The sequence below is a fragment of the Sinohyriopsis cumingii genome, unplaced genomic scaffold, assembly GCF_028554795.1.
Source record: "Sinohyriopsis cumingii isolate HCF-2022 unplaced genomic scaffold, ASM2855479v2 utg000695l, whole genome shotgun sequence".
Taxonomy (NCBI): Eukaryota; Metazoa; Mollusca; class Bivalvia; order Unionida; family Unionidae; genus Sinohyriopsis; species Sinohyriopsis cumingii.
This window is the reverse complement of record NW_028315924.1, coordinates 3,692,689-3,836,867: the sequence shown is the minus strand read 5'-3', so window position 1 is coordinate 3,836,867 and position 144,179 is coordinate 3,692,689. Positions and strand designations below refer to the sequence as shown.

Below are 144,179 nucleotides of genomic sequence, written 5' to 3'. Positions count from 1 at the left end.
GAAGGACATTGAGGACTTGGGTCGGGTGAATCATTTCTACTAAAGCCACTTCCCAATGGGCTTCGTGATCTAAGGGGATGGCCTGAGGTAATTTGGCCGTGTAACAGCACAACGTGTTGTTGGGAAACACTTCCATGGAACTGTCACTGGGTAAAGTTAAGTAAAATTGGTTTTCGTGACTCATAATTCCAGAGTTCTGTGGCTCTCCGAGGGGTTAGTGGACGTCAGAGGCGTGTCTCCGCCCAAAATGGGGTTCTGGTTGTGATTGTTGTTGGAGTGGTGACTGACACTGGCACTGGACACAACGTTCCCGTTCGAGGAAAATTTCAGGGAGGGATTGGGAAGCAGGTAACCGATGCAACTGCTCAATAAAATGGTCCACAATTGTTTGTCTCCTTGTTGCAAACTCAAATTGGCGATGGCTGCCCCGATGACACAATACACCACGAAGATTTGGCAGAAAAAGACGATTTGCGTTTTAGGCACACGTTCTCCACACCACACCCACAAGGGTTGTTTTTGTAAATCTTGCACAGAAGAACTGGGTGAAGAAGAAGGAGTGGTCGACGTAGCTGCGTCTGCTGTGTGAAAGGGCATGATGGTCACTTCTTTTTATAGTCGATGACTTGCGAAGCGTCGATCCAAGAATCAAAACTGGGCGGATATCCTTTCCAACGTACTTTGACTTCTTTGACACGTCGTTTGCCCACTTTACGGGTTCTGCGTTCGAGAATGCTTTCGATGTCGTACACGTCGTCTTCTTTTTTGGTCACACGTTGTAACTCGGGCAAATAAAACGTTCCTTTGAGCACTTCTCCATTCATGTCTTCCAATTTATAGACGGCAGGATGACGGCCATGCACTCGTCCAGTGACGCGAAACAATTCGGTCGTCCAGTTAGGTAAGTAACCTTTGTCGAAAGTGCGTTTGGTTTTGCCAATGCGCACCCAATCTCCTACGGTCAACTCTCCACTTTTCTTGGGGACAGCCCTCGTCGGGGACGTACCGAACAGGCGCTCAAACACCAACACTTCGTTCTCGGGAGTCACGTCTTGCGGGGCACGTCCGATGCTTCGATGGTAAGATTGGTTGTACGCTTGCACCAGGTGCGGTAAGATGTCGATGTACTTCAGAGTGTGGTGATGCGTAAAATATTTCCACATGCGTTCTTTCAAAGTGCGTTGAAAACGTTCCACGATGCTGGCTTTGGTTTCGGGATTCTCGGTGGTAAAAAAATGAATGTCACGTTTCTTTAATTCTTTTTGGAAAGCTTGGTTCAGAAATTCGGTGTCCGTTTGCCATCGAAGAGGGTGACGACCGCTTTGTTTCAACACCCGTTGCAGGGCTCGCACTAACTCGCTGCTCGATTTGGAAGTCAAGGGCACGACCCAGGCAAATTTGGAAAAGACGTCGATGACACAAAACAAATATTTGTAGCCACGATTGTAGCTGGCCAAATGAGAGACATCGGCTAAATCGGCTTGCCATTGATGATCGATGCCTTCCACTCGGGTGCGACTTCTGGCAAACCTTCGTCGAATGGGTTTGTGCAAAGTATAGGTAGCTTGTTCTTGTAACCATCGTTGCACTTGAGGTAAACGGAGACTTTTCAGTCGAGTTTTGGCAGCACGATACAATTTTTGAACTCCTGCGTAACCTGCAGGATGCGAGGGATCGTAGTAAATGCTGGCTAAGACTTTTTCCATTTTTTTGTGTTTGTGTGTTAATAAGGCACCCACTCTTGGAGGATGCTACTCTTTTTCTCTTGGGGTATTTTCTTGGATTGCAAGGCTTTGAGTGTGCGACCGGCAATAGGTGTTGAAGAGGAGGAGGATGTCTGAGCGGGGGATATCGGTTCTTGTTTCACTTCTGTCTTCACTTCTGTCTTCACTTTCTTTTTCTCTTGTGATGAAGAAGGGGTGGCCATCATCGTTTTAATCCATCCAATTCTGGAGGTAGGTGGTGTTGTTAACTTGCGTACTTTTTCTGGTGGAGTTTGAAACCCTTCTTCTTCTTCTTCTTTTCCTTTTTCTGTCTTGACCACTGGTCCTGGTACTGGTACTGGTACTGGTGATGGTGCTGGACTTTTCATCAAGGTCTTAAAATCTTTCAAAGTGGGTAGAGCTGTTTCGTCTAAAGCTTTCTGGTGAAAGAGTTGCAGTCGTTGCAAGAGTTGACCGTACTTTTGCGATTTTTCTGTTTCGGACAAATCTTGGCGATCCATCAAGGACTGCAATTCGTGTTGTAACTGGGACATCTCGCTCAAATTGGGATTGGGAGGTAAATGAGGGGTGCGTTGTTCTTGCCACCGATGGTATTCCATCCATCGTTTGTAAGGCACTAAAGCTAATTTTCGTCCTTCCATGGGGTTGTCAGGGGTCGATTCTGAGATCTTGGGACTTCCGAAGGCCTTTTATCTTGCTCCCACCAGTCCTCCCAACATGGTTCCCAAGACTCCTTTCAGTATGGGGCCTAACAAGAGAGGCAAAATACCTCCACGTTGCACTAACATCTTCTTTTTTTGACGAATGGGAATTTTCTTTCGAACCATTTGGCGAAGAACGTGACGATGTTTGCTTAAGCATTGTTTCTGGTGTTTGGACAAAAGGATCGTGCCTTTCAAAACGTTCAAACAACATTCGCACACGGTATCGATGACCTCTTTGGAGGCCGTTTGAATGAGTTTTTTTCGTAGGGGTGGAGAAGCTTTGGACAGGACAGATAACAGGTCCCCATGTTTGGCTAAACGTGGTGGCAGTCTTTTCCTTTTCTTTCCTTGGGTTTTTCTAGAGGGTGACATCTTTGAGTCTTTAGGAGCACCGAAAAAACACTGATACCCGACTTGGTCACAGGTCTGTTTTATACTGGAACGCGTCGCCACTGATTGTCTTTACGTTTTATCAGTTTGAGGACAGGCATGACACGTCGTGCAGGGGTACGCAACGGACTAAATCGAGCCAGTTCTTGCTTGGACAAATCCAGTAAACTTTGTAACATGCCCGATCTTTCATGGACTTTGATTTTGGGAGAAGGTACTTTGTGAGCAGCAGCCACTGCCGCTAAATGGGAGGGTCCTGCCACTGGGGAAGTTCTTTTGGGGGTCATCAACGGAGAAGTTCTTGGTGTGATCAACGTCTCCAAGTACTCTTCAGTTCCTGGTGACATCAACGGAGAAGTGGACAAACGTGAGGCTGCCGGAGACGCAGTCACCGCTGTGGCAGGTCGTGGTTTGCGGGTGTAAGGTTGCGTCCTGGCCGAAGTGCGGACATCTGTCCAATGGGGATGTAAGTCACAAGCTACACACACATCGTCATACACGTCTTGGGTAGCTAAAAGTTGACGAATCTTTTTTTCCTGTTGAGGTCGAGAAGTATCCAGATGAAAATGCAAGGCTTTGAGCAAAAGGAGTTTTTCGTGACCATTTAAGGCCATTGAGGTGGTAAGTACTGATCGTAAAGAGTCCACAAAGAATCGGCTGGTAAACGAAATCCCAGAAAACAAGTCACTAAGACACACACCACTTGTCGTCCCAAATTGAATGGATACAGTTCTTGTAATAATTGATGGTAATGATCCACGGTTTGAATATGGTCATTGAGTTCCTTCCACGGAATCTGTTAAATGACATACGACATAAGTCGTGGCATAACAGCCTGTTTTTATAGTCCCTTTGTTTCGAAAAGAATACACGTACTTTCTAGCCAGTGATGTTCGTTTTCCAGTTGGGAATGTAAATCTTGCATACTGTAACCTGAACTTCAGATTTCGATTAGAAGTTTCCTCTTCTGCTAAGTAGATTCCACGGAAAATATGTTGGTAATCCTTTACCTCGTCTTGCTCAATGGGTTGCTCTAGGTGAATCTCGAAGTAACCAAAATGATTAACACGTGGATCATCGGGGGCCTGGAAGTATTGAACAAGGTCTGACCACTGAAACAATTTCTGACTAATCAGTTCTCTTATACCATTCAGGTACCAGTGCTTAAAGATCTGGTGACGTAACGGATGCAATTGTTCTTTACGTTTCACTTGTATTTTCACCAGCTCTCCTTAAATCCTTTCTCTCAACTCCTCAGGCAAGCCCAAAATGTTCTCTTGTAAAGTATCCATAAGTATATACACTGTTTTTGGAATCGTTGGGTGGTGGCCAATAGCCTCGTTTAACTTTGTGCCTAATGTAATATCCACTCATAATCAGTCTTCTTGTACTTTGGAACATAGCATAATTTAAAACCGGACGAATCACTTTGAGTTTGCGTTTCACTTGTATTTTGATCAGTTCTCGGTAAATGCGTTCTCTCAACTCCACAGGCAAAGCACGAATGTTCTCTAGCAAAGTATCCATGAATAGGTCATACTAAATCCTCTTTGGTCTGACACAAGAAATGTACTCTTTGCACAAACATGATTTCACTTCAGTGTCGAATTTAAATCGTTGAGTCACTAATCTACACATTACAATTCGTTCAGAAGTTTCCTCTTTCACTAAGTTGACATTGTGTTCAAGATGTTGGTAATTCGTTAACTCTTCCTCTGGAATTCGATGCAGTACGTTTACAATGATGTAACTACAATCGTCCATACCAAACCAATCCTTTTTAAAACTAGAGGATCGTTCATCAATGTCTGTCCGATAGAACACTTTCAATTGAATCAATCCTTGTATAGCCTTCAGGTACCAGTGGTTCAAACACCGGTGACGTAACGGATGCAATTGTTCTTTACGTTTCACTTGTATTTTGACCAGCTCTCGGTAAATGCGTTCTCTCAACTCCACAGGCAAAGCACGAATGTTCTCTTGTAAAGTATCCATGAACAGATTATGGTAAGAAGTTACTTCAATGTCTCGGTCCCACTAAGGGTAAGTAATGACAATTCGGTGACCATCGAGCATGTTCTACGTAGGCCGAATCTTGCGGTTCCCAGTGGTGAAGTGACACACCGCAACTGAAGCACTTGACTTTATCTCCTTCGCCCAAGTAGAAAAATCCGGCTCTGGCTAATTCTTCGGGGGTCGGTCCTCCCAGATACTTAGGCCATTTTCCTTTGAACGATTGAAGACGATTTTCAAAGTCGCAGTATTCCGACAAACGCACAGGAAACGAATATTCGTTTTTCACAGGTTCGTTTCGATGAGGGTTGGGTGACAGGAACAGGAGTTTGCTCAGGGCTGGATGACATCCGTAGGGGGCGTAGACGTGAAGGTGAACATTCCCCTTTAAACCCGGTAAAATGTCTAAGGGGACGAGCGGCATCGCTTTCGCATCCCTCAGGTTTGACACGCACAGCATCACTTTCCATGACAGGGGTAGTGAGAACAAAGTTCCCATGATGCTTTACGGCATCGCTCAGGTCACAACGTACAGCATCGTACCCATCGCAAGGCTCACAATCGCACTCGTCTGCAAACTCCGTTACGCAATTACAATGGTAACCACATGGACAATCGCAGTTTCCTTCCGGACATTTTCCGTCGCAATGCATGGGTCTTATCCATCCAATATTAGTCACACTAGAGGAAGATACAACTTTTTTACAATCCCCAAACTGGAACGATGTCTCTTTCAAAGTATTCATCTTGTTCGCTCGGTCTTGGTAGTCACAATGAACTATCGATCTTGACCATAGCCCCCTTTTTATACTAGTCGCAATGCAGTCTCCAGCTTGTACATCTTTCCTTTTTTACGTTTTTTATGAATTGTTTCGGAAGGTACCGTCTCTAAAGTACCGTCAACATTGTACCGTAGTGTGATGGGTGGAAAGGCCATAGAAAGGTAAGGGCAGTGCGGAGACCATCGAGTATGTTCCAGAATAGCTGAATCTTTATAGATACATAGATCCATTCGTAACTTCAGTCCGCAAGCGAAACACTGTACCTCGTATCCCAATCCTGACTCAGGTCCCAAGTAGACAAATCCTGTTCTAGCTAAAACATGCGAAGAAGGTAATCCTTCCCTATCCGTAGGCCATTTCTGAAACGTGTCCAATCGACGGGCACAATCACAATAGTCAGGTAAGAAGACTGGAAAATGGTAGGGTTTGAACTTGGAGTTCTCATCGGGTTTCTCACTCGATTCTTGCTGTGGCGAAGTCATCTTTCTGGTGGGTGGCTATCCTCTTACAACCAATGTTTTATACCAACGTGTCCATACGGTAAGGTGAAATGATTGGGAAGTCGAACTCGCTTCTGGTACACGATTTGATAAACTTTTTCCAAAGGTCGACTGACGATGTGGTGAGTGGGTAAACGTACAATCTTGTTCGGTTGGTAAGTGGTCACTTTAAAGTTTCCATCCTCTCCCGATTGCAAGGCTTCTTTCAATACCCCAAAGTTGACCACTCGACTGGTACGATAATTCAGAGTCAGTCCTTTCACTTTGCACGTCGTGTGCACTTCTCCTTGTTTGTCCCGGTATTCGTAGCCGTAATTTTTGGGACCGCCACTGACGAAACTTAGAATCTTGTCGTCGGGATGCTCGTCTGTCCAGGCTCCTAAACGGTCTCCTTCGATGTTAGGGTGATGTTGAATCGGGTGATGGATGTAAATGCAACTGTCCGTGTCAAAGTACAGGACGCGTTCTTCTAACAGTTCTAAAGCTTCGTACAATTTTAAGCGAGCATGGGCTGTCACGTAAGCCGCAATGATGACATTTCCAAAAGGGTCGTCTTGTACAAAGTCCAGATCTTCTTCGTAATTGACCAAGATTAAATTCTCTCGAACGACGTCCACGTGTTTCATGTATTTGGTTTTGTCGTGAATCATCTGGAAGTGGCGGGAAGGTTCTGTCAAATATTCCGTCTTGGGTAAACACGGTCGTTGTGCCATTTTACCCCACAAGCAATTTAACATCACTTTGGCAAACGATCTCCTGCCTTCGTTTTTCTCGATGTGGTCTAAAGTGATGCCTTCTTGTTCCCGTTATTTCTCTTTGAATTTTATTTGGTCTTCGGGAGTGTGACACCAGGAAGGATAGCCGCTGGCTTCTTGCTTCAGTTTCAAAAAGGCATCCACGTAGTCTGCGAAAATGCCTTTCTGACTGGGATCACCCTTGCGGTACTGTTGTGTCTTGGGAAAGTGGCAAATTTCGTACACTTCTAACAGTTGGTATCCCATGTCCAGAGCTTTGAACAATTCTACGCTGACCCAGGTTCCCGTCAAGGCCCGTTCTTCCTGGCTGTGCTGACAAGGTTGGTCGTGGTTGCACGTTTCGGCACAAGTACGGCACAAGGGAAACATCAGTTTGCCTTGACAATGGTGAGGTAAGACGGGATGGTATAGGTTCGTGGGAGGCAAAACTTTGCACTTGATCAAGCCTTCGTATTGTCGAATGTTGACCAGGTCGATGTGTTCCGTCAGCAATTGCGGGTGCCCTACAGGAAAGCGACAATATTTGCACACGTAGGGATACAGCGAACACACGTCCAAGTATTTGATTTCTTCTCCTTTCTCTTCGTCGGCTTGGTACAGCAAACAGGTGGCATTGGTCCTTCCTCCGTACAAACTATCCCTCGGGTTCAGCGGGTCCATGAACTGGTAACTTTCCACGAGGCGTTTAAACTCGGGATCGGTTTTCATACGGTGATCGTACTCGTGTTCCCACATTTCCACCACTTGGTATCCTTGCTGTTCTAACTTTAGGCGTCGCTGACAAGTGTCCTGGTACAAGTCTTCCATGGTTCGTTGCAAAAACTGATTTTTAGTACCACGGTCAGGGTAACAGACGGGACATCCGTGAAATAAGCAACCGTTAAACTCGTACACGATCTTGGGGTTTTCTAAGTCCCAGACATCGACCGAATACGTTCCGATGGTCTTTTCACCCCCTCCGTTGCAGGCATGCTGAATCCACTTGTCTTCCTTGTCGCACAAGTAATGTAACCAACGTAGGGCTTTGACCGAGTATTGACGTTTGACAAAGTGGGTCGTTTGAGGACTGATGACAGCCACGGTGTTTTCAGGCATGAATCGTTGTCGATACACTAAGGAACACGCTTTGGCAATGGTGCAAGCTTCTTTCAAAGGATCGACCCCTCCGTGTTCCATGAACAGTTCTCGAAATTTTCCACAGCAACGCCGTAAAATGTCCACGTCGGAACGACAATACTTTAGCATTTCTTCCTGAAAGTCGAAAGGGTCCGAGGCGTGAATCTGGTACCAAGCGTTCGGTACTCATGTTGTCGGGGTCGTAATAGTGAGCCTCAGGTAAATGGGGTAGAACGGCGTGTTGATTGGCTTCCGTATTGAAAAAGTGTGGAAAGTACCCTTCAGCCATTTCTGTCATTCCAAACGTTTTAGGCATTCGGCTCAAAGGCATGGCAAATAGCTCATCGAATCTTTAAACTGTACTTGTCCCACTTGCATGAAAATGATTTTGGCTCCGTTCAAAGTCACTTTAGGACGCTCGGTGCCTTGTTCCGTATAGTACCTCAAAAGAAACTGTCCATCGTATTCGGAGAAATTGTGAGCCATCACCGTGGCATGACGATGACAATCTCCGTAACGTTCGATGTCCTCTTGGCTCCACGTCTTGTCGACGGGGTCTAAGACCCATTGGGCAAAATCGGCTAACGTGTTTGGTCCCCGAAAGATTTTTTCACGCCCTCCGGGAATCTTGCTGCAGTGAGGGCAATGACTGAAGATAGGTTCTTGAATGCACTTCTCGCACGCTCGATGAGCCACGCAGAAATTAGGAATGTGAATGCCAGTCTCTTGCATGCATTCGAAATCGAAAAAGATGAAATTGCCTTTCTTCTTGTGACCGTCCTCTTTCTCTGGTGGGGGTTGGTATTTTTGCACGTAACATTGGTGTTCCAAGTCCACGATGTGGTGACAAATGTGACATTTTTTCTTTCCTGAACATAAGTGTGCCTTGGTATTATTGGTACGTATGACTTGTTCACACGTAGGGCACAATCTCAGCAGTTGACAAGCGCATTTCTTCTGTGAACCTTGCGTTTTCAGATGTTGTTGGTAACAGGTAGGGCTGACAAACGTGCGCAGACAAGTTGAACAAGGCACTGGTTCTTCGCTCAGACAGGGTGAAGAGGCCAAACATCCTGAGCATTTCAATCCACAATGCTTGTGTTGCTCTCGATTGTTATAACCATGGTCACATTTCTCACAATAATAAACATATCCCAGGAATCCAGTGATACTGGTAATGGTATCGAAATGTTCATCGTGATGATAAAGGTGAATGTATTTTCAGTCCTTAAAATCTTGCCCTCGAAACAACAAAGACCCACGCATTTCTTGAGGGTGCACTTTCAAGGTGTATCGTGGAGCTAGGACATCTTGCAATTTTTGCATTTCAGGAATGCCACAGGGTGTGTCTTTGGACAGGCCAGCTTGTTGCAACAGGAGTTCTGCTTCCTTTCGTTGTTTGGCTCGGTCCGATTGTCGAATAGTTTTCCAGGCTCTTTTCCATTCTGCCGTGTCGTTCTTGTTGACATAGGTTCGTCCCACCACGATTTCTCGGGCTAAGCACATCTGGTCTTGAGGGTTGTTAATTTGGACGAGACTCTTTTTGGTGCTGCGAAGGTCGTTCACCAATAACATCTTTTTGCGTCCTGTCCCTTGAGGAGGAGAGACGTGGGTCATGTCTAGTGTGGCTTTTCCATCGGTGATGTCAAACTGGTCATTAGATTGTTGTACGTGTTGAATCTTGTCCATGACTTTGGAAGCAGTCAATTCTGCAGGGGTGCTAAACTCGATCCAAACAGGGGATTTCAAACCGTCGTGTTGTATGGAAAGTCTCAAGCGATCGTCTTCTTTGGGTTGACATTGTCGCTTGAGTGCAGTGAGCAAAGAATCCCACACCCCAGTGATGAACACTTCTGCTTTCTCTAACGGCACTTCAGCCTTGAAATCTTTAAATTTCACTGTGTATTTGTAAGCCGTAGTTCTAAATTTTCTAGAGGAACGCTTTTCCGTCTCTCGAATGGAATAGTACTTTTCAGGGTTGACTAAGGGTGGTGAACTTGGTTTAGAGGGTTCTGATTCTGGTTCACTCATGTCCTCTTCAAAATCACTGGCATGAATTTGTGCCAAGATTTCAGCCCTGGTACGAGGCGATAGATCACGTTTCTGCCTCTTACTTTCTTCTTCTTCTTTCTTCTCGAATGAATGGGATCGTTTCATCTTGAGTGCAAAACGTCAAATGACTCAAGTTTAAACACCATAGACTAATTTATAGTCTTGGCAAACCAGCGTATATAAAAAGGGTGTGTGTCTTGTCCTTTCACTATTCATTTCACTCTCAAGCCGAGCACAACGATGGAAGAGACTAACCAGATGGAACGTTTCGTCAGAGCTTTGCGAGGGGTCATTAGAAAATTCTCTTCAGACCAGCCTACGGACTACTGTCCTTCCTTTAGAGATAAAAGTCAAGATACTTGCTATATCTGTCAGAAGAAAGGGCATTGGTCTTCAGAGTGTCCAGACCGTCAAAAAAGAACAAAAACAGGGACTAAAAAAGACAAAAGTCAAGATACCTGTTATTATTGTCAAGAAAAAGGACATTGGTCTCCAGATTGCCCAAAAAAGAAACAAGAGGAGTCAGAAGAAAAGAGGGATTCTTCAGAAGAAGAGAGGGATTCTTCAGAAGAAGAGAGGGATTCTTCAGAGCAAGAAGAGGAAGAAAAAAGACAATTCTATTTACAAGAGGCAAAGAAACAGGAGAAGAAGAAAAGAAGAAAGGAAGAAAATGAGGAAAAGACGGTGAAGAAATTCAAAAAACAGAGAGACTAAACAAGGAGAAAAGAAGAAATCAATGAACTTTTAATTAAAGTGTTATGTTGTGAATTGTGAATTGGATTGTAACAATGGATAAAAGAATAAATTAATGATAAAAGGTAAGTGTCTTTGAGTTTTGATTTTAAAATAAGAACGTACACTCACGCACTCATACACAGACACGTACTATAAGGGTAAAATGGGTGGTTTTTTTTATTGAGTTATTGGCAAATTGAAATTGCATTTCTTTTCGAGAAATGTGGGTGGCCCTGAAAAGGGCCTTTTTTTCTTTATGGTGTAGGGGTGAGTTTAAGCAATCAACTTTAACTGCCTTATGCCTTTGCCACGGCCAAGGCCTACTTCTGAACTGCGTAATGTTGATGATGATTGGGTTGAAATCACTAAGGGTGGTACGGTAGGCTTAGTCACAGGGTTGACGTGTTTAGCTCGGGAAGGTCGTATTCTCTTCGGTCGTAATAAAGAAGTCTGATACATTTGTTTCAGACTTCTTAACTCCGCTAAAATGTCCAACAGTACCGTGACCGTTTGATTTTCACCCTCTTGTTTCTTTGCTGCTACTTCTTCTTGCTGTTGTTGCTGTTGTTTTTTTCTTACCTCTTCTTCTTCTTGCTGTAGGAGAAAAGCTTGTTCCGCTTCCTTTTGTCGTTGTATAAATTTCTCCAATTCTTCTTTCTGTCTCTGTCTAAAATTCTCCACTTGCGGTAATGAAGAAGGTAACGAAGGTTCCGGAACAAATTCTTGCGAGGAGAGAAAATCCACAAAATCCCAATTCACCTCTTCTGAAAGTAAGTCCGGGTTCCCTTGGGCGGTCTCCCCTGTTGGTGCACCCCATTGGATCGTTTTCTGAGTTTCCGTCATGTTGAATCACTGTCGCATAGATTGACTGCACACAAGCGCTAGCGAATCTATATAGACTACGTGACGTCACAGACTGCTCTCTTCGGATTGGATGCGGGCTGACTGAATTTTGTAACGCGTGTTCGGATTGGTGAATGAACTCAATCCGTTTCAATCCTACCTCTGCCTATAAATAAGCGCAGTTCAGTACATTGATTCACCTGTTCTCGTCGCTTCAAGATGTGGACCACAGTTGAGTCATCCACCCTTGTGTCTTCCATGACGTTTAGGACAGACTTGCTCATGTATGTCCGATCGAAGTGGACCGTTGTCCACAGGACAAACACCAGCCTGTAGATACGTAGGATCTACGTTGAAAGACAAGGATGCCTGAAAAGAGTGCTAATTTACGGGCCAACAGTGAGACGCAGCCTAAGGACAAGAAGAAGACCAATGCGGTGCCCTTTATGTTAATGAATACATTAACATAAACCCAAAGGCCCTTTTCAGGGCCAGCCATATTTCTCGAAAAGAGATAGCCTTTCAAATGCCTACCCCTTTTTTTTTAAAAAAAATTAAAAAAAAAAAAAAAAATCCCATGTTCAATTCCCCTTGTACGTATATTAACCCACAATTTATTCCCATGTTAAATTTCCATTGAGGCTAATCTGACCCACGATTTTCCTCCATGTTAATTTCCATTGAGGCTAATCTGACCCACGATTTTTCTCCATGTTAAATTTCCATTGAGGCTAATCTGACCCAAGGGTGTTTTTAATGCTAATTCCCATTGAGGCTAAAGCGACCCCCTTCACTACTGATGTTTGTGCAAGATCATCTTATTTATTTATTTATCTAACACAACTAATCGCTGTAATCATCAACAAGTTCATCAATGATATTTCGATAAATGCTGATATCCATAATGCCTCCTTGAATTAATCTTCGGCAGATATCAGCTGCTTCATTAATTATCTCCGATGAATTATTTCCAGCCCGTTTCCCTCCAATAAGAACCGCTAGTCGTGATACGTCATTGATAACGCTATCGGCGCAGACAGAATTATTTCCAAATCCGCTACCGGTAGCACCTGGTTTATCTTCTGGTTCTTCTAAATCTTCCTCTTCCTCTTCAGCTATTCTAAGTACAGGTATTTTTTTTCTGCTAGGTGAAAAAGATTTTATCATTTCGAGATATTCATTTTCTGTTGCCCCTATAAATTCTTTAAAACTAGGATTATCTGCTCTAATCTGACTAATTCCATGATACACGCGAAAAATCCACTTGTTCCAGTCATGTATATTAACATAACTTTTCGCGTATCTACGCTTTAATATTTGATCTCGATGATCATAACTTTTTGCTGCATAATCAGCCAACTCGTCAATATTTTTAAGTTTTCTTATAGATAAGATACTATCTGGAGTAAATTTATCAATCGCATCAACTCTAACCCCTTGCTCCATTTCACTCCTCGGTTCAAGATACTCCTCCTCGGCCGTTTTCTCCGTAGGAATTTCTTCAGCAACAGCTTGAGGTACAGGTTGAGGTAAAGTTGAGCAGCAGCTATCTCAGCAGGAAGATCCCTTAGAATCTTTTTTGGTTTTTTTTGTCTTTCTTGCTATTTTTTCAGTCTGTAACACAGTTTGTTTTAATACCGGAAGAATACCTAGCCGCCTTTCTTCAGGTCCTACAATATCACCTAATAAAATTAGCTAAGTAGTCTAGCAGCCTTTTCAGTGGCTTTAGTTATTGGTTTGAATAATAACTCAGTTGACTCCGTAAAACCCTGTTTTGCATCTTCAACAGCTTGTATTTTTCGTTTAACTGATTCTCTCACCGGAAGATACTTTTTTAATGCTTCTAATCTCTCTCGAGTTAATCTAGTAGTAAGTGCTTCTCCGATATCCATAAATATTAAAATATCATTGATTTTAATTTATAATAAAAAAAATTATCGAATCGGCCTTGACAAAATATTTGGATGACCCTGATAAAAAAATCCAATTAAAATAAGGAGCAGCAGAGGGGCGTGACTCCCAAGGTTGTTTCAGATATTTAATTTTATAGAAGCTTTCTAGAGGCTAAATAATCTCTCCACGGAATAAATCATCGTAGAAAGCGTCCGAGTAATAACTTTGAGAAATTTCAATTAGAGTCTGTTCGCCCCCTCTGCTGTTCACTGGGGCATCATGTCGCAGATATGAAGCATGATGTCCCACCAAGTCACATTATCCTGACACCAGGCTGACCAGTCCTAACACTAACCTCCTAATGCTGAGCGTCAAGCGAGGCAGCTGTTGGTACCATTTTTTAAAAAGTCTTTGGTATAACTCGGCCGCGGTTCGAACCCGCGACCTCCCTTATCCGAGGTGGATGCTCTCACCACTTGGCCACTGGAGCATCAGCTTATCTATATGGCTTTTAAACAAGAACAAGTAATGAGCATTGATATTGATGTTGCGATGGGCTTAACTTTGCTGAAACAAATTTTGGGTGATGCACATGACATTGGCATGATGATTATGCCCTTTGCGCGTAAACCACAGCTTAATTTCTTCTTTGTCTTCTAACATGTCTTCAAAGATGACCAGATGAGTTTGACTGGGGTCAGACATAATCCCATCGTCTTCGCCAGGAAAGCCTTCCAAAAACATGACGGAATCACTTTGATGTTCTCGCAGGAGGCTCAACGGCGATTGCCACTCTTTGTAACACCACACGATCCATTCAGGTGAACGATCGATCAAATGATGTTTATGTTCGATCAAACGTTTGACAAATTCTGTTTGGCCTGAACCGCTTGGTCCAGCAATTAACATATTAAAGGGATGATAAAGATGCAAGGCCTGCCAACTAGCATGATCTAAGTTTTCGAAGACAGATAAGACAAGAGTTTTTATGCTTTTTCTTCAGAACACATTTATTTCAAAACTTTTTTAAAACTGAACATGAAACACAAAAATATACAAATGTGAAATGGTTAAGTACATTGATAGAATACACATCAAAACGATCAAAGTGGAATATACACAAGTCACTGTACAAATGTTTTTGGTGACGAAGGTGTGGTGTCCTAGGGATTGTTTGTAATGTTTCTAGACGCTCTACACCACTTGGCAGAGTTACACAGGTGTCCTCTGAAATGGCCTTTCCGGTATGTCCATGTCAACGACGATCCTATCCTGGGGTAGTTTTCCTTGGTGTCGGGTTCTTCTGGTACTCTGGCTAACACAGGTTTAAAGTTACCTTTTTCACTGGACACAAATCTTGGGCAATGTAAGCCACTTCTTTCATCCAAACCTCGAAACTAAGACTTTTCCAGTAACGTACATTTTTCCAGCTAGAGTGTAACCGACAAGCTATACACACATCTTCGCATGCATCCGGAATGGCTAAAATTTCACAAAGAAACTTTTCTTCAAACAGAGGTCAAGAAGCTTGGAGATGAAAGCGCAATGCTTTTAACAGAGTGAGTTTCTCGTATGCATTGAAAGGAAACATATTTATGTTGGTACCGTACCTCACAGTACATATCGTAAAGATCCCACAAGGAATCGGCTGGTAAACGAAATCCCAGAAAGGAAGTCACTAAGACACACACCACACATCGACCCAAAATCATTGGATACAGTTCTCATAAAATGTTTTGGTAATCCACCACAACCTGGATTTCTTTCCACTGCAATTGTTGTGTCATCAATGATAAAGGTAACAAGTTTTTATGCCTCTTTTTGTCGGAGATAATAAATATACTTTTTGCACAGAACTGACCTGCACAGAAGTTTCCTCTTGAACCAAGATTTGTTTGTGAAAAAAGAGTTTGGTAATCCTCTAACTCTTCCTCTGGAATTCGGTGTAGTATGGATAGCTTGTAAAAATCAGGATGAGTAGCAATCAAAGTCTTCTGGTCCTTGGTCAGTTGAACAATGTATGACCATTGGAATGCTTTCAAATGAATCAGTCCTCTTATAACATTCAGGCACCAGTGGTTAAAACATTGGTGATGTAACGGATGCAATTGTTCTTTGCGTTTGACTTGTATTTTGACTAACTCTCGGTAGATGCGTTCTCTCAACTCCACGTGGAGGATGACACTGACCATGAAAACCATTAAAGTGTCCATGATAACGAGTGGCATTGCTTTCGCATCCGTCAGGTTTGACTCGCACACCATCAGTTTCCATGGTAGGTATTGTAGTAGTCATAGCAAAGTTCCCATGATGTGGTACTGAATCACCGAGGTCACAGTCTACAACATCCCTGCAATCACAAGGCACAGCATCGCATTCCACTTGAGAATCAACGAGCTTGAATTATGTCGGTGTGTGAGGATTAACCTATCTCGCTTGGTGTTTGTAATTACAACGAACTATCGGTCTTGGACCTTGTCCCATTTTATACCTGCCGTAATGAAGTCTTGAGCTTGTAAATCTTTCCTTTTTGTACCTTGTTTTGGAAGTCTTCCTTTTATTCCTCCTGGACAACGGTACTACCTTCTCTAAGGTACCGTCATAAATGTACCGTACTGTGATGGATGGAAAGGACAAATAAAGGTAAGGATAGTGTGGAGACCATCGAGTATGTTCCAGAATAGTTCTTTATAGATACATCTATCCATTTGCAACCTCAGATCACAACTGAAACGCTGTACTTCGTATCCCAATCCAGTCTCAGGTTCCAAGTACACAAATCCTGTTTTAGCTAAAACGTTGGAAGCAGGTAATCCTTCCCTATCCGAATGCCGTTTTTTCAAACATTTCCAATCGACTGACACAGTCACAATAGTCAGACAAGAAGACAGGAAAATTGTTTTGTTTGAACTAGGAGTTCTCATTGGGTCCCTCGATCGATTCTTGCTGTTTTGAAGTCATCCTTCCTGTTGGTGGCTACCATCTTGGAACAATTTTTTCTATACCAGAGTGTCCGTACGGCAAAGTGAAGTGGTTGGGAAGTCGCACGCGCTTCTGGTACACGATTTGATACAGTTTTTCCAAAGGTTGCCTGACGATTTGGTGAGTGGCTAAACGTACAGTCTTGTGCAGTTTGTAGGTGGTCACCTGAAAACTTTGATCCGATCCAAATTGCAAAGCGTCTTTCAGCACGCGAAAGTTCACCACTCGACTGGTGCGATAATTTAGAGTCAATCATTTCAGTTCACACTAGGTGTGCACTTCTCCTTGGGGTCCCGGTATTTGTAGCCGTAATTTTTTGGGACCGCCACTAGCAAAACTTAGAATCTTGTCACCGGGGTGCTCATCCGTTTAGGCTCCTAAACGGTCTCCTTCGATTGTCAAGGCGATGGTGACCAAGGCAATCGATGTACATGCAACTGTCCGTGTCAAAATACAGCATACGATCTCCTAACAGTTCTAAAGCTTCGTACAATTTTAAGTGAGCATGGGCTGTCACGTAGGCCGTAATGATGACATTTCCAAATTTGTAGGCTTCTACAAAATCCAGTTCTTCTTCGTAATTGACCAGGTTCAAATCTTTACAAAAGGACCTCCACATGTTTCATGTATTTGGTTTTGTAGTGAATCATCTGGATGTAGCGGGAAGGATCGGACAAATACTCCATCGTGAATAAACACGTCACATTGTGCCACTTTGCCCCACAAGCAATTCGAGATCAATTTGGCAAAAGATCACCGACCTTCTTTTATCTCGATATGGTCTAAAGCGATGCCTTCCTGCTCCAAGTATTTCTCTTTGAATTTCTTTTGGTCTTCGGGAGTGTGACACCAGGAAGGATAACCGCTGGCTTTTTGTTTCAGTTTATAAAAGGCATCCACGTAGTCTGCAAAAATATTTTCTGAGTTTCGTAACCCTTGTGGTACTATTATGTCTTGGGAAGCGGAAAATTTTGTACACTTCTAACAATTGGTATCCCAGGTCCAGAGCATTATACAATTCCACACTGACCCACGTCCCTGTCAAGGTGTGTTCTTCCTGGATGTGCTGACAAGGATGGTCTTGGTTGCACGTGTCGACACAAGTACAGCACAAGGGAAACATTAGTTTTTCTTGGTACTGATGAGGCAAACTGGATGATATAAGTTCGTGGGAGGCAAGACTTTACATTTAATCAATCCTTCGTATTGTCCAATGTTGTCCAGGTCGATGTGTTTCGTCAGCAATTGCGGGTGTCCGGCGTAAAGTAACAATATTTGCACATGTAAGGACACAGTGAACACACGTCCAAGTACTGATTTCTTCTCCTTTCTTCTCGTCGGCATAGTATAGCAAAGAGGTGGCATATATCTGCCGTCCATACAAACTGTCCCGCGGGTTCAGTGGGTCCATCCAACTTGTAACTTTCCATGATACGTCTAAACTCGGGATCGGTTTTCAAACGGTGATCATACTCGTTTTCTCACATTTCCACCACTTGGTATCCTTGCTGTCCCAACTTTTAGCACCGCTGAATTATTGGGGTGGGCAAACATGTAATGGTCATCTATTAAATTTTACGGATATAGGCCAAAACATGTTTAGAGGTGAAATGGGGGGAAGGGGCATTTACCCAGCCCCCACCTCAAGTCCCTATTAGTGGCACATTTGTTCCATTTATCTATTGCTATAAATATACAGAGATAAAAACTGCTTTACTTTCAAATGTTTTCATTCTTTTGGTGACAGCAATAAATGGTCTTTTATTACAACTAAAAATTGATATGAAAGCCTCTCAAGGTCTTTACTGATATTTGTGTCTCAGACTAAACACTGAAGTATATGGTAATGATTAAACAACACTGGAAAATTAACGTTGTGGGACAATTGAGAGACAAGGGGAATTTAACATAGTGTGTTGATTGAGGGACAAGGGGAGTTTAACATGGGTGATGTCAAGGCACTCAACACTAGGGGAAAATGGCAATATTGTTGCAAGTGGCTGACTTCAGTCGGGCGGAAACTTAGTAACAGTGTTTGAGTTGACCTCAATGCATGTTACTGTAAGTAGGTATGTGAAATGTTTTTAGAGGGACAAACAAAACATAGACATTCATAAACAAATACCTATGCAAAAGAAAGAAAAAAAAAATTTGCTGACGAGTAGTGATCTTTTCGAGGTAATGGAGTGGCCCTGAAAAGGGCTGATTGGGTTTTATTAACCAAAGAGAGTTAACATATTGTTACATTTGGGTTCTTAATAGACGTAACAAGAAAAGAGTGAAGATAACATGCTTTGTAAAATTTAATAATTAATTTCCCTAGAAAAACAAGATAAAAATGAGGAAAAGAACTTATGGTTTTAAGAATCAAAACCAAAAATAATCCAAGAATAATGAATTACAAATCATAGTAATAAAATGTTCTAATAAATTTGAGTTAAAGTCCCAACAAAAATCCAAAATGGAGGGCGATGACGTATACTGTACCCATTATAGTATTGACATTTCAATAGTTCTTTGTTGAATAACAGAAAATAATATTCCGGTGTATTCCGATGGTTGAATTCCGAAAAAAATTTCAATAAATGTCTTTGTATAAGAATTCTGTATGAGCACTTAAATATTCCTAGGGAAAAGAATTAATAATTCCATAAAACAGAATTTCAAATCAACTGGTCACAACAAAACACCTTTCAGTGTAAAAGGTAAAAAGCCCAACTGACTAACTTCTCTGTAGAAAAAGGTTATACACTAATTTAAGATGCAAAACTGATTCCTGTATGAGGGTCATGTGATTACCTTCTAGAAGCTATTTACGTGTCTAAGGTCACTTACCCCAGTACAGCCTCGCTTTCACTCTATGTATCCCACAATAAAAAAAATAATTGAAAAAAGAAATTGTTTACTCCAACTCTTACTAATTTTAAATCAAGGTCAGGAACTAGGGCAGCATTAAAATACAAAGTTCTAAAATTATGTGTTTACGAAAAACAGATTAAACTAATTTCTGGACAATGTCAAATTCCAGTAAACAAAATTACATTACTATAACATGTAATCGAATAAACAAAAATTAAAACTAACAAACAAACAATTAAATTAAATCCAATATAAATTAAATCAAATATACATAACAAAATGAAGCATCTCATCGGTCTTCTATTCCTCAGACTCTGTCTGACAACCGTACCTTATATCACTCTCTTCAGAGAGCCTTGCCTCTCCACACAGATCCTTCTTTTCCAAATAACTGTCATATCTGTGATCTTCATGATAGCCTATGATGATTTCACATCATGGGTTAGTCTGGGTTAAACAGCATCCCCTAAATGAGGGTAGACAACTGTATGTTTGTCCACATCTTGTCATGAGAACAGGTGATATCAAAGAGGCAAGCTATGGGTATTTAAAGCCTAAGGGCAGATAGAAATGGATAAACATCTTTCATCAATCCAAGCATGCAATACAAAATTAAGTCACAGCCCGGAGTCTCTCTTCCAATCAAAAGAGAGCTACGTGTGATGTCAGATACCCTATATAGGTGCACTAGTGTCTGTGCACAGTGAAATGATGCAACATATTTGGAACATGGCAGAAACTAAGAAGACAATGAAATGGGGTGCACCTGTAGTGGAGATGAGAGTGATGGCATGGCAGCTACAAAATCAACCATGGTGATACTTCCAGCAGAGAATGATTTTAATTGGGATTTAGTCGATTTTCTCTCCTCTTTGTAAGAATTTGTACTAGTACCAGTACCTTCACCACTTTCTCCTTCCTTACCTCAGAGGATTTTAGGCAGAGGCAGAAAGAAGAATTGGAGAAGTTTTACAACAGCAGAAAGATGCAGAACAAGCCTGCATTATTCAACAGCAACAGTGAGAAGAAGAGAAAAGAAGAAAAAGAGAGGAAGAAGAGAAGAGAAAGTGCCAAGGAGAGAAGAATGATTGTGAAAGTCAAATGGTAACTGTGTTACTTGACATTTTGGCAGAGGAAAGATGTCTGAGACAAATGTACCAGACTTCTTTAACTTGACACAAGAGAAAAAGACCTTCCTGAGCCAAAGGTTCCATTCCAGTCAGCACTCTCTCTAGACTGACTACCCCTGAGATACCAGTAAGAGCAACAGCGGTCACTACAAAATTATTCACAGTAGCAGGTGAAGAAGTAGGACTTGGCCATGGCAAAGGAAGTTAAAGCTCACTGCCTCATATTCCAGAGTTTATTATGAAAAAACACCCAATGATCCTCTTCTGGGCCACCCAACTCTATAGAAAATAGTGACTATTTCAAGTTTGCCAAATCAAGTTAAAACTTAATTCCCTTTCTTCCCCACGATGAATAATGAATGAATAATGTACGTGTGTGAGTGCTATTATAAAAATCCAAACCAAGAGACACTTAAATTTTCTTTCTGGTATATTCTCTTGTAGAAGTTACAATTAAATTTTACAACACATCACCAAAAGTTTATTTGCTTCTTCTTTTTTTCACTCTCTCTCTTTCCATTTCTAGAATTTCTTCACTGTCACTGGTTTTTCCTCTTCTTCACATTCTTTTTCTTGTCTTCTTTTCTTTCTGGATGGGTATGGGTTCTTCTTCCTTTCTCCAGGGTTCTTCTTCATTTTCTTAAGCCCTCTCTTTCTCTTCTTTCTTTGATCATTCTCTTTTCTCTTAGGGCAGTATGAAGAGCAATTTTCTTTCTCCTGGCAATGATAAGAGGTATCATGAGCTTTGTCTCTCTTGACACCTGTCTTGCTTTGATCTTTGTCTCCTTTTACTCCTGTATCATTTTGACACTGTGAACATTCTGTAAACCAATGTCCTCTCTTCTGACAGATATAGCAAGTATCTTGACTTTTATCTTGAAAGGAGGAAGAGTAGGTCGTTGCCTTCTCTGACGTAAACCTTTGTATGATTCCTTGCAAAGCTTAGATCAGAAGCTCCATCTGTATTGGCTCTTCCATCCTCTTCAATGATTGAGAGTGAAATGAATACTCTAAGGGAAGACACTCACCCTGTATATAGGGGAACTATGGTGTGTTCTAGTAATTTGCCATTTTGCAATCAAGATGAAATGATCAAACAATTTCCATGAGAAAGGAGAAGAAAGTAAGATTTTAAAATGCGACCTAATCACCTCGCACACAAACTGAAGTCTTGGCTCAAATCCATGACAGCGATTTTGAAGATGACATGAGCAAGCTTAAACCAACACCTTCTATGTCTACACCCAGACCCATTGAGAGAGTCTTTTCCAAGCCAAAGTCAACCATTAACACCTGAAAAGTATTACCATATTCGAGAAATGGACAAACACTCCTCCAGAAAATTTAGAACTATGGTTTACACTTACATGGTGAAGTTTAAAGAATTCAAGTCAGACCTACCACTGGAGAAATCAGAAGGGTTCATCACCGATTTGTGGGAGTCTTTGTTAACCGTACTGAAATGACAATGCCAAGCCAAAGAAGACAGTCACTTCAGCCTATCTATGTATCACAAGACTTTGAACTCTCCTGTATATCTCAGGTTTAGTACACCTGCAGAAATAATTTCTTCCAAACTTTTGGGGGCTATGGAAGACACTCAGATAACGAGAGAAAAATATGACTGATGGAAAAGTGACCATTCATATGGCATACGATGTACCTCTATGGGAAGAAGACAATGACTGTACTTGATCTGCTTACCGATAAGTGTACCTAGCACGATGGATACAACAGCAGAGTTACAAATCAAAGGGAGTACCTGATAGGAAATAGTTGGGACACAAGTTGTCTAAAATACTTAGCCATAAGTACTTGAGTATTACAAGACTTGTCTAAAATACTTAGCCATAAGTACTTGAGCATTACAAGACTTGTCTAAAACACTTAGCCATAAGTAATTGAGTATTACAAGACTTGTCTAAAATACTTAGCCATAAGTACCTGAGCATTACAAGACTTGTCTAAAATATTTAGCCATAAGTACCTGAGCATTACAAGACTTGTCTAAAATACTTAGCCATAAGTACCTGAGCATTACAAGACTTGTCTAAAATACTTAGCCATAAGTACCTGAGCACTACAAGACTTGTCTAAAATACTTAGCCATAAGTAATTGAGTATTACAAGACTTGTCTAAAATACTTAGCCATAAGTACCTGAGCATTACAAGACTTGTCTAAAATACTTAGCCATAAGTAATTGAGTATTACAAGACTTGTCTAAAATACTTAGCCATAAGTACCTGAGCATTACAAGACTTGTCTAAAATACTTAGCCATAAGTACCTGAGCATTACAAGACTTGTCTAAAATACTTAGCCATAAGTACCTGAGCATTACAAGACTTGTCTAAAATACTTAGCCATAAGTACCTGAGCATTACAAGACTTGTCTAGAATACTTAGCCATAAGTACCTGAGCATTACAAGACTTTGTCTAAAATACTTAGCCATAAGTAATTGAGTATTACAAGACTTGTCTAAAATACTTAGCCATAAGTACCTGAGCATTACAAGACTTGTCTAAAATACTTAGCCATAAGTACTTGAGTATTACAAGACCTGCATACATGAAGACTACAAACACCTTATGAATGCAAAATTACGTGAACTTAAGCTGTATTATGATAATTTAAGTTTCCACTAATTTAATTGATCCATGTAGAATTGGGTTTTTCATTAGTGCAAAGTACCATTATTGTTGCATCTAAGCATGAATTGCATAAACCAATACAACTAGCTATTGTATTTTTAGCTAATTTTGGCTGGGGAGTCAAGAACTCTTTGTTGTTTCATATATCTCGTACACTGGTGATATTAGCTGGGAGGATGGTATTTTGCTTTCTCTCAGTGAGGGACCAAAAGCTCTGCATGGAGTAAGGGGGCCCTTGAAAGATCCTTCGACAGACTGAGAGAGGCAAGCTGTGCATGGTGGCTCCTTGACCACTGGACAAGAGCTGTACAACCAGAAATGCTTGGTGATTGTCCACAGGATGCCAGAGTTACATATGTTTTGTTGTTAAATCAATATCCAATATGAGTGAAATCAATAATTCTGTGATGCTATATAAGTATATATATATATATATATATATATATATATATATATTCGACTTGTGAATGAAATATTATTCACATTTTGGTACAAATTTTACTCTGATCATCCTTGGTGACAGAATCATACCATATTCATAGTTGCATAAATCCTATACTTTGATACCCATGGTGATAGATAAAACATTGTTCATTATTGTGTTTAAAGTAAAAAAAATCAATCATCCATGTTTATAGATCCATATATCAATCATATTTGTTTATAAGGTATAAATATATATATATATATATATATATATATACATGATTACTCATTTATGTTACATGCTCTGATTAGTCAGAAACAACAACATTTTCTTATACATGTATACAAAATTTATTTGCCAAGAATACAAAGTGAAATATTTTTAAAAATATACAATATTGTAAATTAAATCCCAAAAAGACTTAAAAGCTCTATTACAAGTCCAAATGTATGACGTTTCAATAGAATTCCAGTGGTATTCCAAATAAATTCTGATATTGACTGTGTTGATGTAACTGTAGTCTCAAATGTGCCAATGGCCTGAATTGTGGCAATATGTTAACAGTCTTTTAATTGTAACACAATAATATAATCCAAAATGTCCTTGTTTGAGTTTATTATAATTCCAAAATAATGCTTTAGTCCAAAATTATTGATCACTTTGTAATTCAAGTGAATAATAATCTGAATTAACAAATCCACCCAAATCAGAAACTGAACACAACAATAAGAGTGAATCTGCTTCAGATGTTATGGCAAGAATGAATAATCCTTAAGTAGACCTCCACTTCACATAGGTCGGAATTACCATTTTCTGGAAATACTCGGTCAACTTAATGGAATTTTTTTTTTCTGGAACTTTGTAAGGTCAGAATTAAGACTGTAACTTTAACTCAAACTGAAGTAAACATGTTTACATTAATAATGATCTGATTATTTATTCTATAATCATTGAGAAATATTAGCTATGTATTATGTTGTTTACAAAATAAATGTCACTGGTCAGGTAGGCATTTAACATGATTGTGGACTAAGGTCACTTTCAAAATACAAATATACATTATATATAAAATCATTGAGAAAAGTCAACCACCAATACCTATTAAATATACATAACACTAACTAAATGCTCCAGGCTTTACTATCCATTCTACTGTTTAATTATATGCATTATCTGCTTGCATATCCTTGCTATTTTCAGTTGCCCAGGTGAATGATATTATGCCCACATGGACCTCTTGTTGTTAGTATTGTAGGAATAGCACAAACCTATAAGCAGTAGCTGGCTAAAACAATGTGTTCACATAACTATCATTTTACATGCACACAGCAAGGCAGAATGTATAATGTAATGATGTTGTCATTCCACCTATCTCTCCACAAAAATTAAAGGTCACTCAGACCGAAAGATAAATATTTTTTGCATCGCAACAATAGTTATACCTTCACCAAGTTTGTATATGACTTAATTGATCTTAAGATAATGAAGAAACCTGTTGATGTTGGAATTAAACCATCAAGGGTGAAGGTAGCTACAGATATGGGCTTTTCAGAATAACCTTTGTTGTAGAGTACATTTCTTGACCTTGAAACTTTGCACATAGGTGAGTAAAATTTTTTGTAGAATCTGGTGTTTAAAGGTCAACAGCCACAGTTATGGTAAGTCTAATAAGAAAATGATGGTTTCTGTACAGTAAGTTTAGTTTAAGACTGCATGCCTTAACCATATGCCCAGGATAATGAGATCCATTGGTCAATCATCTCCAGAGACAATTATTCCAAGGTTATGCTTGCATGGAGGACTATTACAGGGTAGCTGTATAACGTGCCATTCACAGTACTCTTGTTAAATACAATGAAACTCCTCAAAACTTCAGCCTCTTGATACCAGAATTACCTTCAGACCAAATTCTTGTTTAATCCAGAAATTTTCCTTATTTAATATCACCATTTTTTCCCAGTAATTTTTGATCCCAACTTTCAATCTGATGCTTACAAATACTCCACAAAACTGAACCTCAGGTGAAAGTTGGAAATACATTTTAGCTGCTAAATTCCTGACACAAGCTGAAACAGTTTAATGATGTTGTGGCACTCCTATTTTTGACAACAATTTAAATCCTGTCAAATATAAGTACTGTGCAGAATCTTCAAAGAAGTGAGATTTTATTGCATAGCATGTCAACTGTAAGTGTTTTTCAGTTTTCTTTAAAACTGGTACATGTACATGTACCAATAAAACAACATGTGATAACAGTAAATATGGATGAAAAGCATAAATGAAATAAAACAAGGAGACAGTAATTACACTTTAGTAGGCAGAAGTCAGTAAGATATGATACAATAATAAAAAAGTACAAACACTATATGAAAGCTTCTGGCATATATAAAAGACCCAAGTTAAAATATACAAACATAAATAGAAATGATATCAATATGTTATTACACATCAAACATATTACATAATCATGCACACAACAATTATAAATTTCTATAAGTTAACAATTATAACATTAAAATATAATTTATCACAGAGTATAAGCATTGCAATCAATCTCTTAGAGGTTTTATATTCTAGAAACATTTGTTTCTTATAAGTTTAAAACTTGGTAATCATATGTATATCTATTTAGGAGGTATGGCAAGCCATGGACAGAAGAACCTGAAAGATTACTGTGATTTCTAACAATACATACAACCAGACTTGAATCTGATCTAGTAATATAACAAGATAAATTAATACATTGGTATTTTATGTGTCTAGAAGCTAAGCCATGCATGACCTTCCATATGAAGTAGTTAAGTGTCTAGGAGCCAAGCCATGCATGACCTTCCACATGAAATAGTTAAGTGTCTAGGAGCCAAGCCATGCATGACCTTCCACATGAAGTAGTTAAGTGACTGGGAGCCGAGCCATGCACGACCTTCCACATGAAGTAGTTAAGTGTCTGGGAGTCAAGCCATGCATGACCTTCCACATGAAGTAGCTAAGTGTCTGGGATCCAAGCCATGCATGACCTTCCACATGAAGTAGTTAAGTGTCTAGGAGCCAAGCCATGCATGACCTTCCACATGAAGTAGTTAAGTGTCTAGAAGCCAAGTCATGCATGATCTTTCCACATGAAGTGTCTAGGAGCCAAGCCATGCATGACCTTCCACATGAAGTAGTTAAGTGTCTAGGAGCCAAGCCTTGCATGACCATCCACATGAAGTAGTTAAGTGTCTAGGAGCCAAGCCTTGCATGACCATCCACATGAAGTAGTTAAGTGTCTAGGAGCCAAGCCATGCATGACCTTCCAGGTTAAGTAGCTAAGTGTCTAGGAGCCAAGCCATGCATGCCATTCCTAATTAAGTGTCTGGGAGCAAAGCCATGCATGGCATTCCAGGTTAAGTAGCTAAGTGTCTAACAGCCAAGCCATGCATGCCATTCCTAATTAAGTGTCTGGGAGCCAAGCCATGCATGGCATTCCTAATTAAGTAGTTAAGTGTCTGGGAGCCAAGCCATGCATGGCATTTCTAATTAAGTAGCTAAGTGTCTGGGAGCCAAGCCATGCATGGCATTCCTAATTAAGTAGCTAAGTGTCTAGGAGCCAAGCCATGCATGCCATTCCTAATTAAGTGTCTGGGAGCCAACATGCATGGCATTCCTAATTAAGTAGTTAAGTGTCTGGGAGCCAAGCCATGCATGGCATTCCGAATCAAGTAGCTAAGTGTCTGGGAGCCAAGCCTTGCATGGCATTCCTAATTAAGTAGTACAGTGTCTGGTAGCCAAGCCATGCATCACATTCCACATCAATAAGCATCTGTTGCAGTCAGTTTGTTAAAAAATAAATTGAAAATGGAGCAATAAAGAATATCAGTAATGTGAGTGAGGTATTTTCTGGAAGTCTATTGATATATCAAAATAATTCTTCTCACAGACTAAACTGGAATAATAATTTATATGTGTGGAGAATGAGTGTCATACAGCATTTTCCACATATGGGAAGGGTGAAAAAGGAAGCATACTTCAGAATCCCAGTATACTTATTTAATTTGCAAATTGCTTTCTGCAATTTTGTTGAAATGTTTTGTTGAAATTAACACCAAAGTAGTCTTGATGCTATCACATTGTTAGGTTGAAGAGATATAGTGTCAGAAAGGTCACATTGTCAAGTTTAAGGGATATAGTGTCAGTTGTTGTTGTGGGCTTTACCGTCATTTTCAGCACACAATAGCCTATACACGACAGCCAGTATTAATGGTGGAGGAAGAATCCGGGAAAACCCTGGAAAGAACCACCGACCCATGAGAAGCTACTGGCAAGCTTTCTCACATACCCACATTGCTGAATCTGAGACTCGAACCCACGCAGACAGAAGTGAGATGGCAGTGATCTGTAATAGAGAGCACGTTAGACCACTAGGCCACTCAGAGCCTCGATATAGTGTCAGAAAGGTCACATTGTCAAGTTTAAGGGATATAGTGTCAGAAGGGTCACATTGTCAAGTTTAAGAGATATATTGTCAGAAAGGTCACATTGTCAAGTTGAAGGGATATAGTGTCAGAAAGGTCACATTGTCAAGTTGAAGGGATATAGTGTCAGAAAGGTCACATTGTCAATTTTTTGGGATATAGTGTTAAAAAGGTCGCATTGTCAAATTGAAGGGATATTGTGTCAAAGGTCACAATATCAGGTTTAAGGAATATTGTGTCAGAAAAGTCACATTGTCAAGTTAAAGGGATATAGTGTTGGAATAGTCACATTGTCAGATTGAGGGGATATAGTGTCAGAGAGGTCACATTGTCAGGTTGAAGGGATATAGTGTCAGAAAGGTCACAGAGTAAGTTTTAAGGGATATAGCGTTAGAAACGTTACATTGTCAAGTTTAACAGATATAGTGCCAGAAAGATCACATTGTCTTCTTGAAGGGATATAGTGTGAGAAAGGTCACATTGTTAGGTTTAAGAGATAGTGTCAGAAAGGTCACATTGTCAAGTTTATGGTATGTAGTGTCAGAAAGGTTACATTGTCAAGTTTAAGGGATATAGTGGCAGCAAGTTTTTCTTCTTTGTAGAGCTTACAAGCAATGCAATGGTCTTGTCATTGTGGAGACTTAGTTTCTCTGCTTTTATAAACAACAATAACATCATTCTAAAGAAAAGACCTTATTCTGTCAAGATTTTCGTCTGAAAAGTGAAAAGCAACATCATTCATAAATACATATGCTTTGGCTTTTTATGAGAAATTGGTTGTTCATTTACATAAATGACAAAGAATGGATCCTTGTCTAGAGTGATACAGGTTACCATATTACTTTGATATTCAAAAACCACAGCAATTCGAGTCCATAATGTAAACATTCTGTAATTTACTCAAAAGAATGGAGTGATTAACATTATCAGGGGCTTTCTTTAAATCAATAGCTACCAATCCCAAATTTGTACCATTCTTGAATTTGGTTAAAACAATATCAGCCATTCCAATAACTGAATGCCCCTTTCAAAGATTATATTGAATGAAGGACAGTTCATTAATCTGAAAATGCTGTAATTTATTCAAAAGAATGGAGAGATTAATAGTGTCAGAGGTTTCCTAAAGGCTACCAATCCCACTATCGTACTATTCTTGAATTTGTTTAAAACATACTCAGTCACTCCATGAAGTTCAGACTCCTTAGGATGACCCTTTCAAAAATAATAATGAATGGAGACAGATCAATACATGCAAATTAAGAGTAAAGTTGTGAATTAACAACTTGCTGTAAACCTTTGGAAAATAGTAGCAGCATAGATATTGGTAAACTGGTAAACTTACAATTAGCTCAAATACATGTATTTTTCCACAATGTAACAATTTTGCAGATTCCTGAGAGATTAATTATGTATGTAAGGCTGTCAGAAATAGCAGAGGCAGATATTTGCAGTAGTTTTGATTGGCAGTTGTCAATTACTGTGGGTTTTTGTTGGTGATGTTTTTCAATATGTATAATGCATAGTATTAAAAAATAGCTTCTTGAAATGATATTCTATAGGTAATACAATGGCCCCTAACTCATTTCTTTATACATTTTAATGAATTACTCCAATCATTAGAAATGTACAAAGAGTTAGCCCTCTACCCTTCAATTTAATATCATGAATACTGGCAATGTAAAGTGTTCTATAAGATCAATTTATGAATTTTATTCTAAATAAATAGCATTATGGTACATATTTACATATATGGCTCTCTAGACAAGAAATTTTAAAATATGTGAGCTTATACAAGTACCATTTAAGGTAAGACTGACTGTATCAAAGTGGAGTATTCCAAGTACTTGTGTCCTGTACTAAGTGTGTGTTTGATTAGGATTTTTAATGTAGCTTTAACAATTTTTCAGTCATATTGCTATGATGTCTGCAGTGTGGCAGTTTATAATGATATCTAGTACTGAGGCATCATGCTGCAGACATGTAGCATGATGTCCCACCCAGTCACAATATCCTGACACCAGGCCGACCAGTCTTAACACTAACCTCTTAATGCTGAGTATCTAGCGAGGCAGCTGTTAGTACCAATTTTGTAAGACTTTGGTATGACTCAGACAGGGTTCGAACCCATGACCACCCGCTTCTAAGGTGGCTGCTCTAACCACTAGGCCACTGGAGCGGTCAATATCTTGTACTGACTGTATCAGTGTAGCATTCCAAGTACTCATATCCTGTATTATCTGTATAAAAGTGGAGCATTCCAAGTACTCATATCCTGTATTATCTGTATAAAAGTGGAGTATTCCAAGTATTTGAATCATGTACTGCCTGTATCAAAGTGGAATTTGCCAAGTACTTGAATCTTGTACTGTCTGTATCAAAGTGTAATATTCCAAGTACTTGTATCCTGTACTGCCTGTATCAAAGTGTAATATTACAAGTACTTGTATCAAGTACTGTCTGTATCAAAGTGTAATATTCCAAGTACTTGTATCCTGTACTGCCTGTATCAAAGTGGAATTTGCCAAGTACTTGAATCTTGTACTGTCTGTATCAAAGTGTAATATTCCAAGTACTTGTATCCTGTACTGCCTGTATCAAAGTGTAATATTCCAAGTACTTGTATCAAGTACTGTCTGTATCAAAGTCGAGTATTCCAAGTACTTGTATCGTGTACTGTCTGTATCAAAGTCGAGCATTCCAAGTACTTGTATCGTGTACTGTCTGTATCAAAGTCGAGCATTCCAAGTACTTGTATCGTGTACTGTCTGTATCAAAGTCGAGCATTCCAAGTACTTGTATCCTGTACTGTCTGTATCAAAGTGGAATATTCCAAGTACTTGTATCATGTACTGTCTATATCAAAGTTGAGCATTCCAAGTACTTGTATCATGTACCATAGTGGAGTATTCCAAGTACTTGTATCCTGTACTGTCTCTATCAAAGTGGAATATTCCAAGTATCTGTATCATTAACTGTGTGTATCAAAGTAATTTTGACCTTTATCAAAAGAACTACAAGCATAGATGAATCTTTGGTGCAAGGTGGATTTTGGAGTTGATCTGATGTTTTTTTTCTTCCTATTAAAATATGCTCTACAAAAATCATACCTTAGTGAAACTGTGCAAGTTCAGTGAAATCACAATGAAAACTTTGTGATATTCACTCAAATGTCCTTTTTTCACAAAAATTATGGTATTTCACCAAATTTCAGTGAAATTTCAGAGAGATTTTAACAAAATTTCAGAAAATTATCAGTAAAATTGTGTGATTGAAATTCCACTGACTACCAACATTTCTGAAAATATCAGTGAGAATTTGTGATTGAAATTTCACTTAAGAGTTTTCCAAAAATTCTGAACATATAGTGATATTTTGTGATTGTGATATCACTGACATGTTACAAAAAAAATATCAATAAAATTAAACGTATTTTTTGTTTCTTATACAATTTGAATGATTTTGAGCAAAATTTATATTTCCTGTTTCTGGAAGTAGTATTTTTATTGTTGATTTTGGGAACAATAACTTCTTTCCACATCTTTCCTTGTTATGTTTCTCTTGCAAATTTTTGTTGTTGTATTTCTGTTTAACTACAATTGGATTTAACTGCCCTCAAACAAGATTATTTCTTGTTTTCTGTTTTAAAGCAGAATTTTGCTTTTCCCCCAACCTGAATCTGATTCTCCTCGACAAGGACCCTTTTTTAATATCGTCTCCAAAACTACTTTCTTTTGATAATGTTCTGTCTGGTTCCATTCATTCCATATATTATTTAAGAGATGATAGCTGTAAAGAGCTTTCTGAATGGTCAAACATTTGTACTTGCCCAATGAATCATCAAGTAATGGAATTCGAATTTTCAAGTGGGATGTGAGTTTGAATAACCATTTGAAAAATGTGTGACAATAAGAATAGCTTGAATGCAAAGTCAATGGGAACGTATTTGGTCAATCTGTATGAAAACCAATGCCAGGACAAGCATTTTGCTTTTTGTGCCATAATGAGCTTTACAGTAGCGGCTAATGTGCTAAATATGATAAGGAATTGAACCAGGATAATTTTGAAGTAATATAACTCGAAACTGATTAACAGAATTTAAGGAGGGACAATGTATGGATCACTGGTGGAAATGTGATATTGTTGCTAGATACCCATGTCTAACATAGACAGTCATATCTTTGCAGAGTTTTCTTGGCCCACAAGTAGAATCATCCTTCAATACCATGAGTGGTATTCTTGTTCATATTATCAAAATATTCTAGTTATGATAGAATTCAGTGTAAAACAAAGGTAATTATATCATGATAAACGTTCATCATGGCTGCTTGTGGAGCAAGGACTAATTCAAGAGGAGACCAGAACAGCATAATGAATGTACATTAATCAGAAATCAAGTCTGTGGTACAACTCCCATATATCTTGCCTTGGATGTCATATAATTACAACATCTGTATAATTTTGTTTCATGTACACTGAAATATTACCTTGGTTGATAAAGTTCTGTTTAATTCATATCCATTATTTATTTGAAACCTTTTGAAATGTCTTTTTGAAATTAATGAAACTACAGTAAAATAATATTTTAGTAAGTTCTCACAAAATTTCAATTAAAGTTCTGGTCAAAATATTTGTGAGATCTCAACAAACTTTCAGTGAAATAAAAAAGACTTAAATGATGCCATCACAGATTAGGTTTTGTGTGCAAGAAAGAAAATGAGGACAAGAAAAAACTTAATCTGTCAAAATAAAATGCTTGATTCATTAAAAAAATTATTGTGAATATTTATCATTGATTCCCCCTAAGCATCATTAGTCAGTTTAATAGAAATCTGAAGCAGTTTTTTTATTGGATGATATTTTATGTAGACATTTTAGGCAGCCTTTTTTTAGATGAAAACCTTAGGTGTATTTTTTTATTTCAGGCATTAATTTTTTCAAGTAGAATTTCAGATAGAATTCTTAGATGGATCTTATTGCTTAAGTGGAGTCTTAGGACTTGTAATCTGCTTATTTCACCTAAAATTATGCCAAAGATCCTCCTAAACTCCGCTTGAAATTCGCTAAAATTTTTTTAAGTTTATGGTTAGGCAGAAAACACTTAAGAAACCCACCTTAAGCTCGCCTGGAAAATTTTGTACAGGATTTCAAGTGGATTTTTATTTCAGGCGGAAATCTTAGACGGATTCTTTTTATTTAAGTAGAGTATTAAATAAACTAATTTGCATATTTCACCTAAAATTCCACCCTGAATCCACTAGAAATTCACATCAGCTCCCTTGATATGATCAATAATGGTTTAGGCAGAAAGCACTTATAAAAAAAACGTCTGAAATCCGCCTTAAGTCTACCTGGAAAATTTTGTACAGGTATTGTTCTGCTCTATTAGAAAGGAAAAAGACAGTAAATAACTAGAACTCTTTTCTGTGTTTCTTCTTTGTCAATCTCCATCACCTCTACAAAGGTGAAATTTTATCATACACAGTCCGTTCTACATTTCCTTTATTTAGTTCCTCATAAATTGGTTTTACAGTCTCTGGGCTCATCTCAGTATTTGAATATGTATGCATGGCATCATCCGTCTTCCCTTTGCTGAAGAACAAAAACAAAATAACATGCATCAGTGATAAATGATGTAATCAGTGCTGCCTCTAACTGATCATGAAATGTCATTTTAATCCTTAAACCTCGTTTAATCCTTAAACCTCATTTAATCCTTGAACCTCATTTAATATAACAGCATGACATAAAGGCATGATATTGATATATCAGGCATCATTTCCATCATGATTGATTTTTATAATTTTGGAAATAACTTACTAGGAAAGTTAGTTTGACATGGGATGTTTAATCATGAGTTTTGTTTATATCATTTACTTTTCAAACTTCATAATTGTAGTGTACTCTATGTGACATCAGTCTGTCAACATCAGTGTCATATAATTGCTTGTAGATATGATTTGTCTCCCTACGTCCTTATGGGTAATTTTTCTAATATAAATATTTGTAATACACGTTTAATTTAGCCATCTTGTAAAGACCTGATTCAGTTCCTTTATTTCTGAATTATACTTTGTTTTCATATAAAGAGGCAAAAACATACCTGTCTAATTTCATCATCTGGTGCTACAATAAAGTTAGCAAACAACTCACTATAAAAGTTACATTAGCCTGTGGTCTTAGCCTGTACTCTGATTGTTATATACAACATACCATCCATAAAAGTTACATTAGCCTGTCATCTTGGCCTACACCCGATTGTTATATACAACATACCATCTATAATAGTTACAATCGCCTGTTGTCTTGGCCTACACCTGATTGTTATATACAACATAGCATCTATAATAGTTACAATCGCCTGTCATCTTGGCCTACACCCGATTGTTACATACAACATACCATCCATAAAAGTTACATTAGCCTGTCATCTTGGCCTACACCCAATTGTTACATACAACATACCATCTATAATAGTTACAATCACCTGTCATCTTGGCCTACACCCGATTTTTATATACAACATACCATCTATAATAGTTACATTCGCCTGTTGTCTTGGCCTACACCTGATTGTTACATACAACATACCATCCATAAAAGTTACATTAGCCTGTCGTCTTGGCCTACACCCGATTGTTATATACAACATACCATCTATAATAGTTACAATCGCCTGTCGTCTTGGCCTACACCCGATTGTTACATACAACATACCATCTATAATAGTTACAATCGCCTGTCGTCTTGGCCTACACCCGATTGTTATATACAACATACAATCTATAATAGTTACAATTGCCTGTCGTCTTGGCCTACACCTGATTGTTACATACAACATACCATCTATAATAGTTACAATCGCCTGTCGTCTTGGCCTACACCTGATTGTTACATACAACATACCATCCATAAAAGTTACATTAGCCTGTCGTCTTGGCCTACACCCGATTTTTATATACAACATACCCATCTAGCCATAAATTGTGTTAAACCATCTTCTTGTCATGGACATGGAAGCCTGTTGTTTTACATATTACACCAATCATATCATTATTTTAGCAGTGGCATACTAACGATAAAATGGCACCAAGGCGACAATGATGGCCTGCCAATGATTTTCCTGCAATTTGATTTTATCAGCTGTTTGGGCATGCCAAGACCTCTGGCACCGTCTGCCCCCTTGTTAGTATGTTACTTTATGTTAGCTTGTTGTATTGGCCTTTAGAAGGAATCACAATCATTGAACATAATATACCCATTTTATCATATGTTGCATGGGTATAAGCTATAAGCCTCAAGTTGTATGTCTTTTACAGTGGACATAAGGAAAGAATATTAGTCAGAGGTCTCTAACAAGACTCCAATTTTAAAACAGTACATTATCTGTAGTAAACACACAAACATTGACAAAGTAGCAGCATTTCCCTTCAAGGTACTTTATAGTATCACGCTGATAAAGAAAATTGGCATTACCCTAATATATATGTCTAGCCAGTATAAAGATGACATCATACATTTCTGATATATCTGTCTAGCCAATATAAAGATGACATCATACATTTCTGATATATCTGTCTAGCCAGTATAAAGATGACATCATACATTTCTGATATATCTGTCTAGCCAATATAAAGATGACATCATACATTTCTGATATATCTGTCTAGCCAGTATAAAGATGACATCATACATTTCTATGCTATTAAACTAACGATTTCATGTTATTCAAAGCTACTCACCCCCTGAAGCAAGACTTCTTTGGTCCTAAAAATTAAAAATAGTTCAGTCAGACAAAAATAAATCACATATATATAGCGATTTGTATTATATGTATTAAGTTGGTTTATATGTACAGTATATGTGTGAGATTTTGCCTGCATATAATACATTCTGACATTGACCATTGTATTCAACACATCCATGATTAAGAAAGGGTTATCATTGCTGCAGGGGCCCCGAGTGGCCGTGTGGTCTAAAGCGTTCGCCGTTACGGATCACTGCCATCTCACCTCTGTCTGCGCCAGTTCGAGTCTCAGATTCAGCCAATGTAGATATGTGAGAAAGCATGCCAGTAGCTTCTCGTGGGTCGGTGGTTCTTTCCGGGGTTTTCCCGGGTTCTTCCTCCACCATTAATACTGGCAGCCATATATGGCCTATCGTGTGCTGAAAAATGGCGTTAAACCCCACAACAACAACAACAACAACAATCATTGCTGCAGCATGCTCCATGGATTTACTCAGATTTATGGAGAAAATACTTAGTCCACATGAAAATACCTAAGTCAGACATGTTAATACTGTGTCCATATACATGTTGTTTTGTTATACGTATGATGAGTGAGTAGCAGGTGACATGTTTGCATGGCATGTACCTAATATGCGTCTGCCAATTTTCCTGTTCTATTGTTCACTCCTCCAACGACTCTCCAGGAGTCAACTTCAACATTTCTGGGTACAATTAGTTACTCAATATCTTGTAAACTGTATTATTTTAAACGTAATGCGAGTCATCATGGAACGTTTATATGGCCATTTCATAATTTTTTTCTTGTGAGTGTAAAAATCCAGAGATTCTTACCACACAAAACAAAGCTTGCATTCCCTACATCATAATTCTTGAAATTTACTGCTTTTCGTTGTGCATATCATTTTAAGGTAATACATGTTTTGCTTTGATCTTGTATTTCGTACTCATGCCTTGGAATAATATTATATAGTCCTTATACATACCATTTAATTGTCTTCGGATTGTGAAGGCAATGATGGTGCCAATTAATCCAAGAACAGCTCCACCAACACCTACTCCAACGACTCCACCAACACTTATTCGAACTGATGCACTGACTTCTAGTGCAGATGCACATTCTATTGAATAGAATCAGAAGTTTGGTATTTAATTATCGCATATAACTTAATTGCAATGATTCATGCTGTAATAAACAATAATACCAGTAGAAACATTTATAATATATATAAGAGGATGGAGACAACTAAGCACACACACACACACACATACACACACAGACACACACACACCCACACCCACACAAACAGACCTAACTATCAAATAGTGCACTTGTTTATGGCAGAATACAATTAAGCAAATGGCAGACCGAACATTACCACAGAAATGACAAATTTAAAGTAATAAGTATTTGAGAATCTGTCTCCTATTAGCACCTAAAAAGATTATGTTTTATCAAGTACCCCATCCTCCATGTTTTTAAATTATGTTTTCTTTTTCAGTAGATATTCTATAATCTTTCGTTTAACTTAAAGTATTCACAACAAAAACTTCAAACAAAAACTATGGAAAAAGAGTATATTAAAATCAACTAGTGACTATTTACAAGATAATTTACACTACAGTATGGAGAAAACTCTTCTCTTACCAGATTTATTTATGTCTCTAAACATTAGCTTTGATTAAATCCTGAAAGGAATTCCCCTTCTAAATAAATTATATCATTACAACTTTCTCTCAATAGAAAATCTGAGATGGGATACTGGTCTATTTGTACATATACAAAAATGAATCTGCACCACAATAATAATGGTGTCAAAAATGGTCGATGTTATGTTTTTAATTTGACTGCTACAAGATTTCTTAAACTGATATAAAAAGTTTAGCTTAAAATATATGCCTATGATCATTTCACTGATGAATGTCTTAATTAACATTTAACTTGTAAACTTTCATAAATATTTCAGCTTGTATAAGACATAATTTATAATTTTCCACAATATTTTTGTTTCACTTAACGGGTGTTTTCTTCATGTAAATAAATAATGTCCAGGCACCGAAAGAAGAGACAACCATGTGAACAGATACATTAGTGTAAGGTATGGAATAGAGCAATTAGTGCTAGGCATAGAACATAGCAATTAGTGTAAGGCACAGAACATAGCAATTAGTGTTAAGCACAGGATATATCAATTAGTATTAGGCATAAAATACAGCAATTAGTGTAAGGCATATAATATAGCAATAAGTGCAAGGAATAGAATATAGCAATTAATGTAAGGCATAGAATATTGCAATTAGTGTAAGGCATAGAATATAGCAATTAGTGTTAGGCATAAGATACATCAATCAGTGTAAGGCATATAATATAGTAATAAGTTTAAGGCACAGAATATAGCAATTAATGTAAGGCATAGAATATAGCAATTAGTGTAAGGCGTAGAATATAGTAAAAAGTGTAAGGCATAGAATATAGCAATTAATGTAAGGCATATGATACAGCAATTAGTGTAAGGCATAGAATATAGCAATTAGTGTAAGGCATAGAATATAGCAATTAATGTAAGGCATAGAATATAGCAATTAGTGTAAAGCATAAAATGCATCAATTAGTGTAATGCATAGAATATAGTAATAAGTGTAAGGCATAGAATATAGCAATTAATATAAGGCATATGATACAGCAATTAGTGTTAGGCATAAGATACATCAATTAGTGTAATGCATAGAATATAACAATTAATGTAAGGCATAGAATATAGCAATCAGTGTAAGGCATAAAATACATCAATTAGTGTAATGCATAGAATATAGTAATAAGTATAAGCATATAATATAGCAATTAATGTAAGACATATGATACACCAATTAGTGTAAGGCATAGAATATAGCAATTAATGTAAAGCATAGAATATAGCAATTAGTGTAAGGCGTAGAATATAGCAATTAGTGTAGGCATAGAATATAGCAATTAATGTAAGGCATAGAATATAGGAATTAGTGTAAGGCATAAAATACATCATTTAGTGTAATGCATAGAATATAGTAATAAGTGTAAGGCATAGAATATGGCAATTAGTGTAAGGCATAAAATACATCAATTAGTGTAAGGCACAGAATATAGCAATTAGTGTAAGGCATAGAATATAGCACTTAATGTAAGGCATATGATACAGCAATTAGTGTAAGGCATAGAATATAGCAATTAGTGCAAGGCATAGAATATAGCAATTAGTGTAAGGCATAGGTTATAAAAATTAGTGTAAGGCAAAGAATATAGCAATTAGTGTAAGGCAATAGGATATAGCAATTAGTGTTAAACATAGAATATAGAAATTAGTGTCAGGCCTAAAATATAGTAAACATTGTAAAGCATAGGATATAACAAATAGTGTAAGGCATATAATATAGCAATTAGTGTAAGGCATAGAATATAGCAATTAGTGTAATGCATAGCATATAGCAGTTAGTGTAAGGCATATAATATAGTAATTAGTGTAAGTCATAGAACATTGCGATTAGTTTTAGGCATAGAATAAAGCAATTAGTGTAAGGCATAGAATAAAGCAATCAGTGTTAGGCATAAGATACAGCACTTAGTGTAACTCATAGAATATAGCAGTTAGTGTAAGGCATAAAATATAGCAAACAGTGTAAAGCATAGGATATAACAAATAGTGTGAGGCATAGAATATAGTAATTAGTGTAAGGCATAGAATATAGCAATTAGTGTAAGGCACAGAATATAGCAATTAGTGTAAGGAACAGGATATAGAAATTAGTGTTAGGCATATGATACATCAATTAATGTTAGGCACAGAATATAGCAATTAGTGTAAGGCACAGAATATAGCAATTAGTGTAAGTCATAAAATATAGCAATTAGTGTTAGGCATAGGATATAGCAATTAGTGTTACATATAGGATATTACACTTAGCATAATGAAAAATCAAGATGTTTCAACCTTTCAACATTCTTATGGTAAGCGGAACATCAGAAAAGTCTCCTCTTCCATTTATGTTGTATGCGTACAATCTCAAATAATATTCAGATCCTTGGATAAGGTCCCCAATAATTGTAGTAAACCATCCATCCCTGTTTCCAGCACTGACTTCAGACACATTAATCCATGTTATATTATTAAGACTTATCTCAACCACGAAAGTTTGAGTGAATCCCCCATGATATCCGGATTGCCACCTCAGTGACAGTTGTTTTTCCTGTATGTTGGTAGCATGGAAATTTATTGGCTTCTCTGGTGTAACTGAAATACAAAGTTGTATAAACTAAAAATTATAGAATGCTGTAAGGCATTACTTAACGACTCTTAAAGCAATTATTTAGACAGTCGGATGAAGAATCTGTTGCGGTATATCTGTCATCTTTCTTATTAGGTATTAACTTTCATTCAGTCCTTAATAAAGGATTATGCATTTTTCAATCATAATATTAACTGTATAAAAAAATTACAATTAAATGTGACTTACAGCAAAAGTGGAATCCAGTTTTCTTTTCTCTCAATATCATGCTTTACAATATGGCCACATAAAACAATTTCATATAAATCCAAAATGTTTTTCACAAATGCTGGTCAAAATATCATTATATATTGATACAACTTTATTTACTACTTTTCTGAGGCTCTTACTCTGTTTATTAAACTCAATATATGTCTTTTTCTTTCATGCGACATATCTACTACATAGCTTGTGTCCAAATAATCAGTGTATGATGAAAAGAAATACTTGCAAGGTACTCTAACATGATTTAAGGAAAATTGTACTATCAATTTTAATAATTTGACATAGTCTGCACAAAGGTTTTATCAGTTATTTATCATTTAATATTTTTACATTACCATATGACAAGGTTTACTTATTATTTATTTGCTTTGAGTACCAATCCGTTTATTTTCCTATATTAAATATTGATGTTGTTTGGGGTTTTAATGCTTTTTGATACATGATGGCCAGTGTATTTTGGGGGAGGAAGAACCCAGGAAAACCCTGGGAAGGAACACAGATCCATGGGAAGCTACTTGCAAGCTTTCTCACCTACTTAAACTGGCCAAATCAATGCCTCTAACCCATGAGGACAGAGGTGAGATGGCAGTAATCATTAAAGGTAACTGCTTTAGACCGCTTGGCCACCCAGGGCCCCCCTACCTAAAATAAAATTCATGCATCTGACATATTTTCAATAACTAAGTGGCATTAGTAAGTAGAGTAATCACTTTTTTCATTTCAGGGATTTACATTGTTTGATTTTAAATCTATCATATCGCAGACAGATGCATTATTATATCAACATTCTTTTTTTTTCCATCCTTGAATATCAAAATTGTAAATGAATCAAATAAATTATCAGTTCACTCCACCCCATCAGAAATTTATATTTATTTTATCTACTCCATCAAATCCAGCCCTTAAGTGAAATATTGATTATTCATACCTCTGTACCTGAATTATTTTTTTAGTCAGTGATTCATGAATTTTTAAAGATATAAGGATAAAGCTGGAAACAATAACTGTCATGAGATGTCATGATACATTTAATGTATGTTGATGTTACATATTAATTCATTATATACATATTTCGATATACATATTTCCAGAAATAAAATAAATTTCATAGTAATTTCTGATTCAAGAGCAAGCCATCGAATATATTGGTTATCAGGGAAATATCACATGACTTACTCTGTTCTATGGTTATGATACTTTTTGAATCAGACCCAATGCTGTTCTTTACTTTTATTTCATACTGTCCAAAATCATTCTTGCTGGTTATGCTGATGACTAAAGTTGCCCTGAAATTTGGAGATGGTACCAATGTGGAATCTCCTAGATCATCAGGAAGAGTTGGTTGGATTATTCCTTGATTTATTAATCCGTTAGCGTTGGAATGTTGTGCTGTAACTGTCATGTTCTCCTTCATATTAGAGTAGAAATCAAACTGGATCATGGTATATTGGCCGACATAACCTTTATAATATGGAGAGATGTCTCGTATTTTTGGAGCAGCTGTAAAACAAAGATTTGCATTTATGTTTAGCAACTAAATGTAATTATTTTTTTCCTTTCCATTTACAGACACATAATTACATACCCCATTCCCAATACAGACAATAATCATGTGCAAAGACAACTTGCAACACAAAACACCTCAAGATCTCTAAGATTTGCAATATCGAAATCTAAGAAAACACTGCATTTCTTTGTAAGGTATATACAGAACTTAATTTTAACGTCTTTTGGATATAAGGTAAATAAAAAGAATAGTGCCTCGATTTTTACAAGTATGAGGATAGAGTGTATATGGTTTATACATTTACAAAATTGGACGTTAGTGTGGATATATGATTTATACATTTACAAAATTGGATGTTAGTGTGGATATATGGTTTATACATTTATAAAATTGGATGTTAGTGTGGATATGAGGTTTATACATTGACATAATTGGATGTTAGTGTGGATATATGGTTTATACATTGACATAATTGGATGTTAGTGTGGATCTTTTGATTTATTTGTGAATGGAGAAAGGGTGTGCATGAAACTTTTGATAAATTGAAAAATTTCTGCAGCAGCAAAATCCCTAGGGAGATATGTTTCTCTATCTCTCCAGTAACTTTGTTCAAAAATGTCGCATTGAAGTTGATACCAAGAAAACTACCGGCCTTGATCAGACCGGTCTGCAACTCTAAAAATTGATCAGCCTCAGATATTTCAGACAGCATAGCATTCAAAATCAATAAGTATCTCTACTAATTATATTGTTACATATTTTTCAATTGGCATTGTTTGTTATGTATTTTTCAATTGGCATTGTTTGTTATGTATTTTTCAATGGGCATTGATTTTTATGTATTTTTTAATCGGCATTGTTTGTTATGTATTTTTCAATTGGCATTGTTTGTTATGTATTTTTCAACTGGCATTGTTTGTTATGTATTTTTCAATTGGCATTGTTTGTTATGTATTTTTCAATTGGCATTGTTTGTTATGTATTTTTCAACTGGCATTGTTTGTTATGTATTTTTTAATTGGCATTGATTTTTATGTATTTTTTAATTGGCATTGTTTGTTATGTATTTTTCAATGGGCATTGATTTTTATGTATTTTTTAATTGGCATTGTTTGTTATGTATTTTTCAATTGGCATTGTTTGTTATGTATTTTTCAATTGGCATTGTTTGTTATGTATTTTTCAACTGGCATTGTTTGTTATGTATTTTTCAATGGGCATTGATTTTTATGTATTTTTTAATTGGCATTGTTTGTTATGTATTTTTCAATTGGCATTGTTTGTTATGTATTTTTCAATTGGCATTGTTTGTTATGTATTTTTTAATTGGCATTGTTTGTTATGTATTTTTCAATTGGCATTGTTTGTTATGTATTTTTCAATTGGCATTGTTTGTTATGTATTTTTCAATTGGCATTGTTTGTTATGTATTTTTTAATTGGCATTGTTTGTTATGTATTTTTCAATTGGCATTGTTTGTTATGTATTTTTCAATTGGCATTGTTTGTTATGTATTTTTTAATTGGCATTGTTTGTTATGTATTTTTCAATTGGCATTGTTTGTTATGTATTTTTTAATTGGCATTGTTTGTTATGTATTTTTCAATTGGCATTGTTTGTCAGTTTAAAAAAAAAAATATCATTTTGATATGGGTAATGTAAAAGCAAATTTTAAAAAAAATTATGTTTCTCAGAGAATATCTACCTAATCACATTACTTCAGGTATATTAGCCTGCTACCTTGAGAATCTAGCCCTACAGGTGTCATAAGTTCCTAGCTGAGTGAAATACCAGTGACATGCTCACATGGAGTGGTGGTTGTGAGAGTTTCCACGTAATGTGATTGGGTAAGTATTCTTGAAGAAACATAATTTACTTACAATTTGCTTTCTCCTTTGAATATATGGTCCCACTCACATTATGTTAGGATAATAAGTAATAGGAGGAGGGGATGCTGAGCATCTGACCTCAACTTAAGGAATCCTTTTAGGAAAGAATGGCTGGATTCCACATGTGAATGATAACCTGTTTGCTTAATTACATAAGCAAGACAGCCTGAAGTCACTTGACCTGTGACCCTAACATATGGTTAAGAAGACAAATACCGAAATCTTCTTACCTACAATATTTCACTGGTGAATCCAGTGAATCCAACAGGCTGTGTTTATTGATCTAGCTGGATCTGGTGACTGTCCATACTGCCACCACTATACCAACCAAATTCAAGATCTGCCTCTGTGATGCTAAATCTTTGAGATGAATGCTAGACAAGTTTTACGAGTCTATGCTCTTAAAAAAGTAACAGAAGAGAGTGAAAGACAACAAGCTTAGTAAAATTTAAATATAATTTATTTCCCTAGTCTAAGAATACAAAGTGAAAATGAGAAGAAAGAACTTATGGTATTGCCAATTAAATCTCAAAATAATCCAAAAATTAGAGACAAGTCCTAGTAATTTAAAGTCCTGAATAAAACTCAGAAGTCCTGAAGAAATCCAAACCTGAAGGTGATGACTTGTCTGTTAGCTTATACAGAGATGATGTGTCAACAGTCTCTTGTTGAATCACAGTAATATAATTCCAGGTTTGAATTCAGTACAAACTCCAGTGAATGTCTCTATCCAAGAATTTTATAAGAGCACTTTTGTACTTCCAGAGAAAATAATCATTTGAATTTAATAATTTGAATTTAATAAATTTAAAACCAACTGGTCACAACATAATACAACTTGAAAGTGCTAGATGTTAATGAATGAATGACCAAGTCCTCATAATTACAAGATTATATAGTTCTCTACTTGACCTCATGTCACAATTAACATTTTCTAAAAAGAGCCTGTTACCTAATGGAAAATAACCTTCTAGAATGATCCTGATGTTTACAAAATCAAAACCATAACCTGTAAAGTTCACTTAGGAAAGTCCTAAACCCTGACCCAAATAAACATATTTACTGTTTCTATTAATAATGATCGTGATATTAAGCCCATACACCGAGAGAATAATTTAGCTATGTATTAGTTATTTATGATGGATACAATATAAAAAGGTCAATCAGGTCAAGCAGAAATTAACTCACATTTGGACAAGGTCAAGTCCAGCATACACTGTTACATTACAATAGTATGTAATGAAATAAAAATCAAAAAAACTAACTAACAATTTAATTAAATATACATAACACAAGGTTGCCTGCATGCCAGCCAGCAGCTTCTATTATATAATGGATTGCAAAAACATTGCATTTGAATGCAAGGCTCATAGAGATGGCTTTAAGCTTCTGAGCAGTAATCATTGTAAGATGACCATGACCTGTTGAGACATCAGAGTACACTGAGCATACAACCCATTTCAGCCATGAAGCAGTGGCTTGATGGGTGATATTCTGTGTTCTGGCTCACACCAAAATGAAGATGAATTTTGCATGCAATGACTTGTCTCCATGAGGTTTTCAAGAAGTGTTTGAAAGCACAAACAGGATCTTGTATAGCTGCTATTCTAGACCTGTCTATGGAAGACATCAAGCGAGTGACGCCTCTTTGGTTACCAACAGATGGTAATCTATTTGCGGCTACAAAGCCTGGTTATTTCAAGAGAACTACCAAACCATCCAATCTGAACTGGTTTGGCATAAGGGCAAGCAGCATGATTACCCTGCATGTGGAAGCTAAAGCTATCAGTAAACATTACTTGTGAGATAGTGACTTAGCAATGTGTGAGATAGAGGTTTGAATGGATTCAAATCAAATTATGTTAAAACCCAGGATAGATTCCATTTAGAAACAGAGAACTGCTTAAGACCAGAAAGATTTAAAAGTTCCAATTGTTCTGTATCATGCCCAAAATCATGTCTGCCATGATGCCACTATCATGGAGTGGTCACTAAGTCTTTGATAGAGATTGGGGTCAACTGTTTCTCATCAAAGAGCCAGAGAAAAATGCTGGTTAGTTGATAGATTGAGAAGTATGACATTGATATGGCAACTGTTTTCCAATAGTCTTCAGAATGGAGGGCCTTCTTGCTCTTGAGATTCTCTCCACAATCAAAGTTTTGACTTGCAAGACTATCCTGATAATAGCAAAGAGTATAGAGGAAGAAGAGGACAGTCTGGTCAGGGTAGGACCACCCATGACCGTGGTTGCTGGAGAAGATTCAGGTTGGCTGGAATCATGCTGGGCATATCTAGCACTAGAACAAGTAGACTGGTGACCAAGTGCTTTCCCCATCTGAGAGGGGTTATCAGAATCATTTTCCCATTCTGACTCCATAACTTTTGGATTACTGTCAGCATCAGCACCATGGAAGGGGAGGCAGATGCCCACAATCCCTCCCAAATGATTGACAGTACATCCACAGCCCAAGCTGTTTCATCTGGAACTGGAGAGACAAAGATGGGTTGCTTGTAATTCCACCTCATCGCAATGATATTCATCACTGGACACCCCAAAGTGAGCAAACCCAAGTGAAAGCCAATTGATGGAGACAATATTACATGTGAAGGACTTGACTTCATCTGGTTAGAGTGTCGGCCAAGACACTGAGCCTTCCAGGGATGTGTCTTATTTTTATGTTGATATGGAAAATGTTATACCAACATAGAAACTGCCAAATTAGAACACACAGGTCCAGTGATTTGGTTTGAAGAGATACATCATCACCACAGAGCTGAGGACAGTTTTTGCCTGAGAGTCAATTTTTTTCAGCAGTTAAGAGCATTGATGACAGCCTTCATTTCTAGGATGTTGATGGATAGAAGCCATTGCCTTGGCTCCAAGATATCACTGACAGTAATGAAGGTCAGCAACAGGTGAGCACACCAAATGTGTACACTAACATCAGTACCTACCGTTATATCTGCTTGGGGCTTTTCCAGTGAGATTTCCATGGTCAAGCCAATCTGGGTTGCACTACTGATACAGAAATGATCAAATCTTGGACATGATCATGACTTTTTGATCAACAGAACTTGAAAAGGAGCATCCATACCTGCATAAAAAAACAGCTAAGTGGGATCAAGTTTGCTGCCACACTGAATAAACCGAGATGATGAAAAAATTCTCTAGCTGAAATCCAAGTCCTATTGGAAATAGACAATAAGCTTGATAATTCTGATAATGTGAACATGAGAAAATTGCACCAGATTACGGTTGATTAAAAATTCCATGTCCAGATGGACAAAATTATGGGATGGATGGAGGTCTGAGTTTTCCCAATTCACTATATAGCCTGGATGATCTAAATTAGAAAGGAGATCGTTCCTGCCTTGGGGTAGAGTAGAATTTACTATATGTTTCTGGAGAATGTCATCCAAGTACACTGCCATTGTTGTAGATAATGTCAATTGGAAAAGGGTGAGGATGTAAGCCATAATCTCTGAAAATGCCTAAGGGCTGATTCTGAGACCAAAGGGACTACTTAGAATTGATAAAGTGTGTTGCGGTAAGCAAAAACAAAGAAAATGTTCTTAACATGGGGTGGATAGTGATGTGAAAATATGTCAGTCAGATCAAGACAGAGCATACTTGTCCCATCGAATAAAGATGCAGACTGACTCACTGTCTCGATCATAAGTTGGTTGAGGTGACTCCAGTCAATGATAGGTCTCAACCTCCAAAAAAGACTCGATTCCATCTTTATGAAGACATCACTACATCTAATTTGTGTGCAAGTAGTGAACATATGGAAGTCCAGCACCACCAGCTAGTTTGCCCAGCAAATGGTTTGTCTGGAAGTTGATGGTATAGATGGTCTGGACAGACAGATTCCTCAATGACATCTGTCATACAAAGGGTATGTCACTGAGGTACAGTTAGATGGTCAGATCTGTCATTAAGATCCCCATATATCATAGTTGGCTGGACAGAGTCAATTAAAAGGTCCCCATGCTGGAAAGGCCAGAGGGCCAGTGACGGATGGACAGCCAGCGATGGTGCAGTTTTATTATGCATTAGATCGGTACAAATCCCATGAACCTTGACTTATAGGCCCATTTCCTAAAGGATTTTGACATTCTTATTAGCACACTTGAAGCAGATTCCACCATTCTGATTGACTGGTTCACTGCTAACAAAATGCAAGTTCCAAGCCATAGCTGTGAGTTACGAGACATTCAGTATGAATCCTGTACTAAACAAAACCAGTGCTGCCATAAACTATGAAGAAGTCTTTTAGTGATACCCCATGCTGATATAGCTATCCATTCTGGAGGTGTAGCAATACTAAGATTTTCAAGATGGCCACTGTGCCAGTCATATTGGAAGACTGAGTGCCAACATTTTTCATTTACAACAACCAGACATCATAGGAAGTCTTTTAACAAACACTCTGTGTCAGTAAAACTTTCCATATAGGAAAAATTCAATCCTAAGACTTTCTAAAAGGCTGCCATGACAGCCACAGTGGATATGAGACTGGCACCATTTCTTTTTGAACCATGAAGACATACAATTTTTGTAGTGGAGGAGTAGATAGAGCAAGATTTTCAAGATGGCTGTTGTGAAATGCTGATATGACCCACATTCAGATGGAGTAGAAGTATCAAGAACTTTAGTAAAGCTGCTAAGGCAGCTATACTGGTTGTCCAAAGAGAACTATTTTCATTTAGGATGAAACAGACATCGTAAGTGTTTTGGTGAAACCCCCATGTTGATATGACCATCCATTCAGGAGGAGTTGCAATAATTAGAATTTCAAGATAGCTACTTTGGTGGCAATGATGGATGTTTAAGCAGTATGCCTGCCAATGAGTCTCCAGTTACTTGGTTACCTGAGTAACAACCCATTGATAAATACCCAGGTAATAAAATGAGACAATGGCCACCGTTTACTGTATTTGTTCGGTCATAAGTCCTTTTGACTGAAAACTTTATTCATGCAGAGTAGGGGTTGTCTTATAAGTGTGACATACATACAATTTGATAAATCTGGGAGTAATGGAGTCTCTAGATGTCTGCAGTACATGAATATACTTTCAATTAAAAATATATTATGTTTTCATCTTCTATTCCCACTCAGAAATGTATCATGGTATGCACTGTGTTTATCTTTTTGATGACAGTATACATACCACAATACTTGTATCAACAGTTATTTGAATTTTAATAATTTGAAAATACTGCAGGTAAATTAAATACTAACCACTGTAAAGTGAAATGTCCTTCAGTGTTGTTTACCATAGATGTTTACTATCAAGTATATTGTCTTCATTTTTGTGCAAGTCCTAACAACCTCTATTTGTATTCATAGTTGTGTTTTGCTGTATAGCTGCATTGCTTGATGCAAAAAAAGTTTTGATTAAAGCTGTAATTTTCTTTCTATAAATTAGGTTTCACTCAAAAGTGATATTTCCCATGTTATCTGTAAGTGTATGTTGCCCCATAAGCCCTTTGCTTGTAAAGGCATCAATCACTTTGTTTTCAAGCTGACCATCCTTTTGATTGAGCCACAAATTTAATACATATACTTGTTCAGTGCCAGGCAGAGTTTTGCCTCTTAATTCCTGAGCCTGTTTTTCCACATGGTGACACTTTGATTGAGCCACAAATTTAATACATATACTTGTTCAGTGCCAGGTAGAGTTTTGCCTCTTAATCCCTGAGCATGCTTTCCCACATGACAACCCTTTGATTGAGCTGCAAGTGTGATACTTACTCAGTGGCAAGTAGCAAAAAGTAGTTATTTGATCATGAGGCACAAATGACACATGTTCATTTGCAACCTTTAATAAATTTCACACATTGTATGTTCAGGTCTGTATACATTTAATACAATTTCCTTTTGAATGGTTACCCAGGTAACCAATCATAGGATTGATGGGTACCAAGTAGGTGTTTACAAATATTTTGACAGCCATACTGAGCAGGACCATTTACAGTGAGGATGAAAAATTTCACATAAATCTTCCAAATGGTTTAGAAGGATTAGTGATACCAAACTGGTGCTACAGGACACACTGAAACACAGATGATGGACAATATGCCATCACATAAATTCTTGTGGTCTATGACCAGTAGTGCTACAAAGAGAATGTTCTGTCAAGAATATAGCCAAATTCATTCATTGAAAGTTTGTTTCCTTTTGCAAAGTACTGTACTTTCACTCTTCAAGACTGAAAACATTGTTCTACCAAATGGACCAATCATAATTCATATGGTGCAAGCAAATGGCATTGAACTTCAGTCTTTAAGCAATATGACAATTATTTTGACCCATTGGGAAACAGTAACTTTCAAAATTAGTCATCAGGAAAATCAGCTTTCAATCAAACAGAAATCTGAATATTTCGAGGGTAAGATGAGAGTCCTTATGAATGAAAAATCTAGATGGTATGATGAGAGTCTGTATGAGTGGACAATCTGGTGGTATGATGAGAATCTGAATAAGTGGACAGTCCATTGGTATGATGGGAGTCTGTATGAGTGGACAATCTGTTGGCATGATGTGTGTCTGAATTAGTGGACAGTACAATGGTATGATGAGAGTCTGAATTACGATGGCATGATGTGAGTCTGTATGAGTGGACAATCTGGCAGTATGATGAGAGTCTGAATTAGTGGACAGTACGATGGCATGATGAGAGTCTGTATGAGTGGATAATCTGTTGGTATGATGAGACTGTATGAGTGGACAATAATGATATGATGAGACTATGAGTGTATAATCTTGTGGTATGATGAGACTGTATGAGTGTATAATCTTGTGGTATGATGAGACTGTATGAGTGTATAATCTTGTGGTATGATGAGACTGTATGAGTGTATAATCTTGTGGTATGATGAGACTGTATGAGTGTATAATCTTGTGGTATGATGAGACTGTATGAGTGTATAATCTTGTGGTATGATGAGACTGTATGAGTGGACAATAATGGTATGATGAGACTGTATGAGTGGACAATAGTCGCATGATGAGAATGTATGAGTGGATAATCTAGTAGTATGATGAGAATGAATGAGTGGGCAATAGCGGTATGTTGAGAATGTATGAGTGGATAATCTAGTGGTATCATGAGACTACATGAGTGGACAAGAGTGGTATGATGAGAATGTATGAGTGGACAATAGTGGTATGATGAGACTATGAGTAGACAAGAGTGGTATCATGAGAATGTATGAATGGACAAGAGTGGTATGATGAGACTGTATGAGTGGACAAGAGTGGTATGATGAGACTATGAGTAGACAAGAGTGGTATCATGAGAATGTATGAATGGACAATAGTGGTATGATGAGACTATGAGTGGACAAGAGTGGTATCATGAGAATGTATGAGTGGACAAGAGTGGTATCATGAGACTGTATGAGTGGACAAGAGTGGTATGATGAGACAATGAGTAGACAAGAGTGGTATCATGAGAATGTATGAATGGACAAGAGTGGTATGATGAGACTGTATGAATGGACGAGAGTGGTATGATGAGACTATGAGTAGACAAGAGTGGTATGATGAGAATGTATGAGTGGACAAGAGTGATGTGTGTGTGATGTGATTTTGATTTTTAACGTAGCTTTAACAATTTTTCAGTCATATCGCTACGATGTCTGCAATGTGGCAGTTTATAGTGATGTCTAGCACTGGGGCATCATGCCGCAGACATGTAGCATGATGTCCCACCCAGTCACATTATCCTGACACCAGGCCGACCAGTCCTAACACTAACCTCTTAATGCTGAGCACCAAGCGAGGCAGCTGTTAATACCATTTTTGTAAGTCTTTGGTATGACTTGGCCGGGGATCAAACCCACGACCTCCCGCATCCGAGGTGGACGCTCTAACCCTAGGCCACTGGAGCGGTGGACAAGAGTGGTATGATGAGAATGAATGAGTGGACAAGAGTGGTATGATGAGACTGAGTAGACAAGAGTGGTATCATGAGTATGTATGAGTGGACAAGAGGGTATGATGAGAATATGAGTGGGCAATAGTGGTATCATGAGAATGTATGAGTGGACAAGAGTGGTATGATGAGAATATGAGTGGGCAATAGTGGTATCATGAGAATGTATGAGTGGACAAGAGTGGTATGATGAGACTATGAGTGGGCAATAGTGGTATCATGAGAATGTATGAGTGGACAAGAGTGGTATGATGAGACTGTATGAGTGGGCAATAGTGGTATCATGAGAATGTATGAGTGGACAAGAGTGGTATGATGAGACTGTATGAGTGGGCAATAGTGGTATCATGAGAATGTATGAGTGGACAAGAGTGGTATGATGAGACTATGAGTAGACAAGAGTGGTATCATGAGAATGTATGAGTGGACAATACTGTCATGATGAGACTGTATGAGTGGACAAAAGTGGTATCATGAGAATGTATGAGTGGACAAGAGTGGTATGATGAGACTATGAGTAGACAAGAGTGGTATCATGAGAATGTATGAGTGGACAATACTGTCATGATGAGACTGTATGAGTGGACAAGAGTGGTATGATGAGACTGTACGAGTGGACAAGAGTGGTATGATGAGAACGTATGAGTGGACAAGAGTGGTATAATGAGACTGCATGAATGGATAATCTGTATAATTTGCTTCTACTACAGTAAAACACAACACTGATATAACACGCCTTGGTATAATCAGGTCTCATCATTTAATGCATGGCACTTTATGGCTCCTATAATGACTTGATAAAGTGAGATCAATGTTTATAGTTGATAGTGTTTAGCATTTTGTATTGTGGCTCCTATAATGTCTTGACAAAGGGAGACGAATTAAAGATGCCAACTGGTATCCAGGTACTTGGGCATCCACCCTTTGATAATACCCTTGCCAAGCTGATGTCTACGTCTGCCATTAAATAATTGACCTTAATCCCACAACTTGTTTTCCCACACTGCCAAGCAGAGGTCTACCTCTTCCTGCAAATAATTGACCATAATCCCACAGCTTATTTTCCAACAGTGCCAAGCTACCTCTTCCAGTAAATAAGTCACCTTGATCGTTGTTTTCTCAGATGACAATTCTTCAAGTTGTGGCATGTAACAGAGGGTGGTTTGTTTGCCTTGGCACACAATTGACACATGTTCATTTGCAACCTTGAATAGATTTCCACATATGATAGTGAGGCCAAGGAAAAGGAGTCAGATGATATTTATGATGACTGACCATGACAATTTACTACAAGACAATGGAGGAATTCAGAACTTTATCAGAAAATTAGGATGATTTCTTGGACTTTGTACCAGATGACATTAGGTAGTGATATTCACTGGATACAGTGAATTAAAAAAATGTTGACTTAACTTCAAGTTTGTATATTTTTAATACAGTTTCCCTTTGATCAGATAGCCGGGTAAATTGTAATTAGAATCTACCGGTACCCAGTAGAAGTTTTCTGAAATTTTGACAGCTTCAGGTTCAATGTGTATAGCTTATAGTGTTTAGCAAGGTGCACTGTGGGTCCAAAAACAGCTTTATAAAGGGGGATCAATCTTCATGTTTTATGGTACCAATAAGCAAAAGAATGGCAGTTTTGTGGGATTCATGCTAATTTCTGAAAACTAAACTTTTTGAAAATCATGCATCATATTTTCAATAACCACCTTTATTTGTTCATTAAATCATTCCAACCAATCTGAGTTATCAAAGTTTCCCTGTACTTGTGTGTTATAAAATAGAACTTTTGTAATCATTATTTCTGAATAATTATAGCAGCTAGAAGAGCTTTTCAAAAGAGATGTTTACTGTGTTTTTTTTCTTCACATAGAACCATCACATTAAATATTATGTTCAAGACTATAAGAATCCTTATACTCAATTAAGCATAAAAAGTTTACACCAATACATGAATTCAGTAACCATGAAAAATAACAAGATATACGTATTTGCTTTACCTCGCACAAAGAGTCTTGGTTTAGGAGAAGAAACTGGTTTACTAGGGTCAGTATTGTAAGCCTGACAGTAGACTGTCACATTGTGGTCAGTAATACTAAAGGTAATGATCAGACTGGGTCCACTGCCTCTCTTTTGAGATCCTATATACCATTCTATGGTGGGGGCTGGTCTACTGATTCCTGTAACACAGGTCAAGGTTGCTGGTTCTGCTGAGGTCACAGTCAATATTTCTGTTATGTTCTGGTTATTCTGTTGTAACACTACTTCTGTAACTCTCACTGAAAAAGCACATCAAATAAACAACTGTAATTACAATAACAATCCCAAAATAAAAGCACCACTGAAAACCTTTAACAAAAACCATAGCAAACTGTAGACTACAACAATTTAGCCACTGCTGAAAAAGTGGTTATTATGTCCTGCTTACCACTAAGAACAGATTAACAATTAAATCTCCAGCCTGACGATACCACCAATATCAGACTGACAATCAAATATCCAGCCTTACATTACCACTAAGATCAGACTGACAATTAAATCTCCAGCCTGACATTACCACTAAGATCAGACTGACAATCAAATATCCATCCTTACATTACAGTAAAACCTGTTATGAGAGACCCCCCCTTCTGCCAACCAAAAGCGGTCTCTCAAGACAGGTGGTCTCTCATAAGAGGTGTGTGGGACTGGTTTTCAGGGTCATTAGTTAGCATTGTTGAAATATAATACCCATACTCACTGTACATATGTCATATCCTTTATTCATAAATCTTGTTAAATATTGCATGCATTCCTCTCAAAATATCTTTATGTAATAAAGATATAAATCTATCAAACAACGAGAATAAAATTTATATTTCAGCATAACATTAATATGTACACAAAATGAACATTTAGATATGATGTATATATCTTATTCTATACACTTATTCACTTGTTTTTTAAGAAATCCATTATACTTCTTTGTTGACATGTAAAGCATATTCTTTAATCTCTTTTAAATGTGGGTCGGTGGTTCTTTCCTGGGTTCTTCCTCCACCCTTAATACTGACCGCTTAAGCTGACTGCTATTTTGCGAGCGGTCTCCCCTTTTTCATTTCTTTCAATGACATTAATCCTTTCTTCCAGTGTTAAAATTTTTCTATTTTTCAGTGGAGGTTGTGCCATTGTTATCAGTGTTGATGTTATAAGGACTTTCGGTTTTGATCAGGTTTTGGGGAAATAAGGAATAAATATATATTATGTACCAATGAATGAAACCAAAAGACATAATTAACTCATCAAGAAACAATACATTTATTCTGAGATGAAGTTTAAATCAACAGCGTTATAGCTCGATAAACAAAGGTTGCGACCATCTGCACCCAGGTAAACAGATGTTGGCTTGGTGAAACACTAACAAAAGAATTAAAAAATAATTTTAAACAAATCTGGAAATGATTCTCACTTACTAGTATTAATGACAAAGAGCTCATTCACCCTCCAGGCATTATGGATTAACTGGAAAGACAAATGATGTACTCAAACCTACACTGAAGCCCTTACAAACGATTTCTCACTGGGACATAAGGACTACCGGCGTTTTGTGAGTTTTTATAAAGATAAAGAAAAAATACAAACCTCTAAATTGACTGCATATATCCATCATTACTCCCTTTGATGTTACTCTTACTGGCTATTCACATGACTTCGGCACTACAATGGTGGTTAGTGACATGTACTTTAGTCTGGTTTACTGTAGTTTACAAATGACACTGTACGCTGGAGTTGTAAATTTCACAAAACTGGTACTGTAGCAAGACAAATTCTTTAAAAATACTTTATTAGAACAATCTTTACTATTTATGCAGTCTTTGTTACAAAGGATTAAATGATTAGAGGTGTTTATCTCAATATATGGTTGTTCAACTATAGTGTTATTTAATGTGCACTTTGTTTGCATACTACATTTATCCTGAGCTCTAGTGTTTACAAAGGATTAAGTTAAGGTCAGTGGTGCCAATCTGTTTTGTTTGTTTGGCAATGCGGTCGTTCATAGCAGTGTCAAAATGAATATTTTGCCAAGAAATCGTGGTTGCTTGTCGCGTTCAGCAGGTGTTCGTTCATAACAGAGCGTTTATATAGTAAAATCGATCCGTGCGTTACGATTGTGGTTGGAAATGACAGCTGGTCGCTCATAGCAGAGGTCTCTCATGACAGGTTTTACTGTATCACCAAGATCAGATTAACAATTAAATCTTCAGTCTGAAATTTTCAACTCATAATTGTTGTATGCTTATATTTTAAGAGAGAATGACCACTGCAAGCAATAGGCACTAGTGGAAAAGAACATTATAGAAAAATTCAGTAGTCCAAAATATCTGGATTTGTTGGGTGCCATAAATATTTCTTCAAAATCTGTGCATATGTTATAAAAACAGTTCCTTGAAGGTTTCTTTACTTTAACTAATCTTCGCTTGGATCTGAAATATGATCATTACCATCTGAACAACAAGAGGCCCAAGTGAGTCTAATATCAATTACCTGTCTGACATCAGCCTAACAGCCAAGTGCAAACACAGTTAGAATGTAACTAAAACCATAGTTTAGTCAAAGTTCACTAGTAACAGGTCAGTTTTCAGACGCTCAATGAAGTACAAAATGCAAGCAATAAACGTTACCCTGAATCAAACTAACTAAGACAGCTTTGCATAAGTCCTACAGAAAAGTGTGAATATTATGTTAGTCAAGTCTGTACCAATTTCAATTAAAACCAATTAAATACTGTAGGAAGTGTTCATGTAAAACCCCCATATCAATGACACTATTAATAAGAGAAGAGCATGGATAAGAAGTGCATGTTTGATTAGCACAGGCTTTACTTTGGACCAACTTGATATCAATAAAATTATTAAGTGAAAACCCCAAGTGTATATGATCATCAATTTAGAAGAAGTAATTATAAAAAGATTTTCAAAATGACCACCATGGCAGCCAGTGTTGGAGGTATTATCAGCACAATTTTAATTCAGTAACAACAACATATATAAGAAGTCTTTTAGTGCAAATCAACATCACAATGTTTAAGTGAAGTAATGATAACAAGATGGCCACAATGGCAGCCATACTGGATGTCCAAGCAGCATTATATTCATGTAGGACCAAACAGACTTTTAAAAAAGCCTTTACAATATATTAGGATCAGGAACAACAAGCTTGTGGAAACAGATGGACATCAGATGATGGACAACAGACTTTTAAAAAAGCCTTTACAATAGATTAGTAGGATCAGGAACAAGATTGTGGAAACAGATGGACATCAGATGATGGACAACAGACTTTTAAAAAAGCCTTTACAATAGATTAGTAGGATCAGGAACAAGATTGTGGAAACAGATGGACATCAGATGATGGACAACAGACTTTAAAAAAGCCTTTACAATAGATTAGTAGGATCAGGAAAAACAAGCTTGTGGAAACAGATGGACATCAGATGATGGACAACAGACTTTTAAAAAAGCCTTTACAATAGATTAGTAGGATCAGGAACAAGTTTGTGGAAACAGATGGGCATCAGATGTTGGACAACAGACTTTTAAAAAAACCTTTACAATAGATTAGTAGGATCAGGAACAAGATTGTGGAAACAGATGGACATCAGATGATGGACAACAGACTTTTAAAAAAGCCTTTACAATAGATTAGTAGGATCAGGAACAAGTTTGTGGAAACAGATGGGCATCAGATGTTGGACAACAGACTTTTAAAAAAGCCTTTACAATAGATTAGTAGGATCAGGAACAAGATTGTGGAAACAGATGGACATCAGATGATGGACAACAGACTTTTAAAAAAGCCTTTACAATAGATTAGTAGAATCAGGAACAAGCTTGTGGAAACAGATGGACATCAGATGATGGACAACAGACTTTTAAAAAAGCCTTTACAATAGATTAGTAGGATCAGGAACAAGATTGTGGAAACAGATGGACATCAGATGATGGACAACAGACTTTGAAAAAAGCCTTTACAATAAATTTGTAAGATCAGGAACAAGCTTGTGGAAACAGATGGACATCAGATGATGGACAATGGAATTTTAAAAAAGCCTTTACAATAGATTAGTAGGATCAGGAACAGGATTGTGGAAACAGATGGACATCAGATGATTGACAATTGAATTTTAAACGTTTTGTTTATTTCTCGTGGAACCTTTGCATCATTTGTACCAGCATAAAATCACTTTCTACCAGAATGCTTTTTGCCACATTTGGAAGAAAAATTAATTTGTGTATACACTGGTTAAAGATTTTTCCATTAGTGCTAGTGGCCATCTCTGATGACAAGATTTGCAACAATTGTACAAGTTTAAAACCTATCATGCCTGGAAGCTATCCATCAAAATTTATGTTCAGAGGTTTTTGAAATGTTGAAAGGATTTTTTTATTTTTTTAGCAGTGTGCCAAACAAATTTTATGGAAATAATACAGTAACATAGCAGTTTTACCACCCCACCCCAAAAGAAATATACAAAACCAGAGTCACTTAACATATGCAAAAAGGACTTACACTCCATTGACTGAAAAGAATTTACAGGAATCTGATATGTGACCATTTTGTCCTTAAAACTGCCAAGTGCTGAAGCCATTTTTTATATTTTGTCAGCAATAACAAGATTTTCAAATTAGCTTCTTTGTTGAACATGTATAATGTGAGACTGGAACTATTTTCATTTAGGACCAAGAAGACATAAGAAGACATATGAAGTCTTCTGGTGGTAATCTCATGCTGATATGACTCTCCATTTGGAGGAGTAATTTTTTTAGATGACTTCCACGTTGGCCATATTGGATATCAGATTGATACTATTTCCATCTGAGACTAACTAGACATCATTAGAACTCTATCAGTGAAAACCCCAAGCTGATAAGACCATTCTTTCAGGAGGTGGAATAAATGATTTTCATGCTGTGGTGGCCATATTTGACATCAAATCAGCATGTCTTTCAGTGGAATTCACATGTCAATATGATTTCCATTCATGAAATGCAATAACAAGACTTTCAACATGTCTGCTGTGGTGGCCATATTAGACATCAAATCAGCATGTCTTTCAGTGAAATTCACATGTCAATATGACTTTCCATTCATGAAATGCAATAACAAGACTTTCAACATGACTGCTGTGGTGGCCACATTAGACATCTGATCAGCATCATTTTCACTTAGAAGCAATCAGAAATTAAATGGAAGTCTGAGTGGCACCATTTTCATTAGGGTAAACTAGACTATAGAATGAATGTCTCTTTAGCAGTTAGAAGGTGTAGCAATAACAAACTTGTGCCAACAGATGGAGGGACAACAGATGATACATCATCAACAATACATCATACCATATGCTCTCCTGGTTTATGACCATTAGAGCTAAAACTATTGAAATTCTAAACAAGATATTTTGGGGTCTTTACAAAAGCCACTACCTATCTTTACTTTTCTCATCATTTAACAGAACAGATATAAAGTCAGCAAAATCTGCACCTGATACTGTACAATGTATAATGCTATCTTTCCATTATTATATACCTAAAATGCCATCACATGCACATGTCCTGAATCCTGTATTGGACAACAACAACAAAAAAACCTGCACTGAACTCAAGCAAATTGAAGAGCTACCCATTCAAATCAAATGGGTTTTGTATTACTGATATTAAAATATGAATTTTATTTATCTTTTAAAATAATATGTTTCTGTCCATAAGAATCTTTACTTATATTCAATTAAGCATAGAAAGTTTATACCAATACATGAATTCAGTAACCATGAAAAATAACAAGATATACGTATTTGCTTTACCTTGCACAAAGAGTCTTGGTTTAGCAGAAGAAACCAGTCTACTAGGGTCAGTGTTATATGCCTGGCAGTAGATAGTCCCATTGTGGTCTATGTTACTAAAGGTTATGGTCAAACTTGGTCCACTGCCTCTCTTTTGAGATCCTATATACCAGTCTATAGAGGGGGCAGGTCTACTGGTTCCTGTCACACAGGTCAAGGTCACTGGTTCTGCTGAGCTCACAGTCAATGTTTCTGTGATGTTCTGGTTATTCTGTTGTAAGACTGCTTCTGTAACTCTCACTGAAAAAGGCATGTCAAATACACAACTGTAACTACAGTAAGAAGCTTTGCCTAGGTAGTGTTTTGACCATCAACCTGACATTATTAGTCATCAATCTTTGCATCAAAACAAGTGCCCAATGTTAGCAACATCCTTACAGCCATATGCAACAAAGCAGCCATCCTAGTAATCTTGGACCAATGATGAGCATATTATGTGCTATGAAAGACCACTTCTTCTACCAAAAAGTCATGGTTTTCAAGACAGATGGTCTCTCATACCAGCTGACTTTCAAGACAAATTTTATTCTATTTTGAAGACCCTGTTCAATGGCAGCTATAATGCTTCATCTCATTTGGATGACTTCTGTCCAATGTTTATTATTTCTATTAAAAATTAAGTTGTTTCAAAAGTCTATTTTTATTTTTGTCAATGTGATGACAGCCATATCTGATGGCAGATCAATATCATTGCAAAACAGAGACTCACCATATTTATAACCGATGAGTAAAATAAATGTCAAAACTGCAATTTTCAAGCAAAGTGTTAAGGACATTCCTGTCCATATCATATCCTTAGTAAGACTGTCATGATTAAATGCCTTTGTGACCTAAGTAAGACTGTCATGATTAAATGCCTTCATGTCCTTAGTAAGGCTGCCATGATTAAATGCCTTCATGTCCTTAGTAAGGCTGTCATGATTAAATGCCTTCACGTCCTTAGTAAGGCTGTCATGATTAAATGCCTTCATGTCCTTAGTAAGGCTGTCATGATTAAATGCCTTCATGTCCTTAGTAAGGCTGTCATGAGTAAATGCCTTCACATCCTGAATAAGGCTGTCCTGTAGTATCATCAATCTTTGTGGGGGACCAATTTTTATGGCTTTCGTTGTTGCCCCAAATAAAAAATTTAAATCCCCAATGAAAAATGAACCAAGTAGGACGATGACACCAACACCCCGTTTTCTTAGTGTATTTGATAAAACAAGGTAAATATTGTAATCTGGTAATTAAATATTAGTTTTTACATGTGTTTTATTTTTTTATTTTAACCTTTTGAAACAAGAATTATAAATCGTTTTATATTGTTTCAATGCACACATTCGATAAAGTATCCGATAACTGTAATTTTACACTCACTGCCTTAAATCGACATGTGAGGCAAGTAAGGAGAGGGAGAAAATAGAGAAAAAGCTATTCAAACAATAGTAATACTGAAAATGAAAAAATACAAAATACAAAATAACAGTATATGAAAATTAAATTGAATACTTATTCAAATCGATCGTTCATTTGTGTACAACTATTGTTGAAACATTTAAATCCTTCTAAAAGCACATTTCATCTGATCCATGCATTTTTAATCCAAAAGAACAACAATCCTGTAAAATACTATAACTATTTTTTTGAAACACTATTATTAATGAAACACTATGTATATACACTAATTACAGCAGAGTATTAAACCTCACACTTCACAGATTTTTGGACAAAGCCACTGTATCAATGTTGTGTCAATCAAGTCTCATGGTACTCACAAATTCTTCTCAGATAAATAATCCCAAAATTGCTGAATTAAACAAATCCAGCTGTCTCAAAACCACTGATACTTAGGTCTGATCTTTCACTCACTGTCACGTGAGCTGCAATTATCAATTCATTGTGAACTGGCTTGATTAATAAGGTTGCAAGGTTTACTAATACTGTGCACTCTTACAAACAGTGCCAGTAGACAGTGCCACTGCAATTCAGACTGGGAACTCTTCCCAACAATGTCTGTAGACAGTGCCACTGCAGTTTGGACTTGGAACTCATACCAACAATGCCTGTAGTCATTGACAATGCAATTCAGACTGGGAATGCTTACAAATAATGCCTGTAGTCAATGTCTGTGCAATGCAGACTGGGAACCCTTAACAACAATGCCTGTAGACAGTGCCACTGCAGTTCAGACTTGGAACTATTAATAACAATGCCTCTAGTCAATGTCAGTGCAATTCAGATTAGGAACTCTTACCAACACTGCTTGTAGTCAATGCCACTGTAATTCATTCTAGGAACTCTTATCAACAATGTGTATAGTCAGTGACATTGCAATTAGGACTGGGAACTCTTACTAACAATGCTTGTAGCCGGTGCCACTGTGATTTAGACCTGGAACTCTTACTACAATGCCTGTAGATAGTGCAACTGCAATTCGGACTTGGAACTATTAATAACAATGCCTGTAGTCATTGACAATGCAATTCAGACTGGGAATGCTTACAAACAATGCCTGTAGTCAATGTCACTGCAATGCAGACTGGGAACCCTTACCAACAATGCCTGTAGACAGTGCCACTGCAATTCAGACTTGGAACTATTACCAACAAAGCCTGCAATTCAGACTGGGAACTTGTACCAACAATGTTTTAAGTCAGTGCCACTGTAATTCAAACTGGGAATGCTTACCAACAATGCCTGAAGTCAAAGTCACTGCAATTCAGTCTGGGAACTCTTACCAACAATGTGTTTAGTCAGTGCCATTACAATTCAGACTGGAAACTCTTACCAACAAAGCTTGTAGACTGTGCCACTGTGACTCAGACTTGGAACTCTTACCAACAACACTTGTAGTCAATGCCACTGCAATTCAGACTGGAAACTCTTACAAACAATGCCTGTAGTCAGTGTCATTGTAATTCAGACTGGGAACTCTTACAAACAATGCTTGTAGTCAGTGTCATTGCAATTCAGACTGGGAACTACCAACAATTCTTTTAGTCAGTGCAACTGCAATTCAGACTGTGAACTCTTACTATCAATGTTTTTAAATTATTATGCATTACTGACCTGCTAGTTGCTGGTAGTCAAAGGTACATATTCCAACATGCTTGATAAGAATGATTTGGAGTGAATATCTCAATCACTTCAAAACTGGAAAGCTAATGATTTAGAAATTACTTTTGATTACTTTGAAGAAACTGGATCTGATTTTTCCAACAAGAAAACTATTAAGGATTTCAGCCCAAATTAACGTGTTAGACATAAAAATGAACACTTTAGAACTTAATGCAACTTGAAAATAAACAGTGATACATCAGTTTGGTGTATTTTGAATATAAATAGCTTTTGATAGATCTTTTCTGCAGCCAGACATACTTTCAATATAAGATGAAAATGACAATAGGGCAATAAGAATCAATCATACTGATTATCAAATAAATTAAAGGACCAGGGAATTAGGTCATGATATCAAGGGAGAGCCATCCACAGCTGTTTTAAGCTGCTGTACAAATTACTGAAATTCAACATCTCATGTTCAGGCCAAATGGGTTGCAGCTACAACTTGTAACTTTTTGAACTGTTACAAGCTTCACAATAATTTAGAACTTTAGTCGACATTTATGGTTATATGCATAATCTCACCAGAACATTTGACATGTATAGTTTTACTAGTAAATCTGACATGTACAATCTTACCAGCAAATCTAACAAGTAGAATCTTACCAGTAAACCTGACATGTATAATCTTACAAGCAAATCTGACATGTATAATCTTACCAGCAAATCTGACATATATAATCTTACCAGCAAATCTGACAAGTAGAATCTTACCAGTAAACCTGACACGTATAATCTTACAAGCAAATCTGACATATATAATCTTACCAGCAAATCTGACATATATAATCTTACCAGCAAATCTGACAAGTAGAATCTTACCAGTAAACCTGACACGTATAATCTTACAAGCAAATCTGACATGTATAATCTTACCAGCAAATCTGACTGTATTTGAAGCATACGCATTTATGTTTCTAGAGGAATCAGGATATTCAATCCTACAAGAGAAGGTGACAGTCTTGTCAGTGTTGTCATTCAATGTGGTGTACAGTGGGAGGTTCAAGGTGCTTGTATAAATCTTTTCCTGTGTGACACACATTTCTTGTATTCCTGTTGGGCTATTTCTTACATAGACACTCTCAGATGAACTTGTTTTATCCTGAAATATTTCATAAGACAATGCACTCAGTTCAAACTTATTTATTTGTGTACATTATTACAATACAAACATATTATTATAATCGTTACAGTATATATGTATATGTTACAGCATGCTACAATATAAATGTTACAGCATGCTCCAGGCGGATACATGAGAAAGCTTGCCAGTAGCTTCTCATGGGTTGGTGGTTCTTTCTGGGGTTTTCCCAGGTTCTTTCTCCACCATTTATACTGGCCACCATTTATAGCCTATCTTGTGCTAAAAAATGGCATTAAATCCTATAACAACAACAACACCAAAGCATGATCCAGTATACATGTTACAGCAACCTACAGTATGTGCTTATAGAATGCTACAGTATGCATGTAACATCATGCAAAAATATACATGTTACAGCATGAAACAATATACATGCTACAATGTGCTACAATATACATGCAACAATATACATGCTACAACATACATGCTACAATATACATCCTACAATATACATGCTACAATATACATGCTACAACATGCTAGAGTGTACATTTTACAGCATATTCATGTATACATGTGACAGCATCCTACAGTACATGTTACAGCATGCTACAATATACATGTTACAGTATGCTACAGTATATATGTTACAAAATGCTACACTATACATGTTACAGCATGCTACACTATACATGTTACAGCATGCTACAGTAACTTTATGCATCTTATAGCATGCTACATTATACATCATACAACATACATATTACAGAATGCTCCAGTATATGTTAAGAATAGATGAAGTCAAAGGCATTATTATTTTAATGTCACTTAAAATTCATACTCCTTAGCTTTGATACTTTTTATGGATGAGAGCCAATGTCAGGCTCAAAGTCTAAATGTCTGAAATGATGCTTGAAGTATATCCATGTTAATAATAAAGTTATTCAAAGTCAGAAAGAAGTTACAAACTTGATCAGCTTTATTGTTTCTCAAAAAACCCATACATTATGCTCAAATCTGTCAACTTCAACTGAGTCACAATCTGTACTCAAACAGTTTGAGAATGTAGGTACACATGCTTCAAACATTTTATATGATACACGATAAATCAATCAAAATATTGTTTTGAAAGGGAAGTTAATTATTCAGTCCCCAAACATTTAAAAACTTATTTTCTTTTTCATTATGAACACACCAGAAGTTACAGGACTACTTTTTCTCAGCCACAAAAGTATAGCTACATCAGGTCAAGAAAGCTTTCATGGACATAAAACACACAAGATAATACTAAGTAAATTTAATATGCCAGAAACGAATGCTGCAAAGTAAAAAGGTAATTTTCAGTAAAGCTGTATAGCTGGTTACCTACTTAAGGAAATGCTTTCCATGGAGACAAGTCTGAACAGATCATGAAGAATATATTGGATTTCACATGAATACTGAACTTAGGTTATTAAATGAGACACATCCTAAAGATCAATTATCATTATTATCCATTGTGTGCAGTGTATGCCCAGCCATTTAACAGTATCAGGGCAGAGCCTGCAGTCCACCGGGAAACATTGTCAGTGGACACTTTTTTATAATGTGTGACATGGTCTATAGACCTCCACAGCTATGGGAAGAGTCAGTGGCTGGGCCCCCATCAGATAAGGTTGACTACACAATGATCCAGTCCTGTGTAGAAATGCTTCAGCATGGTCCACATATGTCCTGGAAGGTTAAAGCCAGTAGAACAGAGGGAGTGGTTTACAATGTCTGTTGAAGACCACTCATCACTCCATGCCGAAATAGCTGTCATATCCTCTGGCAATGGACCTAACCAGATTGGATGTCTCAAAGCCAGGTGGACAGCTGGATAAAAAGTCATGTTGATGTACAGTGGAAGTTTCTCACTGGCATAGATTTTAGCCAGAAGTCTTTTGGTTGCTTCCTGGTGACTGAGATATGGAGGAGGAATGTTGATTGGTACCGGCAGCCATGGTAAAGAAGTAGAACAAAGTGTTCCAGTGATTATGTGCATTGTTGTGTTGAGCTGGATGTCAGTTAGCTTGGTATGGGAGCCCAGACAGGATCACAATATTCAGCTGTTGGATAATAGATGGCTAATGCTGATGTCTTGAGTGTCTGAGCACATGAGCACACTAGGTTGAGCCAGCCAGTTTGTGGAGTAGGTTGTTTTGAGTGCTCAGTTTTGCACAGTTTTCTTCAGGTGGTTGTAGAATGTAAGTGATCTGTCGAGAGTCAAACCAAGATCAATGGAAAAAGCCCAACCAACAAGTCTCATGGCATTCCTGATTGAGGCTGTGGTCTCCATCTTGAATGGTTTCTCAAGCAAAAATCTTTATGGAAGAAAGGTGAATAAAATAATTAGGCCAGTGATTTATTTTTTAGCACCCTCTCAACTGCAACCTTCTGAAAAAAGGTAGTGAACCTCTTTAAGTGCACCAGATTTAATTGGAGGGAGATCTCATATTGACCACTGTACCAGACCATGTCTCTATTAAAAGACTTATTGTCTGGCAATAATGGGAATCAAAGGGGACATATGTTCTGCAGAGAGAAGGAGCGAGTCCCAAGGGCCATCAATACTTGTACTTACAAAAGAGGAAAGAGCCTGCTAATTAATTGCCCGAGCCTTTGCTGCACCTCCTTCTAAAGCGTTCTCCGTTACGGATCACTGCCATCTCACCTCTGTCTGTGTGAGTTCGAGTCTAGGATTCGGCCAATGTGGGTATGTGAGAAAGCTTGTCAGTAGCTTCTCATGGGTCGGTGGTTCTTTCTGGGATTTTCCCAGGTTCTTCCTCCACCATTAATACTGGCCGCCATGTATAGCCTATCTTGTGCTGAAAATGGCGTTAAACCCTACAACAACAACAAAAGAGAAAAGAGCCTGCTAATTTATTGGCTGAGCCTTTGCAGCACCTCCTCCTAGGGCCCGCTTGCCAAGGTGGAGTTCTGAAACAGTTGTTGCTTTGAGCGGGGATATGCAGCTTTAAAGAATAAGACTGATGGGCCATGGGGCAGATAGGAACAGATGCAGGAGACCCGTGTTGATAGTCTCTTAATCCTGAGTAGCCACAGATGGAATAAGCCTTCTGAAAAGAGTCTAAACCTTGGGGGGAGGAGCGGCAGAGAAGGTCCTCTTTCTTCTCTCTCCATATATATATTTCCATTTCTTCATTTTCTGTTTGTATTTGCATTTGTCTCCTCTTTCTCATCCTGTGTCCAATTAATAATTTAATTAAATAAATCCTTTCAAACATTAACTGAAATGCGACTAAAATACTGATTCCATTACAGAAGTTAACATAGGATAAATAATTCTGATGTAAATAACCTTAATATAAAAAAACCTATGACACAATATGAGGATCAGGATGAGGGTCAAAAACTAATCAAGGCCACATCCTTTTTCTAACATTTTAGTAAAGAACATGACAAATAACAGGAATTTTCGAGGGGTAACCAAATGTCCTGAACTCCAATTCAAGTAAACATGTTTACCTACAAGTAATAATTATCATAAGATATAATCTACAGCCATAGACAAAAATTGGCTATGTAATAAATTGTTTACAATAAATCAGCTGCTTTTCTGTATCTTTGGAAATGGCTTGTATGTATACACATTATTTTATAGCATTTCATATATTACACTCTATAATTTATGTAGTGACATACCTGAAAAATCCACGATACTGTAGGCATTGGGTACGTACAACCAGTAGTTTTACACTGCAATACAACTGACTGTACACTGAGGTCCACATTCTGGTTTGGATCCTGGGTTATGAACAGTCCTGGTGGAATAGCTGTAAAATATGAATGAAGTGCAAGTAGACCTGAGATTACTACCCTAGCTCTAAACAGCCTAATAATTAAATGCATTTACAGTCGTTTAAAAAATCTCGGTTAGTTAATTCATGCTGACATTTCCTAGCAATCAATGATAACATATTGGTATCATCTGTGCAAATTTGAAATGCTATCATGCCAGAATACTTTCTGTCTAATTCTCTCCAACAGTAATTTAGAACAAGTGATTTGAAGGTTTTACTGCTGTTGGCAACTGTAGCCATATTTCATGGTCAATCAACATGATTTTTTGTCAGGATGATTTCTGTCCTCTTCTGAAAAATTATGTTCAGTGGTTTTTGAGAAGTTATTTTTCCTCCAATATTTTGTAATGGCTGTCATACTTGATGGCAGATTGGCATGAATGAATATAATAATTAATACAAACATTACAGGTCATGGTGGCCAAACATGGCATCACCATTTTCAATTAGTACCAACGAGGCATTAAATCTTCTGGAGAAAACCAGTTGAAAATATAGCTGTCCATCTAGGAGTTGTGACACGTTTTTCAAGATGGCTGCTGTGGCAACCATATTGGATATCAGATTAGCAGAATGTTTTTTTATCACCAACTAGTCACCATAAGTGTTCCATTGAAAACCCCATAGTGATATGAACTTTCGACTCAAGAGCAGTAGCAATGACAATATTTTCAACATTGACTGTCTGAGTACAACCATTTTCAATTAGGACCATATAGACCTAATAAGAAGTCTTTAAGTGAAAACCCCATGTCAGTAGAAGTAGTGATAACAAGATTTCACTATGCTACTGTGGTGACCATAAAGGATGTTAGATCAGTGCCATTTTCATTTAGAACCATGTAACATTTACTTAAGAGAAAATTCCATGTTGATATGACTATCCATGCAGAATGTGTAGTGACTAGATTTTCAAGCTGGCCACTGTTGTAGCCTTGGTGGATGTCTGAGAAACAACATTTTCATTTCATTTAGTTTAGGAGGAGTAGCAATTGTAACAAATTTGTGCAAACAGATGGTCAAACATCACAGGATGGGCAACAGGTGACAGACCATTCAATAAACTGTTTTTGACTTATGATCAAAAACGTAAAATAACATTGTGATTGGTCAATATACATAAAAGAAAAGATAAGAGAGATTTATTTAATGTCATCATGATATAAAATGACAATTTCACACATACATGTATATACACTGTAAATCAGACAGCCAGAGAAAGAGACAGACAGACAGACAAACAGAGCAATGCATACTGATAGAAATTGTTAAACCACACATACACAAATGATGTTGGTAGAGAATTGACGAGGTTATTTTGATTTAATGTGCACACAAAAAACGATCATGAAATTAAATAACACTATATAATTCCCTCCAAATCAAAATGGAGAATGATAAAAATGTGGAATTTTCACATGGCAGTTCAGACTACATGCTTTAATCATGTGGACACCTAACACTGAAAAGATAATTGGAGGGTGGAGATCACTATGGTACATTAATTGTTATGGTAATATGCAACTTGTAAAACTACCATTTCAAAGACAAAGATTCTGCAAGATAGTAAGTACAAATTTCTCTCTCATACATACAAAGGCAGCAATCACATACACATATAAGCACAAAATTTGACAATAATTGTTCAAAGAACAGAATTGGTGCAAAATCTATTCTGGTGTCTCAACAGTCTAATATATAGTTACTGCCAGTGTGATGTTTCCCTCTCTCTCCCCCATGATCATGAACTGAACAACTATATTTGAAAACTTGTTTGTTCTAATAAAAACTAATCCTTTGCTGAATCATCCATTTCAACCTCAGTATTTACTATCAATCTGCTTATATTCAAACAAAAAATCTTTTCATTAACTAAGAAGATTTGTTAATTTGATACGGCAATATAGTACACAAATATTTATATTCATGTATTTTGTGATTGCAGCCTAACCTAACCATTTAATATATCAAAGCTGCTAGTGAATTTGTCTTTAAAGATTCTGTGTCATTTAAGTCTTTCTCTTTCTACTCCTTGTCATACACATGCATGCATACATGAGCAAAAGTCCCCTCTATGACCAATGCTCTAAATGCTGAAAATTGTAGAAGAATCCTAGATAAGACTTTTCCTTCATTCCTTTTATTCCTTACATTACCAAGTATTAAAACCATATCTGATAGTGTTTTTATAAACTCCAACAAATCAAGTGCCTTGACAATCTGCTATGAGGTAGCATCAACATCATTATCAATATGGCCACCAGGGTGGTCATTCTGAATGCCTGTGAGGCACAATTTTCATTTAGGATTAGGATAAAGTCTCTAAGAGAAAACATTGTTTATCCATTCAGGAAAAGTGTTGGTAAGATTCTGAAGAGTGGTGCCATGGCAGACATGTGATGATCTAGATAATGAGCATTTTAGTGATATTTTAGTGAAACCCCTATGTCAATATGATCATCAACTTAGGTGTAGCAATAAAAAGATTTTCAAGATGGTCATCATGGATTCCATATTAGATGTCTGACAGACGGTTTCATGCAGAACCAACTGTGCATTATTGTCCTTATTGAGTTTTTCAAGTAGCACACGACAGGCTTCTGTGAATGGTAAATTGCAAATAATGCAATGTATAATGCCATCCAATAGACTTCATGACTTATTTCACAGAATATTAAGTGAATTCTAAGACATATGAATCTATTTTAGTTCAGCAATTCATGATTATGACTCCTGAAAATATCTGAACATTTCCTTCAAATCCACTTGAAAGGTTTCATTGTTCACTGAAGCACGGTGCCTCATCTGCAGGCTTGGAGAACATAGGTATGACCTAGACACTAAATGGTGTACTGACACAGGATCTATTTCAGAACTCAATATTAATAGTGAAACTTCTACTCATCTTTGAGCAAATTTCAGTGTCAAATAAAGAATTTTAAGTTCAAAACAAACTCTAGAACTCTCTTCTCCAAAACGAACTTGTATCTATCAAAGAAATTTTGACTTCACTGGTGTTGTATATATTTAATTTGTATTTGTTCATTTTTGTTTCTCCATGAATTATATCTTACATATAATTGTATTTTGGATTTGACTTTGTCCAAAATTAAGTTCATTGTGTACCTGACAATTAACTTTTATTTTGGTAAACAAATAATACATTGTAATATTTCCTTATGCATGTAGGTTAAATATTAAGATCATTATCAATAAAGCAAAACGTGTTTTATTTGGGTCTGGGTCTAGGACACTGGTATTCCCCATGGATAAACATGTTGTACCTGATCTTTACCACATTCTTTATTATAACTTTAGTAACAGATCTTATCTATTTACAAATTTTGAATTTTCTAGAAATGAACTTTGGACCTAAACACTGGCTCTACTTTTGTGTCTTACTTTTTCATATTGTTATGTACATTTGATTTAACTTATATTTGATTTAATTTAATTGTCTGTCTGTAAGTTTTACATTTTTTATTTATTTCATTACATGTTAAAGTAATGTAATTTTGTTTACTGGAATTGGATATTTTCCATAAATTAGTTTGACCTGACTGTTTTGTCGTAAACACCTAATGCTGACCTAGTTCCTGACCTTGATTCAAAATTAGCAACAGTTCAAGTAAACAATTTCTTTTTTTAATTTATGCTTAATGTGTGACTGATAATAGTGAAATTGAGGCTGACTGGGACTACGTGACTTTAGATGTAAATAGCTTCCATGATGTTCTCAAAATTCTTGTTTTACCAGAGGATTGACCCTCACCTGGGCATCTGTTTGCACAGTAATCAGGTTTTATACCAATGTTTAGAGAAATTATCTCAGTTGGGCATTTTACCTTCGACATTGAAAGGTGTTTTGTTGTGACCAGTTGAGTTGAAATTTTATTTTATGGAATCATTCATTCTTTTTCCTGGAAATATCTGAGTGCCCACACAGAATAATTGGACAAAGGTTTTTCTTGAAATTTTATTTGGAAATTCAAACACCAGAATATTATCGTCTGTGGTTCACACATCAGCGCTATACTGACTACAGTATACATCATTGCCTTCCATTTTGGATTTTCATCGGGACTCGAACTCAAATTCATTAGAACATTTTATTACTCATTTTTACTTTGTTTTTCCAGGGAAATAAATTATCTGTTAAATTTGACAAAGCTTGTTTTTTTCTCTTTTTCTTTGTTAATGTTTATGAGAGCCTAAACACATAACAATATAATCCCAATTACTTTAAACTTTATTCATTTTTGCTTTAACATCTTGTAGCAGAATCAGTTTTATTGTTGTGTTCAATATTTCATTGGGCGGAATTATTTATTTAAATTATTATTCACTGGAAATACAAAGTGCTCATTTATAATATTGTTGGACTGGAACATTAATTTGAAAATATAATGAATTCTGACAAAAACGTTTTTGGATAAATTATTGTGACTTATCAAAAGACCGTTCTTATATCTCCACATCGCAGGCCACTGAAGCTTTTTTGGAACACCACTGTAATTTGTTGTTATTGTTGTAGTGTTTAACGCCATTTTTCAACACAAGATAGGCTATAAATGGCGGCCAGTATCAACGGTAAAGGAAGAACATGGAAAAACCAGGAAAGAACTACCGACCCACGAGAAGCTACTAGCAAGTTTTTTGACATACACACATTACCAAGCCTAAGACTCGAACCCATGTAGACAGAGGTGAGATGGGAGTGATTCGTAATGGTGAGAGCTTTAGACCACTTGGCCACCCCCCACTGGAATTTAATTAGAACTTTATTCATTAGGACTGGTGATAGAACTTTATGGACTATTTGGGATTTAATTCACAATAGTGTTAGTTCTTTCAAATTTTCGCTTTGCATTTTGCTTACTTGCCTTGCTATCTTTGATCACATTTGTAAACAATTAGGATAATTTAAGGTAGTTTACTTGTTAATTTAACAATTATATTTATAACTCAAATGAGTTGATCTAACACAAGACCATGACTGCCTTAAGTAGGAATTGTGTTCCTTTTATTTTTTTTTATTCCATTACCTTTATTTGGTTTCATACAAAACACATAATGTGATAATACAAAGCAGACCTTCTTTCCACTGAGTGTAACAATACAACAAATGTGCCAAAAATTGGATGTCAATGAACAGTGAATTAGGTCCTCACAGAAATGACCACAAAAATAGCTGTGAAAACAGACTGACATATTTCACATTTGAATACAAGAGGGAATATATCAAATTTAAGATGATGACACTGAAAATGAAGGACAACATATTACTAAACACAAATTTCACTTGACAAAACATATTTCATTGCTATTTATTTCTTAATGTGCTGCAATCAGTAGGCATTAATGACAAAACCTTATATTAGATTGTTATTAACAGTCTACTGAGAATTTTGTTTGTAAAGAAAATTTAACAAAATATAGGACTTATTAGTGAAAATTTAATAACGCTGATTTGAATTTATGAACACTAACTGCTGTTTTCAATGATGAAATGAACATTATATCTGGGTTTTGTCTACCAATTGTGACTGCAATTTTCTTCATGTTCAATAACGAAAAGTCATCTCTTTTGGCATTTGTTTCTATTTAAAAAAGTGGGATCCATGCCTGCCCTCTGCATTATCAGTGGGTTCACAAGTTCTCCTAGTGTGGGATCCATGCCTGCCCTCTGCATTATCAGTGTGTTCACAAGTTCTCCCAGTGTGGGATCCATGCCTGCCCTCTGCATTATCAGTGGGTTCACAAGTTCTAACCTCTTAATGCTGAGAGCCAAGCAAGGCAGCTGCTAGTACATTTTTATAACTCTTTGGTATGACTTTAGTGGTGTTCAAACCCACAACCTTCTGCATCCGAGGCAGACACTCTACCAAAGTAATGCTTTGATTAATGATATAGTAAGAGATGGAGCAATAATGCCAGCACATTTGTTTAGGATGAATGGATCTATCTAATCTACGCAAGCTGATTTCTTAGAATTTAACTTTTTCAGTTCACTAATTACATCTACATGGCATAAATATAATAGCAAATTCTGCATTTTAAGGGATTTTAGTCTTAAAAAAAATCTTGTAAGTTTGTATTTTTACATTAGCATCTGATATATTAGAATTGCAATAATGAAGTGCTCTCTGAATTTGTTATCAATATCATGCATATCATTATTTATCGTCCCATTAATTATTGGTTGATCTGGGATCTTACTGTTTCTATCTGGAGTAAAATCATTCAGGATTTTCTACATTTCTGTTGGACTTCACTTATTTTCAACAGATATTTTACAAATATTTCATTCAGCAGACTTAATGCTGGCAGTACATCAGTTATGCCAGAGTCTGTAGCTGTGCTAATCCTTGACTTTATGGAAATAGTCTCTATTATGTCTGACTTCATTGATTTTTGTAGTAAGCCATGTGAGCTTCTGCAAATGTACCGCAAATCACAATTACACAATACTAGTATTCAAACACAAACTTTACTTAATATAGATTGAGATCAATTACAAAATTTGGACATGAAGATAATAACTTTAAATATAAACTTTCAATTTTTTTAAAAATTGTGCATAAGATATAAATAGGTAATTTGCATACACTTTTGCCAACTGTGTTTTAAAAGTTGCCAGACTTGCTACCTGCTGCCTAGCAGCATCTCTGTAGAATATACTGACAGGATTTTGTACAAGTTTATGTATTTTTAGCAACAGAAGCCATATCTGATGTCCATTTGAACAAAACTGAAAGTGCTTGATACCAGGATGCTTTCTGTTCTGTTGAGTGACAAAAAGTCATTTAAAGGCTTTTCTATCTATTTAAAATGGTAGACATGTTTGATTATTTCTGTATTCATTCAAGGATGAAAATATGTATTATTCTAAAATGTCAAGTGTAATAATTACAATAAAAACCGCTGTTGATGTTGTTATAATATTTTTTGTATTGTTGTTAAAACAGTCAGGTCATACCCATTATCTCAAGGATTATTTAGTATGGGACAGAATGGTTTTTCCAGAACAGGCATTGAAATATAGCTATCTTGTCAATAATTTACAATCTCCCACTGATGAACAATGAGAGAATTCATGGTTTATGCAGTTAGTTAATCTGGAATTCAAGGAAAAAATGTTATTTTCATGCACTATAATTAACTGTATCTAAACTGAGAAAGAATGTTGATATTGACAACAGAACTGAAATGTATTTGGTCCTGCTAGGCCTTTGAATTGACATTGTTGGTGAGGAGCATAGATGCATAGGGTAATACGTGTACACAAGACTGGCACAAGGCAAATCAGTGTCCTGTGCAAAACAGACATTTGGCATCTCCCAGATCATTAAAAAAATTGCTGAAAACAAAGTTCATAAGAAAATGATGTAATGTGCGACCCAACATGAAGAAAAAAAACAAAGGATTTGTTTCATTTTAACTCCCTTGCGATTTTGCACCCCTTTTCTTTGAACTGCCACCTGTCTAAAACCAGCTATCTGTGCAACTGCACTGCTCGCACATATCTTGTGCCAGCCCTGGTGTACAGTCATCACAACGTAACATCAGTTCGGAAGTTTGAGGTCTTATTTGGCCAAGTTTGTTATGGAATGTTTCATGTTTGCACTGAAAATATTATAAATTCATTCCTACTGCTGATATGTAATTCTTTTCATTCCTTTCCCACTCTTGCCCTGGGATTTCAATGCCCTCATTGAAACATAGTATGATGACAAACAGTGAAGTTGTGATTGGACCAACACATAAGTGCAATAGCAGGAAAAGCTACTTTTCTGACATTTTTTAAAGCACTGCTTTTTTGTGATTATTATAGCAGCAAAGAAACATTAACCAATCAGAAGTGTTTCTTGAAATTCAGGCACTTTTCAAGTAATCATGACAATTTTTAAGAGCCTTCACAGAATATTTTGGAGCTGGCCTCAAATTCAAGCACTTTCGGGTAAGCAAAAACATTTAAAGACTTTTCATGACTGTGCGAACTCTAACATAATCCAAAACAGTGTTGTTTCTTTTTTCCTGGAAAATCTACAAATTTATGAAAATAATGGACATTTACAGCAATTATTATGCAGAATGCTCCTAGGTATTTATCATAAGGGGTGGTTCCCGCTCCCCTTGACACCACAAAAAATGAGGATGAGAAGGAAATGGCCATACTTCAATATTTACATTACACTTTAATATCTATCCCTCTTATGTCATTCTCCACTCTGTAAGATCGCTACTGAAATCAAAATCTTTTAAAGATGTCACCTCTGGTTGTATTAGCATTAATCTGTTGATTTTTCTGAGGTTAATTTGTGCCTTATTTATGTATGAATAATGTTCTGTACTGATACCCCTTTTCATGGCTCACCGGTATTGTTTTTTGGATAATTCTGCTTCAAAATAAGATTTTTCATTAAAATAAGGTCTGCCAAAGTTTAACTTTCTTGACTCTACTGACTATTATGCCAGAATTACTCTTGCATAATGCTGTATTACGATTTTAAGTCCATTAATGCCATAACCTACTTGTTCAAACAGGTAATTTGATCAAATAAATGTCTTTACTATTTAATTTCACTTTTAGATTCTTATTTATTAGACTTAATCTTTATGCTAGGGCTATGTGGTTTTGTAGCACATTATCTTGCAGGGCTTAATTGTGACAAGAAAAGAAACAAAAAGTGCACTCTACTTTTAAATTCTCTGTGATTTAATTTGGCTTGTTTGTCTGCCTTTTTGAACATTTAATTTCGAAATAACACTGAAATGAGGTGTTGACCATGATGCTGTCTGTTTTTGTCCATCCAGCATGTACATCAGATTCATAAAACCCTGGAAGCATCTCTGATTATGTCAGAGAAAAGAGACTTGAGCAACGGGTTTTAGTGATCAGCATTTGGTTGAGGACAGCAGACTGGTCATTGTTTAGTATGACCCTTATTGGGTCCTCCATAAGCCAACACCACCATATAAGTTGATGGTGGCCATAAAAACTGACCACATGGCTTGATGTTCCAAATTCTCATATACCTATGTTTAGACTACAGATATAAAATTCCAAACAATAACCCACATAAAGGCAGATATAATGCATGTTAATATGAGGAATATTCCGGGGGTGGACAACTGTCATTTTTTCATTGCAATTCCTTCCACCACCATCACCAAAAGTCACACACACACTCCATGACACCATTCATACATGGCATTTGTTTTTGCTCCAAAACACAACATAATGAGTTCTCTGATACATCACATTTTCTCATTTACCCTTAGCACTGAAATATGGCCATTTGTTTATTCTCAATTTTACATTTCTTCATATAGGCACTGGCCTATAAAAACACCCATTGATTTTCTGGTCCAATCTTATCAATCATGATATTCGTATGTAAAGATATGGTTCAGACAAGGCGATCAATGGTGAGATTCATATGTACAAATATGGTTCAGACAAGGAGATCAATCGTAAGATTCATATGTACAGACATGGTTCAAATTTATTGCGGATCTTAAAATTTATACAGTTTATGTCATTGCGCAAGCTGTTAAAAACGAATGACAACAATTCCATCTTTACTTACTGTATACAGTCAAATTCCAAGTGTTACTATATATATCTCCTACTGAGGTTATGTAGCTGCATCTCCATGTTCCCTCGTCTTCTGTAGTCAAACTGCTTATCCTGCCAAAGACCACAGTGCTGTTAGTTGTAAAACTGTAGCCAGCTTTGTAAAAATCACAAAGATAACTGTCTCCATAACATAAAGTAACTCGTGAAGTTCCTTTCAATACTACAATTCCATTACTGTTAAATGGCTCCGATATCCTGCAGGAAAACTCCAGACTAGAACCCTTCAAAGGCAAAATGCTTTTGATCTCTAATGTCAAAGTGATTCCATCTGAAAGTGCAATAGCAGCAACAATGAGTCAAAAATTAATATACAGTTATTACTATTATTATGAAGTAAATAAAATGACGATTCTGAATTATGGTACATTAATGTCTGTATATTTTATAAATACTTTTTTATTGTATCAAATTTAAATTTCATTGTAAAATATCTATAGACAGTCAAAACCTCTATCAGCTTATCAGATCCTAACAGCCATTAAACCTACCTGGTGATGATTCCCAACACGGAGCTTCTGAGCTGGATGGCAGTTTATAATACAATTTATATTACACCCATGCATGTGTACATATACATTAAAATATAATATGACTTTTAAATTATTGGTACAAAGCAATTTGATATACCAATAAAGTTAGACTGTGATCTGCCTATGGCATATATTATGACTCTATGGCCTTACAATCAGTAATAGAACAGAGTGAGAACCATCAAGTTTTGTAAGATTCAAGAAATAATTTATTACGATATCTCAAACTAAATTCCAAATAATCCTATAAATATGGACAAAAGTCCTAATGATTAAAGTTCTGAATAAACTTCAGTGGAAATCCAAACTAAATATAAGGCTGAAGTGTTGATGTGCCTGTGGTGGCTGGTGCAGTGGTGATGTCCCAGCAGTCTTTTGTTCGATCACAATAATACTATCCAAGAATACATGTATATCATTATTTGAAATTTCACTATAAATTCATGGATGTTATTTTTGATGAGCACCTTGTATTTCCAGTAAATAAATAATCTGAATAAATAAAACTGAACTACTGGACACAACAATAATACAATTCATTTTGCTAAGATCTTAATGTGCAAATAAATAATTTCTAGAAAAACAAGATTATATAGTCCTCTACTTGACTCCAGGACACAATTAGCATTTTCTAATAAGAACTACTACCTAAAGGTTCCCAATGTTTACAAGATAGCTATAATTAGAATATGAAATGTTGTAAACACAATGTCCTTGACTCTGGTAAAAATAACAATCCTAATAGTTAAACCATACTCATAGTGAAGATATTTAGCTATGTATTAGTTGCTTATGGAATTTTAACAAAATTAATGATTCAAGTCAAGAGAAAAAGAACTTGATTTTGAACACGGTCAAGTCCAACATAAAATGTTACATTATCAATTGCATATACCAGTAATGAAATAATAACTAACAAACTATGCAAATTAAATATACAAAGCACATTTCAGCATGTATATGTACATTGGTTTCAACAGTAGGCCATTGATTCTAAACTTTCTAGATCAGTGGTGAATTTCCACTTATTATTCATTATTCATATAAAAAATTAATTAAAAGATATTAACAATTCCCATTTTTAGAATGATTGTCATTGACACCCCATTTGCTTTTCCTATAACAAAGTTCAAAAAACAGATAAATTTTTAAATATTAATATGTCCAAAAGGCAACTCTGTCTCTTTATCTCTCACTATTTTGGTTGACCAGGCAACAGATTAACTGCCCAACTGAGAAAAACGGATGGGACAATTAATTAATCTTATGGCAAGTTTCCCCAAGCCCCACACCACACGTCTCTATTTCTCCCTTTCTCTGTTGGCTGGCATGTTCAGCATATCAGTTTTACCTCTATCTCTCTCTCTGGAACATCATCACCTGCAACATGTACGGGCAAAATTAAGAGGAAACAAATAGCACAATGGATTTTTGCCTGTGTCTTGCAATGATGTCTCTAGACCTATGAATGATGGTTATATTTAAAGACAAACTAACCAACAGAAAGAGGAAAGAGAAAGAGAGAGATGGAGGATAAAAACAATCTTATTGATGGTAATAATGCTAATTAAAGCATAATGACTTCCATCAGCTGTAAATAAAAGTAAAATGTTTGAATTACATCTTCTTGGATACTTATTTCACTTAATAGAATCAAGAAATATTTATGTATAGAAACTCACATTCTATATTACAATGCATATATTCATCTGAATTTTTTTTTAAACCTGAGCCAAATCTTAGCTTCATAGGATATATACATTTCAGAAAAGGGCAGCACACATTTGTATTTTGGATGCATCTATTTAGTTTATTGTACATCAATAGCACTGTTTACTGTATTGAAATGGCTTGCAATCTAAAGAAGAAATAATTTCTACAAGGCAGTTCTTGTATATAAATGTCTACATGGAGTTACACCAGATTATCTTAAGGATTTATTGAGGCCTTTTTTCAACACAATACCAGTTGAGATCAACATCACATGGAAACTTTCCTCCACCAAAACCAAGAACAGAGCAATTTATGAGAAGTTACCAATGATTTTGAGTTTTGAATCATTTAGATTAAATGGCATCACTGTTCAGCATAAGAAAAGCTTGTACACATTTCAACATTTGGGTATTCAGCTTTACTAATAACTCTACCAAAATTTTGTGGGAACAACATGATTTATCAATTTGGACATCTTCAAGTGATGACCATAATAAATATGAAAGTTTTATAGTAATTCATCAAAAACTGCAGCATTAGTTGTACTAACTAGCAAGATTGTGTCATACTCTGTATAAAGCTACAATAAAAAATAGGCAATGCATGATGACCATAATAATGGCCAAGTTTCATGGCAATACATACAAATGTCTCCTCCTGATGGGGCTGACATTCTACTGACCAAAAAGTATACATCCAGGAATCCAAGATTGGACCTTAACTGCTAAGTATTGAAACTATATTCGATATTCTGCAAAACTTTAACATACCAAATTTGGTACCAACATTATTTATCACATGCTGGAGATAGCACTTTCACAATATACCTGTAAATGCAGCACAAAATGTTTCATCAAGGCCACTGATATCATATCAACCATCAAGACAGAAAATCATTCTTCTTGCCTCAGATGATGTTAAGATATTCCCACATGCTAAGTTTGGCTAATTCTTTAATTTCTTTGAAAAACACAGTCCTATAAGTATACATTACCTTAAAATTGATGTGAAAGTACTGACTACTTTTATTAGTACAAGTCGATGTTTTCATAAGCTCTATGAAGTTTATAAATAAAAGCAATGCCCTTTGACTTGATTCCATGGTGAATTATGTCTGGTTTTCAAAACTGCTTCACAAAAGTGCCAATATCTTGGTGGTTGTAACCAGTTAAATGTTTTAGTGAAAATTCCATCTCAATGCTATCAATCAAGAGAAACAGTGAAAACAAGATTTTCAAGACAGCACCAAGTTGTCATGATGGAACTCAGATGAACACGATTTTCATTCAGATCCAGTTACATCTTGCTTTAATGGCCTTTTAATGAAAACTCATGTTGATAAGACACCATCAGAAGTATTCATATCACGATTTCAAGAATGGCCACTCAGAGGTCATCATTTTGTAAGACGGATCATTATCATTAAATGAAGGAAAAAACTGCAAGAAAAAAGGACTTCATATATCATGGCAATCATCCATTTAGAAGAAGTAGCTATGACAAGATATTTTTGATAATGGAAGGTCATAGTGAGAAGGGTTAAACAACTACACATAGTGAGAAGGGTTAAACAACTACACATAGTGAGAATGGTTAAACAACTACACATAGTGAGAATGGTTAAACAACTACACATAGTAAGAAGGGTTAAACAACTATACATAGTGAGAAGGGTTAAACAACTACACATAGTGAGAAGGGTTAAACAGCTATACATAGTGAGAAGGGTTAAACAACTACACATAGTGAGAATGGTTAAACAACTACACATAGTAAGAAGGGTTAAACAACTATACATATTGAGAAGGGTTAAACAACTACACATAGTGAGAAGGGTTAAACAACTACACATAGTGAGAATGGTTAAACAACTACACATAGTGAGAATGGTTAAACAACTACACATAGTAAGAAGGGTTAAACAACTATACATAGTGAGAAGGGTTAAACAACTACACATAGTGAGAATGGTTAAACAACTACACATAGTAAGAAGGGTTAAACAACTACACATAGTGAGAATGGTTAAACAACTATACATATTGAGAAGGGTTAAACAACTATACATAGTGAGAATGGTTAAACAACTACACATAGTGAGAATGGTTAAACAACTACACATAGTAAGAAGGGTTAAACAACTATACATAGTGAGAAGGGTTAAACAACTACACATAGTGAGAATGGTTAAACAACTACACATAGTAAGAAGGGTTAAACAACTATACATATTAAGAAGGGTTAAACAACTATACATATTGAGAAGGGTTAAACAACTATACATATTGAGAAGGGTTAAACAACTACACATAGTGAGAAGGGTTAAAAAACTACACATAGTAAGAACGGTTAGACAACTATACATATTGTGAAGGGTTAAACAACTACACATAGTGAGAAGGGTTAAACAACTACACATAGTGAGAATGGTTAAACAACTACACATAGTAAGAACGGTTAAACAACTATACATACTGTGAAGGGTTAAACAACTACACATAATGAGAAGGGTTAAACAAATATACATATTGAGAAGGGTTAAACAACTACACATAGTGAGAAGGGTTAAACATTTACATGTGACCCATGACTTGCATCGTGTACCAATGTGTGTAGTTGTCATGAGTGAGTGAGCGAGTGATCGATTGCGGTGCATGATTTCAGTGTGTCAGGAGTACTAAAATCACTTCCCCGCCAAACTAACAAAAAAAAGCTTTAGGATTCCTACTCTAGGCTGGAGACGGACAACACATCGAGCAGTGCAAGTTGTGAAGAGCACTAGGTCTTTCATGCAAGTGAAAGACAAGGGATTGAATATAAGTTGGAAAATTATATACCCTTCGAGTCTGGTTTACCTCATACCATTAATAAATCACATAATCGATGAGCTAGTCTTATTATTTCTACCCAAAACGAATAAGAAAGATAGCTCACATACACATAATGAGAAGGGTTAAACAACTACACATAATGAGAAGGGTTAAACAACTATAAATATTGAGAAGGGTTAAACAACTACACACAGTGAGAAGGGTTAAACAACTATAAATATTGAGAAGGGTTAAACAACTACACATAATGAGAAGGGTTAAACAACTACACACAGTGAGAAGGGTTATACAAGTACATAGTGAGGAGGGATTTGATGAGTTAGAAAACCAAATACACATAAATGGAAGGATTTTGGTGAAGAACCCAACTACAGAAAAGGAGAAGGGTTTTTGGTGAGAAAACCAACCCCATATAGTGAGAAGGGTTTTAGTGAGAAAACCAACTACATACAGTGATAAGGGTTTTAGTGAGAGAAACAACTACACATAGTAACAAGTGTTTTAGTGAGAAAAACAACTACACAGAGTGAGAAGGGTTACACAACTCCACATAGTGAGAAGGGTTACACAACTCCACAGAGTGAGAAGGGTTAAACAACTACACAAAGTGAGAAGGGTTAAACAACAACACATAGTGAGAAGGGTTAAACAACTACTCATAGTGAGAATGGTTACACAAGTTCACATAGCTAGGAGGGATTATTGAGTTAGAAAACCAAATACACATAAAAGAAAGGATTTTGGCGAAGAAGCCAACTACACAAAAGGGGAAGGGTTTTTGATGAGAAAACCAACCCCATATAATGAGAAGGGTTTTAGTGAGAAAACCAGCTATATATAGTGAGACAATTTAAACAACTACATGCAGTCAGAAGGTTTTAGTGAGAAAATTAACTGCACATAGTGAGAATGGTTTTGTTGGGAAAACCAGCTAAATATTTAAAGTGAGAGGGATTTCATTGAGAAAACCAACTACACAGTAAGAAAGGTTTTAGTGAAAAATCCAACCATACTACACACAATGAAAAGGGTTTTAGCAGGGCACATCAAATCTCATAAGATTTGGGAAAGGAAAATTCATGCAGAAGAGGAGGGATAAAATGTAACACTGCTACTGGGTATGGGTAATTATTTCTTCAATGAGACACAGGCCTGAATCAGTGGCAAAAATATGTCAAATATGACATAACTAAAGACAGATAAACTTCCAGTTACACTGGGTTGATTATTATCCATGGGTTGAATTTATTGACCCTGAAGGAAAGATTTTAATTACTGTAAACAATATCCCAAACCGGCACAGGCTGTAAATTCGACCTGTGTATTTGTCAGTGACTACATGCACATTCCTCTATTTCATAAAGCGCAATCAGGATTTAGAGAGTACCACTCATGCCAAACAGAACTTACCAAATTAATTGATCTTTGGCTGGAGAAAATGGATAATGGACATATGACTGGTATAGTTTTCCTTGACTTCAAGAAAACTTTTGATCTTGTTGATCATGAAATCCTGCTGCAAAAGTGGAACTGTTACACGTTTGATAATCCTTCTTTAAACTGGTTTAGATCATACCTAAACCAAAGGTCTCAGCAAGTAAGTATTGGCAATATTAGCTATAGCTTGCACTATTCATTCAGGGGTTCCTCAAGGATCAGTTTTAGGCCCTCTCCTTTTCCTTATCTATATAAATGATCTACCATAAAATAATGAATCCATAACTGCAGATTTGTTTGTAGATGATGCAACCATGTATACATCTAGTTCTGATACATGGCCATTTTTTTTTTAATTCAGTAGCTAAAACATATAAACTTGAAGTAGCCAAATATAGGTATCAACCAATATTTTGCAAAATACACATTCTTTTAATGAATTAATATACTGCACATTATTTCATTTGTTATTAAAGCACATACATCTCATCAAATCTTGGCAAGTCATTACAATTTTGGAACAAGTGAAAAGTAAGGTGGGACAAGCGAATTTTTGGAAACCACTTGTCCTAGACAAGTTGGTGAAAACAAAATCTGACCAGCCAAAGTTTAGTAACAGAAAAGTTTTTGTTTAATTTTTCCTGTAGTTTCTTCATTGGCATCTTACATTTTTAATTAGGTTATGCCATCAGACAACTAATACAAACCTTGCTATCAGGTACATGTTTCCTATAATGATACTAAAATAAATGCAGACAAAAATAAATAACTTACCTGTTGACATGACCAAACAGCAGCAAATGAAAAAACACATCAGAAATGAATCCATCAGAAGTTAAAGCAAGAAGTTGTTTCTCTTTCACAATCAATGTCTGAAAGAGCAGGAAGAAAAGAGTTTGTACTAGTTTAATGTGCAATTTCAAGCAAAATATTAATGAGTGAAAACAGGTGTGGTAAAGTCAAGTAGGTGTAATGGCGTTTACTTTAAAGAACAGAGACTTGAAGTTAATGAAGTGTTAATGTAAATTGAAAACAGCTGTGTTAAAGTCAAATAGGTGTAATGGTGTTTACTTTAAAGAACAGAGACTTGAAGTTAATATATTTTAATCATACAACATCATTAAATTCAAAATCCCTGTATCAGTAAATGTTTGCAGGCATTGGAGGTTCCTAAAGTGGTAGCACTGCATGTATGTTAACATTTTCAGTAATTTTCTCAAAATGAGGAAAATATTGATCTACTTCTTTTTCTTCATAATTTATTATGGAATGACCACATTGATAAGCTCTGTAAAACACTGTTATTAAAAATTGCCCTACTCAGCAGAATCAAGAAACATTTACCTAAGGAAACTCAAAATCTATGCAAGTCATATATTCTTCCAACAATGGATTATTATTTAAATGTATGGGGAAACTGTGCTAAATCTGAGCTTGACAGGATTTATAAACTTCAGAAACGAGCAGCACACATAATTTTTGATGCATCTGTTGATCATCCCTCAAAAGCATTATTACAGAACTCAAATGGTTCACAATATATGACAGGATAGATTTTCACAAGGCAGTTCTTTTATATAAATGTCCACATGTAACTGCACCAGAATATCTTCAGGACTTATTCAGGTCTTTTTCAACACAATACCAACTAAAATCAGTATCACATGGAAACCTTCTAGCACCAAAACCAAGAACAGAATAATTTGAAAAGAGCTTCCAATACTATGGTACAGTTCTGTGGAACAAGCTTCCACTACATGTAAAATCTGCTGAAAATATTAAAGTATTTATGAAGAGATATCATGAGCATGTATGTGCTCCTAATAGATAAAGGAATTTAGTATTTTTATACTAAACATGTTAAAATAAACAGCAATTATTGTTATCTTCATATAACGTGCATTGTTATACTCTCCTTAAGAGGGCCTCAAGGGAGAATAGCCCCTGATTAATGTGTCACCCTCTATAAATAAAGCATTATTATTATCATTATTATTATTATTCATTATGAGAGGGCAGATCTGGTGAAATATGGAATTAAAGACTTGCAGGTTTTTCTCAATCATTTTGAAGATATTTTCAATATTGAAGACCATCCTACCATTTATTAGCAGGATTGAGAATTCGAAGCAAAGATAAGAACATACAAGCAGTCACAGGATCCACCTGCTGAACTCTTGAACTCAGTGAAAACTCCACCTTCTCTTAGTCTGTTATGCATACTGTTATAAATCATGTTTGTTATGAACCCATCCTCTGCTGAGTGAATAAGGATTTAGTTCAAGGTGCTTAATCAAGGAATTCATGAAACCAAGAGACTTTTCAAATTCTAAAGAACATTTCAGCAAATGAACCATAGTTTGAGGACTTCAACTGACACAGCTATCAACTCTTGCTTTAGACCTGGTCCTGGTAGCAAACTGTACCATAATATTGGAAGCTCTTTTTAAATCAAAAAAACATTTGAGAGGCACTTATAGTATTAAAATTAAATCCTAAACAATCCTAATAAAATATACACAAATCCAAAAGAATTGAGTGTTCTGAATGAATTCTATGTCAATGAATGTGTTAGCATATTACAGTTTTGATGTATTAACCCGGCTTTGTCAAAAATATCCTTGAAAAAATTCACTACAATTCCAGAGTAATATTTTTAGTCTAGAGTAAATGAGCACTTTGTAGTTCCAATGAATAATTCAAACAAATGTTTTGTCTCAAATTATATTTAAACACAACATCAAACACATCTGCAGATTGATGTTAAAACAATAACATATGAAATAAGAATAAATTACTTGTCCATCACTATCTACCTTATCTACACAAATATGGCTTTAAAACACAATTTTCTCCTACTTGCTACATGTCATTTCACAATATCTAACATCACAAAAGAGCCCACCTGACCAACCCATCCAATGGGAAATAAAGTAATTCTTTTAAGAATCCACCTGACCAACCCATCCAATTGGACACTGACCCCAAACTTGTAAAAAGGTTTATTATTATTAATAATCATAACACCTATTTATAGATCCTATGCAATCTACAGGCACACACCGAAGTAAAAGGTACAATACAGGTATACATAACAACAGCATAAATGATGGGGCAAATCAAAAGTGTGATTAACTCAAGTTTTCAGAGTGGTGATCACAACATTCAACAGATCCAGCATTAAGGCAACCACCTCCAGTGCATTTCTATAGTTCAAATAGAATATCTGCCTAATTCTGCAACTCAGTGTGACCCGCTATAACACGGTAGTTGGCAGCCATAGACCCGACCGCGTTATAGACCGAACCGTGTTATAAGCAACCGGTCAGTTAGCTGACGAAAATGTAACACACCCAAAAATGTGGGGTGTGTGTAAGTAATAAATGCGGGCAGTAAAACACGTGCTTCACTGGCAGTTACCATCTTAAATTGATACATTTTAAATGAGAAATACACCGGTAGTGAAAACAGAGAAGACATGTATAATAGTTTACTTTATTTCGAGAACCACGAATTGGTACATATACATGAATCCTGTTTATATATAAATGTCTAATGTATAGCATGAATAGTATTAACACCGTCTACTCACCCGCAAACCTCATCATATACACTGAATCCACAATACAAGTGATATAATTGAAAATATGCACACACACTGCTTTAAAATATTCAATAATTTTGTAACAGGTCATATTGGTCTGAATTCAGTGGTAAAACTTAGCACAACACAATAACATAACAAATGACAAAGCACATTTACTTTTCAGTACGTTCCAAGTCGGTAAAAGCTAGTTTGCGTTTTAAGCCGCCATTGGTAGCATTCTTAAGCATCAACTTTTCCCTACAAAAAGGAAACTTTCACATCACAGCTAACATGTTCCAGTCACGTTGGAAAATGCAAAAATCCATCAGATTCCATCAATTTTATTTAAGTTTTGTTCTGACTTCCTCTGAAGAAATTTTTTTTGTTGTTATTGAAAGACTGTATTCGGCTTTCTTTGATGAAGGGTGCATGTGCTATTGAAGTCACCACTAAAGGACAGCTTTGGAGAACCAAACAAATGCCAGTTTCTTTTTGTGGCGGCAACATCAAATAATTGTATTGCATGATTGAGACTGGCATTTTTTCCATTTGCTGAGTATGTTTTCATAACAATCAGTGCTTCAAAAGTAACCTGTTTCCTTTGAAATTTCAGCAAACTATTTTATCTGGGTACATTTTTAAAAAGGAATTGGCCATCATTTGGACTATTCTAGTTACTGTCCCTCCAAAGGGTCAACAGATGATGGAGATGCACGTGTTCTGATGACAGGGATTATTACAGAAAATGTGAGTGTTCTGAAGGATTTAATTCTGTGTGAAAAGAAGAGGAATTTTACTTACCATCTACATACAAATGGCAGTCTTTGTAAATATATTAATTACTAGCAAGCAGCTGAAAATCCAATGAAAGATAGATTACGAGACAATGCCTCATCCGGTTGATCTCCCATACCAGAAATGTCAACAACAAAAAAGCGGATATTTCACAACATACAGAACTCATGCTAAATGTCAGGATAATCAGATTTTGATATAACAATGCACTGTTTAGATGGTTTATCAATATAGACAAAGAATTTGTTTATGTAACAATAGATAAATTTCAGTACATTTTATATCCAGTTTGTGTTTACTTTCATGGGGCCTATGAATTTATGCACTCCAAACCAATGGTTGTATATAAAAGTTTAAACAGCCAACAATGTAGCCAATTAAAAAAAATCGCCACATGGTATGTTTTGCAGCCAATAAGGAAAAAAGATCCAAGTTTACGACATTGTGGAAGACCTACGCAATCCCAGAATAAACTTTTTATGCGTTTTTTTTTTTGGTACTTTTAAGAAGAAAAAAATACATTTTCGTGTACCAGAAAAATACATAAAAAATTTCAGGAGCCAAGCCACGATCATCTTGTATTATTCGTACACGATCTCTTCCCCAAAATAATAATAAACTTGTTACATTTTTTTGTACTTTTTAAGAAAGAATTTTTTGTGCACAAGAAAAATACACGTATATGAAATTTCAGGAGCCACACCATGACCATGTTATAGCCGAATTCGTGTTATAATGGAGCACGCTATAGTGGGGTGGCACTATAACTTCTTTTGCTACACTATGTACCCTATTGTGGAAGAACCCCAAACCTACCTGTTACATCTACTTTAAAACCTTTAATGGCTACTTCCAATGTTGTAGAATGCCCTAATCTCTGCATCAAGAGACAGCAATAATACTTACACAAGCATGTTAGGAATATAATCTCCACTACCCTTCTAATGAGCAATTCTAGAGTGATTAAAATGTAGTTTTTTGGGGGGTAAAACTAATTACTAACACTTACCAGTCACTATTGCTTAGCTATCTATTTTCATGCTGAAAATATACCATTTGTATGATGTGAATACATCCTCCAGGAGTGGAGAACAAGTCAGTATGACCCTTTGACCTTTTGCACACCACTCTTTTCACAGACGACAATTATGCAAGGTATCAGGTGGGAGGAGGGTATTTGGCAATAGCAACAGGCAAGTATTGCATAATTAAAATAAGTTTTACCCCCCCAACACTCCATTTTAATAGCAGAAATTACTTATTTTTCAAAATAATGCAAAACCTTTCCTAGCTGGTTTCATTTATAGACCACTTTCCTCCAAAGCATTTTGGAATGAAAACTTTTTGAAACAAATAGAAAATGTTCTAGCACAGGAGAAAGAAACATATATACTCAGAGATATAAATAAGGACCTTCTCAAAACTCAAATTAGGAACAACTGGATGGAATTTATTGAATCATTAGGCCTAGACCAGCTGGTAAATGAGCCTACAAGGGTAACAGAAAAATCAAGCACTCTTATTGATCACATTTATACTAACCTACCAGACAATGTGGCTTGTGTTAATGTACCGAATGTTGGTCTTAGTGACCACTATCCTACTTTTTTGACAAGAAAGGTTAAATGAAAGAAAAATAAGAAAAATACACATAAAACGATCACTTACAGATCGTTCAAAACTTTTAATGAAGAACAATTTCTCAATGACCTATATAAAGTTCCATGGAGTATGATCCAAAATTTGGATGACATAGATGAAGCCATGAGGGTGTGGACTGACTTGTTTATGGATGTAGTATCTAAGCATGCACCACTGAAAGTACATCGAGTAAAGACTGATATTCAACCTAATTGGCTTACTACTGAAATCCTAGATGCTATGAAAACATGAGACAAATTCAAGGCTATGGAAAACCATGCACAATATAAAGTATGGAGAAATAAAATCACAAGTATGATCAAAAAAGCTAAAAAAACTTATTATCAATCATTGCTTGAAAACAAAAAGAGCAACACAAACTCCATTTGGAAAGTCTTCAATGAACTCACTGGAGGAACGCACAAAAAACAGACAAATAAAATTCACTCACTTCTGGTAAATGACACCATAGTCACTGATGAAACTGACATTGCAAATGTTTTCAATGATTTTTTCATCAACATTACCACAAAGTTAAAAGAGCCAGTGATAGAAAACAACTTTAATGAACTGAAAAAGTTCTGCAGCAGTAAAATCTCAAAGGAGGTATGTTTCTCTATCCCACCAGTGTCAAAAAACTTTGTTAAAAAATGTCTCAGTGAACTTGATACCAAGAAAGCTACAGGACTTGATCAGATTGGTCCACGACTCATTAAATCTTCTGCCACTGCTATTGTAGATAACATAACATTCATAATTAATTTAAGTATTGCAACCTCATCTGTCCCCAAAATATGGAAAACTGCAAAAGTAACTCCTATTCACAAATCTGGTTCTAAGGATGATGCTGATAACTACCGACCAATTTCAATACTACCAAACTTGTCAAAATTGATTGAAAAACATGTCCATGACTCATTCATGTCATATTTAACCAAACACTTGCTGTTACACCCTAATCAATCAGGCTTTAGACAGAACCATTCCTGTGAGACTGCCTTGATCTCCCTAACGGATAAATGGCTTCAAGCACTTGACCAAGGTAGAATAATAGGAACTGTATTTGTAGATTTCAGGAAAGCTTTTGACATGGTGGATCATGAAATCCTTTTGAAGAAACTGAAAATCTACCAGTGTGATGAAAGAACAATTAGATGGTTTACTTCGTACTTAAATGAGAGAACACAACATGTTTACATAAATAACGTTCTGTCTGAACCTGAAACAATTAGATATGGAGTACCACAAGGCTCAATTCTAGGTCCACTACTATTCATTTTATTTATTAATGACCTACCACTTTTACTAAGAGACTCAATAACATCTACAGATCTCTATGCAGATGACACAACATTGTCAGACATCCAAAACACAAAGCATGAGCTCGAAATTTCTTTACAGAATGCCCTAAACAAACTGGAAAACTGGTGCACATGTAATGGCATGGTGGTAAATACTGGTAAAACTAAAATATTACTTATCTCAACACGGCAAAGAAGGACAAATCTTGATAGTGATGAACTATGTCTGACATGGAAGGATACAAATCTGCAAATAGTCTGTCATGATAGGCTACTTGGTGTTCTGGTAGATAATAACCTATCATGGACTGAACATATCAAACATACCAGTAAAAAAGTCAATTCAAGTTTATGGCTTCTCAGTAGGATAAGACATTTTCTCCCTGAAAGGCACAGGAAACTATTTTATAACAGTTACATACAACCCTATTTGGACTACTGTAGTACAGTATGGGGTAATTCAAATGATAAAAACATAGCAAAGCTGGCACATCTTCAAAAAAGAGCATTTGGGCTAATATCAATCCAGAAAGAAAGCAAGGAAAGTTTAGCTGGTAGGTTAAAAATATTACCTATTAAAGACCGAATCTGTTTGAGAAAAGCCAAATTAATGTACAGGATATCTCAGAATAGTGCTCCTGAATATTTACAATCACTATTCCAGTATAGGCTACCTGGTAATACTCCCCACCTGCGATCCATGTCAACCAAACAGTATAAAATTCCCAAACCAAATAAGGAGTTATTTAAAAAAAGTTTCCAATACTCTGGAACTCTTGAGAAGCTATGGTAGGAATAAGGCCCCCAAAGAGGGTCTTGGCTTCTAGAGGAACAGCCATTAGAAGGTCTTTACTGTGGCTGAGCATAACATTCGACAAGTCCAATGCATTGTCATGGTGTATGTGCAGAAATTCCACTGATAATGCAATTGCAACTGATAGCTCCTGCCAGGATATTTTGGCCATAGCCTCCAGCACATGTTGTAATGTGTCTGGATTCAAGGAGACCTCTCTCAGCATACTGAAGGAAGTAGCTAGGAATAGGACAGCATGCAAGGCTATAGTTACAAGTAACCGGGTTTTTCTGCTCCATGACACTAATTGTTTTGATGAGAAGATGTGCCCAGGATCCTGAAGAAGTAGACACTTTGGCCACATCACCGTCCAAAGGAGAAGGTTTAGCAGGCCACTTCTGGAAATGTACCCAGTAACCTGAAGAAGAGAGAAGGGGTTTTAATGTAGAGGAAAGAACAGACCACCCTCTATGTTGTCTAGCAATAGTTTCGCCTTGTGAAAACCTCCCTGATATTTCCTCAATCGTAGATGAATGTGGAAGAAGAGGTCTGCTTGAGGTGGTATCCCAGAGATATTTTCCAAACTGGAAAGAATCTTTTTGGACTGTGTGCTGGATGGTTTGGGGCACAAGCTAGTGGGTAACAAACGGCAAACCTCATTTACTGTCTTATCAAAAGACAGGCCTTTCTCTTCTTCCTCATCCACCTGTGATGAGGGAATGGGCCTGAGAGGTGTCATTGTCACAGCTTCTGTCACAAACTCATTGGAGTCAATGAGGATGGAGAGAGCATCATCATCTTCTTAGTCAAGGATACTCTGAGTAGGAGGGCATCACTATGTCCCTTGATGTTGGAGGCAAAGGAGTACTAAGTGTTGCAGTCCCTGGTTGATCAGGAGGCACATAGAGGAGACAAGAATGTCTAACTACTCTCGATGATGTAACATCTGTAGCCTTCCAAAAGTCAAACATTTGGTGAGGTGATTGTGGGACACGAGCTGCAGCATCACTTCGATTGGTATGGCAAGGTCCAGTGAGGTGGAAGGCCCCACATCCCCTACGGGTTCAAAAGTATAAATGGGAAGGAGGGGGACACCAAAACAGTCCCCATTCCTAGCCTCAGTCCTGTGTATGGATTGTAAATCCAGCACAGGGTGGGACGGTGGAGAGGGGAAGCTCAGTCCTGGCCCTGGCCCTGTACCATGAGGTTCATGAGTGACAGATGGAGAAGACCTCATCTTCACTCTATGCATCATGAGTGCAATGCATTGTCTCCCTAATGGATGGAGCCAACATGTTGCCAGAAACACAATATGTATTGTGGTGCTCAACCTCCCTGATGGCAGGGAGCAACCCACTAATGTGGTGCTCAACCTCCCTAAAGGGAGGGTGTAACCATTGGTTTCATTAATCAGCCTCCTTCAAGGGAGGTTGCAGCCCGCATAGTGCCCAGCCTCCTTCAAGAGAAGGTGTAACCCTTCATTGCAGTGCTCTACCTCCCTAATGGGAGTGAGCAACCCGCAGTCGCAGTGATCTACCTCCCTAACAGGAAGGAACAACCCTCTACCTGAAGTGTGAACACTGTGAGGGACGCGAGAACTTTCCATCATTTCCCTACAGGTGGAAGTTGAGTGGCTTCTCAAATGTCCAGACCCTCCTTCTAGAGGGCTTCAACAGCCACTGAAGATGTTTGTTCTAACATGAAATCTGCATGAAAAATCAGATGAGGGAAAGTTCTTCCATCTTTGATAGGTATGCTTGGAATCTACTAGATTCCATGTGCTGGAAGACCACAAATTACAAATGGTTTCATGCAGTCTATGTAGTTATCCCACAAAGTCTTTTTGTTTTGCAGACTTTTTTTTCTGCATTGTGGTCCTTTGTTGTCACAAAACTAAACTTACACATAAATAAACTAAATTATCATTAAAGTAATTCCTTATTTATTAAAAGAAACAAGATATTCCAGTTCAAATCTTTGTTTATTGAGTCGACATGCAAATATATGAATGTCAACGTGAGCGTTGTACAAGCTATAATTATTTTATCGAGTTGAAGAAAAAAATGGGGGAATTGATATCCTCAACATCTGAGTGGGGCCTGTTATGGTTCCTAGAAACATAGGGACTTACCTGTACCATTCACTTTATATTTTAAGTAAAAGTGTCTACCACCATGGGTAGAACATGAGGTAGCTTCCAAATTCTCACAAAGAACAAAGTTCTAAGAGGGAAAACAAAAAGCTACAATATGTTTTTTTAGAAACAAACAGACATTAGCAACACTGAGAACTATAAGTCCTGTAGAGACAGAGAGTGACAGACATATTACATTATTTTTCAATGATAAATCTGACAAGGCTGTCTAAAATGTTCTAGCTAACTGAACAGAAAACCACAATAATGTGCTTCAGAAGTAATTTTAGCCCAATATAAAAAAAAACAGATCTCAACATTTCATTATTGTTCCAGTGATTCTAACAACTGCATAGTGGTGGTGGGGGCAACACATAATCTGGCTAACTGGGACACATCAAAGTTTGATCAACAAACTAAAAGCCAAGTTGAAACAGTGGGACTCTGCAGATGTGTGGGACATTGCTACATTACTCCAATGATAAATGGCCATTAAAATTCACCATTCATAACCTAGAAAGGAAATATATTTAATACTCTATACAATTTAACAGAATTTCTTCTCAGATTTCCATTCACTCACAAGGAACATAGTAAGAGTTTACAAAATAATAGTAAATAGCAAGGAAAAGCTAGTAAATATTAACAGTGGAAAATTCAATTTAAGAAGGGACACATTTTAACTGCTTGGCATCAAATAAATACATACCACAAAATACAACTCTTGCTGACCCTAAGTCTGTCCATCAATCTCGTAGACATATTATACCATGTAAAATGAGACCTGCAAAAACAAAGATGAAACAAGTGCACTTTCAACAGTAAGTGAAAACATTAAAGACTCAACAAACTTTCTGAACTAATTTAATGAAACCAATGAATTTAAAAATGTATTTTCTGTTGTTAAAATCCATAAAAAAACAAGATATGTGCCATTACCTTCCATTGCTAATGGCAGAACTCTAAATTTGGCAATCAGTCTATGTTTAGATCTTCCGACAACTTATAATGTATGAAAATAATGTGCCTAGTTGTACTGTATATACACAATGTGCCTAGTTGTACTGTATATACACAATGTACCTAGTTGTACTGTATATACACAATGTGCCTAGTTGTACTGTATATACACAATGTGCCTAGTTGTACTGTATATACACAATGTGCCTAACTGTACTGTATATACACAATGTACCTAGTTGTACTGTATATACACAATGTGCCTAACTGTACTGTATATACACAATGTACCTAGTTGTACTGTATATACACAATGTGCCTAGTTGTACTGTATATAATGTACCTAGTTGTACTGTATATACACAATGTGCCTAGTTGTACTGTATATACACAATGTGCCTAGTTGTACTGTATATAATGTACCTAGTTGTACTGTATATACACAATGTGCCTAGTTGTACTGTATATACACAATGTGCCTAGTTGTACTGTATATACACAATGTGCCTAGTTGTACTGTATATAATGTAACTAGTTGTACTGTATATACACAATGTGCCTAGTTGTACTGTATAAACACAATGTACCTAGTTGTACTGTTTTTTTATAAAGTGATGGTAATCAGAGACAAAAGTTTCAAGAGAAATGTTTTACTTTCAATTTGTTGTCAATCTTACAACAATCTACAAATTAAGAAAATTAAATAGATGAAAATAAGTAAAATCAAGACGGTGTATTTCATGTCGGGGGGGCAAATCTCATACTTTATATAAATATGGTCAACGTTAAAAACTTTAACTAGAAAATATATGATAAACATGTTTTTGTTGTAAATATTATTAATAAAATAAAAAAAGAAAGAGCCACCTATGAACATAATGATAATAACTCTACATGAAACTTTTTGTCTATATACACTGTTCTAAACAGTCATACTGATATCATGTGAGATACATGTCAAATGCTTAGTAGCTGTCGGAATCTGTACCACTATAGTGAGAGGCTGATTTGTACTATCTTAGTAATTGGTAAGGAAGTTTATACGGAATGGACTTAATGACTGGAAATATAAGAAAATTAGTGAAGTGGAATTTTTCATGGTTTGCTATTATTGTTTCAATTCATAACTGATAATAATGGGCCAGTGTTTATTACAGAAATGGGAAGTGGGGCCCAGTGATCCCAATCAAATAAAAAAGTAATGGGTCTTTTAGAAAATATGGGTTGCAAATACCCTTATCTGTTTATTTGTGTTCAAGAAATTAAAACACATATAATTATCTCAAGCACTTGTGCCAAAGATTTGTTAACTTCCACAACAATTATGAATTTCTTCAATATCTTGTCTTTCAGTCAGTCGCTGTAGAGTAACAGTTGTCATAAATGTCCTTGTCCACTAAAATAATGCCCGCTGTTATTATACGGACTGACCATTTACTTGTAAGGATGCATTGCTTTGAATTTTCTTTCAAGACAGGACATTTTAAATATTTTACCTCAAGATTATTTGGTTCTTTTTCTTATATTAATCAGAGCAAGAATAATGTTTTTCAATCTATTGGAGTGCCAGGCATGTTTTTAAGAGTACCCCTCTCACCTCTGAAATATAAATGGTCCGTCTCACAGTTGACAAAAAAACTGCAGCAAGCTGTGCTTGAGTAACCATTTGTAGATAGAAATTATTTTGAATATCTGACTCTTCATTTTTTCATCTCTGTACATTACCATGGAAATAAATGCAGCATTATTTTCTTTAAAGATTTCATATTTTCTTTTATTGTTTATCAGTGATAATGGATAGTGTGCCCAAGCCAATCACAATCAGCAAACAATTTCCATCAAATAATGAAACTGATTACCTTTCGCTTAGTGGCTGTGAGTACACTGTATTCAATAAACTTGGCATGCACTCCATCAAGTCCATAATCAACCATGGTGATATTTTATACTTTATTCATGTGGTATTTTATGCACCCTACTGGCACCATTCAGGGAAATTTCTTGTGTGAAAGATGAGAAAATAGGGTCACTGTCACAAGGGCAGAACTTTGAATGAGCCCTAATGGGCTTTACTAAAAACTTGTGTTTGACCACTCCAGTGGCCTAGTGGTTAGAACATCAGCCTCAGATGTGGGAGGTCACAGGTTTGAACCCAGACCAAGTCATACCAAAGACTTAAAAAATGGTACTAACAGCTGCCTCGCTAGGTGCTTAGTACCAAGAGGACTGGTCAGCCTGGTGTCAGAATAATATGACTGGGTGGGACATCATGCAACGTGTTTCCAAATTATCACATTGGGAAAGGGCTTGCATTATGAACATCATTTTATGTCAAGAATGACCGCTGGAATATGAATAATATGTGTATATTTTGTGTTGGGGTGCACACACTTATTTTGATGTTTTTCATTGATTTGTCATGCCAAATAAATGACAATATAATATTTTGATTTGCTATAGCTATCCTAAAGGATGGACCATTTTGGTATCATTCCTAGACTGTATTTTTAATTTGTTTTATATTAGGCAGGTTGATACGACATCAAATTTGTGCATAAAAGCTGTACTGTGTTGAAAAAGGCCTGAATAAATCCTGAAGATACTCTGGTGCAGTTCCATGTAGGCATTTATATAAAAGAACTGCCTTGTGAAAATCTATCCCGTCATCTTCTGAAAACCATTTTCATTCCTTAAACAATGCTTTTGATGGATTATCAAAAGATGCATCTAAAATAATACATGCAGCCCATTTCTGAAGTTTATAAATCCTGTCAAGCCAAGATTTGGCAGTTTCTCCATACATTAGAACAATAATCCATTGTTGGAAGAATATATAACTTGTAGCATAGATTGCGAGTTTCCATAGGTAAATATTTCTTGATTCTGCTGAGTAGGGCAATTTTAGTTGTCTGTTTTACAAAGTTTATCAATATGGTCATCCCATTGTAAATTATTATCAAAAGAAATACCTACAAGCTTTTCATGCTTGCCATTTTCTAGCAGATGATTACTTACTGTAAGAGATAGTTCTGGGTTCCCCAACCTGTGTAGTTTTTGTAATGTCCTCCAAAATCATACATTCTGTGATGTACTCCAAATCATACATTCTATGATGTCCTCCAAATGTTATATGTTGTGATGTCCCCCAAATGTTATATTTTGTGATGTCCCCCAAATGTTATATTTTGTGCTGTCCCCCAAATGTTATATTTTGTGATTTACTCCAAATCATACATTCTGTGATGTCCTCCAAATGATATATTTTGTGATGTCCCCCAAATCATTTGTGATGAATTCCAAATCATACATTTTGTTTTATCTTTATTAATTACCTACGTATTTCATTGTGTACATATTTGAATAAGGTCTGTGTTTAGTCTTTTTTGGACAACTTCAGTATCAGAACTAGATGCACAGAAGGTTGCATCATGTGCAAACAAATCTGTGTTTGTGGATTCATTATTTAATGATATATTGTTTATGTAAACAAGAAAGAGGAGATAGTTTAAAACAGAACATTGAGGGACCCTGAATCAATGGTGCAAGTTTGTGAGCTACAGTATTACTGCCAATGCTTACTTAAACAGACCTTTTGTGTTTAACCCTTTCTGTTTTAGACATGGTGGCCAGTATAACTGGTGGTGGAGGAACCTGGGAAAACCCTATTAAGAACCACAAACCAAGGGGAAGAGTTAAACACACATGAACAAAGGTGAGTTGGCAGTAATTGGTAAAGGCAAACACTTTAAACCACTCATCCCTTTCCTCAATGTCGACAAATATTTTGTATTACAATAATCATATGAAAGTTCCAGGATAAACTCATTGTCTGAGTGTACTGCCATGTCATGCATTCTAATGGATGCTAAATCTGTTTTGTTTAATATGCCTCTGATACTACTGGACTAAAAAATATTTACAGTAATTAATTACAGCTTTGGATATATGAAATCAACAATGTGTTGATATAAAATATTTTGGTTTTACAGTGAATTCATGCTTTTTTGTATAACGTCCATCCATACAATCTCAATAATCAATTATGTTCATTATTACAATTTATTGCAAATTCCTAAACTACCACTATTTCAGGATTTATCACAATTTCCCATAACTCAAAAACACGCTAAATTGCATTAGAATAAGTTAGTACAACAGTTAATATATTATTCATGACCAACTTGGACCACTAGTAAAAATAAAATCAGATTAAGTTTATGGTACATAAGTCTCTTGTATTCATGTTATTTTTTAATTTTAAATCAAAACAAGTATTTTATTAACTTTTCTCTTCAGAAATTTCTTCTCTAAAGCAATTATTAAATTAAATTTTAAAAAATTCATAATATGTAACATCCTACCAAAAAACTGTAACGTCCTTTGCCCTGCTTATATGCATTACATGTTGCGTCTTTTGCTCAGTTTTGTCAAATGATCCAAAATAAATGTGGTTTTATTTTAACTAACATGCTCTCTTGTTTACTTTAATTGGTTTTCTGTGCATTTACATTAAAGGCAAGAGTGTTTGAACAAGATCGTAAAGGGACAGTTTTATGATGAAGATAATCATATGTTTTATCACAATTAAAAAAAATCAGAAAGTGGAAAAAGTTTAACTAGTTGAGTCATGTAAAAGTAAATGATAACAAGCATATTTGTTAATATATCATGGTATACAACTTTAAAATCAGATGGTCTGTGGCATTCTGTAACATCCATCCCCTCCCCTGACAAGCACTAAAACTCAGCTAATAAAAAGTCTAGGTAGAAACTTGTCTTTCCTCTGCTGGTTTTACATATTAGAAATATCAATCCACTTGGAAAAACACAGAAATGCCCAAGAATACAAATTTTGTTTGTTGACCATAATTCTAACTGAACTGGCCCATTTACTGTGTAACGGGCTTTTACAACTGAACAAAGACCAACTAAAAATGTATAAAATGATGCATATTATGAACGCAATCACTGGCCTGAAAACTTATGTACTACAGACATTACTGCACACGATGTTCATATGTTGAGTCCTGCTACTATTTATGATACAGGACTTAACATTCCCATCTCCAAAGATTACAAAAGACTGTCAAGTGGATTTGGAAAGAAAATATTAAGATGGCACCAACTAATGTAAATAAAATCAGCATTCTGAGCTGATTCCATGGATGGGTCTTGGCTGGCATATCAACCCATTTCTTCCCTCACATCCGAGAGGGTCAACAGTCATCGCTAAGTGTTCAACTGGTTAACTCACTACAGACCCTCAAACTAGCTGCCTCCCCCCCCCCACCCCAGATGGGGCAAATACACATCTCCAAGAACTTACCACTAGCCACCAAACTGCAGTCCCCCAACCTGCTGTTACAAAACACTCCTTTTTATGTTATTGGGTAGGATGTGCATATGTCTAACATAGATGAATTAACACTTAACTTGTGTTAGTAAGACATAGAATGCTCTTGATAGTGACCTTTGTTTTTTTATGACTGGAAGGTAAACAGCACCAATAAAAGTCAGAGACTTTCTTTTGGCAAAATTGATGTAGAACTTACCAGGATTCATCCACTAAGATCTTTTCGTGATGCTTGGAAGGACAGTATGCATAATGGTATAACATGCCAAAAACTTGCTTGGTGTCAACACCAAAATGCAAAAATAATTATCTAAAGCCAGGAAAGACAAAATGTAGGTCATGATGTACTTTGTCTATTTTAACTGTCATTGTAACTAAGATGTATATGATCATCAATTTCACAGCATGACCAATCTGAACATCACACAAAAATTGTAACCCAATCCAGTGATGCATAAAATACAGTTTATATTGACCTACTTATGAAACAAGGGAGTAGAGCTCATAAAGATGCATCATTATATATCGGACAGTGTGCAGTGCGTGCCAAAATTCTGAGTGGTTATTAGCTATATGCAACAATTTAACTTATACCATTACAATTTGAATATAGGTCACAGAGACCATTTTGGTATGGCTGTAATATGAGAGATATATAGAATCAACTTTAAGACGAACATAGTGAACAGGAAATATTGTCAAAATGAACACAAGTCAGTGAATGTGAGATACGAGTCAGTGACCTACTTTCAAGATCAGGGTGTAATATTTGGCAGAATGCATCTTGTGCCAAATTTTAGATTCCTGGTATAGCAGTAGTATACCGTTGACAAAAAATAGTTTAGTCATGAGCTACATGCAAAATCAAAGCCAGTACAATGTTAAATGCTGGTTGCAATGACCTTCTTTTGTTGCAAAGGTGTGGTAATAACAGGGATGCACATAATCACCCAGTCTGATGATCCTGGACCCCATAAAAGTGATTGAGACTGAAACCAATGCAGTCATGAATGAAATATGGTCTGACTAAAGGAATTATACTTTAATTCGTGGAAAAGTATTAACATAGGCTGCCAAGTGTAAGGTATTCCTGAAAAACTGGCCTCTAGTTCTGCTATCAATTGACATGGAAACACGTTATACAACGGCGCTTTTTTTAAAATATCGGAAGTGACCCCAATCAACATAGCATGACAGACTGCTAGCAACGTATGACTACGCGTTAATTTTCAATAATCCTATGTTTTGTTTTTTTTATATTTATCCTAGATACTGAATTCAGTTTCACTCACTGACTTAAAACTCTGCTTGCTCCAAAGTCATGCGTTGTGTTTTGTGCAACTCTGTATTTATATGTTATGATGTGTTTGGATGTCTTGATGTAATGCCTTATTGGTTTTATTACTGTCGGTAAACTGTCCATTAGGCTAGAAATTGTGTAGAAATGTTGTTTTAAACCATATCGACGTTAAATAAACCTTAGAAAAGATGAGTTCATTTTATAAACAATACAATGTTTGATAAAATTGACAGCAGAAAATAACACGATATGATATATGCCCAATTAGTCCTACATGTAAGACCTGATGCTGATATTTGTTGTTGGCGTACCTAAGCAATGTCAACATGTGCCTAATATGATACCCGACAGGATATTTTCCTGCAAAAGTCAAATTCCTGTGTGTGAAGTTTACAAATATCAGCAAAGGATCGGGAAGTGAAATTATCCCCCACCCCCGACAAAACTTAATTTGGTAGAGAAAGATCGTCTCGAAAATAAGACTGGTTCCAGGAAATGACATCCAAAAACGAGTTCAAATTTTCATTGCTATATGTATTTAAATTGCAGATGACCTGTCTTAGCTGAAAATTAGTCAAATATAACACTGAAAATACGCGAAATCGGCTTGAATACGAAGCTAAACTTTGTAAGTAAATACAGAATGGCCTGCAAATGTTTTACATATCTAACGGGCCTGAACCAATCTAGCTAGGTACCCAGGCATCGCATTTTCTTTTTACACTCGTGTGCGGAGCCTCATGGGAGGCCAGGGTACTAGGTAAGTCTATCGAAACATCGCTCGGCCATTTCCGTCACGGAAATACGAAGCGATATTCCGATCGACAGGTTAGTACCAAGGGTAGACACCTGACCTCCTTTGGCTAACATCGCAATGCAAGGACACAGCAAAGTAATAATAATAATAATAGAATAAAAAATGCGAAGCGAGGTGCCAAAACTTCCGATGCGATAGATGACACTGTTATGAGTAAATAAAGCAGATTATATTAAACAAGAATATAATTCATATTTCATATGTGAGTGGGCATATGATTTAGATTTTGATCGTAGTTTTAAAAAAATGCAGTCATATCGCTACAATGCAGTGTGGCAGTTTATAGTGATGTCTTGCACTGGGGCATCATGCCGCAGACTTGTAGCATGATATCCCACCCACATTATCCTGACACCAGGCGGACCAGCCTGAACACTAACCTCTTAATACTGAGTGCCTAGTCCGAGTTTCCTCTGAACCTTGCCACCCCATTTTTGATATTTGGACATTTATGTTGGGATGTAGGGTCAGAGTCCATTCCCTATCGAAAAGTTGGAATTCGCCGACACCACTTACTTGCCGGCCCATCAAACTTGAACGACCTTTCATCGAGATAGACCTGCATGAAATAGATAGGAATATGATTTATTTTCTCACAAATTGCGATCATAGTATTCGTTATGTATTTAATCCGCTGACGGACGAGACGAAAGTACATCGTTGCTGAAATTTGACCAGGTTATGACCATTTTCATTCATGGTCACGTGACTACACAACTCTCGCAACCAAATGGTGTCGGCGAATTCCAACGTTTTTGATAGCGAATGGACTCTGACCCTACACAGCAACATAAATGTCCAAATATCGAAAATGGGGCGACAATGGTCAGAGGAAACTCGGACTAGCTGAGTGCCTAGCGAGGCATCTGTGTGTATCATTTTCATAAGTTTTTGGTATGGATCGAACCCGCGACCTCCAGTATACGAGGTGGACGCTCTAACCACCAGGTCACCTGAGTGGTCTAATATATACTTCATAATAGAGGAGCAACATTCTATCACACGTGATATCATTCTGAAGTAAAGATTATTTGTTTCTTCCGCTCTTATGTTTGGAAAGAATACGAACGTCTATGCCAAGAATGAACCCAACATTCCGTTGAATGATTTTTCGCCTGCTTTACATATATATTACATAGTCCCAAAAAAATTTGCATTGCCAGTTTAACAATAAAACTAAGTCAAAACTAAGTCATTACAACCAAAATGCATATTTTATAGGTGTGAACACAAGTGATATAAATGTAAATGTGAATGGATGAATGACATGTTAACACTAAGCTAAAAGTGATAAAGAATATATGGCCTACTTCACAAAACCATTTTTAATCCCGGTATATAATAAATAAATAAATAAATAAATAAATAAATAAATAAATAAATATAAGAATGGTATTCAAACAAATCGATCGTCAACATCTCCGATGGTGAACCGACAAAGGCGCCGAATTTCTGAACCAAGCGTTCCAAAAAGAATTGAAAAAAACGAGACATTCATCTTTTTACCCTGAGAATCCTGAAACCAAAGCCAGCATCGTGGAACGTTTTCAACACACCTTGAAAGAACGCATGATAAAATATTGTATGCATCAACACACTCTCAAGTACATCGACTTCTTACCGCGCCTGGTCAAAGTGTGAAACCAATCTTACCATCGGAGCATCGGATGTGCCCCCGAAGAAGTGACTCCCGAAAACGAAATAGCAGTGTTTGAATCCCTGTTTGGTACGTCCCGTACTGCTGCTGTGCCCAAGAAACCCGGACTGTTGACGCCTCGATATTGGGTACGCATTGACAAAACTAAACGCACTTTCGACAAATGTTACTTACTCAACTGGACCACTGAATTGTTTCGTGTCAATGGACGAGCGTGTGGCCGTCATCCTTCCATCTATAAATTAGAAGACATGAACGGGGAAGTGCTAGAAGGAACATTGTACTTGCCCGAGCTACAATGTGTGACCAAACATGAAGACGGAGTGTGCAACATCGAAAGCATTCGCGATCGAAGAACCCGTAAAGTTGGCCAACGCCGTATCAAAGAAGTCAAAGTGTGTTGGAAAGGATATCCCTACAGTTTTGATTCTTGGATCGACGCTTCGCAAGTCATCGACTATAAACAGAAGGACCATCATGCCGTTACAAATAGCATAGCAACAGCGACCACTCCGTCTCCGAGTTCTGAGATCTACAAAAGCAACCCTTATGGGTGTGGTGTATAGAACGTGAGTAGTGAAGTGGGACCGTTTAGCCTCAGTGGGACTTATCATTGAAAAACACGCTGGGACCGTTTAGCCTCAATGAGAAATTTAACATTACGGAAACCCCTGGGACTGTTTAGCCTCAAGGTAATTTAACATGGGGAAAAAAATTTTGGGACTGTTTAGCCTCAAGGGAATTTAACATGGAAAAATTTTGGGACTGTTTAGCCTCAAGGGAATTGAACATGGAAAAATCTTGGGACTGTTTAGCCTCAAGGGAAAATGGAACAGGGTCGGGACCCTATTTTAATAGGGTCCCGACCTGATGGGTCTATGGAAATGGAACAGGGGAAAATTGAAACAGGGAGGGGTTTCTATTTTCTTTTTTTTTTAAATTAAAAAAAAATAAAAAATAAAAATGGGGTAGGCAAATGAAAGTCAAGATCTTTTCGAGAGATAGGAGTGGCCCTGAAAAGGGTCTTTGGGTTTATGTTAATATTAAGGTATATTAACATAAAGGGCACCGCATTGGTCTTCTTCTTGTCCTTCGGCTGCGCCTGACTGCAGGACCGTAAATGAGTACTCTTTTGAGGCATCCTTGACGCTCCACATAGATTCTTCGCATCCACAGGCTGGTGTCTGTCCAGTGGATAACTGTCCAATTGGATCGGACATACATCGGTATGTCCGTCCTGAATATCATCGAAGACACAAGCGTTGAAGATTGTACCTCGGTCCACATGTTGGGGTGCCAAGAACAGGTGAAGGAATGCAGTGAACTGGACTTATCTATAGGGAGAGGAAGGATTGAAACGGATTGAGTTCGTTGACCAATCCAAACGCGAGTTACAAAATTCAGTCAGCCCACGTCCAATCCGAAGAGAGCAGTCTGTGACGTCAAGTAGTCTATATAGATTCGCTAGCGCCTGTGCGCAGTCAATCTATGCGACAGTTTTTCAACATGACGGAAACTCAGAAAACGATAAATTGGGGTGCACCGACGGTGGAGACTACCCAAGGAAACCCGGACTTATTTTCAGAAGAGGAGAATTGGGATTTTGTGGATTTTCTTACCTCGCAAGAATTTGTTCCGGAACCTTCGTCATCTTCTCCTTCATTACCGCCCGTGGAGAATTTTAGACAGAGACAGAAAGAAGAATTGGAGAAATTTATACAACAGCAAAAGGAAGCGGAAAAAGCTTTTCTCCTACAGCAACAACAGCAAGAAGAAGAGGTAAGAAAAAAACAACAACAACAAGAAGCAGCAAAGAAACAAGGGTGTGAAAATCAAACGGTCACGGTACTGTTAGACATTTTAGCGGAGTTAAGAAGTCTGAAACAAATGTATCAGACTTCTTTATCACGACCGAAGAGAATACGACCTTCCCGAGCTAAACACTCCAACCCTGTGACTAAGCCTACCTTACCACCCTTAGTGATCTCAACCAAATCATCATCATCATCATCAACAGTACGCAGTCCAGAAGCAGGCCTTGGCCTTGGAAAAGGCTTAAGACAGTTACAGTTGATTGTTTAAACTCACCCCTACACCTTTTCAGGGCCACCCACGTCTCTCGAAAAGAGATAGACTTTCAATTGCCAATAACTCAAAAAAGAAAAAAAAAATCATTTTACCCAATAGTACGTGTCTGTGAATGAGTGTGCGTGAGTGCAGCTTCTTATTTTAAAATCAAAACCCAAAGACACTTACCTTTTATACCTAATTTATTCTTTTATAAATATTTACAATTCAATTCACATTTCACAACATAACAACATTAAAAAGTTCATGAACTTCTTCTGTCTCATTGTTTACTCTCTCTGTTTTTTAAATTTCTTCACAGTCACAGTCTTTTCCTCCTCTTCCTCCTCGCTTTCTTCCGTTCTTCTTTTCTTCTCCTGTTTCTTTTTCTTTACCTCTCTTCTTTCTTTCTCCTGTTCTTCCTCTTCTTCTTCCTCTTCTTCTTTCTCTGAAGAATCCCTCTTTTCTTCTGACTCCTCTTGTTTCTTTTTTGGGCAATCTGGAGACCAATGTCCTTTTTCTTGACAATGATAACAGGTATCTTGACTTTTGTCTCTTTTAACCCCTTTTTTCTTTTTTGACGGTCTGGACACTCTGAAGACCAATGCCATTTCTTCTGACAGATATAGCAAGTATCTTGACTTTTATCTCGAAAGGAAGGTGAGTAGTCCTACGACTGGTCTGAAGAAAATTTTCGGATGACCCCTCGCAAAGCTCTGATGAAATGTTCGATTTGTGTAGTCTCGTCCATCGTTGTGCACGGTTTGAGAGTGAAATGAATAGTGAAAGGACAAGACACATACCCTTTATATACGCTGGTCTGCCATGACTATAAAGTAACCCATGGTGTTTAAACTTTAGTCATTTGACTTTTTGCTTTCAAGATGAAACGATCCAATTCATTTGAGAAGAAAGAAGAAGAAAGTAAGAGGCAGAAACGTGATCTATCGCCTCGTACCAGGGCTGAAGTCTTGGCACAAATTCATGCCAGTGATTTTGAAGAGGACATGAGTGAACCAGAATCCGAACCCTCTAAACAAAGTTCACTAACCTTAGTCAACCCTGAAAAGTAATATTCCATTCAAGAGACCGAAAAGCGTCCCTCTAGAAAATTTAGAACCACGGCTTACAAATACACGGTGAAGTTTAAAGATTTCAAGTCCGAAGTACCGTTTGAGAAAGCAGAAGGGTTCATCACCGAGATGTGGGATTCTTTCCTCACCACACTCAAGAGGCAATGTCAACCCAAAGAAGACGATCGCTTGAGACTTTCCATACAACACGACGGCTTGAAATCCCCTGTTTGGATCGAGTTTAGCACCCCTGCAGAATTGACCGCTTCCAAAGTCATGGACAAGATTCAAGACGTGCAACAATCTAATGACCAGTTTGACATCAACGATGGAAAAGCCACACTGGACATGACCCACGTCTCTCCTCCTCAAGGGACCGGACAACACAATAAGGTGTTATTGGTAAACAACCTTCACAGCACCAAAAAGAGCCTCGCTTTCACCATTGCCAAAGCGTGTTCCTTAGTGTACTGGCAACGATTCATGCCTGAAAACACCGTGGCTGTCATCAGTCCTCAAACGACCCACTATGTCAAACGTCAATACTCGGTCAAAGCCCTACGCTGGTTACATTACTTTTGCGACAAGGAAGACAAATGGATTCAGCATGCCCGCAACGGAGGGGGCGAAAACACCATCGGAACGCATTCGGTCGATGGCTGAGACTTAGAAAACCCCAAGATCGTGTACGAGTTTAACGGTTGTTTATTTCACGGATGCCCCGTCTGCTGCCCTGACCGCGGCACTAAAAATCAGTTTTTATAACGACCCATGGAAGACTTGTACCATACCACTTGTCATCGACGCCTAAAGTTAGAACAGCAAGGATACCAAGTGGTGGAAATGTGGGAACACGAGTACGATCACCGTTTGAAAACCGATCCCGAGTTTAAACGCATCATGGAAAGTTACCAATTCATGGACCCCCCTGAACCCGAGGGATAGTTTTTACGGAGGAAGGACCAATGCCACCTGTTTGCTGTACCAAGCCGACGAAGAGAAAGGAGAAGAAATCAAATACTTGGACGTGTGTTCGCTGTATCCCTACGTGTGCAAATATTGTCGCTTTCCTGCAGGGCACCCACAATTGTTAACGGAACACATCGACCTGAAAAAACATTCGACAATATGAAGGTCTGATCAAGTGTAAAGTTCTGCCTCCCACGGACTTGTACCATCCCGTCTTACCTCACCATTGCCAAGACAAACTGATGTTTCTTTTGTGCCGTACTTGTGCCGAAACGTGCAACCAAGACCAGTCTTGTCAGCACAGCCAGGAAGAACGCGCCTTGACGGGGACGTGGGCCAGCGTAGAATTCTCCAAAGCTTTGGACATGGGATACAAACTGTTAGAAGTGTACGAAATTTGTCACTTTCCCAAGACACAAGAATATCACAAGGGTTACCCCACGCAGAAAGGCATTTTCGCAGACTACGTGGATGCCTTTTTGAAAATGAAGCAAGAAGCCAGCGATGTCCTTCCTGGTGTCACCCTCCCGAAGATTAAAAGACATTCAAAGAGAAATACTGGGTACAAGAAGGCATCACTTTAGATCATATCGAGGAAAACGAAGGCAGACGATCGTTTGCCAAAATGATGTTAAATTGTTTGTGGGGTAAAATGGCACAACGACCGTGTTTACCCAAGACGGAATATTTGCACAACCTTCCCGCTACTTCCAGATGATTCACAACAAAACCAAATTTATGAAACACGTGGACGTCGTTCCGAGGATTTGATCTTAGCCAATTACGAAGAAGATCTGGACTTTGTAGAAGCTGACCCCTTTGGAAATGTCATCATTGCGGCTTACATGACAGCTCAAGCTCGCTTAAAATTGTACGAAGCTTTAGAACTGTTAGGGGAACGCGTCCTGTACTTTGACACGGACAGTTGCATTTACATCGATCACCCGAGTCAACAGCACCCTGACATCGAAGGAGACCGTTTAGGAGCCTGGACAGACGAGCACCCCGACGACAAGATTCTAAGTTTCGCCAGTGGCGGTCCTAAAAATTACGGCTACGAATACCGGGACAAACAAGGAGAAGTGCACACGAAGTGTAAAGTGAAAGGATTGACTCTGAATTATCGTACCAGTCGAGTGGTGAACTTTGGCGTATTGAAACAAGCCTTACATTCTGGAAAAATGACCACTTTAAAGTGACCACCTATCAACCGAACAAGATTGTACGTTTACCCACTCACCACATCGTCAGCCGGCCCTTGGAAAAAGTGTATCAAATCGTGTACCAGAAGCGAGTGCGGCTTCCCAACCACTTTATTTTACCGTATGGACGTATCGGTATAAAACATTGGTTGTAAGAGGATAGCCGCCCAACAGAATCATTACTTCGCCACAGCAAGAATCGAGTGAGAAACCCGATGAGAACACCAAGTACAAACCCTACCATTTTCCAGTCTTCTTATCTGACTATTGTGATTGTGCCCGTCGATTGGAAACGTTTCAAAAATGGCCTACGGATAGGGAAGGATTACCTTCTTCGCATGTTTTAGTTAGAACAGGATTTGTCTACTTGTGACCTGAGCCAGGATTCGGATACGAAGTACAGTGTTACGCTTGCGGACTGAAGTTACGAATGGATCTATGTATTTATAAAGATTAAGCTATTCTCGAACATACTCGATGGTCTCCGCACTGCCCTTACCTTTCTATGGCCTTTCCACCCATTACACTAAGGTTAAATTATGACGGTACCTTAGAGACTGTACCTTCCAAAACTAGACATAAAAAAGGAACGATATACAAGCTTGAGACTGCATTGCGACTAGTATAAAAAGGGCTATGGTCAAGATCGATAGTTCATTATGACTACCAAGACCAAGCGAACAAGATGAATACTTTCAGAGAAACACAAAACAAGTTCAGACAGGCACAATTCAAGTGTGCGGTCTCTGAAGTGGAATTCGATTTTGAGACTTGCGATGGGGACGATGCTGTACGCTGTAACCTTAGCGATGACGTAAAGCATCATGGGAACTTTGTTCTCACTGCCCCTATCATGGAAAGTGATGCTGTGCGTGTCAAGCCTGAGGGATGCGAAAGCGATGCCGCTCGTCCTCTTGGACACTTTACTGGGTTTCGTTTTAAAGGGGGATGTTCACCTTCACGTCTACCCCCCTACGGATGTCAACCAGCTCTGAGGAAACTCCTGTCCATGTCACCCAACCCTCATCGAAACGAACATGTGAAAGACCAATATTCGTTTCCTGTGCGTTTGTCGGAATACTGCGACTTTGAAAATCGTCTTCAATCGTTCAAAGGAAAATGGCCTAAGTATTTGGGAGGACCGACCCCCGAAGAATTAGCCAGAGCCGGATTGTTCTACTTGGGCGAAGGGGATAAAGTCAAGTGCTACAGTTGTGGTGTGTCACTTCACCACTGGGAACCACAAGATCCGGCCTACCTAGAACATGCTCGTTGGTCACCGAATTGTCATTACTTACCCTTAGTGGGACCGAGACATTGAAGGAACTTACCATGTCGTTGAAGAAGAAATCAGATTGGTTAGGAGTCAAATGTTGGACATCACCAAGAACAGTATTTAAACTTCATTTCAAAAATGATATTGAATCATTACCTAAAGAACTGCAAGAGAAGATTTACAAGGAAGTTTGGCAGGGATTGCCAGAGTGAAATCTCAATGGGCAACTGTAGAACTTTTGTGTAGAGAAATTCACAAGAGGAAAGTGAAAAAAAATAATAAATGTGTTAGATTTCTCTGGGCAAGTGTGCATTCATCCTATTATGTCACTCTAGACCGTTTACATCAAAAGAGTTCAATGAGATTCTTGGACGTTACCCTGAGTGGCAGTGGTCAGAAATTACTTTCTATGTGGATTACTTTTGCTCTAGGAGAAGATTGTGAATTGTACTGACTGACATATTTATGGATACTTTACAAGAGAACATTCCTGCTTTGCCTGTGTTGTTGAGAGAACGCATTTACCGAGAACTGGTCAAAATACAAGTCAAACGTAAAGAACAGTTGCATACGTTACGTCAACAGATGTTTAACCACTGGTACCTGAATGGTATAAGAGGACTGATTCATCAGAAATTGTTCCTGTGGTCAGACCTTGTTCAGCACTTTGAGTTAGTGAATGAACGAAATGTTTGCGATTTTGGTTACTTCGAGGTTCACCTAGAGCAACTCATTGAGGAAGACGAGTTAAAGGATTACCAACATATTTTACGTGGAATCTGCTTAGAGGAAGAGGAAACGTCTAAACAAACTCTGAAGTGTAGGTTACAGTATGCAAGATTTAGATTCCCAACTGGAGAACGAAGATCTCTAGTCAGAAAGTACCTTTATTGCTTCCGAAATAAAGAGACTATAAAATCAAGAATCCATGTCACGGCTTATGTCACAAGTGATTGAACAGATTCCGTGGAAGGAACTCAATGACCATATTCAAACCGTGGATCATTACCATCAATTATTACAAGAACTGTATCCATTCAATTTGGATCGACAAGTGGTGTGTGTCTTAGTGACTTGTTTTCTGGGATTTCGTTTACCAGCCGATTCCTTGTGGACTCTTTACCATCAGTACTTACCATCCAAATGGCTTTAAATGGTCACGAAAGACTCATTTTGCTCAAAGCCTTGCGTTTTCATCTGGATACTTCTCGACCTCTATGTGGAAAAAAGATTCGTCAACTTTTAGCTACCCAAGACGTGTATGACGATGTGTGTGTAGCTTGTGACTTACACCCCCATTGGACAGATGTCCATGCCTGGAAAGAATGGGATTTTGAGGCTTGGACCCAAGAAGTGGCCCAGTATGCACGAGAATTGTTCAAGGAAAAAAGTTACTTTTCAACCTGTGTTAGTGACAGTGCCAGAAGATCCCGTCACCCAGGACAGGACTGTCGTGAACATGCCTGAAAGACCCTTTCGGGAGGACACTTGTGTGACCTTACCCCCTATGGAACTGGTCAGAACATTAGCCAAAACATATTGTACAGACACTTGTTTCTATTCCACGTTGATGATTTTGATGTGCCTTTTATCGCTGTACTTCAGCCTTTGGCTTTTATGTATTTTTGTCTTTCGTGTTCATGTTTGAAACATTCAATAAACGTGTTCTAAAAAAAGTACATAAACTCTTGTCTTGTCTGTTTTCGTGTCACAAGTGACATTCCTAACACTATGGCTACATCTGCTGTCCCTGCTTCCTCTTCCTCTACTGTCAAAGTCATCGCCGAACACTTACATCGTGCCAGTTGGGAGGCTTTGTATCTTCGTCATCCCTTTAACATGCTCATTGCTGGACCTAGCGGTTCAGGCAAAACCGAATTCGTCAAACGTTTGATCGAACATAAACATCATTTGATCGAACGTCCACCACAACGTGTCATGTGGTGTTACAAAGAGTGGCAATGGGCGTACAGCCTCTTGCGAGAAAGTCAAGGCGATTCCATCGTGTTTGTGGAAGGCATTCCTAAAGAAGACGATGACATCGTCTCTGACTCCCGTCAAACACATTTGGTCATTTTCGACATGTTAAGAGAAGACGAAGAAGAAATTAAACTGTGGTTCACGCGCAAAGGGCATCACCGTAATGCCAGTGTCGTTTACATCACTCAAAATTTGTTTCAACAAAGTAAAGCCCATCGCACCATCAGTCTCAATGAACATTACGTGGTCTTGTTTAAAAGCCCTCGAGATAAATCGCAAGTGCAAGTCTTAGCCAAACAGTTAGGAACGCCTTGGCTGACTCAGGCGTACGACGATGCCACTCAAATTCCGCACGCCTATTTACTCGTCGATTTGAAACCTACAACCCCCGATGATTTGCGATTTCGTACCCAACTGTTTCACCACTGGTGTCAAGACGGAGGACCTGTCCTGTACACGTCTCCGTCCTCGACTTAATTTCGCTCAAAAAAATCTATAAAAACCTCAGACACTTTTCGTCTGTCTCACACAGTTTGAACATGACGTCCCTTCAGTCGCATCTTCCCGTCAAATTGATTCGTGCCTTGTATGGCATCAGTCGAGAAAAAAATCTACAAATACGGGCTCGTATCTTAGAAGCTAGTCTCAAAGAAGTCTTACGATGGTTCACGGTGACAGCACGTCAATTACTGCAAGGGATCATTCAGATTCCTCATCAAACCAAACGCTTTTTTGACCGAAACAAAGTCACTTTGACCCAACTGGCCGACACTCAAACCAAAAAACAAATCACTTTGAAACCTGGAAGGAGCGGTACTATAGGAGGGGTCATCATTCGCTCCCTCTTAAAGTGAGATCCTAATGCTCCCAAAGTTCTCCCCAAGAAAAAAGTCAAACGAAGCTCCAAGAAGAAGAAAAAGAGCCACGGTGGCAAGACCAGGTCCCCAAGGAGACCCGTGTCTCCAAGAACTTCTCCAGTGGCGGGACCCTCCTCTTACCAGACACTACCCCGGAAAAAGAAAAGCCCCCAGAAAAAGAAACAGAGAAAAAGTCCCCAGAAAAAGAAAAGCCCACAGAGAACTAGTCGCAAGAGAGGCACTTCGGCCTGGACGCAACCTTACACTCGCAAACCACGACTTGCCACGGCGGTGACCGCGTCTCCGGTAGCCTCAGGTTCATCCACCTCTCCGTTGATGACACCAAAAACTGAAAAGTACTTGGAGACGTTGATCACACCAAGGATTTCTCCGCTGATGACCCCAAGAACTTCCCCAGTGGCAGGACTCTCCAATTTAGCGGCAGTGGCCGCGGCTCACAAAGTACCTTCTCCCTAAATCAAAGTCCAAGAGAGATCGGGCATGTTACAAAGTTTACTGGATTTGTCCAAGCAAGAACTTGCTCGATTTAGTCCGTTGCGTACCCCTGAACGACGTGTCATGCTTGTCCTCAAGTTGATACGACGTAAAGACAATCAGTGGCGACGCGTTCCAGTATAAAAAAGGCCTGCGGCCAAGTAGGGGTATCAGTGAACTTCCAAAAGATGTCACCTCCCAGAAGTCAAAAAAGAAAGAGACAAAGGCAGACTCGTCATCCCACAAAACGCATAGCCAAGCATAGACGTTATCCTAAGGAAAGACACAATCGTTCCAAGAAAAAAGAGGCGTCAACAAAGGGGAGGATTCCTTGGCTATTTTGGAAAAAAAACATTGTCAACTTTCTGACCAAGCGATATTCCCCCCCCAAAAAAAAAAAAAAACAAAAAAAAAAAACGACAAAAGGGCGTATGTTAAGTCATCAACGTTAGTGTCTGTTTGGTTAATGTCCCGGAACCCACAAGCAAAGATGTCACCCTCCAGAAAACATTCCTCTTCTAATCCCCAAGGAAAGAAAAGGAAAGGACTGCCTCCACGTTTAGTCAAACATGGAGACATGTTATCTGTCCAGTCCAAAGCTTCTCCACCCCTGCGAAAAAAACTCATTCAATCGGCCTCCAAAGAGGTCATCGATACCGTGTGCGAATGTTGTTTGAACGTCTTGAAAGGCACGATCCCTTTGTCCAAACACCAGAAACAATGTTTAGGCAAACATCGTCACGTTCTTTGCCAAAAGGTTCAGAAGAAAATACCCCTTCGTCAAAAGAAGATGTTGGTTCAACGTGGAGGAATTTTGCCCCTCTTGTTCGGCCCGTTGCTGAAAGGAGTCTGGGGAACCGTGTTGGCAGGACTGGTGGGAGCAAGTTAAAAAGACCCTCTGGAGTCCCAACATCTCAGAATCGACCCCTGGCATCCCATGGAAGGACGAAAACTAGCTTTAGTGCCTTACAAACGATGGATGGAATACCATCGTTGGCAAGAACAACGCACCACGTATTTACCTCCCAATCCCCATTTGAGCGAGATGTCCCAGTTACAACACGAATTGCAAACATTGATGGATCGCCAAGATTTGTCCGAAACAGAAAAATCGCAAAAGTACGGTCAACTCTTGCAACGACTGCAACTCTTTCACCAGAAAGCCTCAGACGAAACAGCTCTTCCCACTCTGAAAGATTTTAAGACCTTGATGAAAAGTCCAGCACCATCACCACTACCACCACCACCACCACTACCAGTGACCAAGACAGATAAAGGAGAAGAAGAAGAAGAAGGGTTTCAAACTCCACCAGAAAAAGTACGCAAGCTAACAACACCACCTACCTCCAGAATTGGATGGATTAAAAAGATGATGACCACCCCTTCTTCATCAGAAGAGAAAAAGAAGATGAAGACAGAAGTGAAACAAGAACAAATAACCCCTGTTCAGACATTCTTCTCCTCGACACCTATTGCCGGTCGCACACGCAAAGCATTGCAATCCAAGAAAATACTCCAAGAGAGAAAGAGTAGCATCCTCCAAGAGTGGGTGTCTTATTAACAAACAAACAAAAAATGGAAAAAGTGTTAGCCAGCATTTATTACGATCCCTCCCATCCTGCAGGTTACGCAGGAGTTCAAAAATTGTATCGTGCTGCCAACACACGACTGAAAAGTCTCCGTTTACCTCAAGTGCAACGATGGTTACAAGAACAAGCTACTTACACTTTACACAAACCCATTCGACGCAAGTTTTCCAGAAGTTGCACCCGAGTGGAAGGCATCGATCATCAATGGCAAGCCGATTTAACCGATGTCTCTCATTTGGCCAGCTACAATCGCGGCTACAAATATTTGTTTTGTGTCATCGACATCTTTTCCAAATTTGTCTGGGTCGTGCCCTTGACTTCCAAATCGAGCAGCGAGTTAGTGCGAGCCCTGCAACGAGTGTTGAAACAAAGCGGTCGTCACCCTCTTCGATGGCAAACGGACAAAGGTACCGAATTTCTGAACCAAGCTTTCCAGAAAGAATTAAAGAAACGTGACATTCATTTTTTACCACCGAGAATCCTGAAACCAAAGCCAGCATCGTGGAACGTTTTCAACGCGCTTTGAAAGAACGCATGTGGAAATATTTTACGCATCACCACACTCTGAAGTACATCGACATCTTACCGCACCTGGTGCAAGCGTACAACCAATCTTACCATCGAAGCATTGGACGTGCCCCGCAAGACGTGACTCCCGACAACGAATTGCTTTGTGTTTGAGCGCCTGTTTGGTACATCCCCGATGAGACATATCCCCAAGAAAGTGGAGTGTTGGCCATAGGAGATTGGGTGCGCATTGGCAAAACCAAACGCACTTTCGACAAAGGTTACTTACCTAACTGGACTACCGAATTGTTTCGTGTCACTGAACGAGTGCATGGCCGTCATCCTGCCGTCTATAAATTGGAAGACATAAAAGGAGAAGTGCTCAAAGGAACGTTTTTTTTTTGCCCGAGTCGCAAGTCATCGACTATAAAAAGAAATGACCATCATGCCCTTTCACACAGACGCAGCTACGTCGGCCACTCCTTCACCCAGGTCTTCTCTGCAAGATTTACAGAAACATCCCTTGTGGGTGTGGTGTGGAGAACGTGTACCTAAAACGCAAATCGTCTTTTTTTGCTAAATCTTCGTGGTGTATTGTGTCATCGGGGCAGCCATTGCCAATTTGAGTTTGCAACAAGGAGACAAACAATTGTGGACCATTTTATTGAGCAGCTGCATCGGTTACCTGCTTCCCAATCCCTCCCTCAAATTCTCCTCGAACGGGAACAACGGGAACCTTGTGTCCAGTGTCAGTGCCAGTCACCACTCCAATAACAACAATCCCATTTTGAGCGGAGACACTCCTCTGACGTCCAGTAACCCCTCGGACAGCCACAGAACTCTGAACAATAACAACCAATTTTACTTAACCTTACCCAGTGACAGTTCCATGGAGATGTTTCCCAAGAACACGTTGTGCTGTTACACGGTCAAATTACCTCAGACCATACAATTAGATCACGAAGCCCATTGGGAACTGGCTTTGGTAGAAATCATTCACCCGACCCAAGTCCTCAATGTCCTTCCCAATCACAATTTTTTACGGTGGAAGTTCATGACGAGCAAATGCAAAAGTATTTGAATACCCATGTCAAATATGATCACAAAAGCTATGTTAACCAAACTCAAAATTGGTCCTACCACTTGTTCATTCCCCCAGGCTATTGTTTTAGTGGTCAACATTTGGTCAGCACCATTACCTCCAGATTTAATGTTGTGTTTCTTAAAGCTTTGGAAAGTGTCAGAAAAAGTGTCACCCTGGAGTACCACAAAGCAGCTCGTCGCTTCTTGATGAAATTTGACGGAGGTAAAATCATGTCTATTTTATTTTGTCCTGAATTGTTTGACATGTTGGGTGGGGACATGGACATGAGAATGGCCATGATCAAGAAAAACGAATTACCAGTCATTTAATACAACGATTCTTTTAGCAAGTTATTTCGTTCCCCGAACTGAACCAAGGACTGAATTTGATTTTTGTGTACTCTGATGTGGTGGAGCACAACGTGGTGGGACACACCTCCGTACCGTTACTGCGTGTCATTCCTTTCAAAGTGGAATCTGCCACGGCCACTGACGAGGAAGGTGGAACACTTATCACGTCCACCGCGAATTTGTACATCCTCACTATTTGCCTGTCAGCAAGTCGTATTTGGACACGGTCAACATTGCTATAAAAGGAGATCTGGGACAAAATATTCCATTCACCAAAGGGAAAGTCACGGTGAAACTCCATTTTCGAAGTCATGTATCCAGTGTACCGAGGGGTTGCTCGACAGCGAGGACACGGTTTAGGAGATATGTTAAAATCGGCTTTTCCTTCGGTGGCTCCGGTGTTGAAACCGATGGTGACACGCGGATTGCACGCCTTGAAAGATGCGGCACTTACACAAGGCAAAGAATTTCTCCAAAATGTCATCATTGACAAACAAAACCCCAAAGAAACTTTCTGGAGGGCAGGCAAAAATGTCTTGCTGCAAACGGGTAAAGACCTTTTAGGCCGACGAGAATCACCTATAAATGTTTCAGCACGCTACCGAGTCAGGCATTCCTACTTCCCTGACACCACAGCAAGGACAAGGTAGAAAGAGACGACGAATAAAACACCCTTTCACCAGACTTCACACTTCTAAAGCTAGAAAGACAAAGAAAAGAAGAACCGTTCGAGACTTAGACGTTTTCGATTATTGAGAAAGAGAAAAAAATGATCCACAGAGAGTCTTGCGCTTGTTCCAAGTCGGAACTGGATCTGTTTGAAATGCCACCCACTATGATGACGATGCAAGAATCCCAGTGGGTGGAATTTCATCCCGTCTCCTCTTTGACAGATTCCGCTCCTATCGACTTTGAAATCAAAGGACAACCCGAAGATTACATCGATCTGAATAGCAGTTACCTGTATTTGAAAGTCAAAGTAATCAAAACGGACAACCCCAATCCAGGAGGCGATGCAGGAGTAGCTTCTGTTAACAATTTCATGCATTCCTTGTTCAGCGAAGTGGACTTGTACTTGAATAACAAACTGGTCAGCAGCAACATGGATACTTACCCGTGTCATGCCTACCTGGAAAATCTCTTGACGTACGGAAAAGAAGCCAAGAATACTCATCTGGATGCTTGCGTGGTATGGAAACCAGACACGGCAGGTGTAGCCACGTTTAACGACACAGCCCTAACAGAAAATAACAATCCTCACAATGTGGGGTTTAACGACCGTCGTAAGAAAATTCTGCAAGGGCGAAGAACTGATGGATCGTTTGCATTTGGACATGTGGTTACAAGAAAAGTATTTGCTCAACGGGGTGGATGGCCGCCTGAGACTGAATCGTAGCAGTGCCGCTTTCCATTTGATGGCCCATGCCAATGAATACAAAACCATCATTCAAGAAGCCCGACTTTACGTGCGTCGTGTGGAAGTGTTACCTAAAGTGGGAAGCGACGTCAGTCACATGTTGAGCAGAACGACCGCCAAGTATCCGATACGACGCGTAGAAGTGAAAACGTTCACCATTCCTGCTGGACAGCGATCTATGATCGAAGATCATCTGTTCCAAGGACAGTTACCCAAGCGTTTGATTGTTGGTATCGTCAGGAATTCAGCTTTCAACGGAACCCTCGATCAAAATCCTTTTGAGTTTCAACCCTTTTTCGTGTCCAAGATCGAAGTCAGTCGCGACGGCAAGACCTTGTGTACCCGACCCTTTGAGCCTACCTTTGGTGTCGCGAAGAATTATTTGAGATCATACTTGTCCCTGTACAAAGCCACGGGACAGTTAGGAACCAACACCAGTCACGGTATTTCGTACGACGATTATGCAGGAGGTTATGCTTTGTGGGGTTTTGATTTCACTCCAGACCAAGGCAGCGACGAGGGACATTTCCACCCTATAAAATCTGGTCAGATTCGTGTGGAACTTCAGCTTGCAAACCGAGACCCTGATGTAACGGTGAACGTCATCCTGTATGCATAATTTGATAATACGATAGAAAGCAACAGTTTAAGAGAAGTCATTCTAGATTATTAGAAGCTATGGAAGACTGTTATCCCTCTTTACCTAGTGGAGAAACTTTGGACATGGAATGTTAGGAGACCGTGGAAAAATAAGAAGAATCCCAAGACGAAGAAGTCATCATGATGAAGTCAAGATGGCCAGAACAAGAAGCCCATTTAGTCTCCTGTTTTGCTACAGTCCTGGCAGATATAATGAAAGAATTGATCAAGAAATAGTGCTATGGGTGTCACAACGATCATCCCAGTCAAATTCAACACGACAAATGTCTGATGTTGAGTCAAGAAGAAAAACTGGACGAATATCTGGACAAAGCTTGGGGTCACATCGAGATAGAATTCGTGTTGAATGAGTGGTATAAAGGCTTGGATAAACATTCTTCTCCTCCATTAACGTCTCTGGAGTGCCGTCGCATCGAATCTCTCTTTGACCAGAATAAGAAGTCGGAGCTAAACGCCTTTTATTTGTCAGACATTTTCAAACAAAAAGTCAGGATCGAATTGATCACTTATCATTACATTACCTGTGAAGAAGAAAAAAAAAACACACAAATAAATGGATACCTGGGAACTTTATTATCTTTTGAACAACAGTTCGTACACTGCTTCTTGGAATCCTGTCGCGTGTGCTAAGGATGAACTTTCTCATCGCAAACATCAAGACCATCAAGCTTATGTCATCAACACCGACGACAATCGTCTCCCATGAACCCATTGGGTGGCAGTCTACTTTCCCAACGATCACAGTGTGGAGATTGTTTTTACTCTTATGGATTACTGCCTTTGGAAGACAGCATCATATACTTTATGAGGAGACGTGCCAAGAAGACTTGCTTCAATAATGTGACATTACAAGGCACATGTTCCATGGTGTGTGGACAATATTGAGCGTATTTTCTTCAGCAACGCAGTCTTGGATATCCCTTAGAATACTGAGCGACTTATTTTTATCGTGACTCTTCTAGAAACGATGATAAAGTAGAAAGATGGTTTTGTGAACATTATGGTTATTTGTTGACTTTAGCTAGGAAACATAGTGTGCGTCAATGGTCTAATGACCCAAATCAGTGGAAGTTGATTTTGACTTTACAACGTTGTCAACCGTGAAAGTAAGTTCCTGTTTGAAAAACAAACTGTTCACTTGTTGATGTTATATTTAATGTTTATTTGTTGGTTAGTTAATTATGAATAAAAAATATTGTGTTTTTTAAAAAATGGGAGTCGTTTTAAAAAAAAATAGAAAATGGACACTGGGAATATATGCTATTTCACATCATTCTATTCCTCTGGGTTATATTAGCTATATCGTTCCTTCAAAAAAACCGAAGATATGTTTTCTATCATGTCCGCGCTTGAGACATAATTCGATGCGATCGCCATCACTAGTGGTCATTATGGCCATAGGTAAGGCTCTAGCATCTAGTTGGAGTCTACGAGCTGGTGTCAAAAGAACGACATTATTGGAAGATATGAGTGAGGCAGTAGTCAGTGAGGAAGACTATGGGCAATTGGTTTCAGCAATTACGTGGAAAAACATGAAGAGGGTGCAGAGGAGAAAAGGAATTCTTTTCAGAGTCAGTGACCACTTCGCTCTCACTCAATAACTTTCAGTCAGTGGGCAGGAACCAGTAGCTCGAGCTCCAAACGACGAATTGACGAGAACCTGTTTCCCACCACTACCCCCACTACCACCATTTTATTACATCATTACAACAATGGTAAAAAATTTACCGCCAGGTTCAGATGGATGTCAGAGTGATTACCATTGGTGAGCACTTCCGCAGAATCGCTACCGCAGTCGAAGCAGACTAAGAAATTTCGTCTTCTTTTGAAAGTGATAGTCAGTAAGAAAACGAGGCTCTGAAAATAGGAGACCAAGAAAATGAAGAGGAATTAAAAGAAGAGGAGAAGGTGGAGGAGGACTATGACCCAAATGAGACAAATGCTGTTGGTCATGGGGCATAGAGCAGCGCTTGATGGTGTAACAATGCTGACCATCACATAAGCGCTATGAAGTATCTTGCCTGGAGATGCCTAAAATTCCTGACCCCAAGGCCCGAGCAATGGCAATATGGTGTCATGATCCTCTCCCAGTTGTATGAGCAGGCCTACCAACAACACCCTCTTTCCAGTCTTGTGGAAGCTGCTGACCATTTGTCTGAACTGCATTCGTACGAGGCATTTCTTGTCCAGACTAGTAAAGAATCTTGGAGTGCAGAGGAGTGCAGTGACGAAGAAGACCGCAGCAGAACTTTCAGTCTGCCAACATAAAAATAGCCGTTCTTAAGGCTCTAATCAAAATGTCTCATTATCATGGGGATTCCATTTGGGCTTGGAATCCCAATTTGATCCAACCAAAATACTGATCTAATCCTTAATCCACCGTTAAAAATTTACATATTATACCTAATATTGAAAAAAATAAATTAATGTCGAATAGAAAGTTTAGGGCATTGACTTACGTACACTTATGTACTCTTTAATCTGGTTAGTTAGGAAATAGAAAATATTTATTTTATGTAAATACTGCCTGACCATAATTACAATTGTGGCTAACATAGAAATGGTTATAAGGAATCCCAATAATTACAAGACGGAATAAAATTTGATTTATAGCAGGTCCAGGCGTTTCAGGTACGTGTCGGTTGGCGTTTGGTGTATACCTCCGGGTACCTTCCTTCTTTTCCACTTCGGACATTGAAAAGACGAGTGCATGGACCGATTCCCACTCGTATTGAAACCAGGTGCCCCGATGAGCGTGTATGCACAGAATCGGGGTGATGTCAATTGAGCTGTAACAAATCTAGCTCGATGCCTCATAATGTTGTAGAAGAGGCCTAAATTTAAAAATGAGTGTGTCTTGGGCCTATTGCTATTCATTATAGCCTTTCATACAGGTTGAACGGGACTTACTGTCCCACAATATGTTGGCTGAACTAAAAACCACACTTTGTGTACATCAACGCGCTGGGGGATGAGACACTTTTCTCCTTCCGCCGCGATTAATTAATTATCCCGCTGTACGGGCATTGAATAGTCGTAAGTGTCCAATGGCGCGAAAACTACTTAAATTCCAAAGTCAGTTAGTCAGTCAGTCCCATTCTCGTTCTCATTCTCAGTTCAGATTAATTCGATTCTCAATCCGGGCAGAGACGTCGAGCAGAGAACATCGGAGTGCTTGCTTCATGTGGAAAAGGGTGGAGGCCGAACGCAGGATGCACGTGCTCCCATGTGTAGCCAACGACTTGCCAAGAATAGTAATGGAGCGTAGCTACGGTGACGTGGAAAGCATCCTGCGGTACCCCGATGAGCTTGTAAGCACGGAACCGGTGTGGCGCTATGAATTGGAGGTTATCCCCAATAAGTGTTTCATAATAGATACAGACTACGACGATGGTCATGTGTGTTTCTATTTCCGTCTATCGTACGTCCCGAGGGGCATAAATGTTCCGGAAATGGACAAATTAATGAGCACATTTTGTGTGTATAAATGCGCTGGACGATGAGGCGCTATCCTTCCCCCGCGAATAATTAATTAGCACGCTGTGTGGGCATTAACTCGCCGGGCATGGATCATTAGCGAAAGCGACGCTAATTCAACAATCATCATCTTCATTCTGGCGATTTGGCGGTCTCGAAGGTCTTCCACTCCCTCCTTGGCTCGTCCAGATATGATTTGCCTAATAGCAAGCAGTGCTCGCACTAAGGCACACTGGGGCGAGGCTCTATTCTCCCCAGTGTGTGAACAAGAGCGAATGTATGGGTCAGTTCCTACTCGTCTTGAACGAAAAAGCCCCGATGAGAGTCGCATGGAATCGATGTGGCGACTTGAGTAGGGTATCATTCCACACATAAGCGTCTCAGGACAATGCAGACTGAATTGAGTTGAGTGCGTATATGGTCATATTCCCACTCATCTCAGTCCCGTGGGGTGTCTTCGCCCCGAAATCGGAAACAACTGAATATCATGCAGTGTATGAATTAACGCGTGTCGGTGTGCGGCTCCAATTGTTCCCCTGCACGATAAACAAAGAAGTCCACTGTGTGGACATTAACCAGTCGCAGATGCCCGAATGGTCGAAAGCGACTATAATGTCAAGGCCAGTCAGTAAGTCAGTCTGCTTCCCATAGTTTACGTGGTAAAATATAAGAAGATGAGAAGAATCTCAAATTTACTTGAGCTCCAAATGCATCTGGAGTATGCTAGTCGCCTCCTGGACGAAGTAGCCATGGAAGGAATTAAGTAGCGGGGGAAATAGAAGAGGAGGAGGAGGAGGAGGAGAAAAGAAAAAGGAAGAGAAGGAAAAGAAAATACCAATCTTACCTCACCTCATCCTGAGGCAGAGTTGTGAGGTCAAGCTAGTGGTGAGGAAACCACCACCACCACAACACCAAGCACAACACACACAATCACCACCACCGAGAGCCGCTGTCCCCAGATAGAAAACTGGGAAGAAGAATTGGAGAGACAGCGACGTGAGTGGAAGCAGCAGGGACCACAACATCCGCGGGTCTGGCATAGAAGAAAGAGGGAACGAGTCTTCAGTATCTCTCAAACTGAGGAATGTGATAGTGAAACCAGACATCACTCATCTGCGCTCCCAACAATAAGAATAAATTGGGAAAATTATTTGAGTAGACTCTGTGCGTGTGTTGCTAGACTTGGGAGGTACGGGCATTCACCAGGCGCATGTGGAACTCTCAAAACAGTCCTTTTAAGAGCTAACCATATCTCTAGAAACGAGAGATGATCAGTTTGCCATAAACGCTATTTGTGTGTGTGTGTGTGTGTGTGTGTGTGTGTGTGTGTGTGTGTCTTTCCATAACAACAAAATCTTATTTCAATAGTCAAATGAAAATTTGTGCGTGAGAGTTGAGTAGTGTGACTAAAAACACTAAGTCACATTGCTTATTTGATTGTGTGTGATTAGAAGAAAGCCTAAGGCCCTTTTCAGGGCCACTCCATTGCCTCAAAAAGACAAAAAGATTTTTACTCTCTTGACAAAACAATTGTTTGTCTTTATATTGTATATTTATGTGTATGTCTATGTTGTGTTGTAATTTTCTCTATATAACCCTTGACACTAGACAGACCCACCCTGTTCCAATTTCCACTAACCCTAGAATACCCACCCTGTTCCATTTCCCACTGAGGCTAGACAGTCCCACCATATTCCATTTTCCATTTGAGTATATATCCCCCCCCCCCATTTTAACATAGAAGTCCATGTGAGGTTATAAATCATAAGGCTACAGTACAGCAACCATATTTTAACACCGAAGTGTACGTGAGGCTACGGTATATCCTACTACTACTAACAATAGTAAAAGCTTTGATAAAGTGTTTTATTCAATTTGGCCTTCCCAAATCTGTCCTGTCTGATTGAGGGTCAAATCGTATGTCTGAAATTTTTCCAGCACGCTGTGGATGATTTAGGTACGAACAATTCATGTATTTTGCCTATCGCCCTGAAAGTCAAGGGCTTTATTTAGATTTCATCAAACGTTAAAAATATGATTCCGTCAGATTGATACTGGAAAAGATTGAGAATAATGGTTTCATTTACTGTTGTTTGCAGTTAGGGAATCAGTTCAAGAATCTTTATGATTCAGTCCCTTTGAACAAGGTTTTGAACATACTGTGCTTGGACCTTTGAAGTTGTTAAAAGAGAAACTTCTTTCAAATGAACATGCATCAATTAATCTTTTCGATTATCTTTCTAATTTTAAATACAAGTTGTCAATAGCTTGTGAGGTTGGAAGAACTAATCTGCACTCTATTCAATAAAAAATGAAATTAAGTTATGGCAACAAAAAACAAAAAAAAACAAACAAATGAGTTTTCAGCCTGGTGATAGAGTTGTAGCTCTCTTGCTCTTATCGCAGAATACTCTTCAGGCTAAGTCCAATGGTCCTTACGCAGTTAAAAAGAAAGTGATTCAAATTATATCATCAATACTCCTTGGAGGTGAAAATAAAAACAACTTCGCCACATAAATGTGTTTAAGGAGTTTGTGCATAGAGATCGCCAGCGATGGAATGTAATCGGATTGTAGTGACTTTGGAGTAAATATTCTTCGGAATTCAGAAATTATCAATAATCTGGGCCAGAAACTTTCACATTTGCAGCAACAAGAGGAGAACGAACTAAAACAGCTGTTACTTTGAATATGAGCACTTCATTCCAGATGTTCCTACATGAACAAACAAAATCTACCAGAACATTCAAATTCTAGATTCCAAACCTATGAAACAACATCAATACAGGATGAACATTCTCAAACATGACTTTTTGAAAAAGAAATTCAGTGTTTCCTGGAGAATGATTTCATAGAACTGAGTACAACTGACTGGAGTTCATCGTGTATACTTACAAAACCCAAATAATACTTTCCACATGTGCACTGATTATAGAAAGGTGAACAGTGTGACTAAAACGGATTCATTTCCATTGTCAAGAATCGATGACTGCATTGATAAAATTGGAAATGCAAAGTCTGTCACCCAATTTGACCTTCTGAAAGGATTCTGACGATTTCCATAACGGAATATGCTAAAGAAATTTTGGCATTCTCGACTCCATATGGACTTTATCAATATAAAGTGATGCCGTTTGGGATGAAAGGTTCGCCTTGTACTTTTCAATGTTTAATGAGCATTATTACATCTGTTCTATATAATTGTGATGCTTACATCAATGATGTCATCATCTACAATGATACCTGGAAAGATCAATTAGAAACAATTCGGAATTTCTTTAACAGGTTCACTAATGCAAATTTGATAATTAATTTATCCAAAAGTGAGTATTGTCGTGACCGTGTTACGTTTCTGTAATATATCGTGGGTCATGGACAAGTTAAACCTATAGATGTTAAGGACAAGGCTATCTCTGAATTGGACTTGGATATATAAACAGACCTGCGTACCCTAATTTTAAATCAAGTGCATCCGGAAACACACATATTATTTTGCCTGGCCTTATCTGAAAGTGGACCCGTTCTTTAGTAACGCTTATAACGCCAATACGAAGGTAGCTGACAATCTCGAAGATCAATGATTGTGTAAACCAATCGAATAACAAGTGGGACTTAGACATAAGAAGAGGTCGCTGACTTATTTTCGCTAATTAATTTTGAAACTCAGAAGGAATACAGTTTCACGAGATATAACACCCAACCAACCAACAATTCACTCTTTGACTGCATTTTTGTTTAAAGGGAATCCAGTGGGTTTAAACAAAGCCAACTATTTTAACGTCCCTAAAGCAAGTTTTAAAATATTAATAGGTAATTACTCATTATTGTGTTCTTTTCGTGTGTATCAGTTAATAAATATCATAAAAGTCATAATACTAGCGAATGAAGGTGTATAATTCCAGACTACTAGTGATTGAAGGTGTATATTTGATTTTCAAGTACTTCTTTCTTTCCCAATAAATGTTTTAACCTTGAGAAATAGCCAAATGCAGGCATTTGTCATGATGACCTATACTATTTTAAGACTTCTATACATTTTGTCTAAGTCTTCCATTTACAGATTCAACAATAGACCTAGGATGTTTTAGTTCGCAGCCTAACTTTAACCCACACGTTGGTCGTTGCTTACAAAGATTGGTTAGATGAGTGTTGACAACCAAGATAATATATTTTTCAAAAGTTTGGTTTATACTTGACTTTGCTGTTTACAAGATGACATATATTACAAAGAATACAAAGTAAAAAATGTGATGAAGTAAAGATGATATTTTTGTTTTCTTTTACGTCAAGTTAATTAATGTTTTTACTACAATAATGGGTATAGTAGGGATTTGGGGCTATAAATTAGAACAATATTACTCAGTTTAGGAACCGAATTTTATAAAACAAATTTGAAACACAAAAAAATGAAGTAAGAAAATCCTCACGACCATGAAAAATTAAATGGTTGTTCTTTTATTCAAAATCAGACATATGATTAACCACTACAATTTTCTACCTATCGATTCACTTGATTTAACATTCTTTACTCCATTTTAGTATTTTAAAATGGCATTATAGTGTACTGTGAAGTAAAATAAATATTAGCAGCAGAGAGGGTGAACTGACCACTTAGGAAAACAGCCACTTTCGCCAAACATCATAGAAGGGTCAGATTACTCATTTGAGTGTTAAAAAAACAATTTCGTCATCATCGCGGGTATGCTACAAGTGGCACAAAAACAATATTATTATAGGAAAACAGCCACTTGCACCAAGAATCATAGAAGGGTCCTTTCACTGATCTGAATGTTTTTTGTAAACAATTCGCGCTTGTTCATTTTGGTTTAAAATATCTCCGTGAAATACCAATAGCTGCAGACGATCTGAATTTTTCACATTTCAATGTGACAAAATAAATATTCAGATTGACAAACTGGACCTTCTGTGATAATTGGGGAAACTAGCAGAATCCTATAATAATATTGTTTTTCAGCTAGTTTCCCCACACGGCTTTAAAATCAGATTGACGAAATGGGTCATTCTACGATATTTGTTTTTCACATTCATGAGCAACAGTATTCAGATTAACGAAATAACCCTTCTATGATGTTTGTTGAATCTTCCAGAATCCCTATAATATTGTTTTTCAGGAAGATTCAACATCATGGATATGATTTGAGGTCGCGGGTCAAATGTCATTAATTTTACCGGTCACGTGATCTTGGTGTATTTATCAATAAACTCATCTATGGTTGGTGGTGATTTTTTGCGGACAAAATATTCAAGAGACCTTGTTATGCAATAAGAACAGATTGCTCGATAATTATTTCCGCCGCAATCTCTACAAAGTTCAAATTGACCTCGCACGCCATTCTGGCAGATTTTACAAGGACGAGGACCGTAATAACCTTTCCGAATGAAATTATTATGATACCAGCAATACTCACCTCGACAACTGCGGTAACCAGGCGCATTTGTTCATGATATATATAATTATACTATTTAAAACATGTTTCAATTTTTTTAATTAGAGTCATATTTTAGTTGTATAATATATAGATGACAGACAAAATAGCAGCGGAGAACCTATATATATTTCAGACAAATATTCAATTGATAAAAATAATTATGTGTCTCTCGAAAATGACCCAGAATTTATTTTGGAAAACTTATTCGAGAATAACACCGAAGAAGATATTCAAATTCTCGCTTCGGCCAATTATTCAATGTTGCGTGATTACTACAATATTTTCTCAATAACGACGTTAGATAAATCAATTTCAACATCAACAAAAGAAGAAGCAATTCGGGCCCTTCGAAGTAATTCTCACAACGAGTATTATTTACCAGGTATTATTGTACAACATTTCAATAGATTCTACGTTTTCGCGTCTGATGATGATTTTGAACACGTCGCTGATAAATTTATCGGTCAAACATCTGTTACTGAAATAATACCTCGATTTCGGTCAAGATATCCTGTATTCGACATTGATTCGTTTTATAAATTACAACGTGAACACGAGAATAAATTTGAAAGACAAGGTAAATTAACAGAATCGAACGAAATAATCAACAGCGAAGAAATTATTAATTACTTTGCTAAATTGTGCAACTGTGACCGTGATTGCGTTTATTTGTTCACGACAACGAGCGGTTATCATGTTATTGAAAAATCTACGCCGGTATCATTTGATGAGCAAGTAGAATTAACAAATCGAGCATCAAACGATAATCCGCGCTGGAAAATTGATCGTCAAGCTGGATTACACAGTATAAAACTAGCTGGAACAAAATCGAACAAACTAAATTCAGTCTGCAAAAAATTAATTACCAACCAAATAACATCTCCACGAGATCTTTTAATCTGCCCAACATTTATTCAACCGCGCGAGGTTAAACACGAACCGCAGCAAGAAAATGTTTTCAATGAATATTCTAGCGAAATTTCTCAACAAGATCTTGAAAAAATATCAACAGCGTTAACAGGTGATCCCGATCAACTGATTACTGTTACTGCGGCATCAAAAAACAGATTAACAATACAAAGAAAACCAGGACATTTTTGCAAAATTTGTCAACGTCGTCATGGTTGGAATCATCTTCATGATCATCCTGAAGACAAGTGCGATAACTGTCTCGTTTAGATTCATAGCGAGTGCTTCATCGTTGTCTGCCCGCGCGGTAATGGGAAAATAACAGTCCAAAATGATTACAGCGATCAAATACGAGAATATTTTGCAGGATCAAATAATAGCGCCGTTGACGCTGTTGTAAAAACGCTACCGGAATATCAGCGAAATCCAGATTATATAAAATATTTAATGTGAACCAAATATCGCAGCAAAACCCATCCTGGAATTATAATCGATAAAACGCCAGATTATTATTATACGGCTTTACCGTTACATGAATCCGGTCCAGGTTGTAAAATTATTAGCGGAGACTACATTGACGGATGAGCATGTGTAATGGGAAAATGAATTGCAGCAATTTCATCAATCGACGTAGATAAATCTGTGTTGTATTTATCGTATCGAAAAACCTTCACACAAAAGATAAAGTCAGATTACGGATTTGAATCTTATACGGATATCACTGGCGATATTATATTCACTAAATCCAGAAGAGTTATAGTCCAATGGGAGTCGTTGATTCAGCTAGTTTCCTCGACCATCATAGAAGGCTGAGATTATTGATCTGATTGTTAAAAAAAAGATCATTTGATAAACATGAGTAATATATCATTTTCTTAATAAATAGCGACTTCAACCACGTGAACATGGTGCAATTAGGAAATCTGATAGTTTCAACAAACATCATGGAAGGGTCCTTTTGTCAATCACGGTTATGGCGAAACTATCTTATATGGTTTTCTCAAACAATCCATATTTAACCATTTTGTATGTTCTGCAAACTGCACATTATATCGCGGAATAAATATCACATGATTCGCCAAGAATATCATCGATAGTTAAATCCAGATCGATCATCGCAGCAAAATAACTAGGATATTTTATCACAATGCCGTAATAGTATACATAAACCATTGTTATTTGTTTTTGATTTCAAATTTGATATTTTGTTTGCAGCCGTAACAGCCGATACTTTGAATATTTATCACTGAGACGTTTTCTTGCTAGTTCGTTGCGTGTTAAAGGTCTGATTGAACGTTTATCTGAAAACCCAACACGATATCGATCGTTGATATATATTGCATTAACATCACCGAATATTTTTTTTATAAAATACTTTAGATCCAGCAACGGGTTTGTTTTTCACGAATCTATCATCGGATATATCTATGATTTTCTTTTTCGTTGAGGTCTTATTATTTAAATATATTATAATGAAGACAGATGAATATCAATGATATTAACGTCAGATTGATAAAATAAATGAGAAAAAATATCAGATTGGTTCCATTGACAGATGATGGGGAAATTTACATATAGAAACATTGTAAGTTTTTCCAAACGACTTTGACCGGTAACATCGCGATCCATACATGAAATTTCAACCATGTCGGTGATATCCTTGATGATCAAACAGCGAAAACCGCTCCAAATGTGATATTTCAACCATCTTCACGAATTGTTTTTTATTAATCGGGTATATGTTGAATCTTCCAGAAACAATATTATATAAGGATTCTGAAAGATTCAACAAACATCATGGAAGGCTAGCGGCTGAACAATCCAAATGTGAAATTTCAACCATTTCGTGTGCTCGTCAACGATTTTTGTAAAATTTTCATCGCGGGGTCAGATTGCTGATTTAAGTGCTAAAAAATAAAATCATTTGTTTCTGTACTTTTTGTTTTGTACTTTTTTCATCATCATCTCGCTGTTGAAACTATCAGAAACAATAATATTATAGGGATTCTGATAGTTTCAACAGCAAGATTGAAAGGGTTAAATTACTGGTCTCATGCGTCATATCGACCAAACCATCTGTTAACGGTCCATACGTGATATTTCAATCTCGTGCATGATCTCGCGATATGTTAAAAAATAGATTTTTTTTTTGTTATCATCGGGGGTATGGGGAAACTTTCAGAATCCTTATAATAATATTGTTTCTGAAAGTTTCCCCAAATATCATAGACGGGTCAAATCATCATCATCTCGTTGTTGAAAATGGCCTAAAACAATATTATTATACGAAATAGGCCACTTTCAACAGTCATCATAGAAGGGTCAAATCAACAATCTGAATCATCATATCGACCAAACCATCTGTTAATGATCCACACATGAGATTTTAACCATTTTGTATGCTCGTCGATGATTTTAATATCACCACCACCAAAATAACCAATATCATCTGTGGTTTTATTTTTCCATGAATCGTTGTTAATAAAAACTGATACAGGCCATTGTGGATAACATAACGTGTAGTTGCATCTGCTGACGTTTTTACTGTCATCAGATTTTAATTCCGCACCAAAATCTTTGTAAATCGATTTGATTTTCTTGATAATATGTATCATTGATGTTAAAATTAATCAAGTATATGGTTGAACTCCCATTTTCTTAATAATAATTATATGTTATGGGAGTTCAACCACCACCCAAAGTGATGTGTGAAAAAAAGTTGATTTTTTTTTGTTTATAAATTTATCCCTGAGGATCAAATAGCGAGAACCAGCCATTAATGCTCCAAACATGAAATTTTAATATTTCGGTGGCTTTATCTGTTATCGCGATATCATTACCGCCGACTCGCTCAGTTTGATTATTTATAATCGAATTTCTCCAGTGGTCATCGGTAATAAAATCTGATTCAGGCCATCGCGGATATTCTAGCATAAAATTGTTTCGACCAGAATGATTTTCACCATAAGAAGTTAACGTCGCACTAAACTCCTTATAAATCAATTTGATCTTCTCGATGATATTTCTCACCGTAATTGTCCTTGAGTAGATTCTCGCGTCAGGTAGAATATCATTCCAGTTTCTTATGATTTTATTGTATTTGGCAAGCTGATCGGGATCTGTTATCATTACTTCGATGCACATTTTGAGATCCGCTTGCGAGACAACAACGGTTGGTTGTAATAAATCGTCTGGAACGATATCAGGTAAATTTAGCATCACAAGGAAATCGCGGATCATGTCGATTTTTTCTCGTGGTGATATTTTATCCGATCGATATTTTATGTTGTTTATTACAGTTCCATGATTAAATTTATCAACAATTACTTGCTGAGCCAGCAGCAGGTTTCGCGATTTCTTGTATAGCGATTCGATATCTTCTGCGGGAAGTTTGCCAACATCGGTCTGGAATATATAATTCAGATACTTTTTCTTGGACAAATACGGTGATAATTTCTCGTCCGGATCGTATCGATGATAAATAGTCGATTTTGTGCTGGGTTTTATAACCGCTTCATCTTCGGACTTTGCAGCGGCGTCAGATTTTATAATCGCTTTCATGATAATATCATCTTCGGATTTTTCTGTTATTATTTCAGAGTATTTTATCCGCTCACCAATAGATGTCTTAAGAAAATTGTCAATGACGCCGTCGCCGTGTTCGATTGTTATATTTTGCTTCGAGATAAATATTTCATAATCATCTGCTGGTTTCTTGATTATTTCATATCCTGACTGTTTCATCGACGCAATTAGCTTCCATGTAAAGTATTTCTTTGATATGTTTTCATCAACAATTTCAACCATAAAATTTAATCCGCAATCATTTGACAGTTCATCTGTGGACGGCGATCTTGTTGGTTTATTATCGCGAGATATTATTAGTTTTCTTAAATCGGCTGTTGTTAGTGGTAAGTTTTTATTACACTAACGCGACACTGATAGTAGTGAAAGGGGTGAGATTAGCGTCAATGGGAATTAGCATTAAAAACACCCCCTGGGCGAGATTAGCGTCAATGGAAATTTAACATTAAACACCCTGGGCGAGATTAGCGACAATGGAAATTTAACATGGGCAAAAAACCCTGGGTAAGATTAGCGTCAATTGAATTTAACATTGGAGAAAGGAAAAAAAAAGGAAATATTGAGATTAGCGTCAAAGGCATTCGAACAATGGAAAAAAAATATCGATTCTAGGGACAAAGGCAATTGAACATGGGAATAGAGTTTGGGTTTGTCTAGGGACAAAGGGGAATTGAACATCATAGAAAAAAAAACTACTTTAGGGACAAGGGGAATTGAACATGGGATTTTTTTTTTTTTTTTTTAAATATTTATAAAGGGGTAGGCAATCGAAAGGCTATCTCTTTTCGAGAAATGTGGGTGGCCCTGAAAAGGGCCTTTGGGTTTCTTCTTCTTCTTCTTCTTCTAACACTTCCACTTCTTCAACCATCTTCTCACTTTTGTCACTATTCCTGTCTTCTTTTTCTCCTTTTCTGGCATCCAGTCAGGATGACCTAGAGCTCTAAACTTTTCCTGAACTTTTATCCAATTCTGATTCAACCTCTCAAACTCTGCCTGTTTCTTTTTGTTTTCCACATCTTTTCTTTCTTCCCTCCATTTCTCTTTAATCTTCTCTACTTCTTCCTCCATTACTTTTCTCATCAGATCTTCCCCTTTGTTCACCTTTTCCAATCCCCATTTTACATTCCTCCACTCTGTCCAGTACAATATTTTTTCTAGGAAGCACCGGACTTTGATGACATTATCCAGTGCTTCCTTCAAACTTCCCACTCTGAAGTAAGGTGGGTCAATGAACCTCTTGACTTATTGACTTCTTCTTCAATCATCCCTGCTATGATATCTCTTGCTGTCTTTAGGCCTTGAACTTGACTCGTTACAAAGTCTTTCATATCTCCATGCCTCCATTCCTCTTCTATTCTTCCTACAACATATTCTACATCCATTATCCAGAAATAGATGTCTCTCAATAGATTAAATAGAAACATAAAATTGATCTTACCTAGATCATGACCTAACATCGCGCGGACGTCAAAGAAAACATCCCCTACTTTTCTCATTTCATGTAATATACTATCCACATAAGTGAAGCAACAATAAACTAACCCCAAATCTACTATTTACACACGCAAATCATTAAAACAAACCCAAATCTACTATCCACACAATCGTACATGAGCTGTTACAAAACCCAAACTATACTCTCCACATACGCTAAGAAACAATAAACATAATCCATAATCTACTATCCACACAATCGTACGTGAGCGGTTACAAAACCCAAACTATACTCTCCACATACGCTAAGAAACAATAAACATAATCCATAATCTACTATCCACACAATCGTACGTGAGCGGTTACAAAACCCAAACTATACTCTCCACATACGCTAAGAAACAATAAAGAAACCCATAATCTACCATTCACACAAACTTCTTTTCTCCTTTTCCTCCTTCTCTTCTTTGTATCTTCTCTCCTCCTCTTCTTTATTTCTTCTTTCCTCCTCCTCTCTCATCCTTCCTTCTTCCACAGTGGCCTCCGCGGCCAGTTCGTTCAACAGGCGCCTGGCATATTCCAGATGCACATGAAGTTCCAACAGTTTCGCCAGTCTCGTGCTCATTCTGGTGTTGATCAATCAACAAGGGTAGCTGGACTGTTGTTGTTGTTGTTGAGTTGGATTATAGTGGTGTGCGCTCGCAATGAGCATGTACCACTGGTTTGTGGTGCCACAGGCACCTTTTTGATTGCTCCTGGGGGAAGGAATGGTGCCACTTCCTCCAGGCATTTATGTGTTCACAGGACACTTTTTGATTGGGCCGTCAGGTCGAAGTACTTTTGTGTACATATCGACCTGATTATAAGGCCTATATTTTTGTTTGTTTTTGTAAGAGTGGGATTGGACCCAGCACGCACTCTGTCATTCATTTGCATTGATGAGCGACCAGTGGGATTGGACCCGATCTAGTTCGCGTTTTAATTTATGATGCGTGCACTGCACGTATGAGTTTTGATGTCTGTCCGTGGTAAGGGGTGAAAGTGGTCGGGCTCGGGCGGAGTTGTCTTGCCACAGGTTAGCAGGGTTTTTCCGATCCAGGATATTAGTTCTAAATTTCCGTCTTTTAGAATTTAAATAAAAAATTATGTGCTGTTTTTAAGAGAGGTAGAGTTTATTGAGGTAGATGTTAGCTAATAGGTGACAGCAATTTGATTGGTTTGTTTTGCAGCATTGTGCTGCTGGCCCTGGATGGAATTGGTGTTTTTTCCATCTTATTGAGTAATTATTTAGGGTCCTATTTTTCTAGTTATAAGTTTTGGTTGCAGCCTTGTGCTGCTGGCCCTGATAGTCATTGGGTTTTTTGACTACCTTATGCTTGTAATGTTTTGGGGTATTGTTCTATGTTATTGTTATGTTTGCAGCATTGTGCCGCCGGCCCTGATAGTCGTTGGGTTTTTCGACTACCTCATATGTGTAAGTTTTGGGGTCTTAATAAGGGTATCCTTGATGGTCTATTCTTGCGACCACTTTATGCGTTCGATTTTTGGGATTACATAGTTATATCTAGGTTTATCTTGGCTGTCACCTATGTACAGAGAAAAGAGTTTTTGTAACTGTTGGTTAGGATGTTAGGAGAAGGATAGGTAAGGAGGAGTGGAGTAGGATTTTATTTTCACCACCTACCCCCTGTACATTTCTTCCTGGTTTTTGTACTAGTTGTTTTTTTTTTTTGTTTTTTTTATGGTTGGAGTTTTTTATTTTATTCTTGTTATTTGTAAAGTTTTATCAGCCAGTGGATTTGTTTTGCTTATAATTGTTTGGATTTATCCTTAGTTTGTTTTAGTTTATCAGGTCCCTGAACGGTCGTGTTAGTCTGTGAACCCACCAGATCTATCCGGCCGTCCCAGTTCCTAATTAATTGTATTTAAATTTTTGTATAAAGTTCGGTTTTTTAATGAAAGTAATTCCTTAGTTTGTTTTAGTTTATCAGGTCCCTGAACGGTCGTGTTAGGCTGTGAACCCACCAGACCTATCCGGCCGTCCCAGTTCCTAATTAATTATATTTAAATTTTTGTATAAATTTCAGTTTTTTTAAGGAAAGTAATGATATTGTTGTATGTGGTGTTTAAGTTGGGGTTTGTGCTATTGAGGAATTCTGGATATGTACTCGTCGATCCTATTTTATTCTGTTCCGTTTTGAAAATTTCCCTTTCTTTCCGTAATTTGTAACATATGCTAAAGATATGGTGCAGGTCTTCAGGCTCCCGACAGTAGTAACAATTTGGGTTGTGAGGTTTTGGTCCTATGTGTTTTCCGTAGCTGTTGGCCAACTTGGTTTTTCCTGTATAAATTCTATTTATTACTTTTTGATCTTTCCCTTTAAGTAAAGGCGGTTTCCTATTTCTAGTGGTTTCTTTGAGTGTGGTATGTAGTTTTTTGCCTGTCTTGCTATTGTCCCAATATTCCTGCCATTTCTGATTTATCATGACTGTGATTAGGCTGTAGATTTCACTAACACTGTAAGCCAGTGGTACGTGGTTTAGCTCGCTTAGTTTTAGTTTAGCTAAGTCATCTACTAGATTGTTTCCTAGTATGTTTATGTGGGATGGGACCCATAGGAATTCTACTTGTTGTTTATTGCTTTTTAGTTTCTTTAGTATTAAGTTGGTTTTATTTAGGAAATTTTCTCTGCTGTTGGTGCTGTTATTTAGAATGGTTGTAAGGACGCTTAGCGAGTCGCTTATTATTACTGTTTGGGGTGGGTTGTTTTTCTCCACCCATTCTAGTGCTTGTAGTATTGCCCAGAATTCTGCTGTGTAGATTGAACAGTGGTCCGGTAGTCGGTGACCAACTTGTATTTTAAGTTTGGGGATTACGTATGCAGCTGCTGTTTTTGCGGGTTTAGTGGTTTTTGAACCATCTGTGTATATTTGTAGATGGTTTGCATATTTAGTTGCTAAAATTTCTGATGTTATAGTGTGCAGCTGCAGTTCTTGATTTAATTTATTACCATGTTTGGTGATAGAGGTATTGATGTTTGGATCTTCGTTATACCAAGGTTCAGGGTCGAAGTTATTGTATTTGTCTTTTTGGTTTATGTCTATGGGAAGTAGTTTTGCTAATTCGTGCACTATTTTTCCTGTTGGTACGTGGTGCTTTTGGGTGTTACTAAAGGAGATGTTGCATTTCTCTATTGCTAATAAGGTGGGGTGAGTGTTTGATTGTGTTCGTAATCGGGCTGCATATCTCAGTATTAATTCCTGTCTTCTGAGATGGAGCGGTAGCTCACCTGTTAGTACTTGGAGTTCTGCTAGTGAAGTTGATGGTAATGCTCCAGTTATTGTAATTAGGGCTTTTCGTTGTACTTGCTCTAATTTTTTTTAGTTGTTTTGCTGGTGCTAGGTTGTAAACTTGGCACCCATAATCAAGTTTGGATCTTATTAGTGCCCGATATATTGCTAACAGTGTTTCCTGATTGGATCCCCAGTTCGATCCTTTAAGGCTTCTTGTTAGATTGATGTCCTTATCGCATCTTTGTACTACTTCCTGTATGTGTTTTCCCCAATTTAGGTGTTCGTCGAAGTACATACCCAGGAACTTCTTAAATTTAACATATTTAATTACTTGATTGTTTATTGTAAAAGTCGGTTGTGGTTTATTTAGTTTACGTGTGGGTGAAAATATTATGACTTCTGTTTTATCCTGTGACAGTTTGAACCCCCATTTGTCAGCCCATTTTCCTATGTTATTTAGACTATCTTGTATAGTTTGTATGGTTTTTTGACTGCTGGGGTTGCCAGCTTTCCATATTCCGCTGTCGTCCGCGAATTGCGAAATTTCAATTTGTGTGGTTGCCAGATTTTTATCTAGGTCGTTGATCATTAAGTTGAAAAAAGTGGGACTGAGTACACTGCCTTGTGGAGTTCCATTTTCAAGGGGGTGTATTTCAGAGTGTGTGTCTCCAACTCTAGTTATTATTTTGCGGTCTGTTAAAAAGTTTTCGATGAAATTGAACATTTGACCAGTAATTCCATAGTGATTTAATTTGGCTAGTAAGCCTTTGGTCCATACTAGGTCAAATGCTTTTTCTAAGTCTAAGAATACCGCTATTAGATTCCTATCTGCTTTCCTTTTTGAGTTGAAGGCTAATTTGATCGCTGTTTCCAGTCTTATGAGTTGATCCGTAGTGGATCTTTTATTTCTAAATCCGCATTGGTTTTCGGATATTAAATTATTTTGCTCTAGGTGGCATTTTAGGCGATTAGTTATTATTGTTTCCATGATCTTGCATATATTGTTTGTTAATGAGATAGGTCTGTATGAGCTGACGTGGTGGGGGTCCTTATTTTGTTTCAGTATAGGAATAACTATAGCAGCTTTCCATTTATCAGGTAGTATTCCTGTTTTCCAGATTTTGTTTAAGAAATTAATTATTGATTTTTTGATGTTAATTGGAATATTTTTATACATGATATATTCTATTTTATCCTCTCCAGGGGAAGGTTCTTTTTTGGTGCTTAGTGCCTTATCTCACTCAGCAGTTGTAATATCTTTGTTTAAGTAGGAATTTTTATTGTCAAGGTCAGTAAATAGTTTACTATGGGTTCTTTCTACCTTGTTTCTATGTTGTTGAAATGAGTTGGTGTGGTTTTTATTACTGCTCATTTTTGCAAAGTGCTTAGCTAGTGTTTCAGCCTTATCTTTGTTTGTAATTGCCCCTGGTAATTTTGGTGTGCTATTATATGTTTTTCCTCTAATGGCTCTAATTTTGTCCCAGACTTGTTTGGTACTGGTTTTGATATTTATACTTTTGCAGTATTTTTGCCAAGTAGTTTCTTTGGCTTGTTTAATGATTTTTTTGAGTTCCTGTTCTTTGTTTTTGTAAGTGGTGAAATCCAGTGAGTTTCCTGTGCGTCTAAATTTATTGAGTACTTTTTTCTTATCTTTATGTGTTTGTTGGCATAGTTCGCTCCACCACGGGACTGGTTGTTTGTTGGGGCGGCCATTTGTTTTAGGTATGCTAGATGTTGCAGCTAGATTGATAGTATTAATCAGGTTATCATAGTATGTGTTTAAATTATCATTTTCTATATCCTTGTGGTCTATTGTGCTGAGTAAGGTTTTATACATTTTCCAATCTGCTTTTTCGTATTTCCACTTGGGTTGTGTTTGTTGTGAGTTGAACTGAGTAGTCATTTGCAGGGTGGTTATCAATGGGAAGTGGTCACTGCCTATGGTGTCAGTTTGATCCACTCTCCATTCCGCCACCTGTGCTATTGATGTGGAGCATATGGTTAGATCGATGGCGGTGAGGGTACCATTTTCGGGGTTTAATCGAGTTCTGGTACCGTTGTTTAGTATGGTCAGGTTGGATTCTGGTATCCAAGTTTCAACCAACCTGCCTCTTTTGTCCGTTCGATCACTTCCCCATATCTCGTTATGCGCATTGAAATTTCCGCATATGACTTCTCGGTCCACCTGTTTGTTGTCATTAATTTGTCGGTATAAGTCTATGTTTGAATTTTTACTACTGCCTCTTGGATCGTATAAATTAAATATTTGGATGTTCTCTATTCCAGTGTTTATTATTAGTGATTGAATTTCCACTAACTGATTTTCGTCTACTTCAAGAGGTATGGGCACTGGTGTTACGTTGGGCATGTTATTTATAATGAAGATAGCTAACCCCCGTCCTTGCCCTTTGAGTCTATTTTGAAAGTACCCTGGGGCGTAACCCTGAATTTTTGGTAGGGCCCTTATTTTGTTGGTGATTTTTGTCTCTTGAATGCAGATTATGTCAGGTTTTATAGATAAGTTTTGTAACTTTAGTCTTAGCTCATCTATATTGCCTGACGGTCCCCTCGCATTCCATTGCCATATTGTTAAGTCCCTATTTGTTGTACTATACATGATGGTTATGTTCATTTATTGGTCTATGGTGTTGTGGAGTTTTATATCCTACTTGTTCCAATATGAGTTTTAGTATAGTTTCTAGGTGTTTGATCCTACTTTCTAGTGCATCTAGTTTGTTATTTGTAATATTTGTTGGATCCTTGATTTGAGTGGTGTTAATGATATGCGACCTTTGTGGGGAGGGTGGGTGTGGGATGGTAGGTCTACTAGAAGTTTTTGAGGATTTTGAAGTGACAGCTTTCAAGTTTGTTATGCTGTTAGATACGGTTTGCTTCGGCTTGCTTAGTAATATTTCCTGTTTAGCTAGATGGTAGCTCATGTTTTTAGAGTTCATTAGTTGTATAATTTGTTCTTCTCTAATAGCATGGGGGCAGTTTGGTGTGTCGGGGAGGTGGTTTCCCTTACAGTTTATACATAGTGGGGTTTCCCTTTTGCATTGCCCTCTGTGGTTACCTCCGCACTGTTTACATGTGTGTTGGTATTTGCATTTAGTGACATTGTGGCCCCAGAATTGACAATTGTTACATAGTCTGGGTTTATTGATATATGCTTCAAGCTTATATCTGATTCCTGTGGGGTTTAGTTTAATTATTGTAGATAGGGGTAGGTTAGATTCTATTACTGCTGTGTTAGTTTCGAATCCATGGTGGTTCCTTAGTTTGAAGGCTCTATTGATTTTGGTTCCACCTTCCTTGATTTGAGCAGTGATTTGTTCATTGTTTAATTTTTGCAGATTCCTGGTTAACTTCAGGATAGATTTGAAAATTGTTTTTGGTGGCTCTGCCTTTTCCTGTGTTGGATACCTAGGTTTGTTTGGAATTCTGATATTTGAGTTGAGAGTGGCTCCTGTGGTTGTTTGGTGGTGTTTTTCTACTTGGACTGGTATAGTGTTGATGTCCCTTATTTCTAAATATTTGGCCATTTGCCTTTGAGTGCCGCAGTGCACTATTATGTATCCTGTGTTAGGTCTAATTATTTTGAGCTGCCCTGAGTGATTTCTTTGTAGGGCTCCTATGATACTGTTTGTAGTCATGTTAGCAGCAGGGAAGTTGAACAGACCAGTGCGTCCAGCCAAAATAAACCTTCCTACGCGAACTTTCTCCGTAGAAGCCTCAGAATTCAAAAATAAAGCCTTCTACGGGAGCTAATTTTCGTGCATTTCAGACCGGATGCAATCGGGTGGTCGCGCCGGTGTGTTAGTAAATATAGCATCCGAGACAGGAAAAATAAATGTCAGGGAATAATTTTTGTGTTATTTTTTTTTTTTGTTGTTGCAACGTGGGGCTGCTTTGGTCCATTTTACGTCACATTAAAATGATATACTTGAAAATAATATGAGTTCGAAAACTAGTACAGTTGGAGAGCCTCATTCTGCTAGATTAGCGCGAGAACAATTAGTGGCACTAAAGAAACGTATTCCAGTAACAAAATTATTCAAGAAAAATGTTCGTGATTACGAAGATACGCAATATGGAATTACCGAGATATCGTCAAAATGGTTAAAGCCAGTTACCGAAACAACCGAGCGAATCGCATACGGTGACGAAAAAGGTCCGGATATCAGGAAACGCGGAATTGTTCCCATGTTGAATGGTATCGATGAACACTCACGAGTATTACCGGAACGACTAGCAATACTAGCACAACAACACGGGCAACAACCAGGAGGAGGAACCCCTGCAATTGGTTTTAAAATAAGTAAAGGAAAATCTGGAGGAAGAAAACCACTTATAGGAAGAAAAGCGTTCCATCTCGAGAATTTAAGAGAAAATTTCACCGAGGAGGGATGGGGAATAATATCACAGCCGCTCTCGACGTTGTATAGTAATATAGATCAATTTGGTGAATTTGCGGAAAATTATTTTGATATTCGAAGAGGATATCTGACTGATATAGGGAAAAAAGATACGCAAACCGTGAAAATTGGTATAATATGTTATATAAAGTTTACTCGGGAAAATCACAGGCGAGAGAAACGGATCCATATTACAGAAGATTTTTAACAGCCGCAAAGGGAACGTATAATTATAATATGAGACAGGCGGAAGAAGGAAGGCGACAAAGGGAAGAAGAAATTCAACAAGCGAAAGAAAAAAGACGACAGGAGAAAGAAGAAAAGGCTAAAACTTCACGAAGAAGGAAAACAGAACCAAAAGAAAAAGTTCAACCACAGGAAGAAGATATTCAACCACAAGAAGAAGATATTCAACCACAGGAGTTTGAATTTCGACCACAGGAATTGAAAGAAGAATTTCAACCACAGGAATTAGGGGCCAGACCAAAAGAAAGAAGTCAGCCTCAGGAAAAATAGAAAAAACCAAAGAAAAAAGGTAAGAGCAACCAGGAACCAATAGTTCAACCAAGCGATTACAAACCACCTGCGGACAAGGGAGTTCGATTATTAACTAAGGAGGAGGATATTGAATCTCGTTTAAGAGGAAAAGTTGATTATACTAAACCTGCTAATATTTATTTGAGAGAAGACCATATTGATGAGCTCAAAGATGAAGGTGAAAGGTTAGACGTCGCTGCGAATTATACTCCAGCGAATGTAAGAACATACGTGAAAGAAGAGTTCCGTGATTCGTTTGGACCAGGAACATGGCCGCAGTTAATTTATTTTGGTAGCTTAAGAAAGCCGATGAATTTATTCGATCTCGGATATTCGGATTTTAAAAAGGAGCTCGATGAATATAAAGAACTAATTGTAAAAAGAAGATCATTTCCACAACATCCTAGCGGGATAACATGGGGAGAACCTTATCCTAGACCAGGTACGCCACCACCACAAGATACTAAAATAGGAAGCGGATATACCATTTGCCCTGACAGCGTTGTCAACGACGTATCTCGCCTCGAAATATTAATCGGAGGAAAACGAGCCGGAAACAATTCTTCTGAAATAATCAACGAGGCCTCAGATATTTGTCAGCGATTGTTTCGCGGCGGTGTCATCGATTCTTACATTTACAAAGAGCTCGTTGACGAACTCATCGATTAAAACAACATAATTGAAATAACATGATTGTTCACAAACATCAACGCAGACCTAGACAGGTCCGCATAGTTAACTCTCGATTGCCTGTATATAAATATATTCACGGCAACGGATTAGGTGATATCGTTAAAAGTTTTGTTACAAGGATAGTCCCTAAAATCGGACCTGTAGCTAAGCAAATCGCATCAAAAGCAATAGGAAAGATCGGCGAGACTGCTATTTCTGGCGTTGGTAATTTGGCCAGTAAAGGCTTCGATGTTGTCAAAGGTAAAATATCAAACTTAATGCGCAAAAAAAGCAGCCTGTCAAATTACCTAGCACCAGCGAAATGCCCGCTGATGTTAGTAAAGTTATAAACGACGCAGCAAATAAAAAAATAAATGATCTAGTACAGGAAGTTGCAAATACAAGTTTTATTTCGGGTAGTGGTCTTCGTTTTAGACGATAATTCTTAATAATAAATGTTCGCACAAGTGTCAAACGAAGTGTTCGACATGGACGAGCCTGTAGGCAAGGACACCTCCGTGCGTGATTTCCAATATTTCTCGTACGACGCAGTTGAACCAAACACATCTAATCGCTTGGAAATTCAGGTTCACGATACAACAAGATATTTTCTTCCATCTGAGGCGTATATCGAAGTTGTTGGGGAAGTTGTTAAAACAGATAATACCGCCTATGCAGCAGATTTTAGGGTCGGATTTGTTAATAACGGTATTATGGCATTATTCAAGAGTGCCACTTACATGATTGACGGAAGAGAAATTGAGTCAATTACTAATGATGTTGACTTAGCAACAACGATAATAGGCCTAGCTAGATACTCGGATGATTTTACTAGATCAGCTGGCCCTAGTATGATGTTTG

General features: G+C 37.5%; 1 protein-coding gene across 1 annotated transcript; it reads right to left on the bottom strand.

The window, feature by feature from the left end:
• Positions 1–25,854: 25,854 nt before the first annotated feature.
• On the bottom strand, positions 25,855–84,561 carry LOC149773303 (uncharacterized). The gene is made up of 11 exons (XM_089946462.1): positions 84,458–84,561; positions 77,123–77,440; positions 67,372–67,502; positions 63,480–63,705; positions 59,463–59,741; positions 53,626–53,904; positions 41,458–41,781; positions 39,723–40,022; positions 36,744–36,878; positions 35,753–35,777; positions 25,855–33,602 (listed from the first exon to the last, which is right to left on the bottom strand). The coding sequence occupies exons 1-11, from the start codon at positions 84,510–84,512 to the stop codon at positions 33,467–33,469; spliced, it is 2,208 nt and encodes a 735-aa protein (XP_089802588.1). The 5' UTR covers positions 84,513–84,561; the 3' UTR covers positions 25,855–33,466.
• Positions 84,562–144,179: the final 59,618 nt, after the last annotated feature.

Bases quoted from the DNA above. Each gene is read 5' to 3' on its own strand.
- LOC149773303 (XM_089946462.1), bottom strand. From the start codon at position 84,512: ATGGATTCATTTCTGATGTGTTTTTTCATTTGCTGCTGTTTGGTCATG. The intron at 77,441-84,457 runs GTAAGTTATTTA...TTGCACTTTCAG, and splicing joins CTGTTTGGTCATGTCAACAG to ATGGAATCACTTTGACATTA. The intron at 41,782-53,625 runs GTAAAGCAAATA...TTTGTTTTACAG, and splicing joins ACCAAGACTCTTTGTGCGAG to CTGCTCCAAAAATACGAGAC.